Genomic DNA, 144179 nt, shown 5'->3' on the forward strand with positions numbered 1-144179 from the left:
AAAAGCAATACACAGGTGTGTGCCACTTAACAATGGGGATATGTTCTCCAGTCCCTGTTGTTATGTGATTAGATCATTAAGTGAACATTCAGTCCAATCTATTGCCTCTGTTGTGTAAATATACTCCCTGCCAGACACTAGTTGGTTGCAAAGGCTGCTGTAGATAAATCGCTTCTTCTTTGCATTAAGAGCCTCTCTGTTGTGTAAAGAGCCACTCTGCTGCAGGCTATGGGAGACACGGTTGCATCATTAAGAGCATTTTTATTGTGCTTTGACCAGAATCATATATGCAGTCCATCGTTAAGCAAATAGTTGTTAAGCGGTGCACGCCTGTAGTATATATTATATAGTACAAAATTAGATGCATGGTAAATTTTAGTGCTCATGTACACTGTAAGTTTAGCAGTTTCTTGATACTGCCACCACTTTTAGCTGCATTTAGTTGCATGGTCCTTCGTGTGTCCAAATGACAAATTTGGCTGCATAGTCCTCCATGTCTCCAAATGACAGAGAAGATGTACCTTATAATTAAAAAGTTTGAGGAGTTCTCTTCGCTACTGTTGCTGTGCATGGTTTTGAGTGTCACTGCAAGTATGGTTGAGATTAGAACTTTTAGGCAGAATTTTTGAGTATCAGGAAATGGGAAAAAAGGTGAAACTAACCTTTTCTTTCCCACAGGCTTACCTTTTTTCATTTTTTGTTGCTTCCACTAGTTTTTCAGAGATGGTAGTGGTGATCTTCCTCAATTTTTTCCCCAAAATGTCCCATCAGAATAACATCACACAGTGTCATTCACAGGGGAATTGTGGGGGGAAAATGGCAGCCACCAGAAGAAGTGCTACCACTGGTAAGCCTTCTCCTTCCCCAACCACCCCCAAAGATCCACTGCATTGATTAGGTGATGAAAGGAGGGGGCGTATGACAAAGCCCCCGAACAGGCCTTGCTGAGGGAGAGTCAGCATGGCTTCTGTAAGGGTAAGTCTTGCCTCACAAACCTTATAGAATTATTTGAAAAGGTCAACAGGCATGTGGATGCGGGAGAACCCGTGGACATTATATATCTGGACTTTCAGAAGGCATTTGACACGGTCCCTCACCAAAGGCTACTGAAAAAACTCCACAGTCAGGGAATTAGAGGACAGGTCCTCTCGTGGATTGAGAACTGGTTGGAGGCCAGGAAGCAGAGAGTGGGTGTCAATGGGCAATTTTCACAATGGAGAGAGGTGAAAAGCGGTGTGCCCCAAGGATCTGTCCTGGGACCGGTGCTTTTCAACCTCTTCATAAATGACCTGGAGACAGGGTTGAGCAGTGAAGTGGCTAAGTTTGCAGACGACACCAAACTTTTCTGAGTGGTAAAGACCAGAAGTGATTGTGAGGAGCTCCAGAAGGATCTCTCCAGACTGGCAGAATGGGCAGCAAAATGGCAGATGCGCTTCAATGTCAGTAAGTGTAAAGTCATGCACATTGGGGCAAAAAATCAAAACTTTAGATATAGGCTGATGGGTTCTGAGCTGTCTGTGACAGATCAGGAGAGAGATCTTGGGGTGGTGGTGGACAGGTCGATGAAAGTGTCGACCCAATGCGCGGCAGCAGTGAAGAAGGCCAATTCTATGCTTGGGATCATTAGGAAGGGTATTGAGAACAAAACGGCTAATATTATAATGCCGTTGTACAAATCGATGGTAAGGCCACACCTGGAGTATTGTGTCCAGTTCTGGTCGCCGCATCTCAAAAAAGACATAGTGGAAATGGAAAAGGTGCAAAAGAGAGCGACTAAGCTGATTACGGGGCTGGGGCACCTTCCTTATGAGGAAAGGCTACGGCGTTTGGGCCTCTTCAGCCTAGAAAAGAGACGCTTGAGGGGGGACATGATTGAGACATACAAAATTATGCAGGGGATGGACAGAGTGGATAGGGAGATGCTCTTTACACTCTCACATAATACCAGAACCAGGGGACATCCACTAAAATTGAGTGTTGGGCGGGTTAGGACAGACAAAAGAAAATATTTCTTTACTCAGCGCGTGGTCAGTCTGTGGAACTCCTTGCCACAGGATGTGGTGCTGGCGTCTAGCCTAGACGCCTTTAAAAGGGGATTGGACGAGTTTCTGGAGGAAAAATCCATTATGGGGTACAAGCCATGATGTGTATGCGCAACCTCCTGATTTTAGGAATGGGTTAAGTCAGAATGCCAGATGTAGGGGAGAGCACCAGGACGAGGTCTCTTGTTATCTGGTGTGCTCCCTGGGGCATTTGGTGGGCCGCTGTGAGATACAGGAAGCTGGACTAGATGGGCCTATGGCCTGATCCAGTGGGGCTGTTCTTATGTTCTTATGTTCTTATGTAAAGCCTTTTTCTAATCTTTCATGAACATTTTAGAAAAAAAAATGGTACTTCGATATTTGCTTTCAGTTTATCTGCACCACTCCCTTGCTTAAAGGTTTGGTTCTTTGTTCCTGAATGTCTCCCCTCTTGTACCCCAAATCCGAGGTCCCAGAACTGTGTGGCATGCGTTCCATACTAACCACTGTGAAGGAAATATCAGCTTTTATTATCATTATTATTAAGGCCTTCCTACCAGCTCAGTGTTTGGAATTCAGTCCTACCTATAAATCAACATCAGAGACTACAACCCAGTGTGTTCAAGAGCTTTGTTTAAACATCAAACGAAGAACACAGGCAAGCACGATGAGAGAAATATAACTAATCACTTGCAAATACATTTTTCCTGTCAGTGGGAGCTTAACCTTTTTGTTTAATGTTGCAGGAGGAAAATGCACTTATTTCCATGCTATCTGACTCCTTTACAGCTATAACTGAATTTGCTATGAAAGATGATCATATTTATTCTTCTTGAAGCATGAGTCTGGACCGAAGTGTGCTGTGAAAAGCAGAGGCATGTACAGGCTTTATTATTTTAGAAAATTCAAAGAGTTTGCAGTGATTAACAAAGGCTTCGAAGCTGCACTTTGAATAGAGATTGCCAAACATCTCATCTCGACAAACTATAGAGCTTTAACAAGCAAATGTTTTAAGCAGGAGATACCTGGGCTTCAGTTTATTTGTTGACCAGCAATGAATACAACATGATTGTATGTGGCAACATTGATTGGATCAATTTAGCTTCACTCTCTGCTCCTGGATTTACTCATTCATATGGGACCCTGGTAGGATTTAGCCAGGGTGTGCAGAAAATCCTACAATCTATAGCCCACTCCTTTTAATTTGAACGCTACAGATTATGGATGAAAGTTTGGTCACCTGCAGGATTTATGACTTCAAAGCAAATGAAAATAAAAAGACATGCAGAGGGGCTAGGGAGAGAAAAAAAATACAAACAAAGAACTTCTCTGAACAAGGGATAAGTGGAGTGGAGTAAAGAAGCACAGTACAATCAATGAAGAAGTTCTCTCAGTTTTGTTTCTTCTTATACTGGTGGTATTCTACTGAATTTCAGGGCATTATAAGTGCTTTACAGGGGTCTCCAAACTTTTTGGCCAGAGGGCCGCATAAGATATCTGGCGCAGTGCTGAGGGCTGGAAAAAAATTTAAATATAAAATTTAAATAAATTAGAGATGGAACTTAGATGAATGAATAAATGAATGAGTGGGTTCATTCACCCAGCCTCTCTGGCCCTCAGAACACCCTTCAGATGAAATCAGAGCACAGCTCTGGTCATGTTCAGTCGGGTGGGCCAGAGGCTTTCAGGGGACAAGAGGCTGGCCGCAGGCCTGATAGAGGCTCGCTGTGGGCCACATCTGGCCCCCGGGTTGGGGTTTGGAGACCCCTGCTTTAGACGATTGTAAAGGGTTTGATAATCACATCTATTTTTTTACAACTTTTCTGCAATAAATGCAGAGTTCACCAGAATGTTCCACCATTATACAAGCCCCACTATACATGGGAGCTGCATGATGACATGGACCTCACTGTTGAATTAAAATTTTCCAATGGTTTGGTCAAGTCTCAGGCTGGAAGATTAATCTAATGATCAGTCTAAACTTCAAAGCAGAAACCAAAACCCTAGCTGGCTACATGTTGAAAAGAAAACTTATATTTAGGAATTATTTTATCTAAAGTCTTTTTTATTTTGATTGACAGAACATAACTTCTTTGGATGTCTTTGGATTGACAGAACATAATTTTAATTATGTTTCAAGAACATAATTAATCTCTTTGGTTTTGATTCCGACAGTCAAAAAACTCAACCACGTACAATTGAGTTTGAATGAATGGAAATTTGAATGGGTTCAGTGATATTAAAAAATGAAAGGGATATTAATGAATTAATGGGAATGTGCTAGTGCATTACCCTACTATAGTTGTCCTGCTGAAATTCACAAGGTTGGGCACGGTGATGCCACATAATTGTGTGCTACTGAATGACTCCAAAAATCAGGTGCGAGGGTGGAATCCCAGAGCAAAGGAATGAGAGAAGGTCGGGGTGAGGTTTCTAATTTTTTTGAGAGAGGAATTTTTCCAGTGGAAAATGTAATGTTTTCTTTTTCCAGTGAGTGAAATATTTTTGGTTATATGGTTGCCAAATATGGTTATAGCAAATAATATGGCTATAGAAAATACATTCTGAAAAACCACTGTGACTACAGCACTCCCAGCCCAATCATATGCTCTCCTTACACTGCTGGAACTAGTGTTTTGGCAACGTAAGGCACCATCGGGAGGAGCTGGGAAACTACCACAGGTAACAAGTGGCCACCCACTAGCAGAGCCATTGCATCCACCAGCGCCAATAGGTCAGTGCAGGGAGTGGGAGGGAGGTGGGGAGGAGATAGAACAGGGTAGTGATTGGGTGGAACAGGAAGGAGACAGGGATGGAATGGGGTGGAATGAGGGCTGGAAAGAGGTACTACTGGCGGCGGCAGCATCACCAATATCCTAGCCCTCTTCCAGGTCTCATTCTGCCTTCCTGGGTTCATGCAGATTTGTGCCAGTAAAATTGCTGGTGCGGGTCTGAGTAGACCCATCCTGGCACTGGAGACTTACTCCAGGCAAGAGAGCAAGTGTTCCCCTAGGCAGAGGAGACCCCCTCAGCACATGCTCCAGTAGCACAGCTGCATCAACAGGGAAAGGAAGGATTGGGACATCCTAATTCTTTCCAAGTTAGGAGGAGGAGGTGGAGCAGGATGCTAGTGGCACATACTACTTTTGTATGTAAGGGAACAGGAAGGCAACCAAAGCTTTTCAAAACAAACTTTTCAAAACAAAAGTCTTGGGTCAAAAATCTGAGAGCAGGCAGTCTAACCAGGAAGAGCCTCGGATGATACTCAAAAACCTGAGATTCAGCAACCCTATACCATGCATTTGTGCAGCTACCATTCATTTCAACTCCTTACATTGTTTTCCTGATACATTGTACCCATACTGTATTCATTTTACTCATTTGTAGTCCATCTACACTCAGGGCCCAAATGTGGTATAGAAATGGGTATATGGGAAACCTAATTCAATACTCCGCAAAATTGCACAGTGCTGGCATAAGCAGCAGGTCTGTCAGCACAAGTGGCTGGACCGAAGCATTCCTGGAGGGGGGCAAAACATTGTGAGTCTTCAGGCGCCTGGATGCTCATATAAAGCAGCCCCTCTCCCTCTGCTTCTGAGCCATTCAGGAAGGCAAGAGCAAAACAGAGGAGACCCATCCTCTTTGCTTTCATAGCCACAACCAGCTCAGAAGCGGGGGGTGGCAGCTTTACATGGGCATCCAGATGCCTGAAGTCACTTACTGTTTGCCCCCCCCACCAGGAGCACCTCTGTGGCCTGAAGCCCTGCATTCATGTCAGTGTACCTCCTAGGCCACACCAGAGCAGATAAGGTGGTGACAAGGGCAGGATGTGGGCGGTTTGGTGAGGATCAGAGCAGACAGTGAGCCAAACCAAAGAAAGTTTAGAGGCACCGCCAAGCTGCAGAACATGGGCGCGCGCCGAAGAGCCAAAAGAGGGGGCCCAGAAATTTTCTTAACGCACTACTATTTTTTAAATTTCTCTGCTCTGTTTCAATTAGACTAGCCAGGAGAACTGTTACCCCTTTCATATCACTCACTGATAATGCCACAAGCTTGGGTTTAAAGGCGTTGAGAAGCTGGGATTGGTCAAGTCTTTAGCAACTAGCTTCCACGTAGAGGGAATTCTGGCAAATGGCTTCACTGACAGAAGAAAGGCAGAAGAAAGGATGAGATAGGGGGCTGCCTTTTGTTTCCTGTTCTCCATTCTTATCGTCAGCAACTGCCTTTTCTGGGACTGTCTGTGTCACAGTGCCATGCCTTTCATTGTCACTCTGGAAGGAAACCACAGGTGCACAGGAAGGTCAGGTGCATGGGCATTGTCTCTTCCCTGACCTTAAGCAGTGGGCTGTGGCAGCCCCACCAGATCACCGAAAAAAATGTGCAGGCTGTGGAAAATTAGCCTGACATGCTGAAGAGTTCTAGCCTCATCTTGTCTCGGGTATGCTAGTCTTCTATAAGCAATGATTTTTGAATGCTTCCCAGCATACAAACTCACAGTCCTCACCTGCATTCTGAAGTGACATCATTTCAGGTAGCCTTCCTCTGAAAATGCAAAATCATGGGGACATGTTCAAATTTATCTCTTCTAAATTAAAAAAAAAATAAAAATTTGGTAGGTCCTGAAATTTAACTTGACAAGTTTCGCTCTTTTCGACTACAGATGTGTCTATACAGCATTATCTCCTAAGATAAGGCTATCATTTCTACTAGATATATGAATTAATGCAAAGTTTGCCCAAGGAGAACTCTGTGTCATAGTCTTAACCTTTTATAGCTAGGGACCAGAATTAGAAAGACAGGATCTTCCTGGTTTGCCATGTGCAGGCAATTGTCCCTTGGGGAGACAGGAGCTGATGCAGCATTTTATGCACAGGCACATATTGTTCAGTTGGTATATGACACTGCATGCTTCCAAGGCGCTCTAATTTTCATGTTGCAGATTATTAATCAAAGCAGCACCCAAATGCGCCTCCAATGATGAATGCTTCAGTTGCTCCAGTTCACAGTGAGTTCCTCTCCTGCGCTACAAAGTCTTTACCTAAAACTAAACAAAAATGATGTATTTATTTTTTTTGCAGAATGCAGTAGATGCAAAAATATTTGTTTTTCTTTCTCTTACTTAAGTTAGGGCGCAATCTTAACCCCTTATGTCAGTGCTTTCAAGAGCAATGAAGCTCCGAGGGAAGGGAACAAACATTCCCTTACTTTGAGGAGGCCTCCGTGAGCGACACCCAACTGCAGGATGCAGCACACGTCCCATTGGCTGGAAAGTACCGACATAAGGAGTTAGGATTGCGCCCTTAGTGGTTAACTTAGGTGATTGAAGCATGTTAGCTGGTGAAGTGCAGAGGTATCAGCCCTCAGCAGGCAGAAATATAGGAAGAATGGACACATCAGGGTGCCCACATGTTAATCTGAGCCTTTATAGCAGTAGTTCCCAAACCAGGGGTCATGAGGGGGTCATGAGGTGTCATGAGGATTGCAAGGATGCTGCTGGGCACTGCAAGAAGCAGCACTCCCTGTAAGCCACTGCAACTGAAACCGTGCACAGCTTCCCTCTTGGCGCTCACGAGCATTATTATTACCAGTGGTGCCACAGCCCAAAAGAGGTTTGGACTGGGATTTTTTGGGTTCTCACAAGTTTAGAATGGAATTGGGTTAAGAAGTGATCAGATATTGCCATATAACGTCCAATGTTCTTAGTAGTGTTGTTACCAAAAAGGGCTGTTATGTTTTAAGGGGAATTATTATATTACCCTTTTGGAAACCTCAGGATCGCAGGCTAGATAACAAAACAGCGTAATGCAGAGATAATCCCTTGTAGCTTAAAGAGGAGACTGGGAGAAAGATAACTTTCAATCAACTATTATATTTTTATTACAAAAACACATAGGTAAACATAATGCACATGGAGAATTGATAAGTATAGGATTCTAGTACTTGTGTCTAGTGTACCTAGCTTTATGGTGGTTGCATGTGCCGTGTATTTGGTGCATCCGAGAAGGAATCAGAAAAGGATAGGTTGTAGGGAAGGATTTTAGGGGTCCCTGGTCTGCATAACCCAGTTGCTAACTAAGATGGGGGAGAATGGGAGAAATAGGTAGGATAGAAGGGAAAAGATTCCAGACGCAAGATAAAGTTACCTGTCCTGGGAAGCAGTTGGGGGGTGGGGGTGGAAGAGTCCTATGGAGGACCTGTGCCTTGGGGGGCAGCCAGAGAGAGAGCACATGTGGCGAAGTTCTCTCTTAAAGGCTTTTTTTTTGCTGACCTGGAAGGTGGATGTGAATGACCCAGATGTGGCCTCCTGGATACGCATGCTCAGTATACACAGTAGGACATGTGGAGCATGCAAGAAAAGGATGACTGGGTATCAGCCATGACTGGCCTCCTGGGGGAGGGGGGGTAGCTTGCTTTCTGTTGCCCCTGCGGGGAATTTGGAGACATGATGTCTATTATCAGCAGAATTCAAATGGGTCAAATGGCTAGCTTCCCTGGCTAGGGAAACTTACACAATAGACAACAATAGGAAACACTTAAGCAACGATTTACAGTGATTGAGACAACAATTTGCCATTTAGACTTTGCTGCTAAAGTCTTTGTTGCTGTGTGCATGGAGAGCTGGGGTCTGTGCAAACCCATGACTTCTACCAGGGTCCCTGGAAATTGGGCTTGTTTGCCTGGCCTGATATTCCAGTCCACAATAACATAACCAGATATAAAAATTACAAAAGGAAGAAGGAAAAAGGGGATTTTCACGTAACAGTGTGTCTAGTTGCAGTTGTTCAGCTGTTAACTTGTCTTTACGTATACTGGCCAGATATTTCTTAAGGACCCTGGGAACTGTGCTTCGTGCATCAGTGATAATAGGGGTGGTTGTTTTGCTTCCTGAAGGCACTGTATTTCAATTTCCAAGTCTTTATACTTTGCCCTATGTAGGGTTATTATTACTGTTGTTGTTTTTGTTAACAACTCCATGGGTTGCCAGACTGTGAGAAAAACTGTATTTAGGATCATGTTAAAAAAAAAAATTGGAGAACGCTGCCTTATACAGGGTAGCCCTATGTACTAGGCTGTCATCAGGGGTTGATGCTGTTGGTGAGCCACCAAGGGTGCAGGGCCTTTAGAAGGTCCTCTGGTTGATTCCTGAAATCAGCTCTGGACCTACAGCCTTTGTGTGGTATTGGTGGAGATACAACAACTCTCTCCAGGCCAACCCTGGTTGGGGACCATAATGGGCAGTTTGCTAAGGGCCACCTGGAGCTGGCGTTGGCCACCAGCCCACATCTGCTACATCTGCTCTGATTACTAGGAATGTACAAAGACCTTGCTGGTTGAACAAGACTTTCTAACATATTATTGGCAGGCAGTCCAATTCTTATTGGGCTGTCCCTTTGCCAGAACTAGCATGCTGGCTACTGTAAAGCAAACTAGCATTCCATCCAGCAGAGCAGGTAAGCCAGTGCCTGAGGCAGGAAGGAGTGGGGGAGAGAAGAACAGGGCAGGGAGGAGGAGAAATGGGAGCAGGGATGCTGCAGGGGTGGATCTGGCAGCAATGGTGTGCATCAAATCCTATCCTCTTTGGCAGCAGCCTCCCTGCCCCCTTCCTCTTCTCAAACCTGTGCCAGCCAAGAGTTGGCAGAGGTCCAAGTAGACCCATTGTGTGCAGGAGGCTTTCAGAGGGAAAATCCCCTTTCCCCTCCAAAGCTTCCCACTCTACCCCCCTCCCTACTGGATACAGAGCATGCTTTTTGGCATAACTAGACTGGGGGTCCCCTTCATGGATCACTGCCTTGTTGCGGCAAGAGGCTTGAGTAACTCAATGAGGCTATGAGCTATGCCATGTAGGGACATCCAACATGGACAGGTCATTACCCCTGCTAATTGGGTAAGAGGCACTTTTTCAAGTGGGTGCTCCTTTTTTAGCAGGGGGAGAGTAACTGGCCAACCTCACCCCAGCACTGTCTGTTCTAGTGGCTGTCTGCTGGTATTCATTTGCATCTTTTAGATTGTGAGCCCTTTTGGGACAGGGAGCCATTTGGTTATTTGATTTTTCTCTGTAAACCGCTTTGTGAACTTTTAGTTGAAAAGCGGTATATAAATACTGTTAATAATAATTAATAATAATAGTGAAGATCTCTGACTAAATGTGATTCATTGGAGAAGGAAATGGCAACCCACTCCAGTATCTTTGCCAAGAAAGCCCTATAGTCTTGTGTATCAAAAGGCTAAAAGATACGATGCCAGAAGGTAAGCCCTTCAGGTCAGAAGGCGTCCAATATGCTCAGGTCGGAAGACATCCAATAAGAGTATGACAAGGCTGAATATTATTACCCTGCTTATTTAACTTATATGCAAAGTACGAAAGGCTGGGCTGGATGAATCACAAGCTAGAATTAAGATAGCCAGGAGAAATATCAATAACATCAGATATGCAGACAATACCACTCTCATGGCAGAAAGTGAGGACAAAGAACCTCTTGATGAGGATGAAAGAGGAAAGTGCAAAATGTGACTTGAAACTTAACATTAAAAAAACTATGATCATGGCATCCAGTCCCATCACCTCATGGCAAATAGAAGGGGAAGAAATGGAAGTCGTGACAGAGTTTATCTTCTTGGGCTCCAAGATCACTGCAGACGGAGATCGCAGCCATGAAATTAAAAGACATTTGCTTCTTGGGAGGAAAGCTATGGTAAGCCTAGACAACTTAATGAAAAGCCGAGACATCACTTTGTCGACCAAGGTCCGTACAGTCAAAGCTATGGCAATGAACATGAATCAGAGAGACATCACTTTGTCGACCAAGGTCCATGCAGTCAAAGCTATGGTTTTCCCAGTCGTAATGTATGGCTTTGAGAGCTGGACCATAAGGAGGGCTGAGCGACAAAGAATAGATGCTTTCAAATTATGGTGTTGGAGAAGACTTTTGAGAGTCCCCTGGACTGCAAGGAGATCAAATCAGCCCTACAAGAAATCAGCCCTGACTGTTCATTGGAAGGACAGATACTGAAGCTGAAGCTGAAAGACTCTTAAAAAGACCCTGATGCTGGGAAAAATTGAAGGCAAAAGGAGAAGGGGATGAAATGGTTAGATAGTGTCACCGAGGCAATGAACATGAATCAGGACAAATTCTGGAAGTTAGTGGTAGACAGAGAGGCCTGGCATGCTGTGGTCCATGGGGTCACAAAGAGTCAGACATGACTTAACAACTGAACAACAACAACAGGCCAGGGGTGTGTGGGTGAAGACTAGGACTGGCCCTTAAGATTTTTTTAAAAATTCTATTTATGGCTGCTGTTGCATTAATCATTTTAACTGTATTTTGTTTTAAGTTGTACCATGCTAGGAAATTACATATGGAAAATTCCTCTATGCACTTTACAAGAAAATAACAGTTTGTCACGTAGGAAAACTTTTCCCAAACTATACCATTTTAGACTAGATTTGTGTTGAATGACTGTGCATGTTGATTTTGTCTCCAGAAAAAAAATGAGGAAGGGAATATTTCCTGGGGAGAAAAACCTTCTTGCTGGGAAGGCTCACCATTTTTGAGCCTGTTTGTTGCCATTAATTGCCTAATCTGCTGCTGCTTTGGAGACTTCTTGCTCTGTCAGACATCAATCCAACAATTACATTATGAACATGATGGCATCCCTGTGCTTTATAGCCCCTCAGATGTGGCTATGTGCAGATGCTGCTGACGGCAATACAGCTCATTTAATGTGAGGACAATGCTTCTTGGATAGATGTAAGAATTACATTGAGGGCAAATGAAGCCTGTCCAGAGCAATGCTTCCTGAAAGGGGATGCATATTTTCATCCCCTTCTGCAGTGATCTCTGAAAATTTCAGACAGGGGGTGCCTATATTCCTCCAGAAATGTTCATAAAAATCATGATTTCAGATTAGCCTCCCCGTAGACTGAAGGTAGTGATGAGGAGGGTTGCATGTTTGAATGCTCTTGCATGAGGAAAGAGCACCACATGCAAAACATAAGAACATAAGAAGAGCTCTGCTGGATCAGGCTAAAGGCCTATCTAGTCCAGCTTCCTGTATCTCACAGTGGCCCACCAAATGCCCCAGGGAGCACACAAGACAACAGACACAATCTGCATCCCAGTGCCCCCCCCCTGCCCCGCATCTGGCAATCAGAAGCAGCCTGACTCTAAAACCAAGTGCTTGCACATACGTACTATGACTTGTAACCCGTAATGAACCTTTCCTCCATAAATTTGTCCAATCCCCTCTTAAAGGCATCCAGGCAAGATGCCATCACTACTTCCTGGGGCAAAGAGTTCCACAGACTAATTACACATTGGGTAAAGAAATATTTTCTTCTGTCCATCCTAACTCTCCCAACACTCAACTTTCGTGGATGTCCCCTGGTTCTGGTGTTATGTGAGAGGAAAAAGAGCATCTCTCTATCTACTCTGTCCATCCCCTGCATGATTTTGTATGCCTCAATCATGTCCCCCTCTTTGGGTGCCAGGTGAAGAGGCCCAAACGCTGTAGCCTTTCCTCATAGGGAAGGTGCTCCAGCCCAATAATCATTTTAGGTGCTCTCTTGTGCACCTTTTCAATCTCCACTATATCCCTTTTGAGATATGGCGACCAGAACTGGACGCTACTTGCTAGACTTAAGCAGATCACTAGTGCTAACTGAACAGGAGATTTCCAAGGTGCTTTGATACAGTGCCATAGTGACCTGTTCTAACAGGTGACGGGTCCTAACCTGCCAAGCTGCCCTAACAAATAACACAACATGTCAGGAGTGGGAAGTACACATATATAGGCAGTCCAGCCTAGTTAAGTAATTCTGGCTAGTTTTAACTGAGGTGATAAATCGACATCTGAGGTGCAGGGGTGGGGGGGTCATATGATTGAATGAGTTTTCATACAAAAAAATCCTTCCATCTCAAAAAGTAGGCATCAGGGATACTATAGCTCAATTTCTCTCTGATGTGCAAGTTTTTAGTGTGCAAGGAATCTTTGCATGGAGAAGTATTCACCCATGAGAGCCCCCACCTGCAGTCTGAAATGGTGCAATCCAGATATTGGTTTACCACCCCGTGACAACTAGGCACAGGAATGCTAGTTTCCCAAACAATCAACCAGAAGCACCCACTCAAATGAATGGTATAACCTGCTGGAAAGGACTGCATTGATTTACACTCGGGTTTTGAGACCTGTGGTAGTGTCCCTGCTCCCTCTGCTGGCCACAATGTTTCTGCCTACTTGGCAGTGAGATTGCTGCAGGTTTGGTGTGAGCTGATTTAGGATACCAAGCTTTATTTTAGGATTCCAGCATGTCTATTCTAACTTTCTTAGGGCACAATCCTAACCAGGTCTACTTAGAAGTAAGTCCTATTTTGTTTAATGGGGCTTACTCTCAGGAAAGTGTGGTTAGGACTGCAGCCTTAGTGTATTTCTATTTGATTTTTGATGGTACTGGTTGCTGTTACTTACCCACTCACACATATACACACTGTGATTGTTAACTAGCTCTGTTCTACCCTTTTTTGTGTACTCTAATGGAATACAGAATACCAATTTCTAAATAAATAAATGAATAAAAACCCTGTCAATAAAGTTCTGTAGACCCTTCAAAGAGGTTTACAAACAAATGACATCCATCATTGCATCATAAAAGTGATCATAACACAGTATAAAATCACAGTATAAAATCACAACATAAGAACAGCAGCTAAAATATGCAATTTTTCAGGTTATGAGCATCCAACAAAGAATGATGGTGCCAAATCTTGGGATGAGGCATCAAGAAAGAAAACCTAAGGGTTCAAGCCCCTGAAAAACTTAACCCAGACCCAATGGCATAGCAAGTGGGGGAAGGGGGTGGTCTGCCATGGGTGTCAGGCCAGGAGCATGAACTGCATGATACCAAGATGGCAGCTCTGCTCTGAAGAAGAAAGAAGTACCTTGGGCCACATCAGGTGGATTCAGAAGGGCCAAAGAAGGGCCACCCTTCCTGAGGGGTGTCACCCTTGATCCACTTCAGCTTTCTTTGGCTGTGCTGCTTCCTATTCTCATGAACTATGCTCTCAAGAACATGAAAAAGTGACTCAGCCAAGCTCAGAGTGGCCACTTCTTTGCTCAGGTTCGCCACTTCTTCAACCCAACCATTGCAGAACTTGGAGCAGGGTGAAGAAGCGGCTGGTACAAGCTGTGACTCACAAGCCAGAAGTAATTGGTGATATGAACACATTATCACATCATTGCCAATTACTTCCATGCCTGCATGCTCAATGGGGTGATGCTGCAAGTCATCACTCTGGGTCAATGGTAGTCTATAGTAAACCCAAGTTGCATTCCTGTTTACCTTGCAGTAAATCCCATTGGATTTAATGGTACTTACTTCTGAGCGGACATGCACAGGTTTGCAGTGCCGAACAATTAAAAAAAACCCAACAAATCATACTAACATTTCTCAACAACTTCCTACCTTGAGGTGATGAGTAAACCATCAATCACCTCTAATAGCTCTCAGAAATTATTCTGTCCTTAACTAGTCATTACTTTTACCTTTGTAATAATCACTGTAGCATGCTAGTTAGCTAATCTGGAGGTGCCTTTTTCTGTGCTTGAAGATGGAGAGCAAGTGTCAGTAGATGGAGGATGGACTTATGACATTGCAGATTTTGTTTTAGAATGTTGGTCTGCTGATAAATTCATCTGGACATTTCCATCTGCAAGATGTATTCTTGAGGCATTTGATAGTAGTAGAGCTCATAAGGTCAGTCATGTGCATTATTTGTAGATACCCTGAGAAACATTCTATTACTTATGTCTGTGTAGGACACAGCTAGAGCTCCAATTCTTTTTCAGGGTCTATCTTGCAATGGTATGATTATCAGTGGTCTCTTTCACTCAGAAAGTCTATTCCTTTGACAGTGTTCATAGAGTCCTACCAGTTCTTTAAGGTCCTTGTCTAATCATGGCTACCAAACAGGAAGCCTTGTATGTTTGTTTGTTTTTTAGTTGGGTGATTCCCTAGTGACCTTGGTGGACTTTCTCCTGTATGTCTTGTCTCATCTCAGCTGGGATGACAGCTATCACCATAAAGAACTAGTCATTTTGACTCTGTAAGGCACTCTCCTTTTGGAAAGAAAAATGTGAGTTTGGTTGGTATTCTGCTCATGTGTTGTAGCCAACTGTTCCTCACATACTTCAACACTGCTTGTAGTTATTGGTCAGAGGCAGTAGGATGCTGTATGCTTGAAATAATGAGTCTGACATTGGTTTTGAAGATTGTGGTTTTCTTTTATAATTGTCAGCTTTGTCAACAGGCTGAGCTGATCCCGATCATTTGCAGAAGAGATCTTTGACACCATTATCCTAATGCCTCTGTTTATCAAAGATTTATCAGAGGTACCAAAGGTTTATGACCAAAGGATCTTAACAGATTCTAGCCCATTAAGTTTTTTGGAAAACCTCTCACATGCCCAAATTATCACCAGACTTTCCTTTTCCATTTGGACATAACAGATCTTTGGCTCTGTTAATGTTCTCAAACCGCAGGCTTTAGTTCTCTATCTTCTTTAAGAAACAAGAAGCTACTTAAAGTTCTTGGAGTCTTTCTAATTCATGGCTACTAGCATCACTTATAATACTCTGGTTGTTGACACAAATACTGAATGCAAACAAAATTTGAATGCAAATACTGGTGTCTCAATCAAAATCTTTGCCTTCATGATTTGCCTTCATAAAGTCTTCATCTTGTTTTAGGCCCCAGAAATAAGTGGCATTCATTTTTAGCACATCATTCAAGGGATGCAGCACTTTTAAAAAATCTACCCAAAGAAAGTATTATGCCCCCCCAAAACTTCTGTTTTGGAGTAGATCCTAGTGGGCTAATTCCTGAGATAGCTTCTACCTTCTTAAAATCAGGGCTTACACCACACTTATATAACAGCCCAATCCTATTGGATTAATCCACTGGCGGAACAAGCATAATGCCAGTGGAGATTACCTTATGGCTGTTGTAAGAGCCTCTCTGGCTCTCCCCCTCTCTGTTCTGCCCACTCCACGCCTCCCCTCTGCCTCAATACTAGCAGTGCTGAGGCTCAGCACTGACTGGTGCTGGCCCACCAGTGGTCCCTCCTCTCCGGGTGCTTTTTTGGCATGGCTGCACTGATGGGGGGTTGGCAGGGAGGGTTGGGCTATGAGTGATGTCCCAGATATGTAAGAACCTTCTGGCATAAGAGACACTTCATTTCATTTCAGACCTGTGGGCTTTTGAAGTTGCAATGACTGTTGCCAATCTCTCATCATGTTCTTCTTCAGCAAGGTCATAAATCAAGGTGTTATCCATGTGAATGGAGACCCCTTTCAGGTTCTGCAACAGTTTTGTCATTTTCCTGCGAAATAACTCTGGGGTGCTAGTAATCTCTAAAGAAATATCTCCAAAAGTTGTGATGAATGTGATTAATTTGCTATTGTTTGGGTACAACTTGATCTTACAGAATCTGCAGGCTGCATCAAACAATGAAAATGCACATGCTAGTCATCCAAGATGTCACCCATGATACGAAGGTTGTACTTTTCCCTTTTTTACAGTTTGATGGTCCAGTGCAATGGGCACATTCTGCAGGCAGAATGTGCTTTCTGCTGGTATAACATGCTTTGTGGCTGTCACAAACACACCTCCAGAGCACATGCCCCAAGCAGAGAGCAACTGGGTCCATGTGAAGACAGACCAAGGACACCTGTCAGTGCAACAAGGGTCCGAAGGGAGGTGGAGAGGAGTGGAATGGGGCAGGAGGTAGGAGGAACTGGGAGAACATGGGGCAGGGTGGAGGGCAGATCGGACCCAGGAAAGGGACAGGTTCAGTGATAGCAGCTCCTGCCAAATTCTAACCCCCTCCTGGGCCTGATCCAACTTCACAGGTCAATGCAGGCTTGTGCATTGTTTTAAGTGATATATGAGACTTACATACAAGACTGCACCAATGCAATTAAGTTATTTCACAGCTGTATGTCACACTTGAGGGTTGAAAGAAGTCGTAAAACAAGATGATGCTGACAACCACTTCTTTGTGGAACAAGTTGCATGTCTAGACAACACTACTAATCCATGCAAAATGTCACGGCAAATTAGTGGAAGTAAAATTGAAAATAGATCCTGGAGCTGATGCAAGTGTAGTTCCCAATTCTGTCTACAGCCATCTTTGCAACTCACCCTGTCTCCAGCAGACATCTGCAGCATTCACTCACCTTGGAAGGCAAATCTAAATTATGCAGGGTTTCTTGGCCAGAACTCAGCATAGAGGCAAAGGTTATTTATTTATTTCTTTATTAGATTTGTATTCTGCCTTTCTCCCTGAAGGGCACCCAAGGTAGCTAACAATCAAGTTAAAATACAAGGAAACAAGGAAGGTTGTGACTTAAGAAGTCTGTGATCTGCACTCTGACTCAGTGGCGTCACTAGGCTTTGCGTCACCTGGTGCAGGAGGCCAGCGCGTCATCCCCATGATGTGCAGTGCACCCCCTCCTGTGCAGTGGGCGGTGCCTCTAGCATCGTGTTCATGCGCGAGGTTCGCGCACGTGCACGACACTAAATCTAACTGCAGCCGAGTTCGGATGCGCCTGCGAGCCCTTCTGAACTCAGCTGCAGGTGCCTCTAGCATTGTGCGCATGCACAAGGCTCACGCACGTGCATGACGCTAGATCTAGCTGCTAGATCTAACTGGAGGTTTGAGGCTGTGGCGTCGCGTGCTTAGTAAGCGCACAGGGGCGGGGGCACGTGGCGCTTCACCACCCACAGCGCATCACCTGGTACGGCCCACACACCCCGCACCCCGCTAGTGACACCATTGCTTTGACTAACAATCTGTTGAGCCATGATAGAGCCTCCACCATGAGCCTGGTGTACCACCTACAAGAACTCTCTGTGGAACCCAATAGAGTGATAGAAACTTGGAAGACTGCACCAACGCAGAATGGCTCAAAGAAGGGGCTGTGTTCTGTGTTGTTTGCACAGCCAGTGCAATACCAGCCTCATTACTTCCTAAGATAAAAGCTGAAGTAGATAAGATGGTTCAACGTGGAATTACCAAATCAATCTTGGAACCTACTGACTGGTGCGTACCAATGGTGACTATACTAAAAAGAGAGATTGTACAGTTGTCGTCTGTTATTCGAATCTGCTAAATAATAGTCCAATCCACTGTAACTCCCTACACAGCAATGCAATGGCACCAGCACAGCACCTCCTGTATCTTGTGGGGGGGGGGGTTCAGTATACTGAGGCCTCCTTAAGGCAAGTGGACATTTCTTCCCTTCCTCCTGGGTAAGCCCCAGCAGCCACTATGGGTCAACTGAGACGTGCACCCAAAAAGAGTTGTCCACTGGCATACTGGCAAATATGGCCTGGGAAGGAGGATTGTATATTGCTCACTCCAGCACCGCCAATCTTGCCCCTGTTGCCACCCTCCCCCTACCCTGTTCTACCCCTCCCCCCACCCCTGTGCTAGACTTACCTGGACCAATGGGCATCCCCGCGACTGCCTGCATGCGCAAGAAGACTTTCGGCTTCCTGTTGGCACACCAGCTAGAAGCACTGTCATAACAGTGCGTGTTTCACTGGTGCACCAGCTCAATAGGATGGGCCAACAGACTATATGAACTATCCACTCTATGTTACACTTGATCTGTAAATTACTGTTGGTTTACACACACGCACATGTATGTATGTATGCATGCATGCATGCATATATTGCTTTCCTCCTGATGCTTGAGGCTTCGCTTACCAAAGCCATCGCTGGGCCTATTCTTATCAGCTTTGTCATTCGCCGTTTGAAATGAAAACCATCGCCAAAGCAAATGCTGATCAGTCAGAAGCCTTTCCCCTTAGCCCTAATGAACAGGAGTTAATCTGTAGCAACACCAAAGGACATACCTAGTCTACAGATTGTCATATGCATTAAAAAATAAATATATAAATAAAACCTGTCCAGAAGGAAGAAAAGAAGAGGGGGAAAACCTCAGAAACAGTGTATCTCCTCCTAGTGGTTTGTGGTAGCACAAGGGAAAGAGCAGGCTCACTGAATAGTACTGCTGTGACAGAATGTCTTTTCAATTGGCTTATTAACCATATGAAAAAATATATCACAACAGTGAGAAAACCTCTCAGTTATCTATATCTTATCCCTTAGGCTATTGTCATGAGCCAGTGGCATACTCAGAAGAGAGTGCTAATTCAGTTGTCAGCTGCCTTGCCTATTAAACAGACGGCATAAAAACATCAGCAACAACACTGAAACAAGTAATAAGGGTAAGGGAAAGGTCTAGCTATCCTTGTCCACTCAGATTCTTGATTTAAACAAATACGCCGCTTTTTCCTTGTCATGTACAATTGCGCCCATACCAGCAGATTGTTGTATAATGAAGCACTTACAAGACTCAGAAGGTATCCTTTTCAGTGGCACAATATCACATGTAGGGTTCATGACCTGCAGTGTCTGCATAAAGGGGAAGGAAAGAAAGCAAATCTGCTTAAATGAAAACACGGTATGGATCCAAAAAGAGCTGCCCAGTGTACTGAGAGATCTAAGTAATATTTTGTTTATTTCAATTGAAATACTATGCCATACAATATAGGACATCTGGGAAACAGGCACAGCAAACCTATGCATGTCTACTCAGAAGTAAGTCAGTTGGGTTCTGTGAGATTTACTCCCAGATAAGAGTGTATAGGATTGCAGCCTGAGGCTGGCTGAGTTTACTGGCTGCAAGTCTTAGGATAACCCCAGAGTCATATGATAATTCCCTGTAGGTTTGGGTTTGAAATATTGATTGAGGCTTTAATTGCCCTCTGGCTCATTGTGATCAGTGGCTAAGCAGGGTGGATTCCTCTGAATAAGAATTACTGGTGGTTTGGTGTGTATAATTACTGGTGTGTAATTGTGCATGATACTTGCATCATTGTTTTAATTCATGTTATTTTAAAATGCAGGCTTTGTATCAAAGGTTTCCAAATGCTCCCAGACACTTTCTCTTGACACTTGTTGGCAGATTTTATTTGAAATTATGTCCATGTAAACTGGTGTTAGTTATCACTATGAATAATGTACTTGAGCTTCATGTTCTGTTTGTATCGTATAGGATTTCACATAAAAATTCCATATAAAAAGATGATTTTTACATCATGTTTAGAAGATGAAGGTCTTCAGTGCCTGTGAATATCAAGCAGCTGCAATGCATCAGAGGGTTCATTTGCATCACTCTCCTGTTTTGTACACCCTCATGTGACAAGCAAGTTGGGCCTGGTGTTTTGGTCAGTCCACAGCACTTGTAAATAAAATTTGCCACTGAAATTTCATGGAAGTGTTAGTCAGTGTAGTGATTCCCCTGAGCGAACCATCTGAGGAATTTCAAAGAAAGTGCAAAAAAGTTTCAGTAACACTAGCAAAATTTATCAGGGTGCTTCTGCACACCCCTTGATTGACACACTAACAGCTCAATCCTAACTAAATCCCCATGCAGCGATGCAGTTACACTGGTGTGGTCTATGCTGCATCCCGCAGGGAATTTTTGGCTGCTGGTGTTCTCCTTGGAGTAAGGGGACATTTGTCCCCTTGCTCAGGGGTAAGCACCAGCAATCACCATGGGCAACTTGGACTTAACACTAGCAATATCGCTGGTGCAAGTCTGCATTGATCCATGAAGGCAGATCAGGCCTGGAAAGGGGGTCAGGGGTTGAACCTCCACCACCTAACCCACCCCTTCCTGGACCCGATTCACCCATCCCCACCCCAATTCCCTGCTCCACCCTCCCCCTGCCCAGTGCAGGCTCCTCCCATGAAATTTTGAGTGAAATTAAATGAGTTTTGATCAAAGTAATGACATTTCCCAAAGGGGCAGGTGGGTGGGTCTGCACATCCTTCTTGTCACTTCCCTGAACGCTGCCCATGAGCCCTAAAATAAAGAGGTTCATTATTGCTTTATGGAGATTCCGAAGGTCACCATCACTTCCACAGGTAACATGTGAAACGCTCAGCCTGACCAAATTAATAAACCAGCTTCTTCTTCCAGCCCCGATATGAATCTTCACATGTTTTAAAAGTGTGGCATGCCTATCCTCCACTCCCCTGGGGTTTGCTCTTTTATTTAAGTGTTTGTGCGAGGAAAAAAGGAGTCACTGCAATGTGCTGAGGTATGTTTTGTCAGACTTCATCAGTTCCATTGAGCTTTGTCAGCACCATGTATGTTCTGTCAATCTGATGAGTCCCAACTCAGCTTGTCAAGTGCACAGCTGTCTAATCTTTTTTTCTCCCCTATGTTTAAAATAAAAATGCTACATGGGAGATATTTTGAAAAGGCATATTACTCCCAGTCAGAGGAGTGATTTGATGGTAGCTTAAATTAGTAAGTGCAATGCTATCTATAGGCACCTGTCTAGCCTAAGTGAAGAGGATCTCATGAAGACAAGGGATAAAAGGCGGAGAAACAGAAAAAGAAAAGGAAAAATTATCTGTGGGAACACAGATTAAAATTCAAGTGACATAGTAGAATCTTATTCAAATAAAAGAATAAGCCAAATTAGTATTTTGAGTGGAGTGCCAGGACCCTCTATTTAATAATAATAATAATAACAGTTATTTATATACCGCCTTTCTTGGTCTTTATTCAAGACTTTATTCAAGGCGGTTTACATAGGCAGGCTTTATTAAATCCCTTATTAAATAGGGATTTTTACAATTTCAAAGAAGGTTCTTTCTTTCAAGAACGACTACATTCAAGGTGTTTCATTCCGATCTGGCTTCACATTCTGGCCTCCATCCTCCAACGCTCAGAGCAGATGGAATTGCTCGGCTTCAGCTTGTCAGCTGCTTCAAGGTCGCACGGTGCCGGTGGCCTCGAACTGGCGATCTTGTGGATGTTATCTTCAGGCAGACAGAGGCTCTACCCTCTAGACCAGACCTCCTGCCCATGTGGACTGGATAACTCAGGACCAGCAGCGGACCTCCCCAGCCCCGCACCCGGGGCAAAGGTCTGCATTGGCACCCCCCCTGCAGGCTACCCCCCCGCTCAGAAATCCATCCCCCCCCCCCACTCTCCTGAGGTTCTCAGAGCCTTACACAACCTCCACCTGCATTGGAGAAACCTCTATGAGGTTCCCTGACACTTTAAACTGTTCACAGTTTCCGCCCCTGTCGGGAGCCTCAGAGAGGCTTCCATGGGGTCCTAGCACCTCACACCTGGGGCTTTTGCCCCATTGGACCTTATGGTAGGTCCGCAACTGCTCAGGACAGAATCATGTGATTCCAAATGACCCAGACAGGATTATAAGGGCCAATGCAGGATATAGTAATACACTTTGGATGCAACCTTGAAACTACTTTCTTGAAATCAAGTAACTGTACCTGGGATTGGTGAATCCTGGATTTATGGGTAGGCCCTCCTTATTGCAGTTGGAACTCACAGATTTGACCCAACGTGGCTTAGGAGGGCCTCACCATACTTTCTGAACACAACTGGAAGAGTCTTCCAGGAAGCCTTCTGAGGCATGGGGAGGCTGCAAACAACCTCATTGCACCTCAGAAGGCCAGCCAGAGCCTTCTGAAATACAATTCCAGTTTTCCACTAAAAAAAAAAAAAAAAAAAAAAAACAGTTTGTCACAGCCTCCCCACACTTTAGAACACTATGCTGAAATATGTGGATAATCAAATCTCTGGACATGACCAGAAGTGGTTTCCGGTTGTGTTGAGAACACTTCTCAACACAACCGGAAACCACTTCTGGTCATGTCCAGAGATTTGATTATCCACATATTTCAGCAGCCATGGAGATTCTGGGAACAGAACCCCCATAGATGTGGAGGGCAAACTGTATTTCAAAAATTTATATCCTGCTTTTCCCATGCTGAAGCAAATACTCAAGGCAGCTTACAGAGCTCCATAATAAAATGTATAAAACAATAAGTAAAATCATTTAAAAGCAAAAGTACAAAAGAAAACCCCATACACAGTAGAACCACTGGGATGGAGATGACTATATGGTTCAGAAGGAAGCAGCACTACTAATACAATTGTGCTATAATAGTCATAACATGCCTCTCTTTCACTCCCTAGGCCTGCCCCATAAACTTTTCTTGTTTAAGAATGACTAGTTAAGGGAAATCCAATGTTCTCAGTTTCCTTTGTATGGAAAGAGAAAAGAATTGAAGATACTCTGCTCTTGCAAAAACAAACACCAAAAAGCCTACCAGCCTTTGATCTACTGGGGGAGGGGGGGCCTTTTAAAAATCTATTAAGTAAAACCACTAACCAAAATTAAAATGAAAGCTAATTTTTTTTCCCCAAAATATGTTATGGTTTTTAATAAAGCTCTTTTAATGTACAAGAAAAAAACAACCTGAGAATAATTTTTATCACCTATTTTAAAATATGAACTAAGACCCATACATGTCGTTTCATATATTCTGAGAGTGCATCTCTACTGAATTATGTATAGCAAGCCAGACTGGCAATTCAAAATGTATTTGTGCTGATGACGGCTCCATTGACTTGAATGGGGCATTCAGTCGATGCTGGTGCACACAGGATTTGCACCCCCAGCCTAATGCATGAATCGGAAAGTAATTCTGAAGACTTCAAATAAATTATGCTTGGACCCGCCAATGAGCACATTTTTTTTAAAAGCTGTTGATGATGTTCTTCATAATAGAAGAAAAACCTGATGATCCAAAACCAAAGAGGGTGGGGAGTCAGAGTTTGTCCATCAAAGAAGATTATGGCTTGTTTCAGAACATTACAGAGCACTAAAATCTAAAGTCATTGCTTTCTTTTGATTGAGCAACTGCTTTAAATCAGTTTGGCGTGTAATGCTAGCAGAATTTATGATTCCGAAAGGGACAGGCACGCTAAATGTTTTAATGAAAACTGGGGGAAACATGGGTTAGGGAGCTGCCTGTTTGAAATAATGTGCTTCACTTTTGGAAAAAGAATTTTGAAAAGTGACTTTGTTGTCTTTGTGTCTACGATCTGCTGCGTCAAACTGGCTAACACGGGCCAACAAAACTTATGCCCGGCCCACCAAGCACCAACCCCGGTAAGGCACTCAACCAGATGTTTACTCAGCCCCTGATGGGTCACGCCGTGGCTTGTGAGTGGCATTCAACTCGTGAAGCCACAAGCAACATCATTCAGGATTTTGTTTTTTGACAGAGTGGTCAACCAATTTGTACCCTTCTATCCTTGTATCAATTTGTACCCTTACATAAATGCAGTCATGCCAAATAAAGAAGGTTGCACATCAAAATACTTCACTCATTTTGAAAAAAAATTGATCTGCATTGATTTCTGAAGACACATACAAGTGGTGACTTTTCCAAACCATCTCTCAATTTTGCTAAGTGTTTCATGCTTAGCGCGTATTGTCTTGAAGTCATCCGTCACCTAGTCAAAGCTGAAGGAATGATGATAGATGGCTTCTGTTGCTTGTGGACCAAGTGTTCCAGAGTGCTTGAAAATAATGGACTCTAGCCAAGTTTTCTTACTATAAATCAAGTTGCTTTATTAATGGCCCAATCTGATAGAGGACTTACAGCAGCAAGATCTCCTAATCTGCTTCTATAAACCCTCTTATGACATCCAAACTTTTGTGCCACCATCAGAGGCTGGAGGCTCTGCGGGCCCACCACACATGGACCCAGCATATGTTGGAGCAGGTATGGTGCTGATGGCAGGTCATGAGCTGTTTGGGAAGGATTTGGGTGGGGAGTAGGGAGGACAAGGGTTGGTTCAGTGGTAGCAAAGGTGGATCTTTGTGACAGTAGCACATGCCAGGATCCTATTCCCATTTTCCTCTGGCATGCCCCCTGCCTCTCATCAGACTTACTCCAGTAAAATAGTTGATGTGAGTCTGAGGAGACTATAAGATACCCGTGGCCTAGAGAAAGTAAAAAATGCATCTCGTAAATTGGTTTTGCTTCCCGCTCCCAGGCATGTCTGCTGTTGTTGCAATGATCTGTTCTCCTAGCTTCCTCTGGGGCCTGGTGTCCAGTTAGCCACAAGCCACTTGTCCACTGCTTTCCTCTGCTCCCCTGAAGGAAATCATATCTCCACATCAAAACTGGTAATCCAGAATGACTGCATCCAACTGACTTATTATAGGAAGACAATATCACCAAAGAATCAATCAGATACGCTAAACACTAAGCGGGAGGTAAGCAACAAGATAGCTGATGAAATGTCCATGTTTTATGCATCAGCTGCATCAAAGCTGATAACTCTGAGACCATCTTACCTGCTAAGAATAATACTGAACGCCTAAGTGCTATGACCAGCTTCCATAAAGTCATGCAGAATAGAAGTTGGTTCATCAGTGACGACAGCTTTATGTTCTGCATGTAACGGTTGGTGCTGTTGTTATTCTCTACAACCACATTCATCCTGTGGGAGCTTTCTCCAACACCTCAAAGATTGATGTGAAGGGTTGCATCAAAGCTTTAAGGGAGCAGCCTCCAGACACTGTTGAAGGGCTTTGGAATGCTTTCACGTCCATTATGAAACACCTGACGGATGAATACACTTCAAAGCAAGTTCGAACTACGCTTCAGTTCTGCCCTTCTTCAAAAAGTGGGCGTTTGTATTATTTGGAGAAAAATGTTTGTTTGTGTAGTTTAATTGTATGTGACATATGGGTTTCTTCCTCTTGTTACTGCGGCATATGGAACTCTATTGATAGTGTGACTGACTTTGTATGGCACAACATCAGTTTGGAGGATAGTCTTAATCACTGACAGTTTAAAAAGCAGCAACTGTTAGCCTGCACATGCCTGATCTTGTCTGATTTTGGAAGCTAAGCAGCGTCAGGCCTGGTTAGTACTTGGATGGGAGACCGCTTGGGAATACTGGGTGCTGTAGGCTTATACCATAGTCTTTTGAGACTGAAGGTTGCCAACCATTTCCCTGAAAGGCAAATTTGTCTACATGCCTCCTTCTTTATGAACTTATGTATGCAGTAATTCGATGTGATCCCTGGACACGTGGTGCGGGGTGGCAGGTGAAACAAGACCCTTAAAAAGTGCCGCCAGCGCAACCACAGCTGTGATCATGCACTCACAACCTACATGCTCTGAACAGTGGCTGGAGCATGTGGGTTGTAAGTGGTGGTGGTGGTGGTGGCACTTTTCTAAGAACTCCAGTGGGGTGGTCTTGCCTCACCTGCTGTCCCAGCACTACATGTCCCTTGTTGCAGTTGCAGATGTGGAAATACAGTCCTGTGAAGTTATCCTCATGGAACTTTTGGAATCCTAGTAGGAAAAGGAAGCACTTCTGCAGTCCTCTCCTATTGGTCATTCATCTTAAATACATGGCCTTCGTATTGGATAATTTAACCACACTGTAGTTATAGTACATACCAAGATCCAGGTCTACAGAGCTTGCGTCCTGTGTACACTTCTGTACTGCAGCGGGTCATGGACTCTTCGCTCACAACAGGAGAGGAAACTGAACGCTTTCCACATGCGCTGCCTCCAACGCATTCTCGGCATCACCTGGCAGGACAAAGTTCCAAACAACACAGTCCTGGAACGTGCTGGAATCCCTAGCATGTATGCACTGCTGAAACAGAGACGCCTGCGTTGGCTCGGTCATGTCATGAGAGTGGATGATGGCCAGATCCCAAAGGATCTCCTCTATGGAGAACTCGTGCAAGGAAAGCGCCCTACAGGTAGACCACAGCTGTGATACAAGGACATCTGCAAGGGGGATCTGAAGGCCTTAGGAGTAGACATCAACAGGTGGGAAACCCTGGCCTCTGAGCAGCCCGCTTGGAGGCAGGCTGTGCAGCATGGCCTTTCCCAGTTTGAAGAGACGCTTGGCCAACAGACTGAGGCAAAGAGGCAAAGAAGGAAGGCCCATAGCCAGGGAGACAGACCAGGGACAGACTGCACTTGCTCCCAGTGTGGAAGGGATTGTCACTCCCAAATTGGCCTTTTCAGCCACACTAGACACTGTGCCAGAACCACCACTATTCAGAGCGCGATACCATAGTCTTTCGAGACTGAAGGTTGCCAACAGAATTATAGTTATAGTACAACTGCCATTGAAAGCACACATTTTTTCGTCTTTAAATTAATACATCCATATGTATTGTGGATTATGTATTTATCTGACCAATACCTCACTGCCTTTTGCCCATCTCCATAATATTAATGATTTTCCTCGAGTTTTCTCCATGTGTCTTCATTCGCAAAAATGAGATTGCTGGGTCATTGAATAGGACCATTTTCTTGGTGACCCCCAAATATTTGGAATTACCTGCCTAAGGATATCCCTTACTTTCTTTCTGCAACCATGTAAAAACATTACAGGTAGATTACCCCTTATCCAGATATACAAAATCCAGACTATTCCAAAATCTAGACATTTGTGTCCAAGACTTGTTTTCTGTAGTGTGAACATTACGTTTTGTATTCATTCCCATGTACAGTGCAGGTACATGCTGTAAGTTCTATTCTCTGGTTTTGATTGTTTGATTTGTAGTCACTATTTTAAAATTTCTTATTTGTAGACTGCTTTGAGTCCCCTAGTGGAAGAAAATGTGGGATATAATTATTTCAAATTAAATATCTGCATAACACTAGTCGGAGGAATAAAGCCAGGGTGACAAACTATTAATAAACTGCAAACATATACAAAAAGAAAATATTTTTAAAAAACCCATGTGGAATAAACCAGATCATGCATTTAGCACAATTACAGTGAAAATACTTTTTTTAAAAAAAAACATTTGAGCCTACCTTATACTGATTCAAAGCATTGTTCCATATGTCTCAACTCTTCATGGTCTCAGGCGAAGGTCGTTCCCAGTCTGTCTGCTTGAGATCCTTTAAATGGAGGTACAGGATTTGAACAAGATCTTGGGCAAGCATAGCGTATGTTCTAACGCCAAACCGATGTCAAACTGACGCCAAACTTTTATGCAAAAAAAAGTCTTCAGAAGAGGAAAGTTGTGGATTGACTTTTTAAAACGTAAAGATTTATGTAAACTTCTGCTTCTTCACACATATATTCTGCAACTTCCAGTATTTCCATAACCACGCTCAGTTACTGAAGTCCTTTTTCCTACCCTTCTTTAGAATCATAATACTCATAAACGTAATTCATCATAACACTCATTCCCTGTCAAAACAATTATTGTATATAGTTTGCTATGTAAACTGCTTCATGAACATTTTTTGTTTTTGCTGAAAAACTGTATGTACCAGTGGTTTTCACACATTTAGCACCGGGATCCACTTTTTAGAATGAGAATCTCTCAGGATCCACCAGAAGTGATGTCATGACCAGAAGTGACGTCATCAAGCAGGAAAATTTTTTACAATCCTAAGCTGCAATCCTACCCACACTTACCCAGGAGTAAGTCCCATTTCGTTAAAAGCATAGACATAGTAGCTTGTTAAAAGTACAGGTCTATAACATTTTCCCAAATGCGGTCACTTACCATGGTAGAATCTAATAGATTAAAAATAAAATATTGAAATGAATATTTCATATTCACCTGAAATGGGCTCGCAATCCACCTAGTGGGTCCTGACCCACAGTTTGAGAAACACTGTGGGAAATGTATATACTGTATACATTTGTACAATAAAATCATTTCTAAAAAGGCAGCCTCACCGGCAGAAAGATTCCATTAGTACCTCCCCCTCTCCACGTAGTGCATTGCATGTCCATGGTGGTAACATGTAAGAAGTCCAGGACTGGTGTGCCAGGGTGGGGAAGAGGCCAGCACACACATTGATATTTTGTGGCCCTGCATTACGAATCAGGTGAGGAAGCAACTATGGATGGTCCAATCCTATCCAGGTCTTGTGCTGACAAAATGTGCATTACATTAGTGCAAGGCCTGGTCACAGTGCAGGCCAGGGCTATCGGCAGAGATGGCAGCCCTGGGCACCTGCAAACACTGTGCCCAGCCCCTACCAGAATAAGTGGGAGGGGTCATTCCGGGGCATTCCGGGAGAGGATCAGGTTGGGGATTAGGGGAGGCTGGGGATGTATCAAGGATGGGCTAGGGAAGGATATCAGTGGTAGCAGTTCTGTGGATATCCTATGCCCCTGCACAGATTCAACTGCCCATCCCCGGTAACCCACTCAGATTTACACCAACCAAAGAGCTGGCACAGATTTGAATAGGCCCTTTGGGGACCAGGCACTGGTGGAATAGGTAAGTAAAATAGCGTTTTTACTTATCTTTCTGTCACTGCCTGGTCCCCAGCAGGCCCACAGCATGCAGCAGAGGGTGCCAGTACGGCTGCACACTCTGGGCTGGACTAGGATAAGATTGAGTTGCTAGAGTACCTTGTTCCGACACCAGAAACAGGTTGCTCCTATAGCAGCAGGCAGTATTCTTCGGAAACACTTCTTGTCCCTCAAACCACTTGGCAGCTTTTGCATCCCTGTGCAAGTAGAACTGCAGCCACGCAACACATTCACAAGCCACGTTTTCCATGTGAAAGTTGCGATGGTTGTTCACTTGCTTGATCAGCTGTCATGAAATGTTGATACTTGGCAATTTTATCACATGTCACTTTAAGCATATTTGGAAGAGCAATTTGTATGCCAATCAAACAAATCTCACATTCCTGTATTATTACTGGAATGGCAAGTAGGTACATGTGACGCTTATAACTGTTTCTTCAACTGGGCATGTGAAGCCACCACTTTGCTCCTTAGCCTTCATCCATAACCTTGAGAAAGGAAGCCCTGTAGATATTTGTAGACCTCCTCCTTGGGCAGGAGGTCTGGTCTAGAGGGTAGAGCCTCCGTCTGCCTGAAGATAACATCCACAAGGTCGCCAGTTCAAGGCCACCGGCACCGTGCGACCTTGAAGCAGCTGACAAGCTGAAGCCGAGCTATTCCACCTGCTCTGAGCGTGGGAGGATGGAGGCCAGAATGTGAAGCCAGATCGGAATGAAACACCTTGAATGTAGTGGTTCTTGAAAGAAAGAACCTTCTTTCAAATTGTAAAAATCCCTATCTAATAAGGGATTTAAATAAAGCCTGCCTATGTAAACCGCCTTGAATAAAGTCTTGTATAAAGACCAAGAAAGGCAGTATATAAATACCTGTTGTTGTTGTTGTTGTTGTTGTTGTTGTTGTTGTTGTTGTTGTTGTTGTTGTTATTATTATTATATCACCACTGTAGTCCTATATACTAAACCACCAGAATTTCTACAATGCAGACAGCACTCATTGGACCCACCAGCATTACAGAAATTATAGGAGCTGTGCATAAGCACCCCTGCTTCGCACACATGTTCCTTGTACACACATGTGACCAGCTGCCAGCTCAAACCCAGCCCTGTCTGCTCCATAGGTAATTTTGTGGAAGGGAGGAGCACCGTAATGGGGAAGGTAGCCTGCACACATCTCACAGACTGGTGGTTTAAATTCCTTACCTTCTAGGGTAGCCATTTAGCTGCTTAAACTTTAAGCCACTGTATCACAGCTGTCATTTTAATTAAAAGTTTGACTAAAGTGAGGCAAATTCTCTACACTGGTTGTTCCGTGTAACTGACAGTGCCAGGCTAGCATGTTCTATTAAACAACATCAGCTGTATCGCTTCCAAGTCTCTTAAACTTTTCCTGTTCGTGCTGCTTTGGATTGCACTTGCCACTACTATTCATCTCTCCCTGACTCTGCTGTCAAGAACTCTGTGTGCTCCAGTTATCACATGGCTAAAAATCAGATGAAGATCAGATCATATGAATATCAGATGAAGATAGATCAGTGATCTATATTTCATTCTATGCCTTCCAATCTGAACATTATGATTTGAGGAAACAGAAGTAACCAGGGGTTTCCTACATACTTTCCTGCATGAAACGTGACTTTTGTGGAAAAGTAGCAGCTGATTCTTGCAGAGTGAACACCACTTCAAATTGTGTTGCCATCACCTCTCAGAGTCATGCTAAATGCATGTGTTTGCTTATAAGAAAGAGTGTGAAGACAAGTTTATTTTGAAAAAAGGTTCAGCAAGAATTTGAGCACCTCATAAAAGGACATCATCCACTAGTCATTTGACTCTTTTGACAATATGCCTAAATCAGAAGAGTAAAACTGTAATCAGATTTTAATCTGAGTTATACGTATCTAAACCTAGTTCCCACAACCTTTTTAAAATTCAGATGGAAATCAACATGAATGTATTTCCTCAGTAGAACAGAAACTCATTCTAAATAGGTGTTGTGACCCTATCCAAAATCAGAATCACATGATTGATGCTAATCACATGGCCATGGACATCACATCACTATGATTGTGAATCAATTCACTTTTCAAAGGGCTTTTTCTTTCTTGGCTTCCAAACTGATAACCATGTTAGTTTGGGGCAGAAAAAAACAACAAAAGGTCTTGTGACAACTTAAAAACCGAAGACCCAATCCTATCCAACTTTCCAGTGCTGATGCAGCCACAATGCAGCCCTCAGAGAAGGGAACAAATATTCCCTTGTGGATGTTTTTGTGATTGCCTTCCCACAGCAGGATGCAGCGAACATTGGCACCCCATTGGACAGGATTAGGCCCTAACTCATTTATTTCAGCATAAGCCTCTTCAAACCTGCACCAGCTTGAGCACAAATCCATGTAGAGAAGGGGGCATGGAAAGGGGGGGGGATAGAAACTGCCACAGGTTGAGTGTGCCAGTATGCACCCCTTCCTGCCTCCACCCCACACCCCACCCTCCTGAGGTTCACCACTGCAGTAAATTCAACATCAACATCATATTGTTGATTGATGAGATTCAACATCACATGCGAGCTTTTTGTGGCAAATTTATAACTCAAAATACTATACAAAGAAGTGAGTCTCTGTTGATGATTAACTGGAAGATGTGGTGGAAGATAATGGAGACTATGTAGGCCACTACTCTGGCTGGTGCTGTATGAAATTTCTGACTTTTTTTTGAGAGTCACTTCTTTGTTTTCTTTTTCTTTGAGAAAGTTGTATAATTTAAATTCACTTTGATGTTTCTTTAACATTTCCATCTTGGAGTGTAAAGCAGTAGGGAGTGCAGTAAGGAGAATGCTATCCCCATGGAAAAAAATTGCAGTCTTTTTTTTTTTTTTAAGTAAGAACCCAAGTCTTTTTTCTTTGTTCATATACTGCCCCGAGTAAACCCACCAACTACAGTCTGTCTCAAAGGACTTTTTGAGGGAGGAAAGATAATAAAGAGTGGTACATTTTCAGTGATGAACATTTACAATATTGAGCCACAAGCACAATATGGGATGTTTGCATTAGGATATTTCAGGAACTTTTAACAATGCCTATAATGTTTCAAACTCTGACCACATACACCTTGTGAGAAGCATTGAGCTCATTTCACTGCATATAGTTTAACCATTTTTGCAAAGCAAAACTGAGGACAACAGCCTGGTTCAAATATCATATGAAGCCAAGCCTGAATCCTGACTTTATGTACTGTCTCCTAGCCTCAGGTGTGCATCCCCCCCCCCGTATCCCTCCAAGCATGAAGGGAGAAATGATTCCACTTCCAGTTTTTTTCCTAAACCAGGATCTAACAACAAAACTGGGAGATATTGGTTATTCTTGTCAAAGGTTCCAGGTAAACCAGGGTCTGAAGCTGGGATAGTCCAGGATGAATGATAGTAGATTTGTTGGGAGTAGGTTTGAATAAGACCACCAAAATTTTCAGAATATGTTTTGAAATTACCAGAATTGTCTTTTCTGACTCACATTCAGGTGTGGTGTTTTTTTTTTTCTCCCCAGACTTCAGAGGTAACTCCAGAGGCTGTATTTTGTCCAGTCCTCTTGAATGGCATTTTATGGCTGTTTCTGAGCCAAAGAAATGACAGACTGTGCCGAGCAAATGAGAAAGTGGGATTACTGGTAAATTGGATAAAGCTTGCTGTTTGTTCCACCTTATTAGGAACAACAGTTGAAGGTGTACCAATTTTAGCAATTGTTTGCCTTTTCCATGGGCTAATTGGTTTGCCCCTACTGAAGCCACATCCAAAGCAATGACCCATTCAGAAAGAAAGTTAGGATCTCCATTTTTTTTTTAATTGGCCACTGAAGATGTGATAATGTCTAATATCTTTGCAACCTAAAAACAGTTATTCCAAGTTTAAAATAGGATAAAGCATTTGAAAGCAACAAAGAAAAGGTAAGGGTTGTGTTTTTTAAATCATAACAACATTGCCACCTAGTGTTCTCACTTTGTTTCAAACTTTGTGTTCCATGCAGTCTGTGTTCTATTGAAGTTGACAACTATGTGGCATAAGTTAACTCACAATTTAGTGCGGAGCCAGAAGAAGAGCAAAGATACAAACTGGATGTGAATTTACACTGCTTGGTATTTTGTCACATAACAGGAAGGGGGCATACCGGGTCAAAAGAAAGGTTCCAATGTCTAATTTTTGTGCGGACCTTCATGAAACACACTAATAAGAATCAAAAAGTGGGTGCAGAAAGCGACACCAATGATTTTCTCCTAAGCCCCACTGAAATCAGTGGAAATCCAGCAGTGTAAAAAGATGTAATCAGCTGCTATCTTCCTCCCAGATAAACATCTGCACCTTTTCTTCTAACCCAAGCAAGGAATATTATTAAGCACTGAAAACCAATGATAGTGTTTTTCCCAATAAAATTCATGTGCGGGTGGGAGGGGGAACCGTCAGAACACAATGGAGGCAAAATGTCAAGCGCCCTTTTCCCATAGTTTCCCCTGTTTTGCTTTACTTAAAAAACAAGAACACCATATTATGCATTTAACCTGACATGTGGTTTGGCCTTAAGAAGCAAAAAGGAGGAGCAAAAAGAACCAGAATGATACTCACAAAATTATAGCAGCCTCTCCATACACTACATTATACTAGTATTTCATCGGGAGCCCCCTTCAACTCTCAGCTTAAATAAATAACAGCCCAGTCCTGAGCTGCCCATTGCGCAGGGCTGCAGCGGCACTGAAAATGGCTGCTGCTGCATCCTGCGCCCTTTCTCCCCTTTCCCCTGGGTAAGGCAAGTAGCCCCGCAATGGGGCTACCCAATTCTACGGCAACCCAAGGGTTGGCATAGAATCAAGAGCTTCCATGTCGGGCGGGTGGCCCGATACAGAAGCTCAGGATCTGCTGGAGCAAAGCTCCACTGGTCCTACCTCTCTCCCGCCCCGCTCCCTCCCCTAGCACACCTCCTCCCTGCCCTCTCCCTGCCTTCCCCCTGCCTCCCCCAGCCCTGGAAAGCCTTCTCCCTGCCTCCCCCATGCCCCCAACTACCTCTCCACTGCCCAACGGTCTGTGCGACCACCGAGAGGCAGGGCAACTGTGCTAGCCCAGCGTCACACCAGCGCTCCACCAGTGCTGAGGGCAGCAAACGTCCCTTACGGCACATTTGCAACAGTGCACACAGGCGGTGAGCCAGCACACACTGCACAGGATTGGGCCCAAAGTGATCTTCACTTAGACTTTAAAGTCAATACTGGAGCAGATTAGATAATTAGGTAGTTTGTTTTAAAAACCAGGTCCAACTATGCTACAATTACTTCATGAGCAACCCAAGTTCCATGGACAAAGTGCAAGTGTCGTCAGACAGAGAAACGAAACAAACAAACAGAACAAACAACATGACTCTCGTGTGTCCAAGGTTTAAGAGTATGTGCAGTATGAATAGTGGTGCTCTTAAGAAAATGTGGATGATACTTTCAGGTAGTAGACAATGTAGTTGAAGCAATTGTGAGCAACTAGTGACTCTCTGCTTAGTTCCCCACCCAACTGACTTCACTAAGAAGGAACTTCCACAAACTGTACAAAGAAAAAGACCACACATAGTCCCTGACTTTGTTTCAGATGCCAGTGACATGCAAAGTAGGACATCCCCAGCAGATTTTGATTTTCAGGTGTATACTGACTTCATTTACCGTACATTTCTTTATTTCACTCAAAACACTTTTATTCTGTTTTTCTATTAAAAAAAAAAACGACCCCAAGTAGATAACACAAACCGCTTCAATACAATGATAAAAATAATCAAACAATGTAAAACAAAGAAATCATTTTAAACAGCAGCAGCAGCAACTAGTCCTAAAGAAAAAATAGAAAGATGCTTCAACATACTAAGCACTGAATCATGTCAAATGCCTGCTATAACATTTGAGTTTTTGCTGCCTTCCAAATATGAAAAAAAATTGAACCTTCTGGGCCCATTTAGGATGCTGATTGAAAGAGGAATCCCAAAGTAGCACCCATTCTCAGTAAACTCAAGCTAAGCATTCTTAGCTTTCTGCCTCCGTGTCCAAATTCAAATGAAAACTGCTCCTAGCTCTCTTTGGTGGATGTGGCATCTCAAAGGCTGCAGAGAATTTTAAGAATATTAACAGCTATCTGCCCCAGTGCCCAGAGGAACAGCAGCACCAAAATGGCTGCTGCTGTATCCTATGTGCGCTGAGGGCACCGCTCTAGTCTCCTCAGGATAAGAGAATATTTGCTTCCTTACCCTGGGTAGAACACAGCTGGTGGCAATGTGTCTCCTCAGATCTGCACTCCCTATCGAGCAGGTGCAGAATTGAGGAGGCTAGTGTCGGGCTTTCCAGGCAGGAAAGGAACATAGGATAGAGTGGCAGAGGCTGCCACCATCTCTACTACCTCCCGGGCCTGATCCTCCCCATGTCCAGTTCCGCCTTTCCCTGGGCTCTCCAACCTTACACATGCCCTCCCCACACCCAAAAAGCTGCTCTGCTGGCCCAGCCTTCCACATGCCCTTCCCAACCTTTCACATGCCCTTCCCACACCCAAAAAGCTGCTCTGTTGGCCCAGCCTTCCACATGCCCTTCCCAACCTTTCACATGCCCTCCCCACACCCAAAAGGCTGCTCTGCTGGCCAGTAAAGAAATGTACAGCCAACTGCTCCAATGGTGGGTCCTCCTGGCATTGGCCCAGCACTGGTGCTTCTTGCTCCTTGGGTGCTGCAAATGTGCTGGGTTCATGGCACCCACAGCTGGCAGTACATGCTTACCACCAGTAGTAAGGCCCATAGGATTTGGCCTGTACAGCACAATCCTAGCCATGTCTACTCAGAAGTTAGCCCCACTGAGTTCAATGGACCTTACTCCCAGATATGTGTGTATAGAATTGCGGCTTAGGGATTATCAAGCTCCTTTGGTTGAGTTCCTGATCTTCCATTAGTTGCAAAGAAGGCAAAAATATAGTGATCATCACAATAATCAAAGTAGCCAAACAAGCACCATTTTAGGTGTCCACATTTCTACACTTCACTGCAAGTAGGCACTTCTCCTTGAGATGATGGAAAGGTGTCATTCATCATCTCACATTCTACAGAAACAGTTCAGATTTCCCATTGCTTCACAAAAGAACTGAGCTTGAATTCATGTGCCTACTTTAACTAGCTAGGTGTCAACCCTGCTATCCATTCTTTGCTACAGAATATTCACCATAAAATCCATAATGTCCAACATCAGTAGAATATTAGTTTATTATCTCTACTGAAACATATTCTGTGGATAAACTCCTAGACAAATTCAGAATTTGTTCTGTCTGTTGGTAAAATGCCTCACCAGAAATGTCCAGGTTTCAAGAGAGAACACTCACAAATCCAACTGATTGAATGAATAACACAGTGATTTTACAGTAATATGTTCTGTACCCTCCAGCTGCATCTGAAAATGTAAAATGCTTAGTCAATCAGCAAATCTTCCATGTGGGCGTTGTTGATCTTGAACCGAACGGAAGTATTCTGCAACGTCCCAGATGTCATTGCATGTTTGACAGATTCTGGAATGGGATATAACAAGATGTCCAAAAGCATTCCAGACAGAACTTTCTCCTACAGTAAAAAAAAGAAGAAGATGACGAAAAAAACAAACAACAAAGGACTGGCAGATTTAACAAGCAACATGTACATTGTAAAGCAAACTGATAAACTGCAGTCCTGCAGCTGCTTTTTCTAAATTTGAGTAGGTGCTGTAGTTGGAATAGGAACTAGGGAAGAAGACAGAGCATCCCATCAGTGGCACTGGCTCAGAGCCCTTTTTTTCCCCCAGAACGGATCAGAATGGTAAACAGATACTGAAAACAAACAAAAAATATTCTCAATTTCTGATATAGAAATCAGTATTACAACCACCTGATTTGGAAGCAATCTCCATTGTCACCCAGGTATTACCCAACATCTGCTTTAAGCTTTGCAACCTTTTCCATATTCTCTCACTAGCTTTGCAAATTTTATTTAAACTGTATATTTTATTTATTTTATTTTATTTAAATTTTATTTTATTTAAATTTATGTTTTACCCTGTCTCTCTGAAAGCTCAGGAGGGTTTACACTGCAATTTTAAAAACTTTTATAGGAGAAGACAATTAAAATCACTAATTGCAGCAGGGCAAGCCATCATAACAAATGTTTAAAAAACGAAATGTAATGAAGTTTAAAATCACCCTTAAATTGTTAAAGATTTGTCTAAATGAATGAGCCAGGGGGACGGGGGATGCATGAGACATTATTATTATTATTATTATTATTATTATTATTATTATTATTATTATTATTATTAACAGTATTTATATACTGCTTTTCAACTAAAGTTCACAAAGCAGTTTACAGAGAAAAAAAATCAAATAAGTAATGGCTCCCTGACCCAAAAGGGCTCACAATCTAAAAAGATGCAAAAGAACACCAGCAGACAGCCACTAGAAAAGACACTGCTGGGGTGAGGTGGGCTAGTTACTCTCCCCCTGCTAAGAAGAAGGGCACCCACTTGAAAGAGTGCCTCTTACCCAGTTAGCAGGGGTGCAAGACATTGCAAGACATTTGGCTCAGACAGTTATCCATGTGGATTTTCTTTCCTCCCTTTTTCCCGGTAATATAACAAATCACAAAACCACAGCCTTGCCACCCAATCATATGAAGTTGAAGGTGGCAACTTCCATGGGATTGCAGCTTTTGCGATTCTTCTAATCATATGGGAAGATACAACCTCACTGAAGTTTCCTAAGATTCAGGTTGCCCCATTCACGTCCGCACCAGCGCGAAGACATGTGATATAGCTGTGGAGCATCACTAGACAACTTAGAATCCTCATAAAACCCGATCAGTAGCTTTGCACAATTCATTCAGTTCTCCCCAGTTCCCCACTACCCCATGTGTTGCAATTACTTTTGAAATGGGCTTTAAGCAACAAAACTAGTCGGAGGAAACCACAGTCACACCACTGACTGAATGGTATGTGTCTATGGACAATGGAGTAAAGCTAAATGGGACTTGGTGATGGACCAGTTCACAGCTCTGGAAATTTAATATTCTGTCTCTAAATTCTACATCATATGGGTATATTTCATATTGATTCAGTTACGGTGAGCATGCCAAGTATCAATATTCATTGGGGCTGCTGTAATAACATTCAGGGAGAGGGAGAAAGAAAAGGAGAGAGAAGACAGAGAGGGAAAAATCATTTTACCATTGTTAGTCTGTAGAACTTCTCTCATAATGAGACATTTTCTTCTGTTGGGTCTTTTAGACTTGATTATTATAGCTCCCTCTCTGCAGGTGTCCCCTGAGCTTTAATTATGGAATTTAAGCCTGCTCAAAATGCCAACTTTAATGGTTCAGTTTGCTCCATAGACAGCAATCACATGGTTATCCCCCTAAACGTCCTTCTGCTGGTTAAGTTTCCTGAATCTCACTGCCTCAATTTGTTCTTGACTTTTCTGTGTCTGTACTATTTTTCCCTGGCATACCCCTTTACATTTTGTCCCATACGTTTGGGGTTGTTTATTTTTTAAGACTAGTAGGTTCAATTCTGAGATCACCCATGTAGAAAAAATTTCCAATTCTTATATTTGTTTGAAACCAATTTAATATATTTGTTTGAAACCAATATAACTGTCATGGCTTCCCCCAAAGTATCCCATGACTTGTAATTTAGTGTAGATGCTGATCTCTATCAGCCCTCTCACTGAACTACGGTTCCTAGGATTGCTATTAGACTATTAAACGACTGTACTTTGAATAGTTAGTGTACATACACTCTGTATGTTCACCCTTTGCGCAGAACTGCTTCCTCTGTTTTCAAAGGGCCCAATCCTATCCAACTTTCCAGCTGTGATGCAGCCATGAAGTAAGGGGAAAAAACGTTCCTTTACCATGAGGAGGCCTCCATGACTCTTCCCCCCAGGATGCAGTGCACACCCCATTGAAAAATTGGATAGGATTGGGCCCTAAATGTGCCCGGAATTCATGTAATTTAGCAAATAATTGACATCACTGTATATGCAAGAGCTTTTGTTTTCTCAAAGCATTAGGTAATAGATATGTGAAATAATGAGAAAGAAAGCAATTTATTTTACAGGTGAAAGATGGCATGCATCCTCTTTCTAGATAAAGTGCAGTATGATCCTAAATGTGTCTATTGGCCGAATCCTATCCAACTTTCCAGTACTGACGCAGCTATGCAAGGAGGTGTGTGGCTACATCCTGTGGTGAGTGGGCCAATCATGGAGGCCTCCTCAAGGTAAGGGAATGTTTGTTTCCTTATCTTGGGGCTGCATTGCAGCTGTATGAATGCCATAAAGTTGGATAGGATTGTCACTACTATTGCCATTAAATTCAATGTTATACAGAAATTACAATTTATGAGTAACACTAGTACAAAAAACATTACGAAAGATTCTGTATGTTCTGATAGGGGAAGAGGTTTATGGGGGCGATTCCAGGATTTCACACACCGGGTGACATCAACCCTAGTGACACCTCTGCACGCTTTAACTATTATTGATTTGTTTCCATGTGAACTTTCCCCTTAAGTAATTGCTCACAGATGCTACTGTCTAAAAATTTACTAATTGTATATGGCGCTTGAACTGTGCCTTGAAACTAAACTAGACTAGAAACCAACAATTGGCAGCTCCAGGACCGAATTCTATACCCTGATTCCACTTCAATTTCCAATTCAGAGGCCAAAAAAAAAAAAAATACGTATGGAAGTATTGGTAGGTATGGCCATTAGACTTGCCAGTAGGTCACTGGAAGTCACTGTAGAGGCCACACATATACAGTTGTACCAGTGTAGAGCACTGTTGATACCTTCTACTGAAAGCACTTCAGGTAAATGACAGGAACAGTGGCTGTGATCCCTTTCTTCCCCCACCCCCACCATATGCAAGTTCAACCTAAATGATTTGAAGTTCTAACAATGCTATTATCTGTTTGGGTCACATGGGTTGACTGTCAAGACACATTCCAAGACAATGTTCTCCAAGGAGATGAACATATGTCAGGTTGCAAACTAGAAAATCTTTCTGCATTTCTTTTTGATGGAAAAAAAGTTTTCCAACTGTGTTCCAAATGAGCCTGGAGTCCTCAGAAGCTTTCCAGGGGGCCTGCAATGAAACTGTGTAAGAGTAAACTGCAATGAAACTGTGTCCCTAAAAGATGGCTGTCCTATGACTGCAAGAGACCTAGGTCACACTTTCAGTTCAGGTGGAGCAACGGAGAAGCCAGTGAACCTGGTCAATCCCCCATATGAACAGAACGTGTGCCTTAGAAGTCTGCAGCTCCTTGCAGACAAACAGATGTCAAAAGGGGTTCCTAGGGGTAGGAAGTCTGACAACCTTGGTGTCACGTTGGCCAAGCACTTTTGACCCAAACCTCCCCATCCAGCCCTGAGGATCAAGAATCAACTTTTTTGTTTTGAAATGTGGGGGCAGTTATTGGCAAATCAAATTATTTCAGAATGCTAGCAAGATTTTGCAGGTTGTATATAATTATCTCACAGCTTCAAAATAACATTTCCCACAACTGATCTAAGCAAATCTGGGACAGATGAAACTCCTTAGACTGAACAAGGTATGCCAGAAAAAATGCATTTAAATATTGAAAAAGTCAGTCTGCCACAGCAGGGTTTTTATTTTGTTACATTTTGCTTTTCATGGATGGTGCACAAAGTTGAGCATTATCTGGAATGATTTATAGTTATGGAATTAATATGATGGGGGGGTACAGAATTACTCACAGTCCTTTGACAGTGATGCTTTGGAGTGGAGGAATTTACTGGAAACTATCATGTATTAGTTGCTGCCAAAAATGTTTGGGCTGCCTAATGGACAACAAGGAGTGTCCCATCTATCTCTAAATGGCTAAGATAAATCCTGACAATATATAAGATGGAGAAACTGATTAACATTTTTATACAGAAATGAAATTAGCAGCCCAATCCTACATAACCCCCCACATGGCGATACAACAGTGCCAGCATGGCTTCTGCTGCAACTGGGGGCAGGGGGGTTTTCGCTGCTGGAGATCTCTTCTCACATTTGTCCCCTTGCCCCAGGATAAGCCCCAGTGGCTATGGGTCAACTCAGGCCAGCACCAATTGCTCAATCGCTGGCACAAATCTGGGTTGATCTGGGAAAGCGGATCAGGCCCAGAAAGGGGGTCAGGATTTGACATGCATCATCACCACTGAACCCTCTCCACTCCAGGGCCTAATCTGCCCTGATCACTGTCCCTCTCACCACCCTGTTCTGCCCACTCCTTGCCCCATTCAACCCTCTCCCTGCCTCCAGTCAACTCCCTGCACCAGCTTTCCTCCTCCAGCAGGGCATTCATTGGCATGTATTGCTGGCTGCTGGCCATTTGCATGGACTGGCCTAGTTCCATTGGCAACAGCCATTAAGGAGGTTACAACTTGCAGAATGCAAATTCCACTGCTGTATTCCTTTGATGAGATTGGGATGTAGGGCTATCCGCTGCAGGATTTGGCATGCAAATAACTGGAGTTTATTTTGCAAAGGGACCTAATGTGACATTAATATGCTGCATTTCTGTGATCTCCTAAGTATCTTTGAGACCAACTTTTTAGGTTTGCAAATAATTAAAAAAAAATGTAAATGCAGTCTGCATCAAAGTAACCCGTTTAAAGAACAAAAAAGAAAATAAAGAACAGCTGCCACCAAAAAAACAAAACAAAACCCTCAGCCTCCAGGTAGTAAGGATGCCTTAGTACAGTATGTGCTCATCTTGGTTAGATCCATCACTCGCCATTGAAGATACCTTTGTGGGGGTCTGAGATAATACCTGTATGTGCAAAGAAAGATCCCAGTCTGAATTATGAACAAGTCTCTAAAGTCCCTTTAGAATAAGATTCAGTGTGGAAAAAGTATGATTGGAAAGGGAAACCTTTGATACCATACCTCAATCCCAGTTCCCTACTGTAACCCAATTTAAGTACATGAAACGTACAGAATTGCATAGTCTTACCCTCTTTATTCCAGTACCCATCCACTTCCCTTGTTCTGTTGTCTCCTTTGTGTCGGTTTCTCAATTGTAAGCCCCTTGGGGCAGGGATCTTGGAGCAGGGACCTGTCTCTATTACATCCCAGTCCTATGCTACACCAAAACAGTTTATCCTGCATCCTATGGGGGGCACTCCTGAAAGTTTCCTCTGTTCCTAAGGAAACATTTGATTACTTACCCAGAGTAAGCCTCCACAGCACATAGGGTTCTACTTGGACCTGCAGCAGCAAAAATCACTGGCACAGTTCTGCATGGACCTGTTCTGTGAGATTCGGTCAGGGAAGTGTGTTTGAGGCTACTCGATTCACCGCCAACCCAAAAAACCTCTCTGTTTGGAAGCTTTGGATCCAGTGGAGCAAAGCTCCACAGGTCCCACCTCCCTGCTCCCTCCCTCCCGCTGGCACACCTCCCCCCACCCTCTCCTCGCCTCCAGCCTCCTTGCCACAACTCCTCCCTGCCCTCTGCCTGCCTCCCCCCTCCCCTGAACACCTCCCACCCACCTCCCCCCACTCCCCCGCTTACGTCTCCACTGCTCGGCGGTCTGTGCGACTGCTGAGCAGTGGAGGCCGGGCACGCACCCAGTGCTAGCCCGGTGCTGACCAGCACCGGGCTAGCAACAGTGCTCGCCCAGCGCCAGGGCTCGCAAACGTGCCTTATGGCATGTTTACGCGCTGGCAATAAGCTGGCGCGCGGAGCTCGGGATTGGGCTCTGAGTTGTCCAGGCTTCACTGTGGGTCATTGCTATACAAATGACACAATGTTCTGTTTGTTTCTGGGAGGCAGCGGAAATCCTGCATTTGACATTTGTATGGGACTAGATGGGAGAGAATTAACTGAAACTTAATCTGCTGTTGCTTGGGTATTCAACTGGTTTGGAATTAGGTGTTCCACACCTTCTGAGTGGGGTCACACTCTCCTTGACTCGCAGTTTGGAGTGCCTCTTGCTTCAAGGCCTGCTTTGCCAACAGTGACAAGGACTATGTTTTATCATCCTCAGCTGCGGTCTTTCCTAAATAGGTCTGATCTAGCCAGAGTTATCCATTCCTTAACCAGCGCCAGTGTCAGGTTTGGGGGTGTTCTGGAACCGTCTTCTTGGACTGGAAAAGCCTTGCAAGGGACCTTCCACGGTGCCTTTCCCTGTCCCCTGGTTGTGCAGCTGCAACTGCACTACTACTGCTGTACCCCCTGTACTACTGCTGCAACTGATACTGAAAAGTCAGTGTGGTTTGAGGGATCCTCTGAGGGGTCTGAGTCTGTGGGCAGTACCCAACCTGGCTAATCCCTGATGCCACCAACCTGGACTTAAGGGGAGGATGTTACCCCAAGTTTGTGTCACTTACATGGGCTACCCCTTAGGTTCTAGGCTCAATTCAAGGTGCTGGCCTCACCTTTAATCCTGTAAATGATTTGGGAATTGGAAATTTCCCATATGCTCCAATTATCATCTGAATCTGAAGCCCAACCTCTGAAGTACAGCAGTTATTTGCCAGAAAGAGGGACATTTCAGTCCTGGTGTTATGAATAGGATGTCCTTATGCCTCTTTCCATGGGAGGTCCTTATGCCTCCTCACTACCTTCTCCACTGGAGTAAGGGCCCAGTCCTATCCAACTTTCCAGCACTGCTGTAGCCGCAATGCAGCCCCAAGGTAAGGGAACAAATGTTCCCATACTTTGAGGAGGCCTCTGTGACTGCCTCCCCAACACAGGAAGCAGTATATACCCCATTGGCACAGCAGCACCGGCACTAGAAAACTGGATAGGATTGGACCCTATGTGTCCTGTCCTTCCCCCACCCTGCCCCCCGAACAATGCAGCAGTGCCAAAATGGCAACTGCTGCATCCTGTGGTGGGGAGGGGGGTGATAGTTGCAGAGGTCTTCTCCATATAAAGGATAAAAATCATTCCCTTACCCGGGGGTAATCCTTCACAGCACAGAGGGGGTCTACTCAGACCTGCAAGAAACTTGGACTCAAACCTGTCACAAGTCTGCACTGATCTACGGTGCAGGATTGGACCCTGGAAGGCATTAAGAATATAGGCAATGTCGTACCCACCACCTGAGGCTCCTCGGACTTATGCCAGCTAAATAGCTGGTGTAGGTCAAAGGAGACCCAGCAACCAGGCAATCTACTGAGGAGTATGTTTTTAAAAAAATATTTTTACTTTCCTCCACTGGTGTTCCTGGAGGGGAGCAAAGCAGTAGGTTTCTTTAGCCACTGGGATGCCCATGCAAAGCATCCCCTCAGCTTCCAAGCCATTGAGGAAGGCAATAGCAAAGTGGAGGAGACACCTCCACTTTGCTTTCACAGCTGCGACCGGCTCAGAAGCCATGTGGGAGGGGCGCTTTACACTGGCATCCTGGCACCTGAAGAAACTTACTGCTCCCCACCCCACCCCCGCGCAGGAACACTAGTGCTTTCCTCTCCTGGGCAAAATCTGGTCATTTCCCCATCATCAGATGCAGTGTGCACTCCGGCAGCATGACTGCATCATGTAGGGTGGTGGGGAACAGAACTGGGGCATTAGTTGGCTTTGTGCTAGTGGAATTATTCAGCTTCTGATTTTGTTTGTTTGCAGTGGTATGCTCTTTTAGTTTATATGGTGTTTTAAATTTTTGCCATTACTGTTTTGAGATTTCATATCATGGTGTTAAGCACCTTGAATGCCATTCATAGCAGAAAAGTGGCATGTATCGAATTATTTTTTTAAATAACACAAACAAATATCAGAATAAAAAGAGATACCTGACAGTGCCTTTAAAAAAAAAAAAGTCCTTGCAAAAAAGCCATTTAACAGGACATAATTATTTGTACTAGGTAAGTAAGCCCTAAGGAAGGCAGAGATTTAAAAAAGCAAAAAACCTGCTTATATTTTTCATGATAAATATAGTACAGTTTCTAGAACAGTATGGTGATTTTCTGAAATATTTAAAACAAACAAACAGAAAGCATATTTTGGCTTTAAACATACACAGTCAAACATCAGATCCACGTTGCTGTACTAACGTGTAGTAGATGTAGCTAACAATGACTTAGTTCGGCCATAGAATCTGGGAGAAAACAGCATTTTACGACAAGGTATGCAGAATAATTAGATCCACTGGAAAAATAACTCTTGGTGATAAATAACTAAGTATGAAGTTATTTCCTGCTTAATAAATAACTTAGTATGAAGTAGGTCTATGGTGAAGGAAATTCAGAAGGTAGGTTTTTTTTCCCCCCTCTTAACATAGATCAGTGTTTTACCCAGGCTTGCAGAAACAGAAATAAGGCAGCCAAACATCAGCACCAATGATTAGATAACTTTCACTTGACTACCCTTTTCTGCGTCTACTTAACCAGTTTCTTGGGTCTTTTAAAAAAAAAAAATCATTTCTGCACAAGCACAATCCCACGCCCTGCAAAAGACGGAAAAAGGTAAATAACGTTACTTTTAAGGTACGATTAAATCATGAAAACAACATTGAATGGAGGCTTTGAAGGAAATGATGAATGTTTATTTCAGGCAAATGTAAAAAAGAAAATCCTTTGTATGACACTATATCATGCTATATATAGACCTACATTTATCAGCTTTAAAAAGTGCAAAAGTTAGTTCCTGCAGAAAACTGCCAGCCCAGGCTGTGTACGATGGAATCTGGAATAGCAAAACCAGAGAGCTGTCAGTCAGCCATCCATCCATCTAATTGCCTTCTTACCATCTTTCCATCATGTTTTTTTTATAACTGGTCGCCTCTGGCTAAAATGCAAATCATGAAGAAGAGCCGTCTAGAAAAAGCTGCTGCTTTCTTAATTATCTGTCAGCGTATGGACCAGTGGACCCTGGGCCACAGAGTACAGTTATGCTAAGCAGAAGAGCATCATGGGAATAGGAGTGACAGCTCATTTTCCTCTTGTGTTTTTTTTTTTTCCCGGCGTTCGAATGACAATGCAGAAATGTGGGTTTTTCCCACACTTTCTCTGAACACCTGGGCCAATGCTCAGGGGAGCGCAAAGCCCAAACTGTCACATTTCCAGACATGGTCTTATTGCTGTCACTGTGACAGGATTGTTGACAAATGCCAGCAGTCATCTCTGCATCTTGGGAAATGTCTGCCATGGTTGTGTCAACAGCCTGACAGAAATTGTTAATGTTTAAACTTCTTCCACTGACAGAACCCTGTCTTGCTGACAGTATTTGTCATATGAAACTCAATCTTTGTCAAACTTGCTTAAAAATTAACACTTTCTCCTTTCTTTTGCAGCAAACTGCCTAGCAGTGCTTTTCCTGCTTTGGTAATAATATTTCAGAAGGGTAATACTCCACAGTAACCGAGGTTTGCAATGAGTCCAGGTGCCCCAGCGCATGATGAACTTAAGGCCAGCTTGCCCTTTTGACCTCTGGTGCAGTGATAATTATGTGCTTATTTCATGCCCATTTTTTTTGCCTTAGGAATCAGTGTTCTGAATTATTCAATAGCTATAAAAATCCTATTTCTCAGTGTACAGTGTGGAAAAATCAATTAAACAGAGTTCGCTTAGCACATATATATAAAAATAATGTTGCAAGTTTGTTGATGCACATTAACTAAGTTCTTTCCAAACTTTTGGGTTTCAAAGGTCAGTCTGGTTGGACCGCAAAACAACAAAGGTCCAGAGCTTACACATTCTTGGCTGAAATGAGCATACGTTGTATCAAGAAAAACCAAGAGGTACATTGGCTCCTCAAGTTACAGACGTCCGATTTATTGGTGTCCAAGTTACAGGAAGCTACGTTGGCATTTCTGCATAAATATAATATGTCCTTTGTGCTGATTTTGGACAGGTGCAATATCACTGGGCCAGCAGAAGCTGGCTATTTGGAGCTACATACATTCCGATTTCCAGGCAGACCTCTGGAGCAAAACCAGTACATATGTTGGGGGCTTAAGGTACAGTGTGTCTGTTAAAGATGCAGTCGCGTGCACCGTTATGCGGTGCATAGAACATCATAATGATTTCCAAGAACATCCAAGAACCATCCAAGAACATCCAAGAAATCATCCATAATAATAATAATAATAATAATAATAATAATAATAATAATAATAATAATAATAATAATACAGGTATTTATATACTGCCTTTCTTGGTCTTCAGACTTCTCCTCAGACTTTAATTCAAGGCGGTTTACATAGGCAGGCTATACTAAATCCCAATAGGGATTTTTACAATTGAAGAAGGTTCTGTCTTTCAAGAACCACAACATTTCAGATGGATCTTTTATGATCTGGTATCACATTCTGGCCTCCATTTGCCTCCCACACAGGCTGACAGCGGCCAAAGAGCAAGTGGAATAACTCAGCATAACTCGGCTCGGCTTGCCAGCTGCTTCAAGGTCTCGCCGTTCACGGTGCCGGTGGCCTCGAACTGGCGACCTTCAGATGTTATCTTCAGGCAAACAGAGGCTCTACCCTCTAGACCAGACCTCCTGCCCATAATGATTTCCAAGAACTCCAAGAACATCATAATGATTTCAACAGGACTTTGGACCCACTTTATACTCCAAAGTCCAAAGAAAACTTACATTTTCTTTCCTGCCATGTGCAAAAGGATTAATTACAATTATTTCAGCAGAACTGAAAGATAGTTGATGGAAAATAGATATATAACAAGGCAATCTTAGTGGTGCAGGCATTCCCACTAAATTGGTATAATATCCAAGTAACAACCATCATACCCCAAGCCTGTCAAAAGGAGCAGGGGGAAACCAAGTAATTCCATGGTGGTGCAGCCTTTCCAGATCTCTAACAGCATCCATGGAAAACCCAACAGCAACCACTGATCATGGGATGGAACACCTGGCTGGGAAACTGTAGCACATGGGTCAATAATGCATGTGACACAGGGCTCCTACTGCAGCAACTAGTGCCTGACAAATCTTTGTATTTCTTTTATTTAAAGAGTGCAAAGGTGCATGCATGAGTCCACATATATGTAGTGCTGGGTGCCTGTCAAAAGAGTACAACCCAGACCAGTAATATGGTTCTAGTAACAGAACCGATGGCAAGAGGCCCCAAATCCACAGGCCAAAAGGAAGACCACAATTTTGATAGTCAATGCAGTCATATACCCTACTCTATCAAGTTGGCTTGGATGGGGCCTTGCCTGCTCCTTGGGAACTACATGAGTAGAGGTGTTCTTAAGCCATTTTTGGCAGATTTTGTTTTTTTTTTCCCCCAAGGAGGAAAAGTGCAGAAAGTGGTGTTATGTGTTTTTGTTCCATGGTGCATTTTTATAAATTATAATTATAAATTATAATCACTTTAAAAGTGCACTAAGTAGGTGATATTGGTGGTATAGTGTCAGCAGATGCAGCCACAATTATCATCCATGTACTCCTCAATCTAGCCCCTTATTTATGGTTTTGCAGATTTCACAGGTTCTTTTTGGTTTGTTGTTGTTTCGTTTGTTCATTTTTGTTTACAAAAATAAGAAGTGCAGAAAGTGGTATTATGTGTTATTTTGTTATTGCCAAAAAACCACACCTCTGTCCATGGGCAACTGGACCTCGCTTGCACAGAACATTTGACCTTGGAACAAAAACCACCTCTTAGAAGGTGCCTGACTTGGGGAGGAAAAAACAATTGTTGGCTCTGAGAAATGTGTGTTCTGCCCCATGTGGCAATATTGAAGCCCTGAAAAACAAAAGAGCTCCAGGTGAGTATTTGGCCAGCACTGGCAATCGTTGGCATACCTGGAATTCAGCAAGAGAGAGCAGATACTCATTGCTATTAGCTATTGCAAAAGGAAGAGATGGTTAGGTAACATGGTTTATAGTAAAGATGCATTAGACAATCCTGAAGGATCCCCAGGCAGAGGCCTGGAAATGTCCACATTTTCTTGGGATAACGACATGACTAGTAAGAAAACCAGTGTAAGTCCATCATGTAAATATGCCTACTGGCAATCAGGGTAACTCTAAGTCTGGAATTAGTAAATTATTTCTTTGCCTCTATCGTTGTTGGTCTGTGCTGAAGCATTTTGCCCTCTTCCGAGCAGCGTAACTTGAACCATCACAGCACAGTTCTGGTGGTGCCTACATACCAATTAAAAGATGTTCTTCAGGATCAACTGTGCAGGCCAACAATATGTAGGGTTGCCTACCAATGAGAAACAAGAAGTGTCTTTCTGGCATGTTTTTTTTTGGCTTTCAGACCAATTGACAGAGAATGGGGCAAAGCAGTTCCCCTTCCTCATACCCTTTTTCTTGTTTAGCTGTAGAACTTAGATCAACAATTTTCAATTCATGGCAGAAGGACAAGGCACTAACATTGTCAAGGCACACCATCTGTTTGTGACAATTGACAAGACACACCATACTGCCACGGGGGGGGGCTCACATCCCCCTATGCCCCTATTAATAAATGACCCTCCCCCAAACTCCTGTGGCACATTTGCAGACCATTCATGGCACACCAATCTGCCATGGCACACAGATTGAAAATCGCTGCCTTAGGTAAACAATTGTGGACCCACCACAGTGCCAGCTACGCTCTGCCCATGGATTCCCAGAAATGTTGGTGTCACATTAAGGGGGGCCCTGAAGCAATGACCTGCACTGTGTCACCGCGGTGCTTCCCACCCTTGTCCTGATGATACCTTGGGAACTATCACTGCTTGCTTCCTGGCAAATGTGGGAGCCCACCTGCCCCTCCCCTCCACATTTTCTTCTCTTCTCTGTTCCACCTTTCTTTCTCAATCCAGGGAGCACAGGAGGAGAAGTAAGAACAGCAGTCATGGAGCTTAAAGAAACGGATGCAGGCGAAGGAAGCAGAAAAAGAGGTGCAGGTGGGTGATGGCTCTTCGCTCCCGCAGGCGAGCTACCAATTCAGGAGGCACCATTTGTTGTTGTATCATTATCATGAACCTGTTGAGAACCACTCCTCAGTTACGTCACATGGGGAGCTTTGTTCATAGCCTCCAATCAATAACCTCATGCCAAAGTACATGTGCTTCCTAGCCTCATTCTTTGACAATACTGATATTATTATCAAGCCCAATCACAGGTGAGGTGATGACATCATCCTAGCCTGGTGTTTGGAGATGAGAGCAAATTATACAAATTATCCAGCCCTACTGTAATTAGCCTGGTTTTCAATTTGTAACAGAATAAGAAAGGCCATTGTGCATTTTGTGGAATAAGAAATTTTGCACACACAGGAACACTGCAGGAACAGAGGCATGTATTTAGACCATGAGGCTCTCAGCACCTAAAGGGCTACCTGCCATCACATGAACCTGTCCAATACCTCCATGCTTATCAGAGACCTTCCTAAGGATCCTTTCCCCATGATCTAAGAAGGGGCAGGAGATGATTGGGGCACTCTCTATCTGGAACACTCTCTTCACAAAAGCTCTCATGATGGCAATGTTGATGTCCAGCAGCAGGCAAAAATTTTATTTGCTCATAAATTTCAGCATGCGTTGTAGCTGATTTTAAATAGTATCTTATCATGATCTGCTAATTCGTGTCCTTTTCACAATTTGATGGCTGCTTCTGCGATTGTTGTTAGTTTTTTCTTGTGTGATCTTTTCTTGTACTTTTTTTTGCTGTCAGGGAGTCTCCATACAGAAGGTCAGCAGATAATTTTATAAAAAGTTCAGAGGTGACACCTAGGGCGCAGTCCCAACTGGTCCTTGCAACAGCCCAGAGATGTCGCAAAAGTGCCATAAAGCGCTTTCACGTCACCAGGAGAGGAGGAAGGCCAGTACACATTTGTGCACCAGCCTCTGGAGGCAGACACAGGCCCCACAAAGCCACTGCACCAGTAGTTTTGCACTGGCTGATTCAGGCCAGTGTGGGGGTTGGGGAGGGTGGGATGAGTGTGGAACGAGGGTGTTCCAGGATGGAGAGAGATCAGGCAGGTCCTGGGTGGGCTGGGCCTGGGTGGGGGGTGGAGCCAGAATCCGGCCCTTGTCCTAACCTCACCCCTGGACAACTCAGCACAGCGCCAGGTTTCTTGGATCTGTGTCATCTCTTTAGGTGGCGCAGAGCCGAGTAGACTCATTTGGGCGGCTGTCATGTTACTCAGCTTAAGGGGAATGAATTCCCATTGCCCCGGGCTGAGCCAAAGGCAGGCCCAACCCTGCACAGGTTAGGATTGTGCTGGAACCCTGCTTCAGGGTGGGTTAGGATTGTGCTGTCAATCTATGCTTGCATTTTCCCATGCCTGGATATCAAATGCAAAAGACATATGGATTAAAACATAGAGTCTGCTTTAAATTTGCACTCTTCTGCTTTTTTCTCTCATGTAATACAGAACGTGTGATGCCATCTGGACCAGTGGCATAGCTAGATCATTTGACACCCAGTCCTATAAATTTTTGACATCCCCCCCCCATACAACAAAATTAATTAATCTGGTTTTCAAGTTTTGGTGGGAGCCCAGGTCTATCTGCTCAACAAATCTCAGCCACAGTAGCCAAAGTTCAACCAGGAGCCCAGTTCTACCCACCTGGAAGAGATGGCTCCAGAGGACAGTCAGAATGAGAGCCCAGGTCTACTCAGCAAGTAGATCTGGGCTCCAAGTCCAGGTGGGAGCCCAGGTCTACCCACCCTGCAAACCTCAGCCACAGAGGCTGAAGTTCAACGAGAGTCCAGGTCTACCCAACTGGTTGACCTGGGCTATGGAGTTAAGAGTGCCCCTGGCACCCCCAACACAAACACTAGATCCATCCCTGACTCAGTGACATACTGCCACTGCATCTGGAGGTTCGATGTAGCCATCATGGTTAATAATCATGTACAGTACAGGTTACCAAACCAATCAGTAACCAACAAAAAACAGTGGCCAACTTGATGACACTCACACAGCTGAATAGGAGTTTGCATATTAGCTCTGATACATAGAAAAAGGAGCTGACTCACAGTATCATTTGTTCCATGCTTGTCACAATAACACCTTGTTAGCTCTCATAACACTCAGGCTCATTGGTCAGTTTTGAGTTAAGGAAATTCGCTTTTTGTAACACTAGGCAATTATGTTTCCTTCTCTGGTTATTTGGCTATAACTTTTATAGAAAACAGATATTTCAATATAGTTTGTTTCATTGCATTCTGTTGTAAATTATGTATCAAATGATATATAACATGATGGTATTATTCCTAAAAATAACCATTTCCACAATTTTGGTCACGAGTAGTGTCACCTCGCCCCCCCCCACCCCGAGGCAGTGCTTGCACAAGGCTGATTAACACCTTATTGGTTTCATGTTGTGTCATAATAGCATCTCATTGGCTCTTCAAATAATGAGTCTCATTGATCCATTTTGCATTAAGGAAATCTACTTTTTGTTATATAAGACAGTTGTATTTTTGTTTTCTGGTTTTTTTGGCCATAACTTTTGATAGAATGGTGATATTTCCCTCCTGTTCATTTCATTTCATTCTGCTGAAAATTATGTATCAAATGGTATATAACATGATGGTATTATTCCTAAAAACCACAATTTTAGTTATTTTGGTCACCAGTGGTGTCACACACACACCCGTAGCTTCCCCCCCCCCAGTTCCCCCATATGTAAGTCAGTATTCTGAACTAAACAACTTGCTTAATGGCACCACTAAAAATAAAACACCCATACACAAATATTCCCCCTTCCCCATATGAGGATGCATGGTGAAAGTGAATCTAGTGACCCGATACAGTGGAGGACAGAGTGCCTGGATCTTTAACCACTGTATAGAAAAGGGAATTTTGGCAGGTACAGCTCAACATGGAAGGGTTTAAAAAGCTGCTCCTGCCAAAAATTTCAACTTCTAGACAGTGGTTAAAGGTACAGGCACTCTGTTCTCATTGTATCTGGTCACCCTGGGTGGGAATAGAAGGGTTTCTGGAATAAAGGGGGATACACTGTGTTTTCAGCACAAAGTTCTGCATAAATGTTTTACTATCGGACAAAAAATATGCCTCTCTAGTAAAGAAGGTAGTAGCTGTTCTAGAGTGAAAAAAAAAAGTTTTTATTCCCCCTCCCCACAATTTGGATATCTGTACTCATTTGCAAGTTGTTTCACTCCCAGCCAGAGTCTTGGATCTCAACAGTAGATCCTGATGCTCCTTATCCAACTCACAAAAAAAGCTCATATACATTCTCAAATCAGCAGCCCAACTATGTACTTGGTCTCCTTGGGGATCACCTACCTGGAACTAAGTGGAAAATCCTTCATTCTCCTTGACAGTGCTCAGATAATACAAAGAAAAAAAAGAGAGAATGGTGCTTTAAAAGCTATGAGAGCAGGAAGTGTGCAGCCGCAGGTCTCCAGCAAAATAATTATCTCCGGGTATTGTATTATTTGCATAATTAAAAAGTTTGGTTGAGTTTCTGACATGCTGTCTCCCGCATTAGGGATGTAGTGGGGGTGTGCTAATCAAGAGAGGAAAGTGAAGGTTAATGAATTGTTATTCAGATGGTACAGGCCCTGTGAGATTTGTGGATAATTGACACCATTTGGGAGTTAAAGCAGAGTGGAAGAGGAGAAAGATGAGCTGCTGCAGAAACTAAATGAGGGGTGGTGGGGGGAGAACATGAACAAATTATAGGTTAGCACCAATTATAATTTTGATGGGCTTATTTTCTCTCCTCCCCCCAGATTAGCTGCAAGGAGCTTAATCAGATGTGACAGAACTACTGAAAATTCAAACAGAAGTCACTGTATGTGTCCAGTAAAAGGAAAGGCCCATGCGAGCAAATTTTGAGTTTCAAAAGTGGTTTTGCATGACTTGAGGACAATCACCCAATAAAGTTGTTTGGAGTAGATTCAGGACCAACAAAAAGGACTTCTTCGTATGATACATACTTAACTGATACAATTTGTTATCACATGGAATGATGACCACAAGGCTCAAACTTTTTTTTTTTAAGGGTTTAGACAAGTGATTTTCAATCTTTTTCATCTCATGGCACACTGACAAGATGCTAAAAATGTCAAAGTACACTACCAATGTTTTGACAATTGACATGGCACACCATGCTGCTGGTGGGGTGGGGGGCTCGCATTCCCCAGTGGCCCTACTAATAAATGACCCTCCCCCAAACTCCCATGGCACACCTGAGGAACATTCACAGCACACCAACATGCCACGGCACACGAGTTGAAAACAGCTGGTTTAGGCAAATTCATGGAAGATATATGAGCCATGACATATCAGTTAGGGCCTCTGTTATGAAAGATAGTGTGCCTCTGGTTTCTGGAAGCTATTGGGCAAACAACAGGGTGTGACTTGTGACCATCCTGGGTCATATGGCTGAAAACAGGAAGCTGTCCTTGATTAGCCCTTCTAACCCAACAAGACTATTCTTATGTTCTTTATGCCATAAACATTTCTGTAGGACCATTTCTACAGCTTCTCACCACCTGTTATTTTTCTGCAGTCCTATTCTCAGGACCAATTACCAATGAGGTATACAACAATGTTTGAAGATGTTTAACATGTATAAAATACACTAATAGCCACCAACAAGTTACTCTGCATCATACTTATGATCTGATGAGGACCATCATGTTGATCATTTTCTCTGTACCGTTTTCCTGATCAAAATCAGAGAGAGAGAGAGAGAGAGAGAGCTGTTATTTTACTTTTTAAAAGAAGAGGACATTCTCTGGGTCTTCTGCTATCATGTCTAGTTTGCTCCTAAGAGCCTAGAGGCAGTAGTAAACTCAGCTAGAGGCTGAGCAAGGTTCGTGTGGTATAGTGTGCTAAATGTTAAAGAGAACTTGTACTAAGGATATCGGAATTAGAAGAGAATTATCAGCTACTGTTGTGTCTCAGTTGTGCAGAATAGAAGTGGACACTTCTACTGGACACTTCCTCCCCCCACCCCACATCATAATTCAAATGCAGATAGCAAGTTTCCCATAACTATTATTAATGATTCAATAGAAATGTTACTTTCCCAATGCAAATGTTGATGAAAACACACTAAAATAATAAACTTTTGTGGCCCACTTTTATCTTTTGGAAATCCAAAACCTTCTCCTCAGTTTGTAGTCAGTGAAGTTGAAATGCCCTGTAAGCAAAGTTTCATGAGTGAACCAAAAACCATGAGTGAACAAAAATGTCTCACAATCAAATTCTGGCACTTAGATTTTTTAAAAAATTATTTGTATTTATAGAAAGACTTTGAAAAGGTTAATCTTCTTACCCTTGTGAATAATGGCCTGAATTTATTGTATCTTTGAGTATCATCATATTATAAGAATCATACTAACTTTGCCATGTTTCTATACTCCTATATTGTATATTTTTATTTACTACCAATTCTTTTATGACTTTTGTGCTACTGCCCCTGGCTTTTTTGTTGATGTATTGCTGCATTGTTTTTATATGTTATATATAGAACACATAGAACATTATTTTATATATAAACTGTACATATTTATATTTTTTCTGATAATAGCACTGCAGAAAAATAATAGGTGAACATAAGAACAGCCCCGCTGGATCACTCCATTGGCCAGTGGTTCTCAGACTGGAGCAGGGGTGCCCAAATCTCGGCCCAGGGGCCACTTGCGGCCCTCATGGACTCCCAATCCGGCCCTCGGATGGCCCCCAGTCTCCAATGGGCCTCTGGCCCTCTAGAGACTTGCTGGAGCCCGTGCTGGCCCAACGCAACTGCTCTCAATGTGAGGGCAACTGTTTGACCTCTTGCATGAGCTGTGGGACCAGACCTCCCTCCACTGCTTGCTGTTTCATATCTGTTATGCAGCAGAGGCAGTGAAGGAAAGGTTGGTCTTGCTTTGTATATGCCTTTTATAGGCCTTGAGCTATTGCAAGATGTTCATTCATATAAGTTCCATCTCTAACATTAGAGATGTAGAAACATTCATTTATGTAAATGTATGTAAGTTTATTCAAATTTGAAATGTAAATTAATTCTTTTTTATTCCTTGCCCCTGACTCAGTGTCAGAGAGATTATGTGGCCCTCCTGCCAAAAAGTTTGGACACCCCTGGACTGGAGCATCACAATGCCCAGCCTGAGGGTCCTGGACTCTGCCCCCTTAAGGGGCAGCTTTAGAAATTGAAAGTGGAGCGATCACACCTCACTTCTGGTTTGCAATTGCAAACCGGAGGTGGGCTCATTTGCTCCACTTTCATTTTCTGAAGGTTGGGGAACCCTGCAGAGGGTCACACAGGGCTCCCCACACCCCCAGGAGGCTACTGCAGGGATTGGTAAGTGCATGCCAGCCCCTGTGCTCCCCTTAGTGACGTGATCCTGGGGATCATGTTGCCGCCTTCCCTGCTCCCCCACACGCACTTGCAGCAGTTCTTGAACTCCCTGGGAGTTTGAGAACTGCTGCCATAGGCCCATCTAGTCCAGTTTCCTATATCTCACAGTGGCCCACCAGATGCCTCAGGGAGCACACAAGACAAAGAGACCTGCACCCTGGTGCCCTCCCTTACATCTGGCATTCTGAGGTAATCCACTTCTAAAATCAGGAGGTTGCAAATACACATCATGGCTTGTAACCAGTGATGAACTTTTCCTCCAGAAATTTGTCCAATCCCCTTTTAAAGGCATCTAGACCAGATGCCATCACCACATCCTGTGGCAAGCAGTTCCACAGACTCACTACATGAGTCTGTAAATAAATATTTTCTTTTGTCTGTCCTAACTCTCCAAGCACTCAGTTTTAGTGGATGTCTTGGTTCTGGTGTTGTGTGTCTCTCTATCCACTCTATCCATCCCCTGCATAATTTTGTATGTCTCAATCATGTCCCCCCACAGTCGCCTTTTTTCTAGACTGAAGAGCCTCAAACACTGTAGCATTTCCTCATAAAGGAGGTGCTACAGCATAGTAATCATTTTGGTTGCTCTCTTTTTCACCTTTTCTATTTCCACAATATCCTTTTTGATATGTTGCAATCAGAACTGGACACAATACTCCAGGTCTGGCCTGACCATCAATTTGTACAGTTGCATTATAATATTAGTTGTTTTATTCTGAATACCTTTTTAATGATCCCAAGTATAGAATTGGCCTTCTTCACTGCCAGCGCACATTGTATCGACACTTTCATCAAGCTGTCCACCAGCACTCCAAGATCTCTCTCCTAATCTGTAACAGTCAGCTCAGAACCCATGAGCCTATATGTTAAGTTTTGATGTTTTGCCCCAATGTGCATTACTTTACACTCACTTACATTGAAATGCATCTGCCATTTTGCTGCCCATTCTCCCAATTGTAGAGCTCCTTCTGGAATTCCTCACAGTCTCTTCTGGTTTTCACCACTCTAAAAAGTTTGATGTCATCTGCAAACTTAGCCACCTCACTACTTAACTTTGTCTCCAGGTCATTTATGAACAGGATGGAAAGCACCAATCCCAGGACAGATCCTTGGGGCACACTGCTTTTCACCATTCTCCATTGTGAAAATTGTCCATTGACACCCATTCTTTGTTTCCTGGCCCTCAACTAGTTCCTAATCCATGAGAGGACCTGCCCCTTCCCTGGCTGTGGAGTTTCCTCAGCAGCTTTTGGTGAGGGACCCTGTCAAATGCCTTCTGAAAGTCCAGATATATAATGCTCACAGGTTCTCCCGCATTCACACGCCTGTTGACCTTTTCAAAGAATTCTAAAAGGTTTGTGAGGCAACACTTACCTTACAGAAGCCATGCTGATTCTTCCTCAGCAAATCTTGTTCGTATATGGGCACAATCCTAACCCCTTATGTCAGCACTTTCCAGCACTGACATAAGGGCAATGCAGCTCTGAGGTAAGGGAACAAACATTCCCTTACTTTGAGGAGGCCTCCGTGAGTGACACCCAACTGCAGGATGCAGCACACATCCCATTGGCACCACTATGCCAGTGCTGGAAAGCATCGACATGAGGGGTTAGGATTGCGCCCTATGTGTTTTAAGATTCTATCTTTGATGAGGCATTCCATGATCTTACCTGGAACAGATATTAGGCTGACCAACCTATAGTTTCCCAAGTCCTCTCTCCTTCCTTTCTTAAAGATTGGTGTGATATTTGCTATCCTCCAATCCTCTGGCACCATGGCCATTTTAAGGGACAAGTTGCATATTTTAGTCAAGAGATCAGCAAGTTCATTCTTCAGTTCCTTAATGACACTTGAGTGGATGCCATCTGGGCCTGGTGACTTATTGATCTTTAATTTGTCAATAAGGCCTATTCGACTTAATTCTTTGGTGGGGGGGGGGGTTGTTTGGGCAGCAGTATCTGCCTGAGGTATGCAAGATGCAAAGAACTCATTTAATTTCTCTGCCATCTCTAACTCTCCTTTTATCTCCCCTTTCCCTCCCTCACCATCCAGAGAGCCAGCCGCTTCTCTGGCAAGTTTCCTGCTTCTAACATATTTGAAGAAGCTTTCATGATTCCCCTTAATGTTGCTGGCCATGTGTTAACATGTCGAAAAGCTGTAGAAGTGGGCCGCATGAAACATATGCAAGCATATGTTATATCAGCGTTTCTCAAACTCTGGGTCAGGACCTACTAGGTGGGTCAGAAGCCAATTTCACATGGTAGCATAGCACCTAGCTAAGACACTACTGAAAATACAGAATTGAAAATACAGGATACAGAGCTTCTGGGCAGGACAGGCTCCTGGTGGAAGGAAAGCATGGTGCTTTGCCCTGAATAGGTGGGAAGATGAGATGCTGGAAATCGGGGAGGGCTGTGTGGCAGGAGATAGGGTTGGGAACTTGAGTCAGCGATTCTGACTCAAGTTGCAAAAATATGTGATTTGGGGTGACTCGGCAATTCATGAGTCATGTACATGGAAGACTCTGAAAAAGAATCAGGTCAGGGCCCCTGTGACTCGGCATTTATCCCCATGCATGCAGACTCGAGTCTGCCTGTGTCTGGGTGTGCTTGCTTACTGTTTTTGCGGCGTGAAAAACCTCGTGGGACAAGGCAAGCAGTAGGGAGTGCCAGCCGGGAGGCAGGAAAGGGTTAATGCATCCAAGCAGGAGGGTTAAGGCAGGAGAAAGGTCTTTTGCTCATCTGTGACAGGAAGGAAGGAACAAATGATCACTGGATGCAGGATAGACAGTCTGCTTTTTTATTGGCGGAAGGAGAGCAGGAGTAGCCCAAGGAGGTTCTTGCCTTACGATTGGCTGGGGGGGGGGGAAGGAGGTGGGGAAGTGGGGGGGAAGGGAGTTCATAGTGATCATGCTTTCCACCATGGCTGGTGGGGAGGGGGCAGCCTCATTAAATGATCAGCTACAGTGGGACTACTTTTGAGTAGGGCTGCAAAGGATCAAGTCGTCCTGGTAAGCCTCCCAGCTGCTGTGCTTGACCCTCCTCCAGCTTGCTGCTTCTCTCTTGGCTCTCTTGCAGGCCCTCCCATCTCTTCCGCCCTGTTTACAGATGGGTGGGGACAGCAGGGGAGTGATTAAAGAGAACTCCGACACACACACAGAGTCTGGCAGCAGCCCCATTTTTTCTGCAGCAAGCTTTTTAAAGGGAGGGTTCAATTTGAGTCTTTTAGTGTCAAGTAAAGGGTGACTTGGAAAGTGCCTACCTTATGACTCATTTTCAAGTTGAGTTGAGGGGGGGGGGGATAGTGACTTGGCAATTTGACTAGAGTCAAGAGATGCTGGACTTGCATGGCTTGCATCCTTGCCCATCCCTGGTTGGAGAAGCAACCATATTCCCAGAGCCACCTCAGGAAAGCAGCAGGCATTAGTATTTTGGCTTCCTTGGGAGTCTTCTCTGGAACTAAATGGTCAAAAACATTTTTAATGAAAAGGTGTAGAAGAGTCACATTTGAGATATAGATTAGGAGCTTTTTCAGCCCTTTAGCATGGTTAGTCAAACAGATTTCAACTCTGTGAAAAATACTTTTTCCTGTCACACACTGGTTGCAATCCTAACCACACTTTCCTGAGAGTAAGCCCCATTGAACAAAATAGGACCTACTTCTGAGTAGACCTGGTTAGGATTGTGCCCACTGCTAATTATTTGACCAGTGCCTTCCTCAGCTCTTCCATTTTGGAAACCTGTTTCCTCCAAGCCACCATAACTATCCCTTTGAACTTCTTCCCTGAATATTGTCCTAATTTTCAAACTTTGGCAATTTCAATAAAGTGTATTTACTGAACAAAAACATTCAGCTTAGAAAGCAAAATGTGGTGCCCATTTCTATAGGAATCTTCATAAGCAAGGGCACAGCTTTTCCTCCAAGAACCAGAGAAACAAGGGCAGCAAGTGGTTCCTTCTCCCAAATGTAGTGAACTTTAAAGTGCTTAACTCTGGTGGGACTGTGCCCTAGCTCCCCTGCTTTGTTTCCTATACAAGGTGGCAGATAGCGCATCGAGTTCTTCTACTGCTTCCTTAAATCAGGCAATAATTGTCTTTTGAAGAGCAGATTTACAAAGCCCTTTCTGTTTTCACAACTGAAGCAGAACTGTTTTCCCAACCCATTGGCAATACTGTGTACCAACTGGCAAAAGTACATCCTTTGGGCTGGCATGGAATAAGCAGAGTACCACCAGTTCTTGGCTCACAAGGTCTGGCAGACTGTGGGAATGCTCTCTTGCACTCTCTTAACAAGCCTGCTCACTAAAAAAAAGAATGAGACTTTGGGGAAGGCAGCAATTATTGAGAAGCCCATCTAGAAAACAGGGGAATGAAATAACATATTGCCAGAGAATGATGCATGGCTTGAGGCAGGAAGAGGAATGGCACAGTGCACAGCTGTGTTAAGGCTGAGTTCTGAGAGCAAAACACTTCCCTAGTTTAGTGGGGAAACAAGCCACCTATCCTAAAACAGCTTTCAAAGAGAATATTGGCAGAGAGTGTCCAAAAAATGTGATTTAACAAAACAAGTCTCCTCATCAGCTACTAATGCAATGTATGCCATCTCTGCTTTCATTGGTGTGTCCATTGATTTTAACACTGAATTGATTAAGCGATGTGCATTGTTTGGATTTTCTTAGACCTTCAGTGTGTGTTTTGTAATATTACTTCAATCAGCTTTGGCATCACAATTAAAAAAATTACAACTCTTAACTTGTATTTTACACACATGACTGCATGTGACCCAATGCAGCTCTTATACTGGACATTCCAAGCTGTTCATGGAAATGCCCCCAAAATTGACTCAAGCGTGCCAAAGAATTCCCATCGCTCCGCATTACATCCTTTGTCTGCTTTTGCTAGTTACGTGAGGTCAACCGCATATCTCGGGTTTCGATGGGGAGCCCAATCCTAACCAGTGCCAGAGCAGCAGGGCCACTCGGCTCATGCTGAATCCAGTACTAGGAAGGAGCAGGCTGGAGGTTTCTTTGAGGTAAGGGAACTTTCATCCTGTTACCCCAGGTAAAGCTCCAGCAGTGGGGCTATTTAGATCTGCCTGCCAAATGGCCAGTGCAAGACCAAGAATCCCTGTGTCAGGTTTTCAAGCTAGGGAGGGGGAATAGGATTTGGCATGAGCCAATGCCACCTATACCACCCACCTCTTGGGCCTGGTCCACCCCTCCCGACACTTCCCCTGCCCCTGCACTGCCCAGTGGGAGCTTACCTGCTCCACTGAGTGCTCTTTTGGCTCCAGCGCCAGTGTGATGTCGCAGGCCTTCCTACTGGTGCTGTTTACTTGCTGGATGTTGCGGAGCTCTTTGTGGTGCTTCTGCGACACCCTAGGCCAGGGATGCCCAAAACCCTGCCCTGGGGCCACTTGCGGCCCTCAGGGAGCCCCCAGTCTCCAATGAGCCTCTGGCCCTCCGGAGACTTGCTGGAGCCCACACTAGCCCAACGCAACTGCTCTCAGCATGAGGGCAACAATTTGGCAACTGTTTGACCTCTCACGTTAGCTGTGGGATGAGGACTCCCTCCACTGTTTGCTGATTCACATCTGTGATGCAGTAGCGGCAGCAAAGAAAAGGCTGGCCTTGCCTTGTGTGAGGCCTTTTATAGGCCTTGAGCTATTGCAAGACCTTCATTCATTCATATAAGTTCCACCTCTAGTATATTAATTTATGTAAACTTATGTAAATTTATTCAAATTTTAAATGTAAATTCATTCTTTTTTTCCCCTGCCTCCAACACAGTGTCAGAGAGATGATGTGGCCCTCTTGCCAAAAAGTTTGGACACCCCTGCCCTATGCTGATGCAGCGGTTGCTGCACCAGCATTTGTCTAGAATAGGATTGTACTGAAAGAGTTTTTAAAAAGTAATAAGAGTGTCTGGGGTGGACCAAATTTCTGCTTTCAAAGGGCTAAATTACTTATTAGATGGAATGTTGTGATTCTTTCATTTGCTTTTTGTTTAAACCAAATGCAATCTGGGCAACTGCAAGTGGAGGAAGGATGTTGAGATCATCCTAAACCTTTCCATTCTCAGCTCAGATCACTTCAGGCTCCTGCTTCATCCACGCAGAGGATAGAGATGGGATCCCCATATTTTTCACCACATAGATGGAGAAGCAGCTCAAGAAAGGTGATTCTGAGCTGGAAAACAACCAGCAGAGAAGAGATAAGTGGTCTCATCCAACCTTCTCTTCCTCCACACAAAATACAACCTGCCAGGCAGCCTCAGGTTAAAAAATGAAAAGTGAAGGATAGAATCACAACACAAAAAACATACTTTGAGACAAACTCATGCGCTATTTCAGTGCCCTTGTGAGTGATCCAGAAACATTTTTAAATAGTACGCAATTTTAAATGCACTTGCTCCAAACCTAATATACATAAGAGAAAGATTCTTATATTATTCAATTGTGTTTAATTCACTGCAGTACCTTCCTTCCAGTGCTTTTTAGCTCTGTAGCCTGATCTTTCACTCACATCAGATACCCCTGCATACAAAGCGCAGTGGACTGATTGGCATACATTCAACCAGCCTCAAATCACTTGAGGACAAGCATGAGTATGCATGCCCCCTCCCCAACTGCACAATGAAAGGACCATATGAGCTATCACTCATAATTACAGGTGAGGGTGTTTCGGATCTCCCCCCCCCCAAGCAATTATGTGGCGGTAGGACAGCACATGTGGCGGTACGGAGGTGACATGCACCTCCCCTTTCCGTGTGATTTAGTGGAGCTGCTTGAACCTAACATCTGAACCAATCCAAGGTTTAAGGAGGATTTGGGGAATCAGCAGTACTGCTCCTTACACTAGCAAGGCAGTTTTTACCCCAAAAGACAACAGTGGATTATGGCTGCAATCCGATACATGCTTTCCGGGGAGTAAGCCCCATTGAAAACATTGCAAAATACTTCTTGAGTAGACATGCAAAGGATTGTGCTGTACATCTAATAAGAGCATGAATAGAGTTAATAGGATTTTATGCATTCATTGGTCCTTTGCCTACATGGTTTGTACAACCATGCTGCAAGTGACCATTTCTTTTTTTTCAACATAAGATTTTTTTTTTCCTGTGTCAGGAAAAAAATGTATGTGAACTGTATGGGCTATTGACCTTGCACAAGAGAACTTTGTGCAAGTATGAGGAGGTAAGACAGAGGAGATGAAGGGTTCAAATCCTGTTACCTGTGTGCACTTCCAGTTGTAAAAAATAAATCCCTCCCCACACATGCACATACTCATAATTTAGCAGTGCTGACAAATGAATAAATTGAATCTTGATCTTTGTTTTGATTGCAAAAAGCATCACATCCAAATTTTATGACTCTATTGTTTTGCATCAGTGCTTCCAGGAGAACAAGCACATTATTGGCTTTTTCTTTGATAAATTACCATTATTTTATTAATTCACTGTAGATACATGTATACTTCATGTACATTTACAAAATTAGAACATTAAAAAAAAGTTGAGAAAAATGTCTAGGAGCCAGCAGAACTAGATTACCAGATCAACAAGATGCATTGTAGAAATAGTTTCTCGGCCACCCCCACCCCACGCTGCAAGTGGAAGACAATTGAACTCGATTTAATACTCAACTAGATATTATTTGATAAGAACTGAGTTTACTTCTGTAAAGTATATCTCTGTTGTTTTGATTGGAAAAAAACAAGTTCTCAGTCAAACTCGCCTAAGCTGAATTTGCTTGCAGAGATGCTTATTTACATTTTCCTAAATCATTTTTTCTGACATTAGAAATAATAGATACAGTTCTGTTTAGAGATTTTGGAAGTAAAACAAAGTATAAACATAATGAATTTATTTTAACAAAGGCCAACAAGTGTTAACATATAAAGGCAAGATCCTTCCCCCCTCCTCCCCCCACACAGAGGTACCACTGTACATGTGGGAGGAAATACATACTAGTATGCTTCTCAAATACCCTGTTCCCTCTCTCTTTCCCTCTTCCTGACTGATCTTTGGTAAGGAATGTGCCTGACAGACAGCCATTACTTATGGAAGGAGGCCTGGGTGTGTCTTCCACCAACATACCCAGATCTCTGACTCCTCCTTAGAATCTCATCCCACTCATGCTCTGAAGTTTCTAGAAAACAGAGCCCCAGAAGGACAACTGGATGCTCATATGGGAGGCACACCAATTACAAGCTTCCCATTACAAGCAGTGGCATAGTGGTAAATATTAAAGTGCAGGGGCTTGTCATGACACAACCCAGAGTCACGTCCATTATGTTTTCTTGTTTTCTTCTCTTGCCACTTATTTCTAGTATGAAACTTATTGCACTTCATTTAAATATCTAGCTCATTTCATTCCAAGTTCTTGGGCTACAATCCTATGCATACTTAACTTGAGAGTAAGCCCCATTGAATTCAATAAGACTTTTTGAGTAACCAGGAAGGTGGGGCAGCTGATGAGGATGCCAACCCTCCAAGATTGGTTTGGAGTCTCCATGAATCACCATCAATCCCTAGGTGTTTCATGAAAGCATTCCAAGTGATTTTAACACAGCCTCCAAGAATTTCATTAGGTTGGGGGGGAAAATCACCAGGAATAGCTTTGAATTCTGATAGTGAGGATAGTGAGGACAGCTGATAGTGAGGATGATTTAATTTTCTTAAAAGAGCACTTGGAACATATACTTTGTCATTCTTCAGAAAAATAATGTTGACAAACAATGGCTGCAATCCTACACGTGCCTAGATTGCTGAAATCCCACTGGATCTGAGCAGCTTGGATTTACAGACTGGATTGTAACCCAATGCTTTTCTGGTTGCAAGGTCAAGGCATTACAGGTACTTCACATCAGTGGCATATGAAGAGGGTGGCCAGGGGAGCCCCCGGCGACCAGTGCCAGGTTGCAGTGGGTGTCCAAGAGGCAGCCCCAAGAGGGAGGTGGCAGGGGTGACCCTGGCTGCAGCCACAATCTGGCTACTGCTGGCTGTAGCCACAGGAGAAGAGAGAGCTGATCCAGTCTAACTGGGTGGTGGCTGCCAGCACCACAAGCGTGCTGGCGTTGGCTCCTAAGTGCATCCTTGTGGCACTGGCTGCTGCTCCGAGCAGGACCAGCCAATAGCACTGGCTGTAGAGCACTCCCATGTGCTCTAAATGGGAGCACTGTACTAAATCCCACTAAGATTTAGTAACTTGCTTCTTCTCTTGGTTGCCCACATGCAAGGAAGAGTACTCTCTGGCAGACCAGACTATTACTGAAAATAATTTTGTCATATGGGGTTGCCAAAAAAATATATGGGACCCGGGTACCAAATGATCTTGGTATGCCACTGCTTCACATTTTAAGAAAATATGTTTCTTTTTTATTTTTATCCAGAGAGCATACAGCTGCATTTGCAGAAGCTAGATGGAATTTACGAGCTCGTATATAGAGCATGGAACTTTATTTTAGAGACTTGCGGTGCAATCGTACCCATGTCTACTCAGAAAAAAATTCCACTAAGTTCCATGGGACTTGATCTCAGGTAATGGTTATAGGATTGTAGCTTTAATATCATAAACATTTTTCAGGAAGTGCAGTGCAGTATAAGCCATGGATAAATTGGCTGAGGTTTGTTTGTTTTGTTTTGTAGTAATTCTCAAACTCAGACCTAATACACAAAGTTTCAAGGAGGAGTGAATTTTTTATGGCCAAATTATAACACCCTCAAAGTAGAAGTTTATAATGGAAAACACTGATAAAAACGTAACTATGGGATTGCAATTGTATCACTTGGAGAAAATTGGTTTGGATAATATCTCCTTCTGGAATGACTGCCGTTCTAAATTATTCTTCATCTCCATAAATCTGCACTAACTCAGTAATTCAGAATTACTAAGATTTAAGCTTAGTACCAATAAGCAGTAAACTTATGGCTATTGCTATAATAACTGCTGGTCTATACACCATTCTTCCATGGCAGGTGGTCTTTTGGCTGCACCAATGCTGGAATGGAAACGCTTCAACCCATTTCAAAACTAATTTCGTAAAGTTGCCGAAAGACAAGCTGCCAAACTTCCTCACAACCATTTTTTGCTAGCAAAGGGGTTTAAAAAAAGAAAGAAAAGACACAATGCACAAGAGTACCATTCTTTTTTACATTGTTTTGTACTAATACTGCTACACAATGACAGCTGTCTCGACATATTACTGCAATATATCAGGAGCAATGCACCAAGGGATGTGTAACGTAACTTTAAACATACTGTACTTCTTGGTATCTACTTAAAACTTTTTTCAAATTACCTAATTAAAAAAAAAAAAAGTCTTACCTGTATTTTTTTTTTCCTGCAGCAGAAAAATCACTCTACTTCTACTTTATCAGCTCAGTGGATAGGACTATGCATAATGTTGAATCTAGTTTTAAAATATTTTTGTAAGTGAAGATCTCCGCACCTTTCCTGTCTAATGCCCACTTTCCATACCCTTCCTGAAGGGGGGATTGCTTAGACAGGGCAGCCATGTGGAGTGGGAGATTCTGATCACAAGCCTCTCATGTCATATCTAGTATGGCATCTAGTATGGCATCTTGGTTTGGATAATATCTCCTTCTGGAGCGCCTGCCATTATAGGTGCTTCTCCAGCTCCATAAATCTACATTAACTCAGGAATTCAAAATCACTAAGATTTAGTAACTTCCATATTGAAACGACAGAGTTGGGAAGCTAGGGTCAAACTACCCAGGACACTGAGAGCCCAACCCTAACTAGGCTTTACAACATTGTAAAGGGATGCACAACAGTATACATGCCTTTATGACAACACAAGCAGCACAACGCCAGTGGCCATTTCAGTCATGCTGCCACAAGTAACAGCAGCAGCCCCAGCCTACTGCCAGAGGGCAATGTGCACTGATGCAAGTAAGCTGTCACAGGAGGCAGGGAATGGACAGGGGGTGGCATGGGGCAGAAGGCAGAGGAATGGGGTGTTTCTGAGCAGGGAGGGAGGCAAGCAGGAGGTGGAATGGGGGAGAGAGGGGTGGATCCCTGCAGCACTAGCATGTGGCAGGATTCTATTCCCATTCATTCCCTGTTCCCTCTTCCTTATCCTCAGTTCCATACCAGCTAAATTGCTGGCACAGATTCAAGGAAACCCACTGAGGCAGTGGAAGCTTACCCCAGTGTAAGGGAACAAAAGTTCTTTTACCTCAAGGAGGCCTCTGGGACCCCCCCCCCCCCCCCCAGAATGCAGTGTAAGGTCCATTGACATGGCTTCGGTTTAATTAGAATTGGGCTGTGAGCCTGCTGTCCTACAAACACTTTCCTGGGAATGAGACCCTTTGAACTCAGCCAGACATCCTTCTGAGTAGACATGCTTAGGATTGTGCTATAGACGTCTCATTTTATTTCCATTTAAAAAGAATTATTTTAAAGAAGACTTGGGAGAAGGGGGTGATATAAATCAGATTCACAGGATGAGAAGGGGGCATTGAATCCTTTCCCCCTCCATGACAGTTCTGACAAAAAAAATCATATTGGAAACTGCTGTTTGCCCTGGTAAGAACTATCATTCTTACATATGATATATGTAACATATATAGTTTTGCTCTTAGAATTACTCTAAGTGTATAACTCTCTCTCTCTCTCTCTCTCTCTCTCTCTCTCTCTCTCTCTCTCTCTCTCTCTCTCCCTGCATTGACTATTTTAAAAATAATTTTTTAAATCAAGTACCCTAAACAGGTAGTTCTGCAAGCTCCAAACACATTCCTGCACGTAGATAATGTACTGGTTTGAAAAGAAGAGTTGCACCTGCTCTTGGGATGCCAGTGGAAAGAATGGTTGAAAAGAGCAAAGGGGAAGAAAAAAAAAGGCAGCTGCTAATCATGCGAAGAGAAGAAGTTGAAGGAACCCTAAAGGAACTGAGAAGTGTAGGCACGTGAAAAAAAGAACTAATAAACCAAAAGGAATTTTTTTATGACAGGATCTGACTGCTAGCCAGCTAGCGATGGATAATCAAGCCCATTGCCATGTAACCAGCAATGACACGGGGCTGGATTATTTGTGGATTTCTTGTTTACTTGATATTTCTACTGTTGATTAAATTGCGTGTTAACTGGTCATATCCATTATTTATTTATTTATTTATTTATTTAAAAGTTTTATACCCCGCCTTTCCTAATCCCGAGGGAAATGCCCAAGGCGGCTTACACATTAGACTCAAGAATGTCTGTCCATCTGCCTCTCTTTATCCACAGATGCAGTCCATATTGTAGTGAGAATAGAAAGGTTCCATCCCTTGACAGTTTTCTCATTCCATCTACCCATGGTATGTTTTCAACTTCCTATCAGGTTTTGTGTGTGTGTGTGTGTGTGTGTGTTTTTGCCAAACAGCGTATGCTCCTCCCTCTCTGCCCATTCTTCATTTTGCTTTCTGCCTTAAACAGTTTGAAACATTATTTAAGTGTTGCATTTCCAAGTGTCTGCGACTTGCTCTGTGCAAGACTCGTTACACATCACTCATGCCCTATTTCACAGGCAGAGTGGGTAATTAGCATCTTACACAATTAGCAGGCATTATTTGCTTTGCTAATTTAATGCCATCTTGAAGGTACTAACTTGGTAGGAGCCGTAATGTGTTACTTGATTTATTGAGCTCCAACTCTTATGGGTGGAAATCAGACACTCTGCTTTTATAGGGTGGGGAGAGAACTGGGAGCATTGATTCCTAAGAAATTATATTTCGAAGCTTCTGTGTTTTAATGTGAGGATATGCAATCAAGGCAAGGCAGGCAAAGTTGTCTTACCAAGCATTCGTCCTGATTTATGTTCTTTTATAACATGCAACTTACCTGCGCTGTCTCTACACATAGCAAAGCTGATAATATATTTATCAGCTACTTAAAGAACCACACCTGAACTCTGATTGAAGAGGGATTACATTAGATCTCCTCAACAATAACCATTATAATTCAATTATATAATTATAATACAATTATAATTTCAATTGTTTGTAATTGTTATGAACAATTATAATTTCATTGATAAAGTGACTTACCAGCATTTAAAGTATTCCACACACAGGGCTCAATCCTAACCCCTTATGTCAGTGCTTTCCAGCCCTGACTTAAGGGCAATGCGGCTCTGTGGTAAGGGAACAAACATTCCCTTACTTTGAGGAGGCCTCCTGTGAGTGCCACCCAACTGCAGGAAGCTGCACATGTCCCATTAGCACCGCTATGCCAGTGCTGGAAAGCACTGACATAAGGGGTTAGGATTGCGCCCTCATTCTCTCAGTAATCTTTAGAACAATCCTTTTAAGATTTGTCAGCATGATCTTCATCCCATATTAGGAGAGAGAACCACAAGTGAGTTCATGCCACAAGTGAGACTAGAAGTGAATAATTCATATTACCCATCTTGAGCCCTTATTCATTTCACTACACTAGTCACACATCTTCCTTTCCTATATGAACCTTTCTTCTGGTTAAAAAGCAGATGCACTTAGCTGGACAGGCAAAGCTGGGCCAGAGTCTGAAGTGGTGCCGTAATGCTGTCATCCACCCACTTTATTTTGCTTACATGCACACACCTTGCCCCCCTTCCACACCCAAGATACTCAGTGCTTGGCTTGTTTTGAAGACAGGTCAGGCAGATAACAGGACGTAGGGAAGTGAAGATGGCCAGCCTCTTCACCTTCATCACCGCTGCAGCTGCCTTCTACCTCCCATGCTTGATGCTTCTTCCAAACTGGTCAGGCAGGAAGGCTCTTGGAACTGTTTTGCAAAAGCAACTGCTTTTGGAAGGTAAGGAAGCTGCCATCCTTTTCCAAGAGTGACCAGGAACAAAATTACTGTGGCCCCTAACTCTTCTTCCAGCTTCGCTGTTGCCATTTTGGCCCGCAGCATTGGAGGAAAAGATGCCTGCCTCTATCCTTCTCTTGCTTGTGCTCCAAAGACAGTGAATGAGAAGAAGATGAGGCAGCAGTCTGGTGTAGTGGCTTGGCAGTCAGCTGGCCAAGGGCAGTGTCAGGCAGGCCAGGAGTGACCCCTGGCCTCTCCCAGTTTGCTGCCTCTCCCTAGGGCCTAGGAGAGGGGGGTAAAGGGGGTAATTTGTACCCGGGCCCAGGGTCAGAAAGGGGGCCCAGGAGTCAAAGGAGGGGGTCCAGAAAGTTCCTGGAAACATTTTCCTATCTCACCCAAACTATGCATGATGCTGGGGGCACAACCATGGGCATACAACGGCAACTGCTGATGCAAGCCATATACACCCGGCCCAGAAATGCATGACCCTCCTTAATGCAGTGTCAGATCTGGGAGTAAACTGGCCTGCTCTTTGGCTTGTGGATCTGATAACCATGAAGAAGTGTATTGGGGCTCAGGGGCGCAGCTGCAAGGCTACAGCTGCTGCAGAAGTAAGTTTTGGTGCACACAGGACACTGTTCATTCTAGTGTGAGCCTAAATACATTGATGCTAATTTTGGGGAAAGATTTTCTAAATTTCAAAGATTTTAAAGAGATTTAGGAGTGTGTTTGGTTTTTCATATTACTTTACCCAGATGCAAATGCCGCATGGTTGGGTAGACCTGGGTTCTGCATCAAGAAGACTGGTAAACCTGGGCTCCAAACACTATTCTGGCTGTCAGCACCCTCCCCCTGCCAGTGGCATCACTAGGCTTTGCGTCACCCGGTGCAGGAGGCCAGCGCATCATGCCCATGATGTGCAGTGCACCCCATTCTGTGCAGTGGGCAGTGCCTCTAGCGTTGTGCGCATGCACAAGGCTCGCGCATGTGCATGATGCTAAATCTAACTGCAGCCGAGTTTGGAGGTGCCTGCAAGCCCTTCTGAACTCAGAAACAGGTGCCTCTAGCGTTGTGCGCATGCGCGAGGCTTGCACATGCGCACGACGCTAGATCTAACTGCAGCCGCGTTCAGAAGGGCTCGCGGGCACCTTCAAACTCGGCTGTAGGTGCCTCTAGCGTCATGCGCATGCGCGAGGCTCGCACACGACTCTACATCTAACAGCAGCCAAGTTTGGAAGGGCAGGAACTTGGCTGCAGGTTTGAGGCTGTGGCGTCACGCACTTAGTATGTGCAGGGGGCGGGGACACATGGCGCGTCACCCCCCCACAGCGCGTCACCTGGTGCAACCTGCACCCCCCTAGCAATGCCAGTGCCCCCTGCCCTATTTTGCCCCCCATTCTGCCTTTCCCCATTACCCCCTTTGGGAAGGGGCCCAAAAGAAACTTGTACCCCCTGATAAAACTCTTCTCAGAGGCCCTGCTTTTCCCAACCTGTAACCTGAAGCCGCTGCTTGACCCTGCCTCATGTGCAAACCACCCTGTACTTGGGCAAACCTATTTGTCAAAAACATTACTACAAACAATTAAAATGTAGTTAAATATCTCAGAAGCAGGAAACCAAGCAAGAAGGCAGCTGGAGCACTTCATGACAAAGCAGAGAAAAGAATGTTAAAGAAAGATAAGTACACTGCAGAGAAGCAGAAGGAATTCTTTGCATCTGTTTCACCATTGCCCAGATACCCACTACAGTTCAATCCTGTCCCCCTTCCTTGCCAGCATAACTAGCCTTTTGCCAGCAGAGGTTGCTTTATGGCAGTTGCAAAGCATCCTTTGCTGGTACATACTGCAGGCCTGTTGGCAGAGAGGCCAGAGCAGCCTCCCACAAACCAGAGGATGACTGAAGTTCTGCCAACCCAGGTAAACCCATGCAGTGGGTGGGACAGGAAAGGGGTTGAACGGGGCAATGTGTGGGCAAAACAGGGCAGTGACAGGGCAGGGGAGAGGGTGGACTGGACCCAGAAGGGAGTGGGTTCAGCGGTGGCTGCACACACTGAATTGCAACCCCCTTCCTGGGCCTGATCTGCCTTCACAGATCAATGCAGACATGCACCAGCAATAGCGGCTGCTGGGGTTTACCCCAGGGCAATGGAACAAGTGTCACATTACCCTGAGACCTCCAGCAGTCAGAAATCCACCACAGAACACAGTGGCAGTGGATGCTGCATTTCCGCACAGGGATTTAGGTAGGATTGGACTGCCCAGCTGCCTTTTTCCAGGAAAGACACCTGAAGAACTCAATTTTAAAAAGAGGTGCCAAGTGATGACACTGACAAGTTACAGTGTTGGCAACCTTCAGTCTCGAAAGACTATGGTATCACACTCTGAAAGGTGGTTCTGGCACAGCGTCTAGTGTGGCTGAAAAGGCCAATCTGGGAGTGACAGTCCCTTCCACACCAGGAGCAAGTGCAGTCTGTCCCTGGTCTGTCTCCCTGGCTATGGGCCTTCCTTCTTTGCCTCTTAGCCTCAGACTCTTGGCCAAGTGTCTCTTCAAACTGGGAAAGGCCATGCTGCACAGCCTGCCTCCAAGCGGGCCGCTCAGAGGCCAGGGTTTCCCACTTGTTGAGGTCCATCCCCAAGGCCTTCAGATCCCTCTTGCAGATGTCCTTGTATCGCAGCTGTGGTCCACCTGTAGGGCGCTTTCCTTGCACGAGTTCTCCATAGAGGAGATCCTTTGGGATCCGGCCATCATCCATTCTCACGACATGACCGTAACTGACAAGTTACAAATTGATAAATCCAGGTGAGTTACACCTGAGACTCCTGAAAGGATATAAAGGCAAAAATTCCATATGTACTGACAAAAATAAATTTTATACTTGATAGTAAAATTGGCGTATTTACCGCAGAATTGGAAAGTAGCCCAGTCCTATGCATGTATACTCAGAAGTAAGTCTTATTGTGTTCTGTGGGGCTTACTCCTAGGAAAGTGTTATAGGATTACAACCTTAGGATGGGAAAGCTGGGAAAGTACAACCTAGTTTCCATAACACCTCTTCTAGATACATTGCTGAAATGCATTGTTAAAGGCAGAATTATTAAACAGGAAAAAAAAATAATCACAGCTTCTGCGGAATTCCCATCACACCCAAGGGAATTCTTGGCTCACCAAACCGTGAAAATCTTTGAAAGTCAGTTGGGATAATACTTTTATATATGAACTGGTTGATTAAGGATGTGTGCACTGACGGCTAGGAAAACTAATCAGGAGAAGGGAACGTAGGATGGCATTTCTTTACACTAAAGAAACATTCTAAAATTAGCCTTCACAGCTCCAGAAAATGTATAGAATCAGAGATAGAGGAGATGCCAAAAACAGATCATTAAACAGACTTTCTGAAAAGATGGCCAAGAAGGATCAAGGAAGAGGGTAGGTTTCAGAAAAGGCATCATCTAAAAAGAGAGAGCTTATTTATGCAACACATAAACTTGAAATTACATTATACAGAGGAAGCTCATCTGAAAATGAGTTTCCTAGAATCGCATAAATAACTATTCAAGCAGCGCTTCCACTTGGGCTTTTCAGATTTTCCCTATTGCATTACATAAATATTTCTCAGCTTTGTCTAACATCTATGTAAACACTTTGTCCTCATTTTAAAGTTCAAATACCTTCCAAATACTGCAGATTTTCACTGAGGCTGTACAAACAGTATATATCAAATACTGACTTATATACTGCCTCTTGCAAGAAAAGTATTAAGTTTAATTGTAATGATATCTAGCACACACACACACACACACACTCAGAGTGTTCTGTGCACATCCTGAACGTTCTCTTATCACCCTGTAAGACAGGTCAATATGATCCTTTCGATATCACAGATCAGTAGTTAAGACTCAGAGGAGGTTGCCTAGGGTAGGCCCCTCAGTTTCTTCATGACTGAAATGAGATAGCTGAAGGACCTTCTTATTCATAACTCACAGCACAATCCTATCGATATGCCTTGCTGGCGTAAGCCATCACGAAAGCACAGTAAAGCACCTTTATGGTGTCTTGTGCACAGGCAATACTGGTGGGAAGGCCGCCATTGGCCAGCCCCCTCGCATTCCGAGCACAGGCCACCAGCACAAGGAGGTAAGGCGCTGAGCTGCGCAGGGTTGTGGGGAGGGTGGGGAGGAGGCGGAGAGAGAAGTTTCCGGGCCTGGGAAGGCAGACTGGGGAGCTGATTGGCCCCAGGTAGGGGAAAGATTGGAGGAGGCTTCCTCCACTGTATCATAAACCCCCTCCTGGGCCTCCCGACATGACACCGGGCTTCCCGGATTTGCACCAGCTAAATAGCTGGCAAAGAGCCAAGAACCCCCATAGAGCAATAAATATCCCCTTACCCCAATTAACAGCCCAATCCTGAAATGCCTGGAGTGTGGGGCTGCTGCGGCGCCAAAATGGCTACTGTGGCACCCAATGTGCTACTGGGCAGCCAGTGGCAGCTCCTAGGGGGATGGGGACTTTTGTCCCCTTCCCCCAGATAAGGGAAGTAACCCCACAATGGGGCTACTCGATTCTGCAGCGGCTCTCGAGCCAGCACAGAATTGGAGAGTCCCATGTCAGGCCACGCCACCCAGCACAGGGCTCAGGATCCACCCTCCTCCTGCCCCGCTCCCTCCCCTGCCATGCCTCCCTCTTGCCTTTCCTCGCTCTTTCTCCTCCTTCCCCTGCCCCGGAACACCTCCTCCCTTTCTCCTTCCATACCCCCACTCAGCTCTCCGCCACCTGGTGGTCCAGGCGACCACTGGGAAGCAAACCGCCAGCCTCCTACCAGCATTGGCCCAGCACGGGCTCGCTCTGGGCCAGCTCTGGCACTAACTCTCGCAAAGATGCTTTATGGCTTGTTTGCATTGGTGCGCACCGGCAGCAAGCTGGCATGCTGAACCTCCTCTGTGCAGGCCAAGCAGCCTGGCTGTGCTGGCACAGGTTAACCACATGAAGTGGCATATCACAGAAGACTATTATATCCCTTCCATGTCTATATACCCTTTTCAATCCTCTAGGGTCCTTTAGGGTTAAAAGCCTGCAGCAGCAATCTGCTCTGGTAAACTTCCACTGCTTGGTAGAAACTTCTGAAGAGCACTGTTTTTTCTTTCCTTATCCTTTAACTGGGCACTTAAGCCTTGATTGTGTTCCCAGGCAAGGACTGGGCACCTGGAAGTAACCACAGAGTTTGTTGAGTCTTCTTAAGAACATAAGAACTTAAGAACAGCCCCACTGGATCAGGCCATAGGCCCATCTAGTCCAGCTTCCTGTATCTCACAGCGGCCCACCAAATGCCCCAGGGAGCACACCAGATAACAAGAGACCTCATCCTGGTGCCCTCCCTTGCATCTGGCATTCTGACATAGCCCATTTCTAAAATCAGGAGGTTGCGCATACACATCATGGCTTGTACCCCATAATGGATTTTTCCTCCAGAAACTTGTCCAATCCCCTTTTAAAGGCGTCTGGGCTAGACGCCAGCACCACATCCTGTGGCAAGGAGTTCCACAGACCGACCACACGCTGAGTAAAGAAATATTTTCTTTTGTCTGTCCTAACCCGCCCAACACTCAATTTTAGTGGAGAGAATTCTTCTTGCTCTTGCTTATCACGTCTTAGAAAACACTGAGCATTGCGTCAACTGAAGGGTCCAGTTCGTTTACTAACTTTCCTCTCACTAATTTGAGTATAACAGCCCAATCCTATGGAGGACTGAGCTGCCGGGCAGAGTGCCACCACCACAGCTCCACCACCTGATCCTGTCACACCCACCAGATCCAGTAAATCATCGGGGGGGGGGAGGCGTGAGCATGGAGGGGGGATTTGGAGCAAAACTGGATAGGGAAGAAGAAGAACCAGGGGTGGGAAAGAGGCAGGAGGGGATGAATCTGGTGGCATGCCCGATCCTATCCCCTCCTTTTCAAAGCACCCAAAACTGGTGGCCTGTGTCCATAGGCAACCACAGGGCTTACCAGGACATAAGTATAAATGTTTTATAGTAACCTCTTGTTTACCCTCAGATCACACACACACACACACACACACACACACCCCACTGCTGGATGCAGTTTGCATGGTGGGGGATAGGATCGAGGCCTAAGGCCGCAATCCAGAAAATGAGGCACGTTTGCGCCTCCTCAAGAGTAAGCCACATCGGTGCATGGAGGTGCACAATCACATGGAGGCTGAATCCAGCCTCCATGGCGGCTTCCTCCATGAGGCTTGCGTTGAACCAGCTGGCCCAACGCAAGGCTCTGGGTTGGGCAGGAGGGAGGCGGGGGAGGAGGGCAGTGGGCACCCCCAGGGGTAGGTGGGCGGGTGGGCTGGCAGGGAGTGGGAGGTGGGGCTGGGATCTGGTAGTTATGCCAGATCTCAACCCCCGTTCCCAGGGAGATCGGAGTGGTTTCAAGCCGCTCCACTCTTCTCGGATTTGCGCCACCTCAGGAGGTGGCGCAAGTCCAAGGAGACCCATAGGGGCAAGGATGCCTTATCCAGGGGTAAGGGGAAAAGGTTTCCCCTTGCCTCTGGCTGAGTCGCCTTGGGTCCCTATCCTGCTCTGGATACAGCACAAGTTTGGTTTGCTGTTTGGTTTGCTGTTTGGTTTGCTGTTTCAGCGCACGGTCGGATTGCACCCTAAGTGTATTAATAGCTATTATTAGGCATGATAGGCCTAATAATAAGGAATCCCAAAACCCATTAGCAGTGAGCATCTGTACAGGTTGTCTGCAGGGGTGCTGCTGCACATCATGACCACAGGAGTTGCTCATTGTCAATTGGACATTCCCAACAACCAAAGGGGCATAAGCATGCAATCTATCCAGTTTGCCGTCTTGAGATTGTTAATGCGGCTTATCAATAAAAAGAATTTGCTTTATCCATCGTTGTGCTTTGTATTGGCAACCTTCAGTCTCGAAAGACTATGGTATCATGCTCTGAAAGGTGGTTCTGGCACAGCGTCTAGTGTGGCTGAAAAGGCCGATCCGGGAGTGACAACCCCTTCCACACCGGGAGCAAGTGCAGTCTGTCCCTGGTCTGTCTCCCTGGCTATGGGCCTTCCTTCTTTGCCTCTTAGCCTCAGACTGTTGGCCAAGTGTCTCTTCAAACTGGGAAAGGCCATGCTGCACAGCCTGCCTCCAAGCGGACCACTCAGAGGCCAGGGTTTCCCACTTGTTGAGGTCCATCCCTAAGGCCTTCAGATCCCTCTTGCAGATGTCCTTGTATCGCAGCTGTGGTCTACCTGTAGGGCTCTTTCCTTGCACGAGTTCTCCATAGAGGAGATCCTTTGGGATCCAGCCATCATCCATTCTCACAACATGACCAAGCCATCGCAGGCGTCTCTGTTTCAGAAGTGCATACATGCTAGGGATTCCAGCACGTTCCAGGACTGTGTTATTTGGAACTTTGTCCTGCCAGGTGATGCCGAGAATGCGTCTGAGGCAGCGCATGTGGAATGCGTTCAGTTTCCTCTCCTGTTGTGAGCGAAGAGTCCATGACTCGCTGCAGTACAGAAGTGTACTCAGGACGCAAGCTCTGTAGACCTGGATCTTGGTATGTTCCGTCAGCTTCTTGTTGGACCAGACTCTCTTTGTGAGTCTGGAAAACGTGGTAGCTGCTTTACCGATGCGCTTGTTTAGCTCGGTATCGAGAGAAAGAGTGTTGGAGATCGTTGAGCCAAGGTACACAAAGTCATGGACAACCTGTTGTCGTTGTGCTTATTGCTTCCAAATTCAAAAATAACCATTGCCCTCTGGCAATACGCCACATATTGCATCTGATTTTAATTATGAATTAATTTGTGTTATTTCCCAGGTTTTCCTACCTTTTCTTCACACAGATATGATTTTTACCCCCAAAATTGAGGGTAAATCCCTGAAAAATTGAAGCTTTTGTGAATATTAGAATATTGTTCCTTGGGAGGAAGTTTTAAATCCAAGGGGGTGAACTATAACTCTGACTCCACTAGATGGCGCCCAATCATTTCTCTTCAAGCTTCTTAATGCTACATTTCTGTCTGTGGAAAACTTCAGACTGTAAGTTAAGAGATTTTTATGGTCAAACTGTTGCTTAAACAGGCAGTATTAAGGAAGGAAGACCTCGCATTGATACCAGCAAGATCAGAGGAAAGTGGAGGAATTTGCACGAGCACTTGAGGAATCTCTTCCAGGCCCGGCCGACGCAAACGCATCCAACAGATGGGAACATTTCAAGAATACCGTTTACAACACCGCCTTGTCCATATTTGGCAAGAAGACCAACAAGACGGCAGACTGGTTTGAAGCCCACTCTGAGGAGTTGACACCAGTCATTGAGGAAAAGAGGAGAGCTCAAGCAGCATACAAGGCCTGTCCCAGTGAGCGCAACCTGCAGGTCCTCCGAGCTGCTCGCAGCAAAGTCCAGCAGGCTGCCAGGAGATGTGCTAACTACTACTGGCTCCAGCTCTGTTCCCAGATACAGATAGCAGCTGACACAGGCAACATCAAGGGGATGTATGATGGTACCAAGCAGGCCCTAGGTCCAACACAGAAGAAAATTGCCCCTCTGAAGTCTGCCACAGGCGAGGTCATCCAGGATCGGACACAGCAGATGGAACGCTGGGTGCAGCACTACTCTGAGCTATATTCCAGAGAAAATGTAGTCACTGAAGAAGCGCTGAACAACATTGAGTGCCTGCCTGTGTTGGAGGAGCTTGACAGTGAACCAACCCTAGAAGAACTTCACATGGCCCTGGACTCCCTTGCCTTTGGCAAGGCACCAGGAAAAGACAGCATCCCTGCTGAAGTCCTAAAGTGCTGCAAAGAGATCATCATCACTGAGCTGCATGAAATCCTCTGTCTCTGCTGGAGAGAAGGTGGAGTACCTCAAGACATGAGGGATGCAAACATCATCACGCTGTACAAGAACAAAGGCGACAGGGGTGACTGCAACAACTACCGCGGCATCTCTCTCCTTAGCGTAGTAGGAAAGCTGTTTGCCCGAGTTGCACTAAAGAGGCTCCAGGTACTTGCAGAGCGTGTCTATTCAGAATCGCAATGCAGATTCCGAGCCAACAGGTCCACCACTGATATGGTATTCTCCCTTAGACAACAGCAGGAGAAATGCAGGGAACAACGACAGCCACTCTTTATAGCCTTCATAGATCTCACGAAGGCCTTCGACCTGGCTCCAGCAGGGACGGTCAGCAGGGACGGGCCTCTTCAAGATTCTCCCCAAGATTGGATGTCCACCCAGGCTCCTCAGCATCATCAGATCTTTCCACAAGGACATGAAAGGTACTGTTGTCTTCGATGGCTCCATATCAGACCCCTTTGACATCCAAAGCGGAGTGAAGCAGGGCTGTGTTCTTGCGCCAACCTTGTTTGGGATTTTCTTTGCTGTCCTGCTGAAGCATGCCTTTGGAACTGTAACAGAAGGCATCTATCTCCGGACCAGATCAGACGGAAAGCTCTTCAACCTCTCCAGACTGAGAGCAAAGTCCAAAGTTCAGCTGAAATGTCCTGCGTGTCACTACCCACTCTACCAAAGATCTCCAGCAGCTCATGGATCGTTTTAGCAAGGCCTGCCAAGACTTTGGACTGACGATCAGCCTGAAGAAAACACAGGTCATGGTTCAGGATGTGGACTCACCTCCCTGCATTACAATCTCTGCGCATGAACTGGAGGTTGTCCATGACTTTGTGTACCTTGGCTCAACAATCTCCGACACTCTTTCTCTCGATACCGAGCTAAACAAACGCATCGGTAAAGCAGCTACCACGTTTTCCAGACTCACAAAGAGAGTCTGGTCCAACAAGAAGCTGACGGAACATACCAAGATCCAGGTCTACAGAGCTTGCGTCCTGAGTACACTTCTGTACTGCAGTGAGTCATGGACTCTTCGCTCACAACAGGAGAGGAAACTGAACGCATTCCACATGCGCTGCCTCAGACGCATTCTCGGCATCACCTGGCAGGACAAAGTTCCAAACAACACAGTCCTGGAACGAGCGGGAATCCCTAGCATGTATGCACTGCTGAAACAGAGACGCCTGCAATGGCTTGGTCATGTTGTGAGAATGGATGATGGGCGGATCCCAAAGGATCTCCTCTATGGAGAACTCGAGCAAGGAAAGCGCCCTACAGGTAGACCACAGCTGCGATACAAGGACATCTGCAAGAGGGATCTGAAGGCCTTAGGAGTGGACCTCAACAGGTGGGAAACCCTGGCCTCTGAGCGGCCCGCTTGGAGGCAGGCTGTGCAACATGGCCTTTCCCAGTTTGAAGAGACACTTGGCCAACAGACTGAGGCAAAGAGGCAAAGAAGGAAGTCCCATAGCCAGGGAGACATACCAGGGACACACTACACTTGCTCCTGGTGTGGAAGGGACTGTCACTCCCGAATCGGCCTTTTCAGCCACACTAGACGCTGTGCCAGATCCACCTTTCAGAGCGCAATACCATAGTCTTTCGAGACTGAAGGTTGCCAACATGAATCTAGGGCCAATACTTTTATGTGTAACCTGTGTAGTACCAGCCCCAAGTAGAACCCATTTTCCTTACCTGTATCTGTAATAAATAAATAAAATACCAAAATGTATCAATTTTTAAACTCATATTGTAGCCATTTTTTCCCCCTTGAACAGTTGCTACAATTTGCTGTTCAAAGCTGCAGTATGCTCCAGTAAGGTCAACTGTAATCTTCCTATTGATTTATGGAGGAATGGGATTGCATCCAAAATTATCATAAACAAAAATACTGTACAGTATAATTCTATTCATCAGTTGTATGTTTTGGCAACTGAAAATGAAACCCAGGTATCAGTCAACTGCTTTACCCAAATTTTCAGCCACCCAAAGGACTGACTGCATAAGTCATTTTCATAACAATGGAAGGGATTGTCAACAATGGAAGGGACAATGGGAAGGGAATTCATAACAATGGAAGGGATTGTGTGGAAGGGATTGTCACTCCCGAATCGGCCTTTTGAGCCACACTAGACGCTGTGCCAGAACCACCATCCAGAGCGCGATACCATAGTCTTCCGAGACTGAAGGTTGCCAACAATGATGTCTTCATGAGAGCCATAGCATTGGGCAGGTGCACTGTGGGGTGGGGGGTGGAGAGCAATAGTCGATGAGGATGCAGAGCAGCAAACCCTTGCCTGAAAATGTGTGGGGGAGATGAGATTCACATAGCAGCCAACCTCAATGTCTTTGAACGCCTGACGAAGTGCAAATAATGTGTTATGATGATGATTCCAGTCCACCCATCCTTCAAGGAGCTCAAGGTGGCTTACATAAGTTTTCCTTCCCCCTCTACTTTTTATCTTCACAATACAAGCCTGTGACCTAAGTTAGACTGAGAAGGAATACCAAAGTGATTCAAGATCACTCAGCAAGCTTCCTAGCTTCCCTGGAATAAAAAACATTAATGGTATCCTTTTGCCGATACTTCTCATTTTACAATCCTGAGCGAGAAAGCAAAGAACAATACAGCAATTGGAAACCCAATCCTATCCCCCACCGGCCTGCGCAGTGCAGTGGTCCAATCAAGCATGCGCTGCATGCTGCGGTGAGGGGGACAACCAGGTGGACCAGGAGAGATAAGTCAAAATATTTTTTATGTAACTCCCTGTTACATAAAAGAGTTGCCTGGCCTCCAATGGGTCCCATTGAACCTACGCCTGCTATTCAGCTGCTGTAGGTCCCAGGAGCCTCCAGAGGTGTGTCAGGGTGGGGAAAGGGGGATAAGATCTGCTGCACCTCTCCTTCACCCAGTCTGGCCCACAGCATGATCTGATGCCATAAGCCCCAGATAGAATTGGGACCGTAGTGAGTTAAAAGTTGTAGTCTGCTTTACAAAATCAGGCTGAAACCCTAAGCACAATATTTGAGAGTACAGTCGATCTTACTGAATTCACAGATCTAGGCTGTTTAAAAATGAATGAATTTTATATCATTAAGTACAACACAGCATCATTAGAGCAGTGATTCCCGGTTTTCATTGTACAAGAGGTTCAGGGCTGCCCAGTTATAGTAGATAACACAGCATATATTTTGCCAGCAGAGGGCGCTTCTGCATTGTTACATTGATAATACACTTGCTGCACAGTAATTGCACTAGGTCCAAACATCCTTTTCAAAGTAAATGCTTCTTTTCAGGGATAGCATATTTTCTTGAAAGTCATTTTGCTACTGGAAAAAGCCGATATTTCTGTGTCTAGTGAGGACTTCATGATTTAGGGAAGAATGTAGGAGCCTTCCTTGTCTCACATAGGCACAGCCAGCCATCTGTCTCTGGTTTCATGCTGAGGATTCCCGGATGGGGTGGGGACTGATTTAGACCATAATAAAGATTTGATTTCATTTGATTTAGGTCTTCATCAAATAGCACTCAGTCTGAATAACTCACCATCTACTTTTGTGTAAGAGACATTGAAAAGTATTCCACCAATTTAATCAGATCAACATTAACTGACTAGCATACATTTTAAACAAGCTCACTTTTTTAAAGAACGTAAAATATCACTTTTTCTGCTCAGAGATGTAATTTCCTACTCTCCCTCCCCCCCCCCCCCACATAATGTCTCTTACCTGATTCAGAGGATGCTACCGACAGATCTTCACCCAACTCCTGAATAACTTTTATTCCAAGTGTTGGAACACACATTTTAAGCATGACTTTGGTATGCATCACACATAATTCACAAGATTTTTTTTTGTTCCTGTTGCAGTGGGACTTACTTCCAAGTAAACACGCACAAAATCAGTCTATAAGCATTCTAATGTTGTAGCACATCCCTGCAGGAAATGGAAGCAGAATGCAAAATGCCTAAAAAGCCTGAATAAAACAGATATAGTGAACTATAATTAGGGTTACCAGATATAAAGGGGGCAGAGTGCCTATACCTTTAACCATTGTATAGAAGAGGGAATTGTGGCAGGTGCAGCTCAACATGGAAGAGGTTATAAAGCTGTATCTGCCAGAATTCCTGCTTCTATACAATGGTTAAAGGTATAGTCATTCTGTCCCATTTTGGATCAGGTAACCCCAGCTGTAATGAGAGCTGGGAGAAAAAAGAGAGAAAGAAAGAGAAATGCCTTTCAGCACAGGCATTTTTGATATGCTGCTTAATTGCAAACTGGACTTATAATTTCAACAGTTCCATACAATGATAATCTTGGCTGATGTATCTTTTGCTACAAGTAATTACTGCTCTCAGGGCCAGTTTGGAAACATTTTTTTATCCCAAACTGACTTCTTCCAATTGGGACTACAATCCTATACACGCGTTCCTGGGAGTAAGTCTTACTGAACACAATGGGACTTACTTCTCAATAGACATGCCTAGGATTGTGCTGTAAGGCAGAGCTTCCTGAACTTGGAGCACCATGGGAATCACACTGCTGGGGAGGGGGGTTTAAACAGACCTAAGGGAGTTCCAGGCTCCGAGGTGTGCAGGGGACCCCACAGATGCCTCTGCAGGGCTCCTCAAGCCTCTGTAACAGTAAAAAAAAGTGATTGAAAACCACTTCTGGTTTTCAGTCGAAAACTGGAAGTAGTTTTCAGTTGTGGCTTGGGGAAACTGGAATTTTCTCAGATAAGTTTAACCAACCCACACACACACACACAACAGCACAATCCTGGAGATCTGCATTGTTGCCTTCCCCCCTCCCTGCCCTTTAAAGGGGCAGTGACAAGTGCTTCCCTGGCTGGTGGGTCATGATAGTGTAAGGCATTAAACAGGTGAAATATAACTTGATTGGGTAAAGTGGCATCAAAAATCGTAAGCGGTGCCCAGGCATCCTTTTGTAGACCTGTTCAAACTTGTAACACAGGAGCCCTCCCTCTTCTTTTCCCTTTAATTCCCTTCCACATCCCTTATCTACTTTGGAATACTGACATTACATTTGTCCATTTTGAATATTGGAAGGTGGGTTGGGGTTCTTTTGTTTAAGTTTCATACATTTCTAGCTGCCTGGTTTGTACTGTATTGCCAAACACAACCGTAAGGCTTGAATGTATTTACACAAGTGACAAAAACATCCTTTAATCCTTCTTCCCTGGCCATGGGATCTAGCATCAGGGGTGTGTGTGTGAGAGTGTTTAATACCCTTTAGAGAACAGAATAGAATAGAATCCTTTATTGGCATGTAAAACGAACAAATCTGCAAACTATATACATTTGGTCTGCCAAGAAGCAAATCCACTTCTCGACTGTGCAGTTCAGCGAGCTAATACAGGAAAGTTGCCACAGTATCGGTTATTTCCACAGATGAGTCACTTAGGAGGTAATGTATTCTTGCCACATCAGTAAATCCTCCTCTTGTTCTCAATATAGGATCCAGATATCTTTGATGGATCTCAGTGTAAAAGGGACAATAAAGAATGGAGCGGACAATGGTCTCAATACATCCCGGCCCACAAGGACATCACCTTTCAGCATGAGCTATCTTATGAAATTTCCCAAAAAGAACAGCAAACAGGAACACATTACATCTAGCAAAGGAGAAGGCTCTCCTTTTTTGTTAACTGTGCAGTGAGTATAGATATGGGGTATGCCCTTTAGAGACTAGAGGCCTAACTCATTTATTCATGTATCCTTTGGGGCCCAGCCTGATTCCTTTTAGCAGCACTGGCTCCCATTGTCTCTAGATCCTCAAATTCTGTCCAAGATTATTTTGGTGCTTGTCCCTCCATCCTGCTGCCAGGCAGCTGCCACATCCTATTGGCTCCTCCTAACTTTCCACAGGAAATGTACTGAGGACCTCTGGGGCTTGAAGCTACTGTGAGAATATAAGTGCTCTACAAGAAGGCAGTCAACAAGTCCTGTAACTGCAAATGCCAGTGCTAGGCATTTTCAGTGCAAATGTAATGTACACCTAATTAAGGAATGTGGACCAACAAGGAGATCGTTTCATTTATAAATAGCAAGTGGGGGCAGTCTACTAAACATGATCTACTATTTAGCCTCATTTTTGCCTCTCTTGCACCCAGGCCAGGCTTCCTTGGATCCCTGGAGCTAAGTTATTCCACTCCCCTAACACCCCAGCCATATGATTGAGTCTTGAGGGCAAGCTTTCCTTGCACACTTTCTGCATTGGGAAGGGTCAAGGACAGCCCATCCATGAGGCCAACTAAAACTGTCACCTCAGACAGCAGATTGGTTGGGGGCACCCATCTCTGCTCTTGTAAGTTGTATCTCTGTAAGGTGCTATCACCTACTTACTTGCATTGTTCTTCCTTCTCCTTACACTTCCTGGATTGGAAAAGGAAAACTGGAAGAGAGAAGAAATGTAGGGGGTGGAGGAGAATACTGAGCTAGAGCATTGGAATAGGGAGGGAGCAGAGGCTGGCACATCACTGAATCAGGAGAGAAGCATTTGGCATGCCATTTCAGGCATCAGGAGTTCTTGGGTTGACTTTGGGTAGGGCTTAATTTGAGCTACTTTATTTATTTATTTATACAGGTATTTATATACCGCCTTTCTTTGGTCGTCAGATTTCTCCTCAGACTTTAATCCAAGGCGGTTTACATAGGCAGGCTGTTCTAAACCTTACAATTGAATAATTCTAGTCTTTCATAGAACTCCTCCTTCCAGCTGGATTCCTTCCCGGTCTGGCCTCTCTCTGGCCCTTCGCCTCCCACGCTCCACTTGACAGCAACTCCTCTCTGCCACCAAGGGTCAGCTCATCAGTATATCAGCGTGTCGTCAGTTCTCAGGTACTTCCGGTTGTTTCGAACTGGCAGCTTCAGATCTTCAGGCATACAAGGTGGCAGCTCTACAAACTGAGCCAGACCTCCTGCCCCCTTTAACCATCCATGCCCCCTCAAAAGGCAAGGTCTGAAACAATTGTTGAAAAAATGAAAATTTATTACAGAATATAAAATGTCCAAATGTTTTGAACTTCTGATCTTCCTCAGGGCAAAATACTTTTGTGCTGACTCATTACAATGGCAAAGTTACTTCACTTACAACAGGTTTCCTCAGCAGTCTGAAAGAAACAGTGTGTTGTTTCTTTGCTAAATGAGAGTCACTTTTCCTTGTTTGTGAAGGATAAAGGGAGAAGAACCGCAAAAGGTCATGGTGTGTCTGTGACTGTGTGTGTCTCTGTGTGGGTGTGAAAGGAAAGTCAAATATTAGCGCATGTAGGACGTATAAAATGTCCCCAGAGAAACTCTCTTCCTTCTATTTGCTTAATTATGGGACAGCAAACAAATGAGTACCAACTGAAATAAATAATGTTTGATGTTCTCATATATTAAAAGACTTGGAATATCTGAAGAGATTCTTGGATAGAATCAGTCTGTGAGATCTTGTAGGAACAGAGTATATGATCAATTGTTTCTTCAGATTCATTGCATAGCCTGCATTTTGCATCATTTGATGATTTCTCAATTCTGGCCTTTATTGCATTTGTTCAAATAGCCTGCTCTTGGGCTGCTAATATTAATGACTCTGTTTCTTTAAGGTTCCAGATGTTAACCGTAGCCAGGTGTTTTCATTATCTATCTTGTCTTTTATCTTTTCCATATATTGGCCATGCAGTGCTTTATTGTGCCAGCTTTCAGTTCTTGTTTTCATAGCATTTTTCTTATACTCCTGTTTAGTTTGCTTAGCTTTTAGTCAGCTCTCTTTACTTCAACCAGTGCTTGTTCCTGACTCTCTTTTACATAATCAGCCAAAGCATATTCCTCTTCCTCCACTGTTGGTTTTATTTGCAAAAGCCCTGTGCTGCCAGATTTTCAAGGCAAATACAATCTGTCTGTGGGCACAATCCTAAACATGCCTTATGCCGGTCCAAGTCCCTTAGACCAGCATAGGAGGGTTGCAAACGTGCCGTAAAGCACGTTTCCAATTCTGTGGGAGGAAACCGCATCGGTGCATGCAGAAGCTGTACCCACACCGACACAAGCAGCAACGGTAGGCATGGGGGGGTGGGGGGGCATTTCTGGACGGGGAGGGTGGGCGCGCAGGGAGCTGGGCGGAGCTGGGACCCGGCAGTTATCCCGGATCCCAACCCCCATCCCTACAGAGAATGGAGTGGCTTCAAGATGCTCTGCTCTCCTCAGACTTGAGCCACCTCCAGAGGTTGCACAGGTCCAAGGAGACCCATTGGGGCAAGCAGCCGTTACCCAGAGGTAAGGGGAAGAGCTTCCCCTTGTCCCTGGCTGAGCCGCTGCAGCCAAAGAATCTGCATTGGATGCAGCGCGAGCCTCCTGGCTTGCCTACTCCAGGTGTGGATTGCTCCCTGTATCACTACGTGGATGTAGAGCATCCTGTATTGTCATAAGTTGTTGTTGTTGTTGTTGTTAAGTCCTTTCTAAGGACCTAGGATAGGTAGCTATTATTTGTCTTATTTGTCTTCATGATGTTGTGTTACAAATGTCACCGAAGTATATGCACGTTCCTAGCAAGGCAGCATTTTGTGATGGTACTTGTGCTCATCTCGATGGTGTTCAAGTGCTTTTCCAGGTTTTTCGGGATAGCACCCAAGGCCCCTATGACTATTGGGATCACTTTTGCTTTCTTGTGCCACAGTCTTTCAATTTCTATTTGCAGGTCTTTATACTTGGTGATTTTACCAGTTCCTTATCTTCTATTCTGCTGTCACCAGGTATTGCAATGTCTACTATCTTTCTTATCCATCAGACTTTCTTATCCTTCTTGTCAATGATGGTTATGTTTGGTGTGTTGTGTGGCAGATTCTTGTCGGTTTGTATTCTAAAATCCCAAAGCACTTTGACTTCTTCATTCTCTACTACTTTTTCAATTTTGTGGTTCCACCAGTTGTTACTTGCAGGCAGTTTATACTTTTCCAGTGAATTATTGTTGCACTTTGTTGTGCCTTTCTTTGTAGTCAATCTGTAGTCAATCTACCCCTGCTAATTGGGTAAGAGGCACTTTTTCAAGTGGGTGCTCCTTTTTTAGCAGGGGGAGAGTAACTGGCCCACCTCACCCCAGCAGTGTCTGTTCTAGTGGCTGTCTGCTGGCATTCATTTGCATCTTTTTAGATTGTGAGCCCTTTTGGGACAGGGAGCCATTTAGTTATTTGATTTTTCTCTGTAAACTGCTTTGTGAACTTTTAGTTGAAAAGTGGTATATAAATACTGTTAATAATAATAATAATCTGCACGATCTTCTTGCAGCAGCTCCACCATGGAGCAAGGTGCTGCACCATTCATCAGCATCTTTACCCAGGCAACATTTGCTATCCATAGATGTTCTCCCAATTTTGACTCTATATGCATTTGTTCTCAGTGCCTGGTCTTGGGCAGCCAAAAATCACCACAGACACTCGTCTATAAGTCGATCTCACAGATAAGCCAAGGACAGGTTTTGAGCCAAAATCATGGAATTTTATAAGACCCTCAGATAAGTCTGGGGTTAAACTTGGGGGGGGGGGTCTGACTATAGTTTTGTCTGATTTTATCTGAGGCCAGATCCTGAAAAATAACCTACCAGTAATTGTTACCCAAGAACTGTACAGTCTCTAATTTATTAAAAACATAGTAAAAGTTCATAAGATACTTTTTTATTCTTTTTAAATTCTGGTCTTCACCACCTTTTTATAAACATTATTAGAGTAAGTGCACTGTAAGCAGCATACCAGTAAAACAGTGGTTCCCAACCTGGGGTTCATGTAGCCCCAGGGGCACTCAACAGGACCTTTAGGGATACTTGAAAAAGAATGGAATAATGGCTCCAGAATGCCTTGCAGAGCCAGCAAGGCAGGAAGGGAGGTAGCTAGTTGGCTGTGAAAGCCCCACCAATAGCTAGTTTTTGGTCATCAATTCATGAATGAATCAGTGATTGAAAACCAGCACAGTGAAAATGTTGAAACATAATATAGAAAGTGATAAATTACCAAGAATTTCTCAGGACACTTCTGGTGCAAAACAGTGCAAAGGCAGCTGCATATAGTTGCAATCCTTTTTACTCAGAAGTAGGCCCACTGCTTTCCATGGGTGTTATTCTTAAGTAATGGTGCACTGAATTGTAGTCTGGGATTTTGTTTCAAATGGAAAGGAGGATTGACATCCTGGTGTTTAAAAAAAGACCTCTGCCAAATGCAAAGCATCTGCAAAATGGAACAAAGTTTAGCCCTTTTCTCTGGAGGAGAATAAAAGGTTAACTTTGGCTGGAATTTCCCAGAGGGGTTACCATAGAAATTAACAGTCCTCTAATGATCTCTGCATTGCTTCTAATGATCAAGCAGTACCTTCTTAAAAGGCGAGAAAGGAAACTTTTCAGAGTTGAAAAGCTCTGCCCTCTGATCAACCTCAGAAATAAGGCGAGGTGATAATTTAAGCTTGATTACTTGACCAAAATTTATCGCCCTGCAAGCGAGTATCCACCCTGTCTGCGAGTTAATACCTCTGTCTCCTTCTTCAATTTACCTGTTCTTAGCCAGTGCCAGGTATTATTGTTGTCAGCATTTCCTGCAATGTCTTTTATATACTGGCCATGGAGTGCTTTGCTTTGCCATTTTTTTTCCTGATCTTCATTTGATCTCTTTTATAAGCCAGCTTTGTTTTTTTATTTTATCACCACCCCCAGTATTCAGTATGTTTTCTTGATAAACTAGCTTCAAGGCATCTTCTTCACTATCCTTTATATGTTATTTATCCTTTATCCTATATCATTATTATTATTAAGATTTGTATCCACCTTTGCTGGACTTGTTCATCTGTTATCTTGTCAGTGCCTTTATTGGCCAGATATTTCTTCAGGGCCTTGGGATTGCACCTAGTGCACCAACGGCAATAGCGGTTGTTTTCCTTCCCCAAAGGCACTGTATTTCAATTCCAGGTCTTTGTACTTGTATTTTGTGATCTTTTTCAATTGTTTCTCCTTGATTCGATAATCTCTAGGAATGGCCACGTCAGTAAGCATCAATTGTTTCTTCTCAACCACAGTTGGTTGGCAACCTTCAGTCTCGAAAGACTGTATCTGCCATATTGTGTTACAATTTTTATCTCTCTGGGTTATTATTGATGGGGACCTTGAAATGAGGAAACAGATCAGGGAGGTGACAAGGAAGGATAGGGTTGTAATCATGGGGGACTTCAATTATCCTCATATTGACTGGGTCAATTTGTGTTCTGGTCACGATAAGGAAACTGGATTTCTTGACGTGCTAAATGACTGTGGCTTAGATCAGCTAGTCACGGAGCCCACCAGAGGACAGGTGACTCTGGATTTAATTTTGTGCGGTACGCAGGACCTGGTTAGAGATGTAAACGTTACTGAGCCATTGGGGAACAGTGATCATGCTGCGATCCGTTTTGACGTGCACGTTGGGGGAAGAATACCAGGCAAATCTCTAACAAAAACCCTTGACTTCCGACGGGCGGACTTCCCTCAAATGAGGAGGCTGGTTAGAAGGAGGTTGAAAGGGAGGGTAAAAAGAGTCCAGTCTCTCCAGAGTGCATGGAGGCTGCTTAAAACAACAGTAATAGAGGCCCAGCAGAGGTGTATACCACAAAGAAAGAAGGGTTCCACTAAATCCAGGAGAGTGCCCGCATGGCTAACCAGCCAAGTTAGAGAGGCTGTGAAGGGCAAGGAAGCTTCCTTCCGTAAATGGAAGTCTTGCCCTAATGAAGAGAATAAAAAGGAACATAAACTGTGGCAAAAGAAATGTAAGAAGGTGATAGGGGAGGCCAAGCGAGACTATGAGAAACGCATGGCCAGCAACATTAAGGGGAATAATAAAAGCTTCTTCAAATATGTTAGAAGCAGGAAACCTGCCAGAGAAGCGGTTGGCCCTCTGGATGGTGAGGGAGGGAAAGGGGAGATAAAAGGAGACTTAGAGATGGCAGAGAAATTAAATGAGTTCTTTGCATCTGTCTTCACGGCAGAAGACCTCGGGCAGATACCGCTGCCCGAACGGCCCCTCCTGACTGAGGAGTTAAGTCAGATAGAGGTTAAAAGAGAAGATGTTTCAGACCTCATTGATAAATTAAAGATCAATAAGTCACCGGGCCCTGATGGCATACACCCAAGGGTTATTAAGGAATTGAAGAATGAAGTTGCAGATCTCTTGACTAAGGTATGCAACTTGTCCCTCAAAACAGCCACGGTACCAGAAGATTGGAGGATAGCAAATGTCACGCCTATTTTTAAAAAGGGAAAGAGGGGGGACCCGGGAAACTATAGGCCGGTCAGCCTAACATCTATACCGGGTAAGATGGTGGAATGCCTCATCAAAGATAGGATCTCAAAACACATAGACGAACAGGCCTTGCTGAGGGAGAGTCAGCATGGCTTCTGTAAGGGTAAGTCTTGCCTCACGAACCTTATAGAATTCTTTGAAAAGGTCAACAGGCATGTGGATGCGGGAGAACCCGTGGACATTATATATCTGGACTTTCAGAAGGCGTTTGACACGGTCCCTCACCAAAGGCTACTGAAAAAACTCCACAGTCAGGGAATTAGAGGACAGGTCCTCTCGTGGATTGAGAACTGGTTGGAGGCCAGGAAGCAGAGAGTGGGTGTCAATGGGCAATTTTCACAATGGAGAGAGGTGAAAAGCGGTGTGCCCCAAGGATCTGTCCTGGGACCAGTGCTTTTCAACCTCTTCATAAATGACCTGGAGACAGGGTTGAGCAGTGAAGTGGCTAAGTTTGCAGACGACACCAAACTTTTCCGAGTGGTAAAGACCAGAAGTGATTGTGAGGAGCTCCAGAAGGATCTCTCCAGACTGGCAGAATGGGCAGCAAAATGGCAGATGCGCTTCAATGTCAGTAAGTGTAAAGTCATGCACATTGGGGCAAAAAATCAAAACTTTAGATATAGGCTGATGGGTTCTGAGCTGTCTGTGACAGATCAGGAGAGAGATCTTGGGGTGGTGGTGGACAGGTCGATGAAAGTGTCGACCCAATGTGCGGCGGCAGTGAAGAAGGCCAATTCTATGCTTGGGATCATTAGGAAGGGTATTGAGAACAAAACGGTTAGTATTATAATGCCGTTGTACAAATCTATGGTAAGGCCACACCTGGAGTATTGTGTCCAGTTCTGGTCGCCGCATCTCAAAAAAGACATAGTGGAAATGGAAAAGGTGCAAAAGAGAGCGACTAAGATGATTACGGGGCTGGGGCACCTTCCTTATGAGGAAAGGCTACGGCGTTTGGGCCTCTTCAGCCTAGAGAAGAGACGCTTGAGGGGGGACATGATTGAGACATACAAAATTATGCAGGGGATGGACAGAGTGGATAGGGAGATGCTCTTTACACTCTCACATAATACCAGAACCAGGGGACATCCACTAAAATTGAGTGTTGGGCGGGTTAGGACAGACAAAAGAAAATATTTCTTTACTCAGCGCGTGGTCGGTCTGTGGAACTCCTTGCCACAGGATGTGGTGCTGGCGTCTAGCCTAGACGCCTTTAAAAGGGGATTGGACGAGTTTCTGGAGGAAAAATCCATTATGGGGTACAAACCATGATGTGTATGTGCAACCTCCTGATTTTAGGAATGGGTTAAGTCAGAATGCCAGATGTAGGGGAGAGCACCAGGATGAGGTCTCTTGTTATCTGGTGTGCTCCCTGGGGCATTTGGTGGGCCGCTGTGAGATACAGGAAGCTGGACTAGATGGGCCTATGGCCTGATCCAGTGGGGCTGTTCTTATGTTCTTATGTTCTTATTATTGTTGTTGTTTTCATTAATGTTGTTGTCATCATTGTCAATAATGATAATGATGATGACGATGATGCTAATGCCAATGAAGCTGATGATGATGATGATTCACCAGGTCAGTGGTTTTCACACATTTAGCACCAGGACCCACTTGTTAGAATGAGAATCTGTCTTGACTAGTGGAAGTGATGGCATGACCGGAAGTGACATGAAGCAGGAAAATTTTTCACAATCCTAGGCTGGATTCCTACCCACACTTACCCCGGAGTAAGTCCCATTTACTGTCATAATATGCATAGTAGCTTGTTAGAAGCGCAGGTCTGTAACATTTCCCCAAATGCAGTCACATACCATGGCAGCATCAAGTCTAATATATTAAAAATAAAATATTGAAATGAATGGGGACCCACCTGAAATTGGCTTGTGACCCACCTAGTGGGTCCTGACTCACAGTATGAGAAACACTGCAACAGGTAAAAGGCTGCTTAGTGGAGGCATTATATAACCTGAAAAATCTTCCCTTGGTGGCAGCAGGAAGGACCTCAGGTGGGGAGAGTTCATGGGGATTAATTCACCATGCTTCTTTATATGGGGAAAAAGTTGCCATAATTGCTCTTTATGTCATAGTTAATATGCATTTGTTCTACAGAAAATGGTCCTGTTTCTTTCCCCTTCCACCCCTCTAATAGCAGATCTTCTGGATCTCCACCAGAACCATATGTGCCCCTTCCAGTTTTCACTCCTTTTCCCCCTCCTACAGGTTTCTCTTATGCTTCTTAATTCCTCTCCCCAGGTCTGAAAGGACCCTTTACCTTGTGCATTTATCCTATTGGTTTTTTCTGCCTAAGTTATAAATGTGTCAGTTTTAATGGATTTATCTATTTTCTGGTTGGCAGTGCATCAATTTCTCTGTGCACTATGTGCTTTTACTCCTTTGTATCTTCCTGCATAACAAATTTGCACCTGGTCAGTGTTGCTTTTGCTCTGTCGTAGATTGGGGGGGGGGGGCAGCAAACCTTGATAGGCCCCAACAGTGATGACTGGAGTATGTGTTTAAAAATGCTTCATATGAGTGGTTTTTCAAATAAGTCTTTTGAATGAAGACAGCCATTCCAGCAATCAGTCATGTCAGGCTTGACATTTCATTTTGCAGCTAGCTGGCAGAGTCACAAATCTGGAATATATGGAGTACTAGTTTTACTACAATTACTAGTACTTCAACTATGTTTACAATAACGGGTCACTATGCGTGAAATGTACAATTTCACTCAGGTTTCAGTAGGCTTTGTCTAAGCAAGGAGACCTCTTCTTCCAGGGCATATTTCCATTTCTGTGTCTGACAGACCTGGCTTTGGTTACTCATGCCTTGGTCACCTCTCATTTAGATTAGTGCAAACCACTTTATGTGGGGCAGGCCTTGAAGATGCTTTGGATACTTCAGCTCAAGGACAAGATATTACCAGTCAGGAAGAGAAATGCTAAGCAGGTACGTTCTGGCACAGACTTCTATATGAACCTTGCCTGTGTCCTCAGCTAAATTGCCACCTAAAATGAGGCAAAAATATCCTGCCCCATCAAACTCTCCTGCCTTCTTCCTGTCTCCAGTATGCAAACACCAAGCACTTGCACGCGCACACACAGGAATATCCAATGTTTTTGTTTGTTTTCTTATTGGTGTGCACTTTAAAACATGACTTTCATTGCAGTGGTGTACCTCCTATTCATTCTATGGAGCAAATGTCCCAGGCATGAAGCTTCAAGCGCCTTTAGGACCCTCTCTGAAGCTCCCGATGGGATCGGAAACTGTGCTTCCAGTTTTCTGTCAGGGGACCTCAGAGAGGCTTCCCTGACACGTCCCAGAGTCACGCAAGGCTCCATGAGTTTCAAGTAAGTATGTGGGGAGGGGGGGGTGGATTTGCATGCGGGGAAGTGACGACATTCCACAGGAGTGCCATCACAGATCTTTACCCCAGGGTGCAGGGCTGGGGAGGTCTGCCACTACTTCATTGCCACCTCTGATCTGGCTGGGACCTTTCCACATAGTAAGGCACCTGTACAGATGGGGCCTTGAATCCCCTCATACCATCTGCAATCAACAAGCCTTTCACCCAGGCCCGAGGAGAGGGGACAAGGACAAAATTCCCAGGGCCCAGGCTTCGGGGGGGGGGGGCATGACAAAACAAACTATATAGTATAAAACAAATTTATTACAAAATAAATTTGGGTACTTCAATCTCAGCCTATCCAGTGCTGTGTTTCCACTATAGCTGTAATCCACTTTCAATGCACTTCTATTACCCCAATGCATTTAGGAAGGGGTGGGGCAATCAAACATCTTGTCCTGGGTCCAATGCTAGCTCTCAGCAGCCATGCTTTCAACAAGAAAACAACCAGAGAAGGAAGGACAGACAGGCTAAGAGAAAGCATACCCAGCTTTACAACTCTCTTGGGAAAAGGCATCAATAGAGAAGGACTCAAGTACAGATGAGTAAGCAATGTCCATGTGAGGGAAATGAGCATTTTACTAGGGAGACGGAAGAGGCATATTTGGACAAATGAGAAGGGAGGCCACAACTTCATGGGAACAAGCCCATGGTCAGTATGCAGTTAGAAGAACATAATACGGCAAAGCAGTGAAAGCCGGTTTGACTTAACAAGATATTACCAGTCAGGAAGACTTGTTAAACAGGCCAATTCTCTCCATGAGCCTTGCCTGTATCCTCAGCAAAAGAACTCACCTAGAACTCACACAAGCAAGCACGCTGCAATGCTAGAGCGATGCTGCAAACATACTGTTGGGAAACATATTCCTCAATGTGACCAAGCACTTAGTGGATTCTAAGTGAACTGTGCTGAAAACAACTAGTGATGCATACATTTCATAAATAAATAAAATGAGTACTCCATTTGTGAATCCATTGATAAGATCAGAACTTTATGAGAAATTTCACATATATTGCAAAATGTCAAATACAGCACTTTTTTTTCTTTACCTACTGAGAAACATTTAGGAAAGTCTCAGAAATAAATTTGTCATGAGTTTATTATGCATAGATTTCAGAAAGGGGTTACCTTTGTAAATCGAGGATTTGTCAGTGTGGCACTGCAGCTAAGCAGAGAAGTCATTTTGTGCATTGAACATAATAAATTCCCATATTTTGTAGCTAAGACAAGGGGTACATTGATTATATAGAAGACAGCATACAGAGAGGCAGAAGTCTTGTAATTTGGAGCTAGCGTTATATTCATTTAATGAATTGATTTTTTTAAAACTTCCTCTTCCACTGCATTCATAGATATTTGGGGACAATGTGGCCATTATTTTATTTCAGTAGTGCACTCACAGCTTTCAGGACAATGGGTTTTTACAAACGCGTGCTTACAACTAAAGTCTCTCTTTAAATTCTTACAGTTAGCGTACACATCTTTCCTTTCACAGGGATTGGCTGAAATGAGAGGGAGACAATTATTTAGAGAGGCATTCCTGAACTTTGAGTGAGACAGTACACCTCTGACTGTAGAGACAAAGAACAGGGAAGAACTGCAACCATCCTGTCTTGCTTATGTATAGCACAGCTGGGCAGTGTTAGAAGCAGAATGTTGGACTAAATGGACCTTTGGTCTGATCCAGCAGGGCTGCTCCTATGTTCTTCTCAAAGCAAAAGAGCAAGGCCATCATAGCATGCCCCAACATTTATGGACTATGTGAGGGACATGCCAGGACAGCCTCATGCAACCAATGAGAAATGGAATGAAACCTCCAGCTTCTGAAGATGATCAGTGAAGGCAAGGGGACAGCACATGCAATCTACTCAGCCACTAGAAGAAAAACAGGTAATAGCTCTTTTTTGTTCTTAGGCCAAAATCCTATGTGCCTCTGCACCAGAGGAACAAGTGCTCCATCAGTGCCGACTGTCTCAAATATGCTGTAAAGCAAGCTGGAACAGGGTCCCTACACAGCACAGGTGAGAAGCCTGCACTTCCCTGCCAGAGCCACTGCAGAACCCAGTGTGCACAAGGGCAAGTAAGGGCTTCCCCAAACAGCAGTGTGGGGGAGAAATGTGGGAGCAGGAGAGAACAGGAGAGGGGGCAGAACAGGGCAGGGGATGATTGGGGGGGGGTGAATCAGGCCCAGGAGGAAAGCTGGATGGCACACACCATATCCTATGCCCCATCCAGGGCCTGATCCACAGATCCACTTGGACTTTCATCAGCGATTTAGCTGGCACAGGTCTAAATAGACCCATTGCTCTGGCTGGGGTTTCCCCTGGGACAAGGGGACAAATGACCCCTTACCTTGAGATCTCCAGAGTGCAAAATTCCCCTGCAGCAGTTGCGTGCCTACCATAGGGTGAGATGGGGCAAAAGCCCCAGGCACCAGTCACTAGGCCCTGCAGCAGATGGGGCAAAAGTCTGAGGCGCCAGCCACTAGGACCCTGCAGAAGCCTCCCTGACACTCCTCATGGGGGCGGAAACTGTACTTCTGGTTTGCCGGAAGCACAGTTTATAGTGCGGGGGAACCTCATGGAGGTTTCTCTGGCATGAGCTGCGGTCGCGTGAGGCTCCATGAGCCTCTGGTGAGTAGGGGGGATGGATATCTGTGCGGGGGGGGCGGCAATAGCCCATGGAAAGGCACCATTGCAGAGCTTTGCCCTGAGTGCGGGGCTGCGGAGGTCCACGGCTGCCCTGCAGGATACAGCACAAGCATTAGCACGGGAGAATTTAGGTAGGGTTGGGCTGCCAGTCTCTTAATCCACCGAATACAAGCAAACATTGATCTTGGAAGGGTTAATGCAGGGTTTCTCAAACTAGGGTGTTGCAATGCCCCAGCCTGATGGCCCTGGCCTCTGCCTCCTTAAGGGCAGGGGGGAGGCAACAATGCGATCCCCAGGATCGTGTCGCTAAGGTTGCTGCAGGGACTGGCATTTACTTACCAGTCTCTGTTGTAGCCTCCTCGGGGTGCGGGGAGCCCTGGGTGATCCTCCGCAGAGCTTCCCAGCCTTCAAAAACTGAAAGCAGAGTGATCGTGCTCCACTTCTGGTTTTGCGGAGGCAGAGCACAATCACTCCACTTTCACTTTCTGGAGGCTGGGGAGCCCTGCGGAGGGTCGCGCAGGGGCACCCCCAGGAGGCTACAGCAAAGACTGGTAAGTGCATGCCACTTCCTTAGCCCACTTCCCCCCACTCCTGCTGCCTTCCCCACTCCCCCGCAAGGACTTACTGCGGTCCTTAAATTCCCTGAGAGTTTGGGAGTCACAGGGCTAATGAATAGCTCAAACCCCTGTTCAGTAACTCATCACATCTCTTTAAAGAGGCTCACCTCCCTCTCTGAGAAACTCTGGGGTAATTTTTCAGCAGTGCTAATCTGTCGCAAGCATTTTGGTGAGTACCCCTCCCCCCACACACACACACACACACTCCTGACATAAAGACCTGTTAGCCTGGGACAGTTAAGTCAGCATCTTAAGGTCACCTACATTACTCATTGTACAGTCCAATCCTATCAAAATTCCCACGTGGCAAAGCAGCAGCACCTGTGTGGCCTCCACTGCATTTTGCTGGATATTTCTGGCTGCTGGAGGTCTCCTCAGGTTAAAGGGACATTTGTCTGCTTGCCCTGGGGTAAGCCCCAGCAGCTGCTACGGGGCAACTCAAACTTAAGCCAGCAATATCACTGGTGCAAGTCTGTGTTTATCCGTAAGGGCTGGTCAGGCCCAGGAAGGGGGTCAGAATTCAGCATGTGCTGCACTGTCAAGCACACTCCCAGGCTTGATTCATCCTCTCCCTGTATCCCATCCCTGCCCTTTTCCCATCCCCACCCCATTCAACCCCCTCCCTCCCCACCTCTAATCTTCAGGGCTAGCTTGCCTGGACTGGCAGATCTTCTGCAGGCACACATGGGGCAGCTCCGGGCTCCCCACTAGCAAGCCTGCAGCGTGTGCTGCCAGAGACTGCTTTGCATCTGCCGTAAAGCAGCCACTGCAGGCACAATGTTTGGTGCCCATGGGGGATAGGATTGGGCCAATATTTCTTATCTCCAAACCACATAAACTTTACAGGGGGGGAAAAGCAGGGCAGGGTTACTATGAACTAGTGATGGGTGAACTCTCCCTGAATTTGAGTCAGAATTAAGCAAATTGAAGTTTTAAAAAATTAAATTTTTAAAAACAAAACTATCTATTCTGAGCAGATGCCTTCACACTCCTGGTGGTATCACTGAGAGCACAGCAGGGACTGAATGCCTATCCTCAGCCTATGCCCCCATCAGCTCACTGCTCCCTTTGCTTCTTACTGACTTCAACTAGCACGGCCTCCCTGACCCTCAGAAGGCCTTCTAAGGCCTCCCAAGGGTCTGAAAACGTCACTTCCAGCTTCTCGGGGAAACAGGAAGTGACATTTTCAGGCCCTTAGAAGTCCTCCAGGTGCTACTGGTGGGGGCGGCATTTTGCAATCCTGGCCCCGGGCAGCACAGGAGCCAAGATTGCCACTGAGCCACGCAGCACCATTTGGGTCAGCAGAAGATAAGACTGAGCTTGCCCATAATTCACTTGCCCATAATCCTTGAATATAATTACTTGACTGAACATAACCTTAAAAGAACATTGGGTAGTATCCACGGTACTTACTGCATAGTCCAGCATCACAATGGTTAGGGCAATTTCCGCAGGGCTCTCCTATTTTGTAAGGTTTGTACAGATCTGGTCCTATTATATTTCCCCTGAAATTTAAAAAAAGGCATCACAAATATCATTGTCCGTCTGTTCTTTTTGGGTCTTGTCAGTTTCAGTGCAAAGCGGAACTTTTCACAAAACGGGAAAGCCTCAGATTTGGATCCAGCCGCTCTTGCTTCAGTTTCCACTTCAGTTACACTTGGAACCACTTCCTAGAACAGCAGCAAAACGCTCCCTTGCTCATAACCTTAAATTCCTTCTGAAAAGCCAATCTTTTATGTGAAGCTTTAAGCACTTTGCGTTTCTCCCTAAGACTCTGGTGGCTCCACCTGAACTTCTGAGACACTCAGAGGAGCACAACTGGCCTGGTCTTGTAGGATGGTGTCATCTGTCATGGCTGGCTTGCTGAGGCACAATGGATGGTAGGCAGAGGGTAATTCCATTGGGGGAAGATGGAGGGAGATATACAGTTGGAGAGGGACAGGAAGGGGGAATGCAAGAGGAGTGGTAGGTAGAGGAGAGGGTTTGGAAAGGCAGAGAGGGAAGCAGCAATAAGGTCCAGAAGAGGGGAAGAGATGAGGTTGGAGAAGGTGGAAGACAGGCAGCAGTGAAAGCAGGGGAGACAAGAGATGCAAGAGGGAAGGAGGGAGGGAGGGAGAGGAAGAGAAAAAGAAAACAGTTGGGAGGATGTAGAATGTGAAGCAGGGTGGAGAGAGAGAGAGGAGAAGGTGGAACAAACAGAGGAGGAGGGGAAGCAAGCAGAAGACAAAACAAAGAAGTGATAGAGGTGAAGGGAGGGTGGGGCAGGCCATCTGGGTGAAATAAGAGAATGGCCAGAGGAAGGACACAAGGACAGACCTGGGAGCCAAGGGAGAGGCTAAGTCAAAGAGAGGTGGGGGGCAAGAAATATTGCCTCAGCCAGAATTCGAGGGGCACGGACTCCACTTTATTCCATTCATGCAGAGGTGATCTAGTAGGGACAGGGGCCCCCAGGCAAGGAGCAGTAGCAGAGACCACAGAGGAATTCATGTGGCTAAGAGCCCGATTCTGTCCTTCTCTTCCCCCACTGATACACCCATGCCAAAAAGGCACAGGGGAGGAGATTGGGAGGCTTTGGAGGGAAGGAGGATTACGCCCTGGAAGGGAGCCAGGATTTGGTGTGTGCTGCCACCAATTCCACCACCCCCCAGACTGGATTCACCCTCGTTCCTGCCCCCCACCACTGCACCATTCTGCCTAGCCCAGCTCCTCCCGGTTCCACCCCCAACCCTTTCAAACCCCTCCCCACCTCCCTCCAACCCCCTGCATGGGCTTACCAGCTCCAATGAGTCTCGGAAGATGCATGGGAAGGCTTTTGTCTTCCTGCTGGTGCTCTGGCAGTGTGTGCTGCCAGAGTGCACTTTATGGCAGCTTTACTGCAGCCGGTGCTGGCAGAATATGCATTTGAGCTGCCCCAGATATTGCTTCTGTCTACTCTTTCCTCCATCCCCTTCCCTTCCTCTGTTGCCTCCCATGTGTCAATATATAACTTGTATACCTCCCCCAGCAGGGACCTGGTTTTTTTGGCTATAACTTTTTAGAACAGAGATATTTCAATGTGGTTTGTTTGATTGCATTTGCATGAAATTATGCATTGGATGATATATAACATGATGATATTATTCTAAAATACTTAGATTTAAAAAATTTTGGCTAGTAGTGGTGTTGCACACACACACACACACACACACACACGCCCCCATGCACATCACCCATTGTGGCCCACACACCCCTAGCAACACCACTGCTGCTGTTTTTTTAGTGTAGCTTTTTCCTGACCTTTCCTGCTTTTACCATGGTGTTGGTGGTTTTTAGTTATTTTATGAACTCTCTTGGCATCCCCAGCTAGTTGAAAAACAATTGGCTATATGGTTTTGGACATCTTTCACAAAATCATGTTTCTTTAGACTGCAATAACTATTCAGTGTGACCTTATGCTAATACAAATGCTACAGGATTTTGGAATTAGGACATTAATAAACGTGTATCTGTAATACATACGTAGGGCAGTATTGGCAAATATAATAATATCCAAATGGACATTTGGTAACTGCACATCCACAGCGGTGGGATTGAGATGAAACAATCTATAAATGAGAAAATAAATTAATTAGTTGACGATGATAATAATGATTATGATGATTAAAGATATTTGTATACCTTTTTTCAACAAAAGGAAAGTTCTCAAAATGGTTCACGATCCAAAAATAATAGTTCCTCGCCCCCCCCCCCCAAAGACTCACAATTCAGCAAAAGACACAAGAGAAACATCAGCAAACAGCCACAGGGAGGGATGCTAGGCTCAAAAAAAGTCAATTTTTCTACTTCTAAATATAAGAGAACCATACTTGGGAGTGACTTCTGCCATCATACATTTGAATTTCTCAAAGTGCAAAAATTCAAACAAATCCTTTTCTGCTAAAAATTGTTTTTTGTTTGTGCTTTGCTCTGCTCTAACGATGCTGACTTATTCTCATTTCTTCCAAGCGGTAGCATCATCAGCCGTAATTATCTTCTTTTTGGTAAGCCTCTTTCTCAGCATCATCCTCTTTTCTCCATTTGCAACTCATTTTCTTGTTGCATTCTGTCTTATTTTGTTTTTTGCATCTTCCTATCTTCTGCACTGTCCACATGCCTCCCTTCAATGGCTTCCTTTTCCTTAGCAGATGCAATTTAAGTTACAACCTTTTGGTTTTCAATCAACTCAGGAAGAATTTGCACCTCTTGCCTTCACCATCTACACCCCCACCTTGGGATTTTCATATCAGTTTGGATAATTTTGTGATGGTGCAGGAAAGCCCAGTAGCCACACGGGCTTCCAAAAGAGTCAAGTGCCACTTTATACACCATTGTAAGTCCTCATCACAACAGATCATCCAGATGCCATTCATGATGGGTGGTACTGATGTGGTGGAAGGGTTAATTTATTGTACTCTTCCTGCAGAATCCTGCCCCTGAGTTCCAGGCTACCCATTTTCATGGCTGAATGGAAAGTTTTGCATCATTGCATCAATGTCCCCAAGTGCAGCCCTTACTTTTCTCCAGAGTAATGAATGGAAATCATGTATTTATTTGGGAGCAAGAAAACAAGTTAACCTATTTTGGTGGCGTATGTCCAAGAAGGGAAAAGAGAAAGGGGAGGTTTTTAAAAGAGGGGTTAAGATCCAGCATGAATGACTGCTGCTGAATCCACCCCTTCCCTCCCCCAACCTGCCCCCATTTCCTCCCAATCCCTGCCCAAGGCCCACCCCTTCTCCTGACTAACTGGCACCAGGGGATCCAGGAAGGACATTGCCATTTCTGGCAGCAGCCCAGTAGCACAATATAGAGCATTGCATTTTGTGACAGCATAAGTCAGGCTGCAAAGCCGGAATGTGAGTTCTGGCAGTGTAGCCCAATGAAAGGGTTGGGCTGTAGGGGACACCACTCAGCTAAACTTTCTTATTGATTCCAGTGTCTTGGGTGAGGAGGAGATTTGTCCCTCTTGTCTCCACTATCATAGTTTGCAGTCCGTTTACTTAATCCTATGATTCAGAAGTTTTTGAAGGTGCAAGACAATTTTGGCAAACATGCTGTTTCATGTTATTTTAATCAAATAATCGAATGAGGAAGTGGATTGTTCAAAACTGATTGGAATATTTGGATATATGAAGCACTGCTGGGGGCATAACTCAGTGGCAGAGCAAATGTGTTGCGTGTAGACAGTGCCAGGTTCAGTCTCTGGCATCACTGGGGAAAAAATATCTGAGCCTGCAAAGACACCTGCCTGAGACTTTGGAGAACTGCTGCCATTCAGGCAACACTAAACTAGATTTGAGAATACTAAAAATATTGAAACATTTTCAATGTAATGTTAATAGGTGGTATCCAAATTCTGTGGTCCGTGCCGCCGAGCACAGTCGCAAACGTGCCATAAAGCACTTTGCAGGGCTCACCGCCGGGCTCCCACCTGTGCTAGGCTAGTGCCAGCCAGTGCTGGGCTAGTGCGGGGCGGTTGTGCAGCCTCCACGGCTCCGAGGTTTCATGGACCGCCAAGTCACTGAACTGTAGATGGGGGTGGGGATGGGGGCAGGACGAGGCATTCCAGGGAGGGGGAGGCCGTGGGGGGCGGAGAGAGGGCGGAGGGAGGTGTGTCGGGGGCAGGGACGGAGGAGGATCTGCAGAGCTCTACTCCGCAGGATCCAGGGTGCTTGTGGAGGGCTGCACACCCTACACGAGCGCCTTTACCTTACTGCGGTAAAGTGAGTAGCCCCATTGCAGGGCTGCTTACCTTACTAGGGGGAAGGGGGTGAACTCGGGGGAAGGGGGTGAACGGGAGGCGCAGGATTTGGCAGTAGCCCTCCTCGGTGCCGCCGAGCCTGGCGCCCCAGGCAGCTCAGGATTGGACTGTGAGGCTGCAGTCCTAACCACACTTTCCTGAGACTAAGCCCATTAAACAAAATAGGACTTAATTCTAAGTAGGAGAAGGGGCAGGAGGTCTGGCTCAGTTAGTAGAGCTGCCGCCTTGTATGCCTGAAGATCTGAGGCTGCCAGTTCGAAACAACTGGAAGTACCCAAGAACTGAGGACATGCTGAAATACTGATGAGCTGACCCTCGGTGGCAGAGAGGAGTTGCCGTCAAGTGGAGCGTGGGAGGCGAAGGGCCAGACCGGGAAGGAATCCAGCTGGAAGGAGGAGTTCTATGAAAGACTAGAACTATTCCATTGTAAGGTTTAGAACAGCCTGCCTATGAAAACCGCCTTGGACTAAAGTCTGAAGAGAAATCTGATGACCAAAGAAAGGCGGTATATAAATACCTGTATAAATAAATAAATAAATAGACCTGGTTAGGATTATGCCCTAATTGTTCTGAGAGCCAATGAGATATTATCATGAAACAGCATGGAACCATTAAGTTGTTAATATGAGTCAAGTCTCATTTCCAAGTATCATAATAGTTATCGTGCTGAGTAAAGAGGCACTTTTGCAAGTGGTGCTCCTCTTATTTTTTCCCCTGCTAAATATATGAGGATATTAACTGTCCCTCTTCACTGTCCCTCTTCACCCCAGCACAGTGTCTCTAACCAATAAGGGGCACACTTTTTATTTATTTAATTAAATTTGATTTTATCGTGGGGGGGGGCTACAAAATCTTATTTGATCCCAGGTAGCAGATAGATGCCTTAGCTATGCCACTGAGTAGGGGGTGGCAGCAGAGCAAGTGGGTGGTGAGCTTCTAGGGGGAGGAGGCAGGTTTTTTCCCCCAATTTTCACTTTTTTAAAAGCTCGGGTGTAACAACATTTCCAGTTGTGACATCACATCCAGGAGCATCATTTTGAGCTTGGCGCCAGGCTACACGATCATTAGCTACGCCAGTGCTCCAGGTTGGATTCCCCAACCCTCAGAACAAATTTGGGGGTTATGATGGGCTGTAGAGAAAAGCGGGAAATCGCTTTCTTGCATGAACACTAGATAGTGCAAGTTGGACAGCAGAGTTTGGATACAACTTTATTTATAGAAGAACCTGAGTCTGCTTTGAGTATTACGGTTTCCTTCTTGAAACATTATGTGACCGTATTCAGCACAATTCCCGATATGGGCAGCCCACGTGCAATCATGACCCTTTTAGATTTTGATACAGAAAATATTTTTTGGTCCCCAAGTTTGGTTTGGCATGTGCAAATGTTGTATCCTGGTACATATTTCCACCACAATACTGACGACACATGAGGCCTGTTCAGAAGTCAGAATTCACATTCAGTGAAAGCGTGGATTGGGAAGACAATGGGATTGCATCCATTGACCCTACTCCCTATATCTGCACATTCAACAGAACCTATGTACTCAGTCTATGTACATGCAGAAGCTCTCTCCATGCAGTCTGGAATTATGAAAAATCCAGGGTCCAAATTCTACAACCTATGAGCTTACATTTGCATAGGCTATATTTCAAAGTTCAGCTGGCATGTGGTGGCCAGATGCTAGAAATTCCACACATTCACTGAACACAAATATATGTACCTGAAAAAGGACACAATTAGAGATTGCTTGGGAAAATGTAGCCTGCTGTATTCTAACCATTGTACATACCGCAGTATAATGTCCGACTTTTGCCCCTGGATATTTTGGACCCTCTCCGAATATGAAGTCATTATACTCATCATACCATGCTTGGATGACATCTGACCATGATAAAGGGACACTTGAATAAAGAAGATTTTCACCGCATTGCATGCCATCTGAAAATGAGAGAGAATCATTTCTGTAAGACATAATCAAAAGCATCTTAGACCATTCACATTTGAGGAGTTAGAGATGCAAAAAGTTGTCCAGCATGATCAGGTATCATTTATTAATAAATAAACCCAACCCAACAGAAATCCGCCCACAGCAGTGCAGCAGGGCCAGTGCTGGAATTTTGTAGGTTGGAGGTCTCTGTGAGGTCAGAGGGCATTCATCCCCTTCCCCAGGGGTAAACTCCAGCATCTGGCAATGAGGTAACTCAGACCTGATCAAGCTCTATAGTTGGTGCAAGTCCACATTGCCCTGTGTTGATGGATCAGGCCCAGTATGGGGGATAGGATTTGGTGCTTATAGATGCCTCCCCTTCTGGACCTGATCCACCCACCTGACCCCTGATGCCACCCTCCCCCACCCATTACACTCCCTCCCCCCATCCTGTCCCACCTCCACGCTGCGCAGCACAGAACTTACCTTCTGCAGTGCATGTTACTCCCTGTGCTGGTGCAATCAGGCCAGTGCAACCCTTTGCACCAGCCTGCCCAACTGCTATGCTGTCACAAAGTGTTTTACAGCACTTTTGTGATGGCAAACACATGCACTGCACCAGCCTGCACACTCTTCAGGACTGTGCAGACTTATACCTTTCAGGTGCTCGGAAAGCATACCTTTCAAGTGCTGGAAAGTAACTGAAGCACATACAGGTGGGCCCGCATTATCCATGGATTTGGGATCCGTGGATTCCAGTATGCGAAGGTCCCTGAACCCAAGGGGTCGGACCCACCTGGACCTTCCAAAGCCTTTTAAGGCCTTAGAACAGGGATGTCAAACTCGTTTCATACGGAGGGCTGAAGTTAGCATTCATGCTGCCTACTGAGGGCTGGAAGTGACATCATTAAGCAGGAAGTGACATCATTAAATGGATGATGGCCAGAAATAAGCACTTTGTTCTCACATAGAAACTCATTCGCTTTAAAGTATAGAAGGGAAAATGTGCAAATCTTATTCATATTTTGAAGATATGAGAGAGCCAAATTATCATGCTGGGAGAATCCAATTATAATGGAGGGGGGATAAATTGCTTCCAGAGCCACATTCGGCCCATGGACCTTATGTTTGACACCACTGCCTTAGAACATCACTTTCTAAGGCCTCCCAGAGCCGGGGAGGCCGTGCAGAACACCCTCTAGAGGTTAGGGGAGCTGTGTAATTCGGAGGATTACAGGGCCCTGAAGCCCACAGATTTCATTATCCGTGGGTTTCTTTATCCATGGGGAGTTCTGGAATGGAACCCCTGCAGTTAATGAGGGCGGTCCTGTACTTAGGCATGTGGCAGTTTCTTTTAAACAATACACATTTTATCAGGTGGGAAACCCTGGCCTCTGAGCAGCCCGCTTGGAGGCAGGCTGTGCAGCATGGCCTTTCCCAGTTTGAAGAGACACTTGGCCAACAGTCTGAGGCTAAGAGGCAAAGAAGGAAGGCCCATAGCCAGGGAGACAGACCAGGGACAGACTGCACTTGCTCCCAGTGTGGAAGGGATTGTCACTCCCGAATCGGCCTTTTCAGCCACACTAGATGCTGTGCCAGAACCACCATCCAGAGCGCGATACCATAGTCTTCCGAGACTGAAGGTTGCCAAAAACCAACCAACCATGTGCAAATCCTGCTGCCCTGGCCCAGAAGCTCAGGTGCATATTTATTTTCTTTGAAGAATTAGGGAATAATGGATGGTTTAGGAAATGCTAGTGCACACATGGAAGGTTTGTTAGAGAAGGGGCTCATTAAAGACCATGGGATTGGGACACCATGAGCTCAGGGCACCAAAATAAAGATGAAGATTTATACGGAACATAGAGATTCCTCCCATTTAAAACTTACTTTCAATTATTCTTCGTGTGCTAGGACTGTGGGAATAATTGCATTTTTTACACCAGTTCTGACTGTTAATTTTAGCTGTTTCGTTCCATTCCTAGAAAGGAAAAATGAAAAATGTGGAGCTTGATAGTGGCTGGATACAAGCATGAATGCAAAACATTACAATAACTATGAAAATATTCTGCAATGCTTATTCAGTTTAAACGAAGGGTGGTCATTAGCTCCAATCCATGAACTGCATATGGCCCATGACGTAATTTTATCTGGCTTCTGGAAGATCCTCAAAATGTAATAAAGAACACAAGAAACAAAATGTGTTTTTCAAAGTTATGTGAGACTTTAATGTTATTATATGTCTCTTTAGATCCCATTGAGGTATAGGGAGAACAAGAAGTAAGGCCTTCTTGGAACTCTGTAGAATTTACTCCCCAAGGAAAGCCCACCTGTCCCAATCCCTAACTTTGTTAGCTTAAAACCTGGTTTTAAAGTCAGGCTTCCTTAAATATCTCTCTGCCGTTTTTCTGCTTTGCTTACTGTAAAATAAAATGAAATATAATATTTTAAATATTATTATAAAATAGGTAAAATGAAATAAAAAATCTGCTTACTGCTTTGCTGTTTTTTATTCTCTAATGATCCGTTCATGATCTCACAAGTTCTGCACATGAGACAGCAGCTCCTGAGCGCACTGCCAGAGCAGATAAGGTGGCAGTTTGGGAAGGATCGAAGCAGGGAGTGGGGCAGACAAGGGTTGTTCAAGGGGTGGAGTGGATCTCAGCAGCGCTCTCACAAGCCGGGATCCTACCCCTTTCAGTTGGCCTGATGCCCCCTGAGGCTCTCCAGAAATAGTCTAGCTCAGTGTTATCTCAAACTGTGAGTCAGGACCCACTAGGTGGGTCGTGAGCCAATTTCAGGTGGGTCCCCATTCATTTCAATATTTTATTTTTAATATATTAGACTTGATGCTACCATGGTATGTAACTGCATTTGGGGAAATGTCACAGACCCGTACTTTGAACAAGCTACTATGTATATTCTTTTAACAATGATAGTAAATGGGACTTGCTCCTGGGTAAGTGTGGGTAGGATTGCAGCCTAGGATTGTTAAAAATGTTCCTGCTTGATGATGCCACTTCCAGCCATGACATAACTTCCAGTGGGTCCTGACAGAGTATCATTCTAAAAAGTGGATCCCAGTGCTAAATGTCTGAGGACCACTGGTCTAGCAAAATAGTTGGTGTAAGTCTGAGGAGAACCATCAGCGGCCAGACAGCTTACAGGGAGGTAAGTGAAAAGTATTTTTAGTAAGTGAGTGAAAGTAAGTGAAAATAATTTTTTACTTACCTCCCCCAGGCTGTCTGATCACTGCCCCCACCATACTGCATTATGTAGGTGTAGTGGAATAGCAGAAGATCTGGTGAGGAGGTAGAGTGTGGTGTCCACAGTGCCCCTTGCTCTAAGTAACTGCAGAGTTAAAGCCCAGGTGGTAGCTGGAGGTGTGCTGCACAGCTGCAGCCACTAGAGGCTAAAGTGAACCTGGGAGCATATAAACAGTACCTGGAGGAACTAGTGGGTGTGGGTTGTAGAAGGAGTGCAGGTTGGAGAGGAGACTGACTTTACTGACTACCTGGAATCTGACCTTGGACTGTGACTTGGCTTATTGGCTCTGGACTGTGATTTGGCAACTCTAACTGATTGGACTGACTTACTTGGAGTCTGTGGACTGGGACTGGACTCTGACTTTTGTTTGCTGCACTTGTGAGTTTAACAAGGGAAACTAATCAGCCTTAAGTGGGCACAAGGCCCAGTGGGGAGGAGCTGTGACAGAACAGTAGGCTAGTAGGGGATAGCTGCAGTCTTATGCACATGTTCATGAGAACAAGCCCCACTGAACACAATGGGGCCTACTTTTCAGTAAATATGCATGGGATTGTGCTGTAAGTGGAAGTTTTTGGCTGCTGATACTGTACTTATATGCTATTACCTCCACTTCTGCTATCTAGGTGCTGTTGTATGTTACTGTATTTTATTTGCTGCTACATAATATTGTTTATTTGCAGCCTTTACATGTTACTATTCTAGCTTTATTTTCACTTGCTGTTAACTGCTTTGAGTTGGGATAGAGATATTTTAAATCAACCAAGATCAGATAAAGCTAACAAAATTCTTACCATCTTCAGCATGTTGGAGGCATGAGGCACTCTCCTTAGCTCATTGTGCTTGTTAATAATTTCATTCTGTACTTCTTGCAAATCGGTTGATAATGTGGCATAAAAGGCATCTTCTTTCTGTAATGAAAGCAACAAAAAATATTTTTCTCCTTCTGACAACAATGAAACATGAGTGCATTAAAGAGTGCATTAGCTCCCAGCATTCCAGGCTATGTCTGTCTGAAAACCCCTGATCTATAAGGTTACTTATATCTGTTCTATACATTTGAGGAGTTTCTGAATAAGAACCCTAAAAAGTTTAAAAGAAAATGAACTTAAAAGGATTTTTTTTTAAGGAACAACCCTACAACAAAGTAAAACACTGTCATGTTGTGTTGGAATCTGATTTCAGAGCTAGGGTGGCATCAAGTGCCAGCCAGGTTTGCCCCTGATGGAGGGCCCACATCCATTAGAGGTCCCGCTTAACTAGTTGTCCCTTGAGCTCTCAGCACTAGTGACATCCAGCATGCTATCAAGTGGTGGATGGTTGGTGCTACTGGAGGCCTGGTGCAGAGCTTTGTCTCAGGTTGTCCAGCAACTGACATTGATCTAGACCTAATTTTGTAGGGAAGATGGTGATCTCAGCTCAAGTAGCACTTTGTGGGCTTCTGTGCAATCCAAGCAAGAAGAGGGACAAGATGAGAGAGCTCTGGTAAGAACAATGGGCATTCTTCAAAAACATACTTGGGGCCCAATCCTATCCCACTTTCCAGTGCTGATGCAGCCATGCCAAGCACCACATCCTGAGATGGGGGGCAGTCACAGAGGCCTCTCTGAGGGAGGGAATGTTCGTTCGCTTACCTCAAGGCTATGTTGTGGCTGCATCAGCGCTTGGAAAGTTGGATAGAAACAGGCCCTTGGTCACACAGGGTCATCCTATACCTGCCATGAGCTCTGCCACTCGAAACACTAGCCAATTTAGCTAGCTCTAAAGCTCACCAACTTCATCACCACTTGCACAAGGTCACAATTTCAGTGCATGGGGGTAGCAAGTTTCAGCAAGGTCCAAAAGCCTACACTTAGTAAATACACATTTACTTCTGGATAGAAATGCATTGGGTAGTACTGTTACAGCACAATCCTAACTTACACTGGGACCAGCAGGACAGGAGGCCTGCGCTGTATCCGGCGCAAGATTAGGCTCCAAAGTGGCTCAGCTGGAGGTAAGGGGAAACTCTTCCCCTTATCCCCGGATAAGCCACTGCAGCTCCAATGGGTCCTCTTGGACTTGCATCACTTCCTGAGGTGGCATAAGTCTGAGGAGAGTGGAACAGCTTGAAGCCGCTCCACGCTACTCAGAAATGGGGGTTAGGATCCAGAATAAGAGCCAGGTCCTAGCCATGCCTCCCGCTCCCTGCCCGCCTGCCCCTAGGGCCACCCTCCGTCAGCCCTCCCCTCGCCCCGGAACGCCTCCCTCCCACTGCCTCCCCACTTCCTCCCCACCCAATCCAGAGCATTCTGTTGGCCAAGCTTGACTGACGCAAGGCTCCCTTCTCATGTCAGCGCAGAGGCTGGATTCAGCTTCCACATGCCAGTATACATCCCTGTGCCAGCCCAGCCAACTCATGAGGAGTTGTATATGTGCTTTATGGCATGTTTGCGACCCTCCTGGGCCAGCGCAAGGGACTTGCACTGGCCCAGCCCAGGTCAGGATAGTACCCTTAGATGCATTCAAGAGTAAAAAGTGAAACAGTGGGTTTTAAGAAATACTCTTTTATATCTTTTTAAAGACTTGATATTGACTATAGTAATCTTATCAGCACAGGACAAACTGATTTTCATTCTTGTTTTTAAGAAAAGGTATTTTATAATTATAAGCAAAGGTAACCCAAGAACACTGCACTGACAGTACAGCAGGAGAATCCTCATCTGTTGAAGTTAATGTTTCAAATGGACCTCAGATTTCATTCACAAAGCTCATACCTCATTTCCAATGCACAGATGTAGGCCAGCAGCCAGGACTAAGAGTGCCGTGAGGAGAGACATTGCTGGTAAAAGTAAAAAAGATAATTTAGTTCCCCTATGAAAATGAAATAAGCTTAAAACTGAGTCAGCTCTCATTTCCATGTATCAGAGCTAATAGGAGAACTCTTATTCAGTTGTGTGAGTGCTATCAAGTTGACCACTGGTGTTTTGTTTTTTTAGTGGTTTGCTGTTATAAATTAAAATAAATAAATACATAAAGGTAATGGGGGTGACAAAAAAAATGTAGTGATGCCACTGCATTTAGGATGCATGTATGGTATTGTAATTTATTCTGTATGGTCTGGTATGGGAGAAGGTCCATCATGGGGTGACACAATGAGCTCTCGCACTGGGTGACACAAACCCTGGCTTCTGCCAGAAACACAGACAGCTGAGCTAGATGGACCAATGGCTTTACTCAATACAAGTTTAAAATGCAAAATTGTTCTAAACATTCAGATTGGATAGAATGATGACAATGAAGTCCTGTTCACATGACTTCACACCTGGGCACTCTAATAACCTCCAACATGAAGTCCACTTTAAATATTTTTTTTATTGTAAATATCGATTTCTCTCTCTTCCTCCCTCTCTCTGATTACCTTTTTCTATGTCCTCCCCTGCTTTTGATCCTTCTTGCTCCTATGTCTCCAATCTTTCACAAAACAACTAACAGCCCAATCCTAACCTTGGCAGGGCTGCTGGGTGCAGCAGCACCAAAATGGCAACTGCTATATCCAGCAGCCCTGCCAAGGCCACTGGAGGTCTCCTCAGGGGAAGCCCCAGACCCCACAGTGGGGCTTCTCAAGTCTGTGCTGGCTATTTTGACATGAGAACCTTAATGTTGTTCAGCCTGACATTGAGGACAGGATTTGGTGGAGTAGGGCTCTGCTGGCCCTCCCCACCACTACCTGGGCCAGTTCCTCCCCTCACCACAGAATGCCTCTACCCTGAAAACTCACACCACCGTTCAACAGTGCAACTTACCTCCCGTAGTGTCCTCCTTCTGGCACTCCCTCTTCCAGAGTGCTGTAAATGTGCTTTATGGCACATTTACGATGCTCAGTGTCAGCGCTAGGGTCGGATTGGATTGGGCCCTAAAGCTGTAATCCTGTACACACTTTGGGAGCAAACCTGATTGAGCATAATTGACTTCTGAGTAGGCATTCATAAGATTGTGCTCTAAATAACTTCCAGGTGCAGCTCACCCATGAGATGGTCTGAATCCTGTACTTGCAGCAATAGAATGGAGGTGGGAAAAACTAGCAGTGTGCCCTGGACCCCCAAGCTCTCACTTCCTGTTCCATATGGCCACTGGCCCATCTTTTTCCCACTCATTTTCTTTGTAGAGCAAACAACAAGAAGATAAGTGTTACCTCCTCCTATAGCAATGCTGCCAAGGAATGTCTCAGCAGAGGTGGACAATGGAGTAAGGTTGCCCACCAAGATTCTGCTTCCAGTCACTCTCAACAATTACATTACAATAGCTGCCCCCCTCCACCTCGTCTTCCTCCATGGCTTCATTGGCTGCGCAGAAAGGATCTTGGGAGAACTGAAGATGTAGCAGTGGAGGAGATGGAGAAAGAAAGAGGGAATGGAATTTAGATACCACTTCAGGTATCACCTTGGCTCGGGCCGGGGCTGATTACCGCTCCCTAAAATGAGGTGATACTACTGATACTACTACTGACCTGGGATAGGCATGGCCCATTTGTCAGTCCCAGCCACAAACTGGAGACCATTATAAACAGACAATGGGGCCACAAAGAACAACAAGCCAATGGGGATAGCAGGAAACAAGGACGTGTGAGGGGGAAAAAAACCTGTCCAAACAGTTGTTGTAGATAAGCTCCTTTTGCAACTTTTCCAAAGTTGGCCAAAGATTCACTAGGTACCCTAAGCACATAACTACAAACATTTTGTGTGCACTGTGATGCATATACAGGACTCCTTTGTCAGAAGGGTCACAATTTCATGCATTCACACAAAAATTGGGTCAAATTCATTGGCTCCTCTTATATCCATGCATGCCAGAGCTGTCCAGTGCACCCAAAGCATTCAGCACTTGGCATTTAGTTTGAGTTCCTAATAGCAGTTTCAGCAGGAGCAGCACTGGAAGCTGCTCAACAGCCCCTCAAACCCATTCAAAGAACTTGAGTTATCCATCCCTTGGGATGATATCATTATCATTAGATGTGTAATTTACTTCCAAGTAATGGTTTTTAATAATGGGCTACAAAGTAGGTCTCCAAAAACTCAGAAGTTTCAATGAGACATATAATTGAAAAATATTTGAAAAAAGGGAGAATTTTTTTTTTTAATCTGCAACATGGGAACATATTTATTTTAGATGCCAACATTTTAATTTTAAAATACTCTCTTTTTTAAATTTGGATATGGGAACAGATAAAATACAAGACATACTCTAAATTACCCAGATGGCTAAAACCGCTTGAAATAGCAACTAATCCGAACTGGATTTAAAAAGACCAAAATAAATCATACAGTGATCTGCTGAATATTAAAGGAGAGATCCTAAGTAAGCCTGAGTTAGAAGAGAAAGGAATAAAATTGGACTGGTGGAATGAAATGCAAATAAGAACAAGATTACGAGAAGACCAAAAATAGGTTTTTATGATGTAAGTTTTGATAAAATATTTTTGATTGAGGGGAATTATATAAAAAAATGTACAATTTCCTCCTTGAGATAAGAATGGAGGATGAGACAGTTAAAGATGCAATGGTGCGCTAGGCAAAAAATTTTGGATATAATATATCGATGGATGACTGGAAACAAATTTGGAATATAAATATATAAATATAATATAAATATAAATATTCCAAATTCCAATTATTCCAATAAGATAACTAAAGCAGTGTCTTTTAAAGAGAATTTATATAAAATGTTTTATAGATGGTATTTAACTCCAGAGAAATTAGCAAAAATGTATTCTGGGTCATCAAATAAGTCTTGGAAATGTAAAAAAGTTGAAGGAACCTTTGATCATACGTGGTGGACATGTAAAAAAGCAAAGCAAAAGCATACATGGTGCACATGTAAAAAAGCAAAGAAATATTGGAAAATGATACATAAATTGTTGCAAGAGATATTGAATTGTGTATTACATTCAAACCAGAAATATTCCTCCTAAATGTGACATCAGAAATTAAAGACCAGTGTAAGAAATACCTTATTGTACATATTGCTACAGCAGCAAGAATATTGTTTACACAAAAATGGAAATCTACAGATGTGCCAACTAGAGAAAATTTAATAGACAAAATTTATGAAATAGCAGAAATGGAAGTTTTAACAGAGAGAATGAAAGACAGATTTAGGTAGAGTAAGAAAATATTGGAAGCCTTTTTATGACTGGATAGATAATTTTAGTTAAACAATACTGAGTGTTTAGATAAATCTAAATTTCTATACTGATAAATATGATAGCTTTTGTATTGATGATTATTGTGTTTTTTCAGTCGTTTGACTGTTGTTGTGGTATTTTTAATAATGCATGTTGTAATCTAGGGCCAATACCCTCTTGTATAACCTGTGTAGTACCAGCCCCAAGTATAACCCATTTTCCTTACCTGTATCTGTAATAAATAAATAAAATACTTAATTAAAAAATAAAATACACTCTTTGGAAGCCAAAACGTATAAATTTTTAAACTCATATTGTAGCCACTTTTTCCCCCTTGAACAGTTGCTACAATTTGCTATTCAAGGCTGCAGTGTGCTCCAATAAGGTCAACTGAAATCTTCCTATTGATTTCTGGAGGAGTGGGATTGCATCCAATAAATTATCATAAACAAAAATACTGTACAATATAATTCTATTCATCAGTTGTATGTTTTGGCAACTGAAAATGAAACCCAGGTATCAGACAACTGCTTTACCCAAATTTTCAGCCACCCAAAGGACTGACTGCATAAGTCATTTTCATAACAAATTGACGGCAATATGTTAAAATTGTGACCAGATCATTTGAATTTATTAGAGCCCAATCCTATGCATGTCTATTCATAAGTAAGCCCCATTCATAAGTAAGCCCCATTATAGTCAGTAGAGCTCACCCCCAGATAAGTGTGGATAGGATTGCAGCCAAATGTAACAGAGTGCTTTGAATTTTCTAGTGCTTCAGCTCTTCATAATTTTCCTATATATCAGAAAGAAAATCCACAAAACGTCATTTTTAGCATTCATGTATTTCATCTTCTTATTGTTTAAATAAATAAAAAACTTTGGCAAACTTCATTAAAGTTGCAATCCTATACACACTCAGCTGAGAGTAATTTCCACTAAACTCAGTGGAGCTTACATCTGAGTAAGGACTGTGCTATAAGACTGGTCAAATAAGAATTCCTATATAATGTAATTAAAAGAAGGCTAGAACCTTTAACATTCATTATCTCCACTGTGGATGACAGAAAATGTATTCTCCTAATAACTGCAACAGATTTTTTTTGACAGCCAGCTCTACCTTATGAGGAGGTAAGATCCACAGAAAATATTTTCAGAAGGTCACTTGAAATGGCTCACCAAAAGCAGGTTGATGATCACAGCAAGAGATCAGCACAAGGAAGTCACCACCAAACGAACTAAAGGTGTCCTTATATATATTTCACTGTTGGCACCTTTCTGTGCCAAAAATTATATTTGCTCCTGCCATTGCATGGGTGGCATTTGTTTAAGTTCATCATCATGAAGCTCTTCTGTGTTGGCTTAATATAAACAGAGCAAAAACAAACATCTTAAGATACTTCTTTGATTTCTGAATCATTTATAGTACAATGAAGAGAGTTTATGTTCAATCTGAGTTTGTAATACTTTATAAAGTATGGGTTCAAAAGACAAGTTACCTATTCAGAACTTAGGAATTCTTTGAACATGAGTGGCCCTGCCATGACACTACGTGATATATGTTGCATTTGCAGGAGATTGCAAGGGGTCAAGATAACAATGGATTTGGGGTGTCCTTCACTCCAAGTCTTTCACTGCCATCTCCCTCCCACCCATATTAGATGGAATACAAGATGGGATTATACAAGATGGGGAAAATGCTAAAAGGTCATCTGCCTCCTTGCCTTGCTCCTGGTACAGTTTCTTCAAACACAGGACTGCAGGACTTCCAGTTTGCCAGACCATGCAAAGGAAGGAACTTTCTCATTTGCTTGGTCCATTTAAATCAAAAGAGAAGTCTTGCAATTTGATGCTTGAAGAAACAGCACCAGGAACAGCACCAGGATGAAAGTGTCGACCCAATGTGTGGCGGCAGTGAAGAAGGCCAATTCTATGCTTGGGATCATTAGGAAAGGTATTGAGAACAAAACTGCTAATATTATAATGCCATTGTACAAACTGATGGTAAGGCCACACCTGGAGTATTGTGTCCAGTTCTGGTCGCCGCATCTCAAAAAAGACATAGTGGAAACAGAAAAGGTGCAAAAGAGAGCGACTAAGATGATTACGGGGCTGGGGCACCTTCCTTATGAGGAAAGGCTACGGTGTTTGGGCCTCTTCAGTCTAGAAAAGAGACGCCTGAGGGGGGACATGATTGAGACATACAAAATTATGCAGGGGATGGACAGAGTGGATAGAGAGATGCTCTTTACACTCTCACATAACACCGGAACCAGGGGACATCCACTCAAATTGAGTGTTGGGAGAGTTAAAGAAAATATTTTTTACTCAGCGTGTGGTTGGTCTGTGGAACTCTTTGCCACAGGATGTGGTAATGGCGACTGGCCTGGACGCCTTTAAAAGGGGATTGGACAAGTTTCTGGAGGAAAAATCCATTACGGGGTACAAGCCATGATGTGTATGCGCAACCTCCTGATTTTAGAAATGGGCTATGTCAGAATGCCAGATGCAAGGGAGGGCACCAGGATGAGGTCTCTTGTTATCTGGTGTGCTCCCTGGGGCATTTGGTGGGCCGCTGTGAGATACAGGAAGCTGGACTAGATGGGCCTATGGCCTGATCCAGTGGGGCTGTTCTTATGTTCTTAACCAAGTAAGGGTTTTTGGTTTTGTTTTGTTTTTGTGCATAGGCAGCAGCAACAGCAGGGCAGCATCAGGTGGTGTTCTGGGTCACGCTGCCCCAACCCTGAAAAAAATGTATTTTTTCAAGGAGAGATGAGTAATCTATGTAACATTTTCCCAAGTATGTAGCCTAGTGTGTAGTAATATGTAGGATTTTACCCCACTGGTATACCTGGGGGAAGGTCAGCGGGGACAGGTGACCCCAGGCAAAACGTGGGCGTGGCACTGACACCCACTTTCCTGAAGCCCCCTTATGGCACCCATTTGGCCACCGCTTTCTTCATTTTTATTAAAAATAAATGACTCCACCTGCCTTTTCCACATTATTTTTAAAGAGACAGAGACAGGTGGCTGCTCTGAGTGCCACCTACCTCTGCCCTTTTTTAAAAAAGTGAAAAAGTCATGTTATTTTTAAAGGGATCAAGGTGGGCAGTGCTCAGCACAGAAAAAAAAAAAAAGCCAGAAAAGGCTGGTTGTGCCATGGGGGCGGGGGGGGGGAAATGCGGCTGCTGCTTTTTTTCCTTTTTCACAAGAAAAGCAAAAAATAGTAGTGCCTGAGTGCATGCCATGGGGCAGCGCTACCACCATTCCACTCCTCCCGCAGCACACATTCCAGGTGAAGAGGCTGTGTTTCCCCTGCCACCTGGGAGCCAGGATCACCAGTGTTTTAGCCAGTCCAGGAGCATTTTTTTATTTTTTTGTTGGCAGCCTTCAGTCTCGAAAGACTCTGGTATTGCGCTCTGAATGGTGGTTCTGGCACAGCATCTAGTGTGGCTGAAGAGGCCAATTCGGGAGTGACAATCCCTTCCACACTGGGAGCAAGTGCAGTCTGTCCCTGGTCTGTCTCCCTGGCTATGGGCCTTCCTTCTTTGCCTCTTTGCCTCAGTCTGTTGGCCAAGTGTCTCTTCAAGGACTTTGCTCTCAGTCTGGAGAGGTTGAAGAGCTTTCCGTCTGATCTGGTCCAGAGATAGATGCCTTCCGTTGCAGTTCCAAAGGCCTGCTTCAGCAGAACAGCGAAGAAAATCCCAAACAAGGTTGGTGCAAGAACACAGCCCTGCTTCACGCCGCTTCGGATGTCAAAGGGGTCTGATGTGGAGCCATAGAAGACAACAGTACCCTTCAAGTCCTTGTGGAAGGATCTGATGATGCTGAGGAGCCTGGGTGGACATCCGATCTTGGGGAGGATCTTGAAGAGGCCATCCCTGCTGACCAGGTCGAAAGCCTTCGTGAGATCTATGAAGGCTATAAAGAGTGGCTGTCGTTGTTCCCTGCATTTCTCCTGCAGTTGTCTAAGGGAGAATACCATATCAGTGGTGGGCCTGTTGGCTCGGAATCCACACTGTGATTCTGGATAAACGCTCTCTGCAAGTACCTGGAGCCTCTTTAGGACTCTGCAAGTCCAGGAGCAATAACTTTAATATTCTCCCCCCCCCCCCCCACAGCTCAGTGGAGGAATGCTACAAATAGAAGCATTTTACCAAGGGCTAACAATGTTTTAGGTGGGGGAAAAGATATGATTGTGGATATCATGGAGAAAAAGTTTGCTGTTGTCTTGAGCATACTAGCAAATAGAATAAATTAACCCTTCCATCCATATCCGACTAGGCCTTAGTAATATATGGCAGGTCAGCTTGTTCATCCACTGGGAAGGGGCTGCAAATTCAGATACTTTGGCAAGTCTCACGAAAAATACCAAGTGAATGGCAATACCTTTTTTGGGTAGAAATTTCTCATCTACAGCAGCAGAATTTCTGGTGCTCCTCCACAGCAAAAAAGAATTCACTAATAGGACTGAGAGCCCAATCCTGAGCTCAGCGCGCTGACTTACCTCTGGTGCACTCTATCGCAAATGCTGAGCACTAATGCTAGGCGAGCACTCGTGCTAGCCCAGTGCTAGCTGGCACTGGACTAGCACCAGGCGGGTGCCCAGTCTCCGCCGCTCAGTGGTCATATGGACCACCAAGCAGCAGAGAGGAAAGCAGGGGCGTGGGGGGAGGTGGGGAGCACGTGTTCCGGGGAGGGGGTGGGTGGGTAGAGGGCAGAGAGAGGGCAGGGGGAGGTGTGCCCGAGGAGCAGGGAGGGAGGGAGATGAGACCCAAAGTTTCTGCATCAGGCTCGGTGCCTGACACGAAGGCTTTTTCCTCACCAACGACCATTTGGTTAGTGGTGAAATGAGTAGCCCCATTGCAGGACTACTCCCTTTACCTGGGGGAAGGGGACTAAAGTCCCCTCCTCCCAAGCTGTGTCCGTGGCTGCCTTCGGCGCATAGTATGTGGCGGCAGCTGCTTTTGGTTCTGCTGCAGCCGCAAGCCCCAGGAGCTCAGGATTGGGATCTCAGACATTCATTTAGTCATATACCAATCATTTAGTCTCACCAAGAGTGTATAAATGCATATACAGGGATGTAGGAAGTTGCCTTATTCTGGGTCAGATCATTACTTCAACTAGCTCAGTACTGCTCAGTACATGGATTGACAATATTTTTACAAAGTTTCCAGCAAGGGTCTTTCCCAGCCTACCTAGATGTGCAAGGGAGTGCACCTGGAGTGTTCTGCAGTCAATTCACCAAGCTACAGCCTTTCTCCCCGTTTGTGGTAGATTTCACATGTATCATGAATGTAATAAATGTCTAAATCAGTGGTTCTCACACTTTTAGCACTGGGACCCACTTTTTAGAGGATGGTGTCAATGGCACTTCCACAGTTGCACTGCTGCCATGAAGAAAATGAGTTTTTAGACATACCTGGAGGGTTGCTATGCTCCTTGGGAGGGCATGGGGGGGTCTGCAGCACTCTTTACAGGCCTCCCTGTGCCTCAGAATGGCACAAAACTGGAAGTGGCTTGCAATTGCTTCACAGAGCTGTTCTGAGACATAGGGAGGCTTGCAGCGGGGGCCACAGACCCCTGCATCCTCTGGAGGGCCATAACGACCCTCTCAGGTATGTCTAAAATCCCCTTTACTTCACAGCGGTGATCAGAAGTGCCATTGCCACATTGCCACCTCCTTAAGGGGGTAGCAACCAATTTCCTCTGGCTGGGACATTGCAACACCTCAGTTGTGAACATCTGTGCTAGACTGTTTATCTCTGTTTGTCTTTCCTTTCTTGCATGTCAATCCAAAGTTACTCATGAAAGCCATTTTGTTAAAAACAAAGCCTTCTTCTTGTTGGCATCCTTCAGTCTCGGAAGATTATGGTATTGCGCTCTTAATAGTGTTCTGGAACAGAGTGTCCTCTCCAGTGCACGAAGCCTGGGTAAAGTAGGTATGGAGGATAGACTGTTACCCATGCAGCAGATCCCCCCTCTCCACGTCGCTGAAATGGTCCAATGGAAAGGCAGAAGCCAATACGGTTGGTTCCAGCGACGTTGCAGGAGTTGCCAGAACATGACTGTGTTCAGCCATGAACTGCCTCAGGGACTCCGGCTCCGGATTTTGCCTCAAGGTTGACTTCTGAAGCCTTTTCCATAACTGGATGTAGCCACAAGACAGTGGAGGTTTGGGATCAGAGTTTTCCTTCTCTCAGGTGAGCTGCCTTCCCAGGCTAAGGAGTCCCATCTACCCGGTGGCTGTTTAGTTGCCTCTTACGACAAGTACAGCCAAACTGAGGGCCTATTCTTATCCCTAGCCCTCAGGGGAATAGCCAAAACAAAGCCAAATCCCAACATTTTGGCCCACTGTTCCAGTTGGGATGATATTTCTGTAGTGGCATTCCCATATACAAAGCATGTTTAAACTAGTGCCTCGATTGCATGTGAGGGGTAGTTCACCTGAACTGGTCCCTCAAAATTAACTTGTGTAATAATGTGTGTGTACCCCTTTTATAATTAAAACTATTTCCTGTAAGCAATAAATCCAGTTTCAATCACAAATCAGGTCTATCATGCCATACTTAACAGTGTAAAATAACGTATACAGTTTTTTAAAGCTAGTAACCAAATACCTGGTTTTATACTGACCCTCCTCTCTGTTTATATGAATATTTTGTCACTTACAGTTGCATGTAAAAGGCACTTTTTTAAAAAAGGCAAGCATTCCAAGATTTCATTGATTGTTACAGCTGAATCCTATACGTTTTTCTCCTCTTTTATCCTCACAACATTGAGGTAAATCAGAGAGAGAATGATTACTGTTTTATGATTACCTGGTTTACCTGGGTTACCTGGCTTTAGAGCTGGACAAGGATTTGAAGCCAAGTCTCTGTTTAAGACCAACATGCCATCCACTATCCCATGCTGGTTCTGATATATTTGAGTCTCCCTTGCAGAACAGTTTTTTATGTGCTTCTTTACAATTGTACTGATGAAATATTGTTTGATCACAATCCCTCTGTTAATTTTTACAAGTATCCCTCTGTTAATCATATACTGTACTCTCTTATGAAAAGAAAGTTATGTTATCTCAGCTTTGCTTTTCATCATACTTAAAGCTGATGCTTTCTTTAATAGTTAACTACTCAAGAGTTTATTCAAATAAAGTCACTGAATAAGACTTGGGACAATAAGGCCCTATAGCAGCTGATTTCTGATCTTTATTGCATTTAGACAAGTGGTTTAAATGTGTAAAATGTAAACTATATCAGGAACAGAAATGTATTTATTCAGGAGTTGCTCTTGTTATGATGTGTGTCTTTCCACAGTAGATGTTCATTCTTTATTACACTGCCAAGTAATACTTCTTTACAAGGTTTCAAGTAAAGATTAACCTTTCAACACAAGATTGACAAACCAGTTGCACATTTCCCAATATAAGGAGTTATGGTAAGCATTGGTGATGTCCTTATAATGTCTCCTGGCAATGACATATAGTGGATAGCATGTTCATATTGGATTTAGTGAAGGTGCCATGACGGGGTTGCTTTTAATGATATGTGTAATATAAACTCATGGGTACGTTTATTACATGTGCAGGAATCAAGTGCAATGCCCAATGGCGTAACTTAAATAATAAATAATAATAATAATACAGGTATTTATATACCGCCTTTCTTGGTCTTTATTCAAGACTTTATTCAAGGCGGTTTACATAGACAGGCTGATTAAATCCCCGTAGGGATTTTTACAATTGAAAGGTTCTATCTTTCAAGAACCACAACAGTCCAGGTGTTTCACTCTGATCTGGTTTCACATTCTGGCCTCCATCCTCCCACGCTCAGAGCAGATGGAATAGCTCAGCTTCAGCTTGTCAGCTGCTTCAAGGTCGCATGGTGCCGCTGGCCTCGATCTGGCGACCTTGTGGATGTTATCTTCAGGCAAATGGAGGCTCTACCCTCTAGACCAGACCTCCTGCCCCTTAGTGGGCAGTAACTTAGTGGAATGGCACACAAGAAAGAGAGAGACAAGGGTAAAGGTGCAACCACTGAAAAGTTTTATTGTGAGGATTATAATACAATAATGGGAAGAGAGGATCGAAACAAAAGCAATGTATTCACTAGTTGCTCCCAACACTAGGTCCTAGATGTAAGCAGTTTCTAGGTCAGCAATTTTCAGTCTTTTTCATTTTATGGCACACTGACAATGTGCTAAAATTGTCAAGGCACACAATCAGTTTTTTGACAATTGACATGGCACACCATACTTCAGGGGGGAGAGCTCACATCCTCAATGGCCCTACTAATAAATGACTCTCCCCCCCAAGCTCCTGCAACACACCTGCAGTCAGGAAGCTCCTAGGATGCAGTTTTGTTTGTAGGCAGAGTTGTGATTTTTCGGAGATAACAAAATAAAAACACATAACACTGCTTTCTACACTTCTCATTTTTGTTTTTAAAAAATCTGTGGAAAAAAATAAAACAAAACAAAAATCACAACTCTATTTTTAGGTTCTGATGTGCAACGCAAGCAAGGTGTAGCCATCCATGGAATTTTCCAAGAAATGGAAAGCATAGCTTCCCTCAAGCCAATCAACCAGAGTGATTGCTTGCTAGGGTGATTGCTCTGACAGACCAAAGCTGCAGCCTTCCATGATGCCTGCTTGACATGAGGCCTGTTACTGTCAGCTCAATTCAAATGGCAAGAGACCGCGCTGGGTCACACTGTCCTGACATGCACCTATCCCCCCATGTACATGTGTATACAAACATGTCGGCACCAAACACAGAGAAAAATCTTATCAACTGCAAGTTTGTGTAGAGTAGTGCTGAGCTACAAAACAGAACTTCCCTGGCTTGAATAGCTCCTCTGCCATGAACTCTGTCTTAGGCAAGGCACTCTCCAGCAGCAATGTGGGAATATACTACTTACCTTACAAGGACAACATCAAGATAATGCAAGTGAAGTATCTGCATGCTCAGATCGCACTATAAAAATGGTCCCCTCCCAGCAGGCCCTTCCAATTGCAATAATCATGTCAGGAGCGGTTCAGATGAACAATCCCCTTACATGGAATCTAGGCACTAGTTTAAACATGCTTTGTATACGGGAATGCCACAACAGAAATATCATCCCTTCTGGGAGAGTGGACCCAAATGTTGAGATTTGGCTTTGTTTTTAACAAAATGGTAGTCATGAGTAACTTTGGATTGACATGCAGGAAAGGAAAGACAAACAGAGATAAACAGTTAGCACAGATGTTCCTAAACTGGGGTGCGGCAACGTCCCAGCCAGAGGAAATTGCTTGCTACCCCCTTAAGGGGGTGGCAACGGCACATCTGTGATCAAGTAAAGGGGATTTTAGACATACTTGAGGGGGTTGCTATGGTCCGCCAGAGGGTGCAGGGGTCCGTGGCCCCCACCGCAAGCCTCCCTATGTCTCAGAATGGCTCTGTGAAGCGATTGCAAGCCACTTCCAGTTTTGTGCCATTCTGAGGCACAAGGAGGCCTGCAGAGGGGGTTGCAGACACCCCATGCACTCCAGAGGTCCATAGCAACCCCCAGGTATGCCTAAAAACTCATTTCCTTCATAGCAGCAGTGCAACTGTGGAAGTGCCATTGACGCCGTCCTCCCTGCAAGGACTTACAATGGTCCCTACCTTCAGGTAGGTAAAGTTTGGAAACTGCTAGTCTAACAGAAGGCATAGCTACCAGAGCTGATACAGTAGAAAGCATTGCAAGAGAAGGGCTTGGATACTATGAGGGGGGAAATGCCCCTGTGAGGGAAAGAAACTTAGAGTGGCGGAAGGGGCACATCAGGTCAAGGAACAAGGAAGGCTGAAGCTGCACCTTCATAGGGAACTAACCTGTGATTCAATATGCAGTCACAACATAACACAACTTAAAATTGCTACAGAGTAGTAAAAAACTGCCAGTAAGAATCAAAGCTATATATACACTGGATACATAAAACTTTTCAATAATTCTGGGTGCATATTTGCGGTTCCATCATCTTTTTTAAAAAGGGAGCATGACTCATTCTATACCTATTCACTTTGTAATAAAATGGTATCAGATCATCTAGGCATCCTGCTAATAGCTACTAAATACCAGAACACACTTTTTCTCCTCCAGTAAGTTTTGGGTGCTTAATGAAGTGGCAGTAAAATAATAAAAGATAAAAGGAGGAGAATAAGGAAAAAATACATATTAAACAAGGAATGGAGTTGAAAGTAAGGCTTCCCAGAGTGGAGTATATAATAATAATAATAATAATAATAATAATTAATAACTTTATTTCTACCCCGCCTTTCTCCCCGAAGGGACTCAAGGCGGCTTACAACAATGGTTCAACCATTGCATTCATAGGATACTATTCTACTGCAGCAATTTTCAACTGGTGTGCTGTGAATCATTGGTGTGCCACGAATGGTCCACAGGTGTGCCACAGGAGTTGGGGAGGGTCATTTGTTAGTAGGACCATTGGGGGGATGTGAATCCCCCACCAGCAGCATGGTGTGCCTTGTCAATTGTCATAAAACTGAAGATGTGCCATGACAATTTAGCCACTGACATCTTGTCAGTGTGCCGTGAAATGTAGAAGTTGAACATCACCGTTCTATCCTCAGTAATCTTAAGGCCGAATTCTATCTGGCATGATGTCTGTCTTATCTTAAGCCTGACCAGCAGGAGAGAAGAGAAGATGGTGGAGCCTGAGCCACATTCTGCTGGTGAAGCCAGTCCAGCAACACAGTCAGATGTCATCATCAGCAATGATGTCCGCCCCACGATCATAACCAAGCAACACTGCACTGATGACACCACAGCTGAGCAGCTCATACATGGCAGTCACTTTGGTGGCCAAGCAATGCCACACAGGCCTTTGCTCCAGACAGCAGAGATGATTGCCAAGCCCATACCAAGGCACTATGGAAGCAAACATACAGTACAGCCCAGGTAAGGGCACAATCCTAACCCCTAATGTCAGTACTTTCCAGCACTGGCATAGCGGTGCCAAAGGGACGTGTGCTGCATCCTGCAGTCGGGTGTCGCTCACGGAGGCCTCCTCAAAGTAAGGGAATGTTTGTTCCCTTACCTCGGAGCTGCATTGCCCTTATGTCAGTGCTGGAAAGCACTGACATAAGGGGCTAGGATTGTGCCCGAAGCCATCCAAGGGGGTCCTTTGGGCCACAAACTCAGACACACCTGTTTGGTAGCAAGCTCCCTGGGATGCAACACTACTCAAGTCTGAGAAGACTCATATAGGACCGAGCCAACACCAGAACATATGGCAAAAGAGACTAGGGAAGAGGCATTGCTGCCAAGGCTGCCATGCCCACAGATGCCAACGAGCTTCCTCCACTCTCCAATTAATCGCAACTAGCCCCTGCAGCCCTACCTCTATTATGCCCTACACGACTGACCCACTCTTCAGGGCCCAAGGCTAGGTACAATATGGTGCACCAGTACTTCTAGGAGTGCTCTTCTATTTGGCTCCATCTAATTCTCAACCTATAGATTTATAAATAAAGCAAGCATTGCAAAGACACCATTAGCCTCTAGTGATCTTCCCACTGAGAGGAAACCAAAATGCAGGCAATACTGTCCCTGAAGTTTCATGGCTGAGGGAAATGGGGAGCTTGCCTAACAATAACCTTAAGAAACTGAAGAACTAGACAGATCCCAGAATGTTGATAACAAGAACAAATCAACAAAGACAAATGCAAGGTTTATGACATAGGAAAGAGAAATCAAATGCACAGATATAGGGTAGGAGAAAATCACTTAGGTGGGTACAACTTGAAAAACAGCAAGTAGTTCTCATAGTTAATAGATAATAGACTGAAAATGAGCTAGCAATGTGATGCTATAGCACTTAGGGTCAATGTAGTTTAGATAGTATCAACAGTTCCAAGATAACAGGCAGCTATGGCCCAGTATTTTAGCCAGTAGTGATTTGGCAACACCTTGAGCATTGTATTTATTTGTGGATACCTCCAGGGCCGGCCCACACATGAAGCAGCCTGATGCAGCTTGTGTCAGTGGTGGATGGCAGGGAGCAAGAGCGGATTCAGGGGGCCCTTCACCCCGAATCAACTGCTGCCATTGCAATTGCATCCTCTGCCACCTCCCTCTAGCCTGGCACAGATGTCCTTACCATGCTTTGTCACACGGTTTTCTCAAACCAGAAAGTACAGAACTTCTGGCTTTTTCAAAAGGAACTGTGCAAACAAAGGAGTTCCTTTGTTCACACAATCCCTTCAGATAAAAATGGAAGCCCTGCACTTCCTGGTTTGCGAAACAGAGCAATGGAGCATTTTAAGCAGTTTTTTTAGCACACCAGGGTAGAAATGGCAACAGTGTTGTTGGGCAGCAGTGTTGGGCACCATCCCCATTCATGGTGGACCAGGAGAAGCAGTGTTGGGTGGTGTCCCCGGTTGTGCCATCCCTGTGTACCTCCATTAAACACCAGCACTAACATAACAAAAAGAATTCAGAGAAGAGCAGAAAGATTTATAATGGGTACAGAGCAGAAATCAGTTGAATGAGAAACAGTCACAGAAACTGGATAAACCTCCTGACCAGGAAAAGAGAATACAAGGGAATATGCTGCCAATATATGCTGAGAATCTATTTTAAAGACTCTCAAAGGGACAAACGAGGGATGTTTGAGGGACAAATGCTCACTCTACACTGAATCCAAGAGCCAAATGTTACATAAATACAGCCAAAAATAATATATAACTTCAACTTTGCAAAGCTTCTGTGTAAAAATGCCATTGTTCGTAAGTGATTAGTCCTACTGCTGAAACAGAGACGCCTGCGTTGGCTCGGTCATGTTGTGAGGATGGATGATGGCCGGATCCCAAAGGATCTCCTCTATGGAGAACTCGTGCATGGAAAGCGTCCTACAGGTAGACCACAGCTGCGATACAAGGACATCTGCAAGAGGGATCTGAAGGCCTTAGGAGTGGACCTCAACAGGTGGGAAACCTTGGCCTCTGAGCATCCCGCTTGGAGGCAGGCTGTGCAGCATGGCCTCTCCCAGTTTGAAGGGGCACTTGGCCAACAGACTGAGGCAAAGAAGGAAGGCCCACAGCCAGGGAGACACACCAGGGACGGACTACACTTGCTCTCAGTGTGGAAGGGATTTTCACTCCCGAATTGGCCTTTTCAGCCACACTAGACGCTGTTCCAGAACCACCTTTCAGAGTGCGATACCATAGTCTTTCGAGACTGAAGGTTGCCAACACATTAGAGCTGAAATACCAAAATCCTAGTTTTCCACCTCTAGGGGAGCTTGTGGTGCTGGTGGCACAGTCCTAACCAGAGTACATTGACTCTACATGGAAGCACCATGTTGTAGAAGCGTATCAGCAGCATTCATTCTCATGGGAGAATACAATATTTGAATTTCTTATGGTCAGAGGCAAACGTTTATTTCATTTCAATGTCATTACTTTTTTATCTCACCTTCCAGGAACTCAGGGTGGCATACAGTGCTTTCCCCATGTCCTCCCAACAATACTGTGAGCTAAGTTAGGCTGAGAGATAGTGACTGGCCCAAGGTCACTCAGTACTGGAGCTTCATACTTCTGTGGTGTTGAGGGACTTCAATATAAGAACATAAGAACATAAGAACAACCCCACTGGATCAGGCCATAGGCCCATCTAGTCCAGCTTCCTGTATCTCACAGCAGCCCACCAAATGCCCCAAGGGGCACACCAGATAATAAGAGACCTGCATCCTGGTGCCCTTCCTTGCATCTGGCATTCTGACATAACCCATTTCTAAAATCAGGAGGTTGTGCATACACATCATGGCTTGTAACCTGTAATGGATTTTTCCTCCAGAAACTTGTCCAATCCCCTTTTAAAGGCGTCCAGGCCAGTCGCCATCACCACATCCTGTGGCAAAGAGTTCCACAGACCAACCACACACTGAGTAAAGAAATATTTTCTTTTCTCTGTTCTAACTTTCCCAACACTCAATTTTAGTGGATGCCCCTGGTTCTGGTGTTATGTGAGAGTGTAAAGAGTATCTCCTGCGTTGTGTAAAGAGTGTAAAGAGATGCCTGCATTGGCTCGGTCATGTCGTGAGAATGGATAATGGCCGGATCCCAAAGGATCTCCTCTATGGAGAACTCATGCAAGGAAAGCGCCCTACAGGTAGACCACAGCTGCGATACAAGGACATCTGCAAGAGGGATCTGAAGGCCTTAGGTGTGGACATCAACAAGTGGGAAACCCTGGCCTCTGAGAGGCCCTCTTGAGGCAGGCTGTGCAGCATGGCTTTTCCCAGTTTGAAGAGACAGTCTGAGGCAAGGAGGCAAAGAAGGAAGGCCCATAGCCAGGGAGACAGACCAGGGACAGACTGCACTTGCTCCTGTTGTGGAAGGGATTGTCACTCCCGAATTTGCCTTTTCAGCCACACTAGACACTGTTCCAGAACCACCATTCAGAGCGCGATACCATAGTCTTTAGAGACTGAAGGTTGCCAACAGTAAAGAGCATCTCCCTATCCACTCTGTCCATCCCCTGCATAATTTTGTATGTCTCCTTCTGGAGCTCCTCACAATCACTTCTGGTCTTCACCACTCAGAAAAGTTTGGTGTCGTCCGCAAATTTTGCAACCTCACTGCTCAACCCTGTCTCCAGGTCATTTATGAAGAGGTTGAAAAGCACCGGTCCCAGGACAGATGCTTGGGGCACACCGCTTTTCACTTCTCTCCATTGTGAAAATTTCCCATTGACACCTACTCTGTTTCCTGGCCTTCAACCAGTTCTCAATCCATATCTGCCTGTTATATCTGCCTGTTATAGGTGCAGCTCAGGGTTTCATGGCCACCATGGCAACCATGGGCTTGATTCCGGTAATTCTGGTTCCAATGCATGCATCAGAATGCAAGTTCTTACTGCTGGGTAAGTGGATGATGATCTGGATGGGAAGATTAAGATCACTCCTTTGTCAGGGACAGACCACATCCTGGTAGAGCTTAGGTTTCTTGCAGCCCCTCCTCTCCCCACACCGTTTCCCCGTCCCTATTCCCCTCCCCCTATTCCGCCCTCCCCCACCCCTCCTTCTTCTCCCGCTGACTTACATGTTCCAGCAAGTGGCAGAGACACAACAACACAGGTGGAAAGGTACAGACCTTCCCACCAGTCCTTCCAGCAGCATGCTGATTAATGAGCTATGAGAGCGCCTTTGATGGCAGTCAGTGCCAGCACAGAAGATGAACTGACAACAGCCAGTAAGTATAGGACTGGGCTCTGAGACTTCTCCAATAGTTGCACAGACAAGGTCCCAGAGCCTATGGAGGCCAAAACTCAATTTCCATGGGGCTCATGCTGGCATTGGAACTGCCAACAAGGAGACCCAAAGGCTAAAAACACTCTCTGTGGCTGAAATAAGAAAATGAGGAAAGCCTGCTAGGGTAGACCAAAGGCCCATCTGTTCTACAATCCTGTTTTCCACAGTGATCCGTCAACTGGCCACAGGAAGCCCACAAGCAGAAAAAAGAGTCTCCCATCACTGCTCCCCTGAGACTGGGAATCAGGGGCACAAGGAAACAATTAATGCATTTGCCTTAAGGACAGGAGGCTCCAACAATTGTGTCATTGTCTTGCAGACCTGAAGAGGATGGCATGACAAGGTGCAGTTACTGCGGAATTTTCCAGTAGCCAGAGAGGGGGGTGGGTGGAAATGGACCCAAATTGCAAAACAACTTTGTATTTTGCAAGAAGCTTGTGGGTCTTATAGTCCCTCATCGATCTTGGACAAGGAAGACATGAATCTAGTCTGGGTCACATGTCCTCTTTGTATTTACCCATAACCATAAACGTTCACATAATTCATTATGCTCAATAACTCTGTGTGATTGCCCGCATATGTATGCGCACACTATTTGATGAAGAGGGCTTTGGCCCACAAAAGCTGGTGCTACAGTAAATCTTTTCCATCTTTTCTGCTTTTCTTGCAGCGCATAACAGCCCAATCCTATCCACACTTTCCTGGGAGTAAGCCTCATTGGCTCTAAGCCCCATTGCCCTGCTCCCTCCCCACAGCATGTCTCCTCCCTACCCTTTCCCCACACTCTCCCCACCTCCCCCCACTCCGGAATGCCTCCTCCCCCCATACCCCCACCTACATCTCTGCCGCTCCATAGTTTGGGCAATTGTGGAGCGGCAGAGCGGCAGTGGTCCACCAGTGCTAGCCCATTGCCAGGTGGTACTGAGCTAGCACCAGCACTGAACTGGTGTCGAGAGCTGCAGATGAGTGCCGGCAGTGGACTGGTGCTAAGAGCTCAGGTTTGGGCTCTGAGTCTCTTGGATCAGTTTTGTCATCTTTCCAAATTCTGGTTGAGGAGGATTTTCGCTCACTAGCAATTTCTGTGCATATCTTATTATTTTTGACTGTTTTCCTAATTCAGGGCTTCATTCTGCATTGTCAAAAGCTTACGTGTACAACCTGAACACATGGCTCCTGTTGTGCCTTCACAGCTGCAATTGGTTTGGCAGACCCTAACAGGTGATGATCAAGCTTATCTTGAGGTCTGGAGGAGGAGGTCTGGTCGAGAGGGTAGAGCGTTTGCCTGAAGATAACATCTGCAGGTCGACAGTTCGAGACCTTGAAGCAGCTGACAAGCTGAGCTATTCCACCTGCTCTTTGGTGTGAGCGAAGAAGCGTCTTGGCTGCCCTCCATGTGAGAGATGAAGGAGTTGCCTGTCAGCTTGCGTGGGAGGAAATCGGAGGCCAGAATGTGATACCAGATCAAAAAGACAATGCTACTTACTTTTTAAAATTTATGCAATGTTATTCGTGTATTTTTCCATTTTTCTTCTTTTTCTGTTTTTGTTGCTTTGTTATTGTTGTTATTATTCACTAATAAAGGAAAAAAAGTCCACTAAAAAGAGGTAAAATAAGCAGAGATGAGCAACAGATGGAGACAGGTAACCAGTGGCTCATGATTCTCTGGGTGTCTGCTTATTTCCCCTTTAGCTTTATCTGCCTATCTCTGAGAGAGCTTCAGAATTTGAAACAGGCAGAGCGTGGCTTACACATGGCTATTTTTTACTGGGTATAATGTGAAGCAAGGGCCTTAATATTTGCATCACTCAGTCTTGAGCACCTATTGTATTTTACCTAATGTCAGTAAAAAGAAAAGCCAGCAGTGTGTCCTTTTAGGAAATGAAGGAGCTTAAAGTACTTTTGTGTGGCTCATGTTCTCTATTTCACAATGTGTCACTGATGACATTTCCACACTTAAGCCCCCAATTATGATGGAAGATCAAGTGTGTCAGAAGCTCCAAATTACATCAGATCTTTGTGCTTAAAACAAGAGAGAGTTTTCAAACTTTGGCATTAGAAACTTGAGCAACTATAAAGCACAAGAGCACAAAACTGAACAAACAGAAGGTGGGGTGTGGATGTAGTTCAAGATGATTCCATTATCCCTTTAAGCTCATGAAAAACAGAATGAACATTCTCTGGGTGTTTAAAACAACCTTTGCTGAATTACAGAAAAAGCCACAAGGAAGGTCAAAAGTGTACATTTAGAAAATTGTGTAACCCAGTCCTATCCAACTTTCCAGTGCCAATGCAGCCAAAATACAACCCCCAGGTGAGGAAACAAACACCTCCATAGCAAGAGGAGGCCTTTGTGACTGCCAGGGATGTCCCAGAGCCACACCCAAAGCCCCAAGTTGAGTTTTGAGTTTCTGCCATCCTTTCGGCAATTTCTGCCCAACGTTGTATATACGCAACAGGGACCAAATGTGTACACCTGTGGGCTGGGTAGAAATGGGTTGGCTTGAGTTACAAACAAGTCATAATGGGTGGCCTTTGAGATTTGTCCAGAGCCATTTTTAGAGTCACTCTGATTCGAATCCAAGTCGTTTCGAAAAGCGAGTCAAGCTGCAATTCATGCGCAGCTCTGCAGAAAACATGGACGGTATCAGAGTTCTCATTTAACACTGTCCTGATGGGAGGTTTTTTAATGAAATGACGATACATTGCTCTATGCTTGCATTAATTTATAGGTAATTTTATATGTTTAAGAAATCTTTTAGTTTACAGTTATTGATGTTTAGTATATTACTTGCGTTACTTGTTTTGTTACTTGTTTAATAAATAAATACACATACATATAAAATATATATTTAAATAGAACACTGCCCAGATGTTCCTATCCAACCTGCCATCAGTGATGTGGTAAAACCCTTCACGTGCCGGAGCCAGGGAAAATGGCCACCTAGTAGGTTATCTCTGCCGGCTGCACCTAGTCGTTTCTACATCTTTTCTTCCCTAGATAGGACCTCTGGTTTACTTCTTGTCCCAGAAGGCTTAGGAATTGTCCCTGAGCCGAAAGGCACTGGCAGCTCCTGTTTTGTTTACAACTACATGTGGATTACAGTGGATTGTTATTTCAAATCTTGAAATGCGGAGGCCATGGGGAAAAAGAGGAGACAGAGAAACCATTCAGAACCATTCAGAATTCTCTGGCAAGTCCTCAAAACAGAGACACCTGGATGAACTCTCCTGGATGCAACATGTGAGTGAGCCTAATTTTATCTCCTCTAATAAGTTTGCTGTCCTTGATGTCCAAGACACTGCGGTGGAGTCAGAAGGGGAGACCAGCAGCCCCCCTCCTCCCAGCTGGGAGATATCTATGACTCACAGTCACCACATTTCCCCTCTCTACAGGACAAGCTCTCGCTACAGGAAGAGAGTGCTACTAGTAATCAGTTTTTAACTGTTTTAGGAGATTATTCCATAACAATGGGGAATACGATCGTATACATCTGCCGGCAGTTCAACTCTATTTTATCAAAGCTGGACTTGCTTCATAAGGATATCCAGAGCCCTCCTCTTTCACCCTCCCATCCTGCACAGCATTTGGACACTCACTTCAGACATCCAAGAAACCCACTCCTGTCTGTAGAAGGGGTGAGTTCAGAAGCCCATGTGAACTCGGCCAGGCACTTGCTGAGAAACCAACTAATGCTAGTGATCTGGCACACACCCCTTAACTGGGGAAAATGGACAAATAAACCACGAGCACTTGACTCACTATCCAGGTTACTCTGTCTTGACATACACAGCATTGATTTAATTGCATTGATTAGGCTCCATCAGTGGCACCAAATGCCACAATGTTCTCGCATCTTGTTGAATTCAAGACTCACAGGATTCCTCGCTTGCTTCAAGAGAGGAAGTACATTCTTGAAAAATACAGTATCTTCCAAAACTGGGTGTTTGGTGAAATGCATACTAATCCACCATTCCAGAGAAACAACAACAACATTATTTATATACCACTTTTCAACAAAAAGTTCACCAAGTGGTTTACGGAGAAAATCAAATAACTAATGGCTCCCTGTCCCAAAAGGGCTCACAATCTAAAAAGATGCAACACCAGCAGACAGCCACTAGAAACGACACTGCTGGGGTGAGGTGGGCCAGTTACTCTCCCCCTGCTAAATAAAAGAGGAGCACCCACTTGAAAAAGTGCCACTTAACCAGTTAGCAGGAAACCATCTGAAACCTCCATTATCAGTTTCTTCTGCAGTTTCAAGGCCGGCCAATTTTGGCCAGATGCCCAGCCCTCAGTCAGGTGATCAGTGTAATCAGCTTGCTGAAAACTCAGCTGATCCTTGGTCCTCATTACACTTGGATGTTGTATCAACAGTCTCTGATCTGAAAGCGGCCACTGACAGCTTTGCTAGTCTACTACTGAAGTTAAAAGCCTCGCTTCCAGTGCAACAAGGCAAAGCACCCAAGGATGCATACAGCTTACCTAATGTCCAACACTCAGAAGCTGGGAAAGGAAAGCCTGAAAGGAAGAGCCCAGCATCTAGCAGCAGCTCTCAGGCTCAATCACTGGTTCCCAAGCCTCTACCAGTAAATTTGCCATCACAGAAGAAGACCTTCAGACCCCAAGATGACCTGCACGGGTCTCTGAACAGACAGATTGCAACTGGAACTGCTGTATCCTTGGAGCCAATTGCATCAGTAGACCAAAATGACCTTCTTTGCAAAGCATGTGCGCCTTTGGACACCAGCAGTGCACACACAGAAATAGACTGCCCAATGGAGACAATGCCTGCCACTCCTAGGTGCCCTGTGAGGATTACAAACGCGACCACAGAGGTACAGGATGAGTTGCCTGCCTCAGACACAGTGTGTGTCAGGAATCATCTTCTGAGAAATCCTGTGTTCAGCTCAGAGGAGATCTCAGACACTGGAGATCTCACTCAGTGTTTGCCTAATGCTTCTTCACAAGCTACAACACCTCCTCAGAATACTAGTCCTCACAGCGGTGATACAAGTTCCCAGGCCATGGACCTGCTGCTCCAGCTGGATATAGATGAGGACACGCTAACCAGGGAGGCTCTGGAGACATACAGAATTCTCCCTTGACAAAAGCAATTACAGATGGTCAAAAAATTGAGATGGTTTGGCAGGAATTAACAGACATTATATTGACCCAATGTTCTTCTGTATCTTTGAAGAGTTCATCTCTGCGAGACCCTCAAACATCATCTCTAGAAGCAGACCCCCTTCAGAAGTTGCCCATTCAGGCTGAGATCCACCAGGAGCCTCCAAGTGGAGGAAATTTGCCTCCCTCCCCTTCTCAAGAAGAAGATGAGATTGTGGAAGGAGCTATAAATGCCTTCAAGAGCCTTCCCAGGATGGAACAAGTAAACATATTAAAATGCCTGGATAAAGTTAGAGCAGAACTTATTAGTCCTAATGAGGAAGCTGTGACTGGCAGAACGCATCCTTTGGTTCTTCCAGAGCAAGCTTTGGGTCGTCAATCTGAATCAGAAACTACTTCACCCGGGGAACATGTTATTAATTCAAGGGATTCTGTACTATTAATGGAGGCAAATTTAGCCTCATCTAGTTATGTGTCTCATGCCCCCCTGGAAATTGAGAACCTGTCCATGAATGAAGATTGACTGATCAACACTTCTCCTGACTTTGTCTCTCCCTTTTTGAGAATCCTTTCCTGGAATATTGCAGGATGGAGGAGCAAGGAAAATGACTGATTTTTTAAGTTATCTTAGAACATTTGACGTAATTATGTTGCAGGATACATGGGTCCAGGGCCAATTGCATCTTAACGGATATAAAGCTTTTTTGCTCCCTGCTATTAAACCTAATTCTAGTGGGCGCCCATCAGTAGGCTTAGCCTACTGTAGTCAGAGCATCATAAACCCTGTTCCCTAGCCACAACTTCAGGGTGTTGTAAGATGCAAGCTTTAATGATATCCTGTGAAGTTATTGATTTATTATGTTTTAATGTCTATATCCCCCCTTTATTTAACAGTTCTCAGAGATCCCAGCTCTGGAGTGACCTCTTGACTGGTATAGATGACCTCAAGAGGAACCATCCTCTAACTGAAGTTGTTTTGCTGGGCGACCTGAATTCCAGGGTTGGAAACTCTAATCAAATCTATTCTAGAGCATGGATGGTGGATGAAGAAGATTCTTTCCCCTCATTTTGTACGTTAGTCAGATGGTCAAAAGATTCTCATTACAATGCTAATGACTTGGCCCTTGCAAGATTTTCCGTTATTTCTAATCTGCTCTGGCTTAATGGGTTAAAGGAGTACCCCAATGCTGGGGAATTTACATACATGTCCCCTCATGGGTCAAGCATCATAGACTATGCTCTAGTGTCCATGTCTTTGAAACCACATGTGAAAGAGTTTGACATTGGGAATCTTACCATTAGTGATCACTTCCCTCTAACCCTCGTACTTGATGTACCCTCAGGGAGAATGTGAGCACACCCAGGGGTTGAAGTAAACACAGAGAGTAGTGGCAAAATCATGGTGAACAACACCCTTTCTTTAAATTTAGTCAACAAGTATAGATTTATTATCAGCCATTTTGAAGGAGCCTGATCCCTTTGCCCAAATCCAGTCATTTGAAAGCCTAATTGATCATATCCTTAGGACCCTGGGTTCCAACCCTAAGCAGAGTACTATACATGGTGTGTCCGATAAAAAGGACTGGTTTGATAAAGAATGTAGAGACCTCAAGGCATTGATCATAGCAACTTATTTGGCCTTCAGAAAGTCTAATGCTCCATGTGAGGCAGTTAAATATTTTTTCTACAAAAAACAATTTAATACCTTACTGTTAGATAAAAAGTAGAAGTATACCCATGCTCAATGAATCAAGTTGTTGTAAGCGATACAGCAAAAAAAATAACAATTTTGGGCCATGGTATCAGGCTCTCTTAGCTCCAAAATGTATGACCCAGTTGTAATCTCTTCTTCTATGTGGATTAAACTTTTTTCAGAATTATTTTTTAATAAGAGCAAATCCCCAGATACCCGACCCGACTTTACTTCTTCTGATCTACCTATCTGGCCCCCTGTGATGCCCATGGAGATTATACAGATAATAGATCAATTGAAATCAGGGAAAGCTGCCGGACCGGATCAAATACCACCTGAACTCTTAAAATGTGATCCTGAGTGGTGGGCTCACTTGCTTGCACCCTTCATCACAACAATCGATAGAACTGGCTTAGTTCCCAAAGATTGAGTCTTGGCAACAATCATCCCAGTTTTTAAAAAGGGCTGCCCTAACCTCCCTGCGAATTACCAGCCTATCAGCTTGCTCTCTGTAATAGGCAAAATTTATGCAAAATACCTAAGTAATAAGCTTTTTACCTGGATCAACTCTAAGGATATCCTAGGATATCTAAAGATGTCCTGAGCAATCAGGATTTTGTCGGGGCAAATCAACAATGGATAACTGTTTAATTTTATCTCACCTAGTCCATAAACAGATTAAGATTAAGAAAGCCAAGGCAAGAGCTGCGTTTGATTCCATTGATAGAGATCTTCTTTGGTCTAAATTAGCCAGCATGGGGATTGATAAATGACTATTGATGTTAATTAAGATCTTATACTCCAACATATCATGTAAAGTCAGATATACCAGGAGTGGTAGCTTCACACACCCCATTGCTATAAACAAAGAGGTTAAGCAGAGATGCATTTTGGCTCCCATGCTATTTAACCTTTTCCTGAATGATTTAGCCCCAGCCTTGAAGACAGTGGATGGTCATTGCCTGATACTTGGGTCCTGTCTAGTGCCGCTATTACTGTATGCGGATGATGCGGCTCTTATTTCTCAAACAAGAATTGGCTTTAAATGTCTACTTAATAAATCTATAGAGTATTTTACATCCAACAAGTTACAGATTAAATACTTTAAATCTAAAATCATGGTGTTTGCCAACAATTGGAAACCATTTAAATGGTCATTTATGGGCAACAAAATGGAACAGGTAAAGACATTCAGACATTTAGTCATTCATTTCCACTACAAGCATTCGTGGGTTTCTCATCATAATGCAGTCCTAAATGCATCAAAAATCTCATCCCTTTCAATTTCCCAGGTTTTTTTTAGCCAAGGTAACAGATATGTCCCAGCTGCTTCAGAGGTATTCAAGGCTAAGGTACTTTTGCAAGTTCTTTATGGCTGTCCAATCTGGCATAAGACCTTGAATCATTCAACTGAGAGCATACAGGCTTCCTTCCTGTGGAGGATCTTGGGTTTTCCCAGATGTGTTCCATACTCTGCTATGTGTCTTGAAGTGAGTTTTATCAGACTCAAAACATTGGCTTGGTTGAGATAAGTAAAATTTTGGCTTGCAATCTTCTTCAGTGCTGCCCTGTATTGGCTAATGTACCAGCTTCTGGCTTATCCAGTACTGCCTGTGAAGGTTGCGGATACACTCACCAAGCTTAAATCGATAGGACTAGAAACAGCAAGCCTGGGTATGATTGGCTTAACCGAAGCCTACAGGACTATCAAGGAAAGATTGCTCAATATTGAGCGTCAGGAGCTATTCTGTGCAGCTAACACCATTTGCTCCCCTCTCCATCTGCACATCCCAGTCAGTTTTGGGAAGCCAGCTTCTTTCTTTTATCATCTGCAGTGACCGCAGGCTCGCAGAGCATTCTCCCTTGCGAGATGCAATGCATTTCCATCAGCTCTGCTAGCGGGCAGGTTTAGTGGTATTCCCTACTCAGAAAGAAGATGTACCTGTGACAGGAATTGTGTGGCGACATTACATCATATATTTTTTTATTGCCCACTGCATGACACCCTTCATAAGAACTATCTGGCTCCACTGCTGAACAAAATGCAGGGTTGGGAGGATTCATTTAAATTACAAACCCTTCTTTCTATAGAGGAAACTAACTCTCTTGACAAGGTTGCCAACTTTGTTTCTGGGATACTGGCAGGACGGAATTCTGGGTCTTCTGCTATATTATGGTGAATGTGGGGAGGGGTATTGGATGATTATGATTGTTTTATTTTATTCGGGTGTGTGTGTGTGTGTGTGTGTGTGTGTGTGTGTGTGTTCTGGATGTTTGTTGGTGGTTCTGTATTTTCTTTATCCATGCCAATAAAGGTCACTTCAACCATCCCTTTCATTTCACTGATGTAAATAAAAGCTCTGCCGTTACTCAAGTGAGTGTAGCAGTGCAAAAAGGGATTGGATTCTTATGAACCCCAATAACTACTTCCCCCCCCCCCGCATTCACACCACTCCCAATTCCACCATCAGAAGGAGCGCTGAGCAGCATGCCACAGACAGATCAACAAGGAAGTGTCCGAGCTCTGCAAGATGGGAGGGGACAGACAGTGTGAGGGGGCAGAAGTGGCAGGGAAGAGGGAGGGAGGGAGGGTCACTTACAGTAGCCGGGAGGATGATGTTACAACCCAGCCCTTTGCATTCTACTCAAAATTTCCATTGCAGTCAAAGGGGGTTTCTTCCTTCTATTGAAATGAAATGCCCTCCCCCACTTTGCCCGCCTCCTTAGCCCCCTCCCTGGGCTATCCAGATATAGGAGCTGTCCAGATATCAACAGGGAGTTCCATAAGGGGGTCACAATAGTAGAAAAGACCCTCCCTGGCAATCATGTCTCCACAAATGACAGTACATATATGAGAGTCTCCCCAGATGACCTCAGTGGGGAGGCAGAGTCAAACAAAAAGGGATAGTCCTTTTATCACCCCATACCATATGATTATATAGGATTTCACTGGGATTTTTCTTTTATGTAGCTACCCACATACCCATATATACCATATGGGTAGCTACATAAAACAGTGATGCCACACCCCCTCCCTGTGGCAACTCAATAGCTGCCTCCCCTGGTGCAGCAGCAGGCGAGCAAGCGCAGGCTCCCTGCTGCTTTCCTTTCAATATAAATAGTATATGGAGCAATCTGAGGCAGCTCTGCCTGCTGCCTCCTCATTGATTGCTGACACAGGATCCCTGAACTTTTTTTTTTCTTTGGAAGTCAGCAATGATTGCAGCCTAACCTGTTGAGGCAGTTCGGCCTGCTGCCTCCCCAGCAATTGCTCCTAGAACTTTCTTTTTAACTTCTTGGATCTGATGAAGCACTACCTCCCCTGCCTCCTCTGACTGCATGTCCCTGACATAAAACCAGTGAGATTGGTTATCAAAGGATTTGGTTCCAAGTGTTAGCAGCCTGCTGATGATATCCAGCACTATTTCTCCTTTTCATCTGATTAAGGCAGCGGTTCCCAAACTCTCAGGGAGACTTTGGGAACCAGTAAGTATTTGCGAGGGAGAGCAGACAACATGATCACCCTCAATCCCTTTTTAAATAATTCCAAGCATGGATTTGGCCTTCTTTACCACCACCACATGCTTAGTTGACACTTGCATCAAGCTGTCCGCCGGCACCCCAAGATCTCTCTCCTGATCTGTGACAGACAACTCAGAACCCATCAGCCTATATCTAAAGTTTTACTTTTTTGCCCCAATTTGCTTTGCCTGCCCCGCATTCCCTCACTACCCGAGGAGCCTCTGGGAAGCCCTGCCAACCCCTCTGTTGACCCTCATGCTACAGCCCAATGTAAGTTGTAGGAGTGGAGAGTGGAGACAGGCTAGACTGTCCCCACCCCCAGCAAAGCAGGCACACAGGGCGGGGAGGCAGGGGGCGCCTTCACTCACCCCAGCTGTTTAGCATGTTTAGCTCATGTCTTACATTCAGTTGCTGAAGGAGATGAGTGGAGTCGGGTGGCCAGCAGCTGTAACACAAGGGGCGACGGAGGGATCGACAGGACTTCACAGAGGCTTCCCAGGTGGCAGGGATGTGGGGAGGGAGGCCCAACTAGACTAGCTGAGGGTGGGTGAGCGAGCGGGCAAGGAGGCTCCCACATGGCTGGCGGGGCTCAGAGCTTTGGCGTGATGGCAGCTCCGCCCTGGTGAGGAGGGGGAGGGCCCAGCCATAGCAGCCGCACTCACCTTCCCATGTTCTCTGGGACAAGTATGCTTGGCCAGGTAGCCTGCGCAGAGGGGAGGGAAGAATGGGGGAGGCTTCATGTGGGCGATGCTGGTGGGTGACTGTTGCCCCTCCCCCATTAGCCTCCTGTGTGTCACATGCAAGCTTCATTGTTGCCCATGCATTATTGTTCCCTCCCTAGCCGGTAGCCCAGTGCAGCTGCTATCCCCAGCACCCCCTCAGTTACGCTACTAAATATAATTTTGTAAACTGAAGCGAAGACTCTATAAGCATCATAAACTCAAGAATTTCCACTGCTTTTCGCTTAGACAGCATACAGATGTAAAATTTTCTGAATTATTTCAGTGGTTTGCTTCAGTGGTTCTAGTCCCAGACCAACATTGAGAGTTAGTTAACCAGTCAAACATCATCATTATCATCATCATCATAATAACTAGGTATTTATATACCACCTTTCTGGTCATTGGATTACTCCTCTGACTTTATTCAAGGCGGTTTACATAGGCAGGCATTTCTAAATCCCTCAAGGGGATTTTTACAATCCTAGAGGTTCTCTCTTTCAAGAACCAACAACATTCCAGAATGGATCTTCCTGGTTTGGTCTCACTTCTGGCCTCCAGTTCTCCCACGCAGGCTGAAAAGCAGCTCCATCTCTCACATGGAGGGCAGCCAAGATGCTTCATGCTCACACCAGGAATCACTCAGCTTGGCTTGTCAGCTGCTTCAAGGTCTCACCATTCTCAGCCATTCAGGAGCTGCTGGTGTCCTCGAACTGGCGACCTTCTGATGTTATTTTCAGGCTAATGGAGGCTCTACCCTCTAGACCAGATCTCCTGCCTTAGACCAGACCTCCTGCCCGCTTTTACCCCCCAACAGTGATCTTAACAGAAGATCCTCAACAAACACTGCTGTGCAAACATAAGAACATAAGAAGAGCCTCATTGGATCAGGCCTGAGGTACTTCTGAGGTTTTAGAAGTATGCTACCTCAGAATTCCAGATCCAGAGGAGTACTCCAAGGGGCTCTTCTTATGTTCTTAGACCAGCTATGCTAGCAACATGAAGACTTTGACAGAGCTTTGAAGGAACTTCAGAAGTAGGCTATCCCAGAATACCACATGCAAGCGAGCATTCTAAGGGCTCTTCTTATGTTCTTTTCGTCATAGACCAGCTATGCTAACAACATGAAGGCTTTGAAGGAGTTTGGTGGAATTGCGAGCACTGAACTTTTTTGAACCACCCAGCACTGAATTGCTACTAGCAGTGTGAAATACTGCAGAATCCAGATCCATAAAGAGCTACTTTGGATCAAAAGCACACAGCCATAGAAGAAGGAAACATGGAGCACATTCATGCTGCCATTCATGCTGCCATTCATGAGTATGTTTGGAAACCAATCCTCTTATACCATTGTGGTGATCAAGGCTGAAAGGATACCCTAAATCTGAAACAGAGTCCACGTTACAAGGTCTACAGCAAGACCTTGCACGTTGTCTGGACAGGGACCAAAGCATGGATGAAAGTCAAAAATGGATGAATGACAAAGCATAGCCTTATTTAGCAAGTTTATTTTGTCCAGCAAACTATGCAACACATGAGAATGTGAACAGAACTCAAATAAACAGGAAGAGAAGAAAAATAAACATAATTTCATCAACCAACATCCTGGAAGTTTGGATGAAATTGATCAAAAGAGGAAAACATGGATGAAATTTAAAACATGGTTATAACTGAAAAAAGTTGAAATAGCAAAGCGATGAACGTTAAGTGGATGAAAGTCAAGGTATTGCACAGAAAAGTAAAAAGCAGGTGATAGCTGCTGCTATGTGCAGGCTTCTTCTTGGGAAATATAATTATAGACATCGTATAATTTTAAGAATTAAGCCTAAGCTTACAGTGGTGCCTCGCATAACGAAATTAATTTGTTCCGCGAGTCCTTTTGTTTTGCAAGTTTTTCGTTTTGCGAAGCGCGTTTTCCCATAGGAATGCATTGAAATTTAATTAATGCGTTCCTATGGGCAAAAAAAGTCAGAACAAAGTCAAATTTGGTGTACAAAGTGTTTATTAAGTGCTCTTTAAAGGCATACCGTATTTTTCGCTCCTTGTAAAGTGAACAGCAGTCAACAGTGGCATTAAGAACCATTATCACTGTCATTGACAAATGGTCATTAACTTAAAGGTTTGAGTACTCTAGTTTTCTGGAAACCCCAAGAACTCATCACCGCTAGAGTCAGAATTTATGAAGCTCATTTGCTCACAATCACTGACATCACTTTCTTCGCTGTCTTCCTCCCCCTTCCTTAGGGTGAATGTGATCATAAACTGGAATGAAGATCCCCCGCTCCTTACGGTGAATGTGATCATAAACTGGCATGAAGATCCCCCACCTTCCTTAGGGTGAATGTGAGCATAAACTGGCATGAAGATCCCCTGCTCCTTAGGGTGAATGTGAGCATAAACTGGTATGAAGCATTAAAAAAAAAAATTCATCTTGTGAAGCACGGGTCATAAAAATTCATTGTGCGA

General features: G+C 44.5%; 1 protein-coding gene across 1 annotated transcript; it reads right to left on the reverse strand.

The window, feature by feature from the left end:
* Positions 1–36704: 36704 nt before the first annotated feature.
* On the reverse strand, positions 36705–112009 carry LOC136645915 (cysteine-rich secretory protein 3-like). The gene is made up of 9 exons (XM_066622373.1): positions 111947–112009; positions 109985–110101; positions 107817–107907; positions 105789–105937; positions 101720–101805; positions 99635–99726; positions 96383–96455; positions 61832–61946; positions 36705–36854 (listed from the first exon to the last, which is right to left on the reverse strand). The coding sequence occupies exons 1-9, from the start codon at positions 112007–112009 to the stop codon at positions 36705–36707; spliced, it is 936 nt and encodes a 311-aa protein (XP_066478470.1).
* Between the last annotated feature and the right edge of the window lie 32170 nt (positions 112010–144179).

Source organism: Tiliqua scincoides, chromosome 1 (assembly GCF_035046505.1).
Source record: "Tiliqua scincoides isolate rTilSci1 chromosome 1, rTilSci1.hap2, whole genome shotgun sequence".
In the NCBI taxonomy this organism is placed as follows: domain Eukaryota; kingdom Metazoa; phylum Chordata; class Lepidosauria; order Squamata; family Scincidae; genus Tiliqua; species Tiliqua scincoides.

Excerpts from the sequence above, each read along its gene's own strand:
- LOC136645915 (XM_066622373.1), bottom strand. The coding sequence starts at position 112,009 with ATGTCTCTCCTCACGGCACTCTTAGTCCTGGCTGCTGGCCTACATCTG. Across the intron at positions 101,806-105,788 it reads AAGTCGGACATTATACTGCG|ATTGTTTCATCTCAATCCCA; the intron begins GTATGTACAATG and ends TCTCATTTATAG. Across the intron at positions 36,855-61,831 it reads AAGAGCACTCAGTGGAGCAG|GAGAAAGTTCTGTCTGGAAT; the intron begins GTAAGCTCCCAC and ends TTTTTACTGTAG.